Source organism: Erpetoichthys calabaricus, chromosome 6, assembly GCF_900747795.2.
Source record: "Erpetoichthys calabaricus chromosome 6, fErpCal1.3, whole genome shotgun sequence".
Taxonomy (NCBI): domain Eukaryota; kingdom Metazoa; phylum Chordata; class Cladistia; order Polypteriformes; family Polypteridae; genus Erpetoichthys; species Erpetoichthys calabaricus.
In genome coordinates this window covers 6,796,913-6,941,091 of record NC_041399.2, presented here as the reverse complement: position 1 = coordinate 6,941,091, position 144,179 = coordinate 6,796,913, and the positions used below count along the sequence as shown (strand labels likewise).

At 41.5% G+C, this 144,179-nt stretch overlaps 1 protein-coding gene across 1 annotated transcript; it reads left to right on the top strand.

Moving 5' to 3' along the window:
- The first annotated feature begins 56,905 nt into the window (after window positions 1–56,905).
- LOC114653872 (agouti-related protein-like) lies at window positions 56,906–128,865 on the top strand. The gene is made up of 4 exons (XM_028804436.2): window positions 56,906–57,144; window positions 57,287–57,442; window positions 112,813–112,889; window positions 128,698–128,865. The coding sequence occupies exons 2-4, from the start codon at window positions 57,295–57,297 to the stop codon at window positions 128,863–128,865; spliced, it is 393 nt and encodes a 130-aa protein (XP_028660269.2). The 5' UTR covers window positions 56,906–57,144; window positions 57,287–57,294.
- The last annotated feature ends 15,314 nt before the right edge of the window (window positions 128,866–144,179 follow it).

Below are 144,179 nucleotides of genomic sequence, written 5' to 3'. Positions count from 1 at the left end.
TGCTTTCTACATTGGTTCCATATTCTGAGTGAGTGAAGCACAACTGGGTTATTAGTATATTGCCGGTAACTTGCATTTAATGGGGCACAAAGCAGGGAATATAGAGAAGTACTTCAGGATTTTACTTCCATTGCGGACCAAGCCTGTGTATGTTCCTCTACTTGTGTCCAGGTCTTTATAGCTTGTATGTTTGCTGCTCAGTAATAAAACTGAAAGCTGGGTAGAGCCATGCCACCTTCTGCCTTAGGTCTTTATAGGGTCGCTCTTTGGATACGTGGATGTTTTAAGTTCCAAATGAATGAGGTTATTGTTGAATCTAATTGCTTAAAAAATGATGTATATTGGAATGTTTTGAAATATAAAAGAAGCTTAGGAAGAATATTCATCTTAACAACGTTAATTCTTCCGGCTAGAGTGAGATGAAGGGTTGACCATCTATGCAAGTCTTGCTTAATTTTTTCCATACAGACAGCGAAATTTTGTTGATAAAGAGCTTTATGTTTACTTGTGATGTTTACCCCCAGGTATTTAAACTGATCTGCTATGATAAAAGGTAGGGTGTCCAATCTAATATTGTGTACTTGAGAACTCACTAGAAAGAGTACACTTTTATTCAGGTTAATTCTGAGACCAAACATCTTTTGAAATTCTGTAAGTGCTGTTAAGACTGCAGGCACAGTGTTTTCTGGGTCTGAAATATACAGAACCATATCATCTGCATATAGAGAAATTTTCTGTTCCAGTCCTTTTCTGAAAATCCCCTTTAACTGATAAGAATTTCGACAGTAGACCGCCAGTGGTTCAATAGCGACTGCAAATAACAGTGGTGACAAGGGGCATCCTTGTCTGGTACCACGTTCTAATTTAAAGTAGTCTGAACAAATGTTGTTAATAAAAACTGAAGCTTCTGGATTGGTATACGGTGTTTTGATCCATGCACAAATGTTCAGGCCAAACCCACATTTCTCTAATGTAGTTAAAAGGTATTTCCATTCAATCATGTCAAATGCTTTTTCTGCATCCAATGATAATAATATTTCTGGGGTGTTTGACTTTGTGGGTGAGTATATTACATTAAACAGGCATCGAAGATTGGAGGATAAGTGTCGACCCTTGATCAATCCTGTTTGATCTTGTGATATTATCGAAGGCAGCACTTTCTCCATCCTTCTAGCTATGATTTTTGAGAGTATCTTAACATCATTATTCAGAAGTGAAATTGGTCTATATGATGCACATTGTAATAAGTCCTTATTTTATTTAGGGAAGACTGTGATTAATGCTTGGCGAAAAGTTTGAGGTAGAACTTGATTGTCTCTAGCTTCTGTAAATGGTGCTAATAGGAGGGGAGCTAGCTGAGCAGAGAATTTCTTATAAAATTCTGCAGGGTAGCAATTAGGGCCTGCTGCTTTCCCGCCCTGAAGTGACTTTATAGCATCTAGTAATTCTGATAGCGCCAGAGGTTTATCCAGTTCCTCCACACTAAAAGTATCTACTTGTGGTAACTGTAATGTATCTAGAAATACATTAGAGTGTGTGTTGTCTTCTTTAAACTCCGTAGAATATAAGGATTTATAGTAGTCTCTAAATGTGTGCATTATATTTTTATGGTCAATGATTTTGTCTCCGTTCGTGTTGGTGATTACTGGGATTGCATTGCGAACTTCTTGCTTGTGGATTTGTTGAGCTTAAAAGCTTATTAGCTTTCTCTCCATGTTCATAGTAATGATGTCTGTATTTATAAATTAGTTGTTCAGTTTCTTTAGTTGTCAAGAGGTTGAGTTCTGAATGCAGAGCCTGCCTTTTCCTATGAAGAGCCTCGCTTGGAAGCCTGGCATGTTCTTCATCTACTCTAGTAATTTCGATTTTTAGTTCTAATACTTTCTTGGTTTCTAATTTTTTCCTGTGGGAAAGATACAAAATAATCTGTCCTCTTAAGAAGGCCTGCAGAGTTTCCCAAAGTATTCCTGCAGAGACCTCTGAGGATGTGTTTGTCTCTAGGAAGAAACTGATTTGTTTGGATATAAATTCTGTGCAGTTCTCGTCTGCTAATAGAGCGGGTTAAGACACCATCTACAAGGTGAGTGTGTGGGGCATAATGATTTTAGCTCCAAGATCAGAAGTGCATGGTTGGAAATAACAATAGCATCATACTTGCAAGATTTAATCGTAGGCAAGAAATAATTATCTATAAAGAAATAATCTATTCTTGAGTAGCAATGATGTACTGATGAGTAGAAAGAATATGTTCTTGAGTTTTGGTTTAGAAACCTCCAGGGGTCTGATAAGTTGTGGTCAGTTACAAACTGTGTAATTGTCTTTGCAGTGTTAGATGTCACCTCCCCGTGACAGGAGTCCTATCTAAGAGTGGATTTAAAACACAATTAAAGTCCCCGGCCATTATAATTTTATGAGTGTTCACATTGGTAATGGATGCAAATATGTTTTGTATGAATTCCTTATCATCGACATTCGGTGCATAAACATTTATCAAAATCATTTTGCAGTTAAATAAGTTGCCCATGACCATCACATATCTCCCTTCAGGATCAGATACTACATGTGATGCTACAAATGAGACTGTTCTATGTATGAGGATTCCCACACCTCTAGTTTTCTTTGTAAAGCTAGAATGGAACATTTGGCCAGTCCAGTCCTTTTGTAGCCGGGACTGATCCTTGCTTAGTAAGTGGGTCTCCTGTAAAAATACTATTTTAGTGTTTAAACCTGTTAAGTGAGAGCATACTTTCTTTCTCTTAAATTCATGATTCAGGCCTTTAACATTCCAGCTCACAAAGTTAACTGTCCCATCATGGAGACATTGATTCTGAGTTATTGATGTTATTTTATAGTCTTAACTGGAAATGAGATAGCTTTAACCTTAATTTCCTATTTCCCCATGAGTTATTGCCATGTAGCCTGTTGTTATGTTGGTAGTTATAATTACAGTGCATCAAAGTGCATCCGGAAAGTATTCACAGCGCATCACTTTTTCCACATTTTGTTATGTTACAGCCTTATTCCAAAATGGATTAAATTCATTTTTTTCCTCAGAATTCTACACACAACACCCCATAATGACAATGTGAAAAAAGTTTACTTGAGGTTTTTGTAAATTTATTAAAAATAAAAAAAACTGAGAAATCCCATGTACATAAGTATTCACAGCCTTTGCTCAATACTTTGTCGATGCACCTTTGGCACCAATTACAGCCTCAAGTCTTGTTGAATATGATGCCACAAGCTTGGCACACCTATCCTTGGCCAATTTGGCCCATTCCTCTTTGCAGCACCTCTCAAGCTCCATCAGGTTGGATGGGAAGGGTCGGTGCACAGTCATTTTAAGATCTCTCGAGAGATGTTCAATCGGATTCAAGTCTGGGCTCTGCCTGGGCCACTCAAGGACATTCACAGAGTTGTCCTGAAGCCACTCCTTTGATATCTTGGCTGTGTGCTTAGGGTCGTTGTCCTGCTGATAGATGAACCGTCGCCCCAGTCTGAGGTCAAGAGCGCTCTGGAGCAGGTTTTCATCCAGGATGTCTCTGTACATTGCTGCAGTCATCTTTCCCTTTACCCTGACTAGTCTCCCAGTCCCTGCCGCTGAAAAACATCCCCACAGTATGATGCTGCCACCACCATGCTTCACTGTAGGGATGGTATTGGCCTGGTGATGAGCGGTGCCTGGTTTCCTCCAAAAGTGATGCCTGGCATTTACACCAAAGAGTTCAATCTTTGTCTCATCAGACCAGAGAATTTTCTTTCTCATGGTCTGAGAGTTCTTCAGGTGCCTTTTGGCAAACTCCAGGCGGGCTGCCATGTGCCTTTTACTAAGGAGTGGCTTCCGTCTGGCCACTCTACCATACAGGCCTGATTGGTGGATTGCTGCAGAGATCGTTGTCCTTCTAGAACGTTCTCCTCTCTCCACAGAGGACCTCTGGAGCTCTGACAGAGTGACCATCAGGTTCTTGGTCACCTCCCTGACTAAGGCCCTTCTCCCCCGATCACTCAGTTTAGATGGCCGGCCAGCTATAGGAAGAGTCCTGGTGGTTTTGAACTTCTTCCACTTACGGATGATGGAGGCCACTGTGCTCATTGGGACCTTCAAAGCAGCAGAAATTTTTCTGTAACCTTCCCCAGATTTGTGCCTCGAGACAATCCTGTCTCGGAGGTCTACAGACAATTCCTTTGACTTCATGCTTGGTTTGTGCTCTGACATGAACTGTCAACTGTGGGACCTTCTATAGACAGGTGTGTGCCTTTCCAAATCATGTCCAGTCAACTGAATTTACCACAGGTGGACTCCAATGAAGCTGCAGAAACATCTCAAGGATGATCAGGGGAAACAGGATGCACCTGAGCTCAATTTGGAGCTTCATGGCAAAGGCTGTGAATACTTATGTACATGTGCTTTATCGATTTTTTTATTTTTTAATAAATTTGCAAAAACCTCAAGTAAACTTTTTTCAGGACAACGACCCTAAGCACACAGCCAAGATATCAAAGGAGTGGCTTCAGGACAACTCTGTGAATGTCCTTGAGTGGCCCAGCCAGAGCCCAGACTTGAATCCGATTGAACATCTCTGGAGAGATCTTAAAATGGCTGTGCGCCGACGCTTCCCATCCAACCTGATGGAGCTTGAGAGGTGCTGCAAAGAGGAATGGGCGAAACTGGCCAAGGAGAGGTGTGCCAAGCTTGTGGCATCATATTCAAAAAGACTTGAGGCTGGAATTGGTGCCAAAGGTGCATTGACAAAGTATTGAGCAAAGGCTGTGAATACTTATGGACATGGGATTTGTCAGTTTTTTTTATTTTTAATAGCTAATTAAAGTTGATTGTTTATTTTAGACCAATACCTTCAAATTTTCTGTAACTTTAGAAGAAATTAATAATAAATAGATTTTTAACATCTTCTTTCGGACGAATGTTCGTAGTAGTTGTAATTCAATTCCATCAGTAAATGTGACTATGGCAAGCCAAATTAACATTTAGAGATATCTCAAAATGAATTTTATGATATCTGGAAATGCATTTTAGATATCTCAAATTGAATTATAGATATCTAAAAATACATCTATTTTAAGATATCTAAAAAGAATTGTATGATATCTCAAACAGATTTCAAGATATCTTGAAGTGATATGCTGTACATTTTCAGATATCTGAAATGCATTTCAAGATATCTTAAATGCAATTTGAGATATCTTGAAATATGTTCATGTGCATTTTGAGATATCTGAAATACATTTCAAGATATCTTAAAATACATCTGCAGGCATTTTGAGATATCTGAAATACATTTTCAGATATCTTAAAATAGTTTTGTGCACATTTCAAGATATCTCAAATACATTTTCAGATATCTTAAAGTAACTTCCTGCGTATTTCAAGATATCTCAATTACATTTTCAGATATCTTAAAATAACTTCCTGCGTATTTCAAGATATCTCAAATACATTTTCAGATATCTTAAAATCACTTGCTGTAAAATTTCTTATACTTTCAATGGAACTTCCTGCCTATTTTAAGATATCTTGAAATGCATTTAAGATATCTCGAAATGCACAGGAAGTGATTTTGAGATATCATGAAATGTATTTGAGATATCTTGAAATGTGCAGGAAGTCATTTTAAGATATCTTGAAATGTATTTGAGATATCTAGAAATGTGCAGGAAGTCATTTTAAGATATCTGAAAATGCATTTCAGATATCTCAAAATGAATTTGGGATATCTTAAAATGAGAAGGAAGTTATTTTAAGATATCTCTAAATATAATTTAGATATCTTAAAAAGCATTTAAGATATCTTGAAATTCATTGTTGTTTCAGATATCTGAAATACATTTTTAGATATCTAAAATTAATTTCATGATATCTTAAAATGGGTCTCTGCTCTATTTCAGATATCTAACAATGTATTTCAAGATATCTAAAATTGTATTTCAAGATATCTAAAATGCATTTTAAGATATCTTTAAAAGGACACTCAATTATTTCAAGATATCTCAATAGCACTTTCAGATATCTACAATACAATTTAAGATATCTCAAATACATTTCCAGATATCTCAAAACAGCTTCCTGTCCATTTTCAGATATCTCAAATACATTTTCAGATATCTCAACATCACTTCCTGCTCATTTTCAGATATCTCAAATACATTTTAAGATATCTTATAATAAACAAGAAGTCCCATTGAAATAATAGGCAGTTTTACATGAAATGATTTTGAGATATCTTGAAATGCATTTAAGATATCTTAAAATGCATGAAAGGTCAATTTAAGATATCTGAAAATTCATTTGAGATATCTTGAAATACAGACACAATTATTTTGAGATATCTGAAACTGTATTTGAGATATCTTGAAATGCATTTGAGATATCCCGAAATGTATTGCAGATATCTTAAAATGTAAAGGAAAGTATTTTAAGATATCTCAAAGCGAGTTTCAGATATCTTAAAAAGTAAATTACATTTTAAGATATCCAAAATTCATTTTGAGATATCTCTAAATGTTAATTTGGCTTGCCATATGTAACAATACCCCACGGCAAACAGTCGCGTAACGTGACATCCAATTAAGGCAAGTTATCAAGAATATATTCGGTAAACAAGGCCACCAACTAGTACACTACCTTTGCTGTGAAAAATTGTCGCCGATCAACACGGATCATAAATTATCACAATATAGTGCCGCATACCAGTAAGTCAAGTGAAAAGGTTTGGCGGTAAAATAACATAAAAAAATGAAAAACGGGCAAAAGAGGAATTATAATAGAAAAGCAAAGACTTTGTTTTTAAATTTGGTTATTTGATTGGACTTTTAATTTGGTTATTAAAAAACAATATGATAAGCAGGCCCGGTTCTATAGGCGAAATCGCCATTGTGCCATTTAATTTCAGCCGCCCCCTCACCCTATAATACCTTCACTCCTTTTCTAAACCAGTGTATTTAAGATTAAAAATTTTCGCAATTTCCTTAATGTCAAAAAAATTAAAGAAAATTTCTTCGTAGGTAGAAGAAAACTTAACTTACGCATTTAACGAATCGGCAACAAGTTTAATTAATTCATCAGTAAAATTCCGAATATAAAGCGAGTGCCGACTATAGACTTAATTTTCTTGAAAAAGACGTCGCCTCATATTCTCGCAAATACAAAATTTAGCAAAAGTCTATTTCTTCACATCACGCTAAAGTTAGGGAAAAATATTACAAGTTAATTTATATTAATACAGTCCCTTCATGCCAACCATATGTAATACTTTAATATACTTTATCTCCCAATTCACAGGTAAAACGACTTCCAAAATTATATTTAAACTTGCGCTTTTAACAATATCAAAGATCGTAGAAACAAACACTGAACACTACAAAAACTTCTGATTGATGTGCTCCGTACTTGAGCTAACACAATTCACGTGTTGTGACTTGGGCGGTTTTCTTTGAAGCAAGTTACCGACATTCAACGGGAAAAGACGAGCCCCGCGCCGAGCCTGCGTTTTGCTGAGGGCGGACGCCTTAGTGCAGGCACCCTTTGCACGACCGGCAGAACCGGGCCTGATGGTAAGAATTCATGGATTAAAATCCGGGATCAAAAAGGCGTAGTTGTGGAGGAGGCAACTCCGGGGTCTTCCGCTGTCCAGACAACAACAACATTTATTTCTATAGCACATTTTCATACAAATGATGTAGCTCAAAGTGCTTTACATGATGAAGAGAAAAAAAGACAAAGTAAGAATTAAAATAAGAGAACACTAATTACCGAATCGTACAATGCGATCTGAAAATTAAAGTGCCAGGATAAGAAGAACAGAGCAGTGACGATGTGACAGAAACAGCATGGAGACAGATGATCGAGCAAACACAATTATGTGAACAATTTGTGAAAGAAACTCTGAATTATTATTATTATTATTATTATTTATTATTATCATCATCATCATAATGATAATAATACATTTTATTTATATAGCGCCTTTACCCTGCTCAAGGCGTTCATATTGATGAAAGCGTTAGATTTAGTAATTGATAAAATGCACAGCTGGTTTATTTGAAAAGAAATGGGATGTAGTGCTGGTGTAAATAAGCACAGTAATCCTGTAGATGGCAGTAGAGCACCAAGATAGGAAAACCCCTTAAGATACAGCGGAGCAGGTGCTTTGGTAGCTGGACAGCCGCCGCCAGTGCTTCTATATGGTCATATAGATCTTATGGAGGATTATTTAATATTGCTGTGTAATTATAATAAAGTTCACTTGAAGGACCCACAGTTTGTGCTTTTTCTTAAATAAACAAGCAACACAAAATCTGTTTGAGCAGCCGGGCGTTATGGTGCGCATCAACGGATTAAGGGCGCGTCAGTGTTAATTACATGAGTAAACAGGCAGCCTTCAATTCTGAGGCGTCGTATATCTGCGTCCCTGCTGGACTGGTTGTAACTGTGTCTGCTGTGGCAGTGGAGTCCGATGGTTGAATGTCCGTTATTGCTACAACGTGTTCAGCGTAATGTTGATGGAGCTCTGACATCTTGGGCACAGGACTTGTTGTGGGTTCATTGACCTCCAGCATTCTGCGTCACGTCAGTCTTGGACTTCAAGGGACCCTTCAACAATAACTTTCAGGCACTCCTGTCTGAGTCGACTGACTGCCAAGTGCTGGCGCTGATGCTGAGAGCAGTGAGGTCACACTTGCAGACAATCCCTTTAATGCATCTGGGGTCTTCCTGTAGGCCAGATCTCCAAAGAGGAACTCTTTGGGTATCCAGCGATCAGCCATGTGTGAAAAGTGAGCCAGTTAGCGTAAACGTCTGATCTTTGTGGAAGAAAAACAAGTCACGTTATTTAATGAACAATTAAACAACAACGGGTTCAGACATTCTGAACAATCTTCCATTAATTGGTATCCAACCTCATCCATATTCACATTGTTCATCCATAGTTCCCCCTTAAAATCATCCATCCATCCAATCCCGGCCATCATAGGGCGCAAGGCAGGAACCAATCCCGGGCAGGGCGCCAACCCACCACAGGACATACATACACACATAAACACCAAGCACACACTAGGGACAATTTAGGATCGCCAATGCACCTAACCTGCATGGCTTTGGACTGTGAGAGGAAACCAGAGCACCCGGCGGAAACCCACACAGACACGGGGAGAACATGCAAACTCCATGCAGGGAGGACCCGGGAAAGCGAACCTATGTCTCCTTACTGCAAGGCAGCAGCGCTACCACTGTGCCACCGTGCCGCCCCTCAAAATCATTCAAGGCTTAATTGCTGATAAGTGAGCGCTATTGAAACAGTAAACAAAAATGGGACACGTTTTGTTCCTTTACAACTTAACTCATAATAAATGTTAATTAGAGAAATCATTAATTAGTCCTCATCTGTTATTCAGAGTTCCAAATCTAAGACTGGCTTTCTTAGGCCCCGCCCACACGACAAACTTTTCCTTTAAAAACAAATACATGTGTCTACGTTGTCGCCTTTCATCGACGCTACCCTGTCATTTTTGAAAACTGAAAATAAACAAATGTATTTTAATAGATAGATAGATAGATGTGAAAGGCACTATATAATAGATAGATAGATGTGAAAGGCACTATATAATTAATAGAAAGATAGATAGACAGATAGATGTGAAAGGCACTATATAATAGATAGATAGATAGATAGATAGATAGATAGATAGATAGATAGATAGATAGATAGATAGATAGATAGATAGATGTGAAAGGCACTATATAATAGATAGATAGATAGATAGATAGATAGATAGATAGATAGATAGATAGATAGATAGATAGATAGATAGATAGATAGATAGATAGATAGATGAAAAGCACTATATAATAGATAGATAGATAGATAGATAGATAGATAGATAGATAGATAGATAGATAGATAGATAGATAGATAGATAGATAGATAGATAGATAGATAGATAGATAGATAGATAGATAGATAGATAGATAGATAGATAGATTGACATGAACATTGTGACAGCTGCCCCATTGTGAACAGTGCTTAGGGGTTGAATGTCTTTGTTGTTCTTTTGCTTGATTGCCGTCATTTTCCCTTTATTCCACACGTCTACTTGCCCCATGGTGATCCTTCAGGCAGCCCTGATCACTTGGTTAATCATGTCATCCAGTGCCATATGCATCCATTTCGCTCTCCGTGTCACCCTAATTCACATTGTCATCACTGTCGTCTGAATGGACTAATGGCTCAGTTTCACTTTGTTCTGTAATTGACTTCTCAGCTTCTCCATTACATGCCATTGTGTGTTTTGGTTGAAGGCTCCACCCCATTCATGAATATTGATAAGTTAGCTTAGAGAGGCAAAATGCATAGAAATATTCTTGCTTCTCTGCAGTGTAATGTAATTTTATCCACTAGATGGCAGTAGAATACTCTCTTGAACGTTACTCAGACTTCTCATTATTTCACATCCCCTCGAGTCTGACTTTTGGCTTAGTTGTGAACTACACAGACCTCTGAGCCCATGTCACACTTGGAGGTTATGCCAAGGAGGTTAACAAAGGACACATGTCAGATAAATTGCAAAGTCCCAATGAACTTCATCCCAAAAAAACCACTGCATGTCAGCCCTGCCACAAAAGGACCTGCTGAAGTCACTTCAGTGATCCTCTCGTTAACTTGGGTGAAAGTGTCGACGAGGACAAGGCTGGAGGTCATGCTGTCATGGAGTTACAATGGAGAGGTGAAGAAGGCTTCAAGAAAAGTCCAGCAAGTGCCAGGAGTGTCTCCTAAAGTTGATTCAGCTGTGGGCACCACCGTGCTCAGGAATGAATGGCAGCAGGCAGGTGTGAGGGAGGTGAAGACTTTCGGTGGATGGCCTGGTGGATGTCAAGAAGGACAGCAAAGAAACCAAGAAAAACATGAAGGACAGACTGATATTCTGGGATTGGACTGCTGAGGTCAAGTCATCTTCTCTGATGAATCCCCTTTCTGATTGTTTGGGGAATATGGACAAAACAAAAGGTGAGTGACACTACCATCACTCCTGTGTCATGCCAACTGTAAAGCATCCTGAGACCATTCATGTCAGCCAAGACAGTGAGCTCACTCACAATTTGGCCTAAGAACACAGCCATGAATAAAGAATGGGACCAAAACATCCTGTGAGAGCAACTTCTCCTAAACCTCCAAGAACAGTTTGGTGACCAACAATGCATGACGGAGCACCGGGTCATAAGGCAAAAAGTGAGAACTAAGTGTCTTGGGGAACAAAACATCGAAATTTTGGGATCCATGGCCAGGAAACTCCCCATTGAGAACTTGTGGTCAATCCTCAAGAGGCGGGTGGACAAACAAAATCCCACCAATTCTGACAAACTCCAAGCATTGATTCTGTAAGAATGGGCAGATGCCATCAGTCAGGGCCCAGACGTTGATTGACAGCATGCCAGGGTGAATTGAAAAAGAAAGAAGGGACAACACTGCAAATATGGACTCTATGCATAAACTTCATGTCATTATCAATAAAAGTCTTTGAAACTTCTGAACTGCTTGTAATTCGAGTTCAGAAGACCAGAGAAACATCTGACAAAAAGTTCTAAAAACACAGAAGCGGCAAACTTTGTGAAAACCAACACTTGGGTCATTCTCAAAACTTCTGGGCACGACTGTAGCGGGCAGATGTTCTCTCTCTCACTTCTGTGCTAATGCCATCTGTTTTGTCTTGGTAGAGTAATATTTTGCTCTCCTTTCCCCTTTTGTATTATTAATATGCAGCCTTTGTCAGAATGCCTCAAATCTCACAGACTTACCAGTGTTTATAAGGTATTGTACCATATCACTTCTCCACACCTTCCCTTCTACATCTATAACCTCAGGCAATTAGGTGTAGTAAAAGACAAGCAGGAGTTAAGTTACAATTTAAACAATGTATTGTTGGTAACATCTATATATATAATCGACCAAGACGCCCAACCATGGGAAGCACGATAATGGGGTACGCATGACGGAGCCCCGTCCGTCAACTCTAACCCTCCTCCCGCGCCCACCCTCGCTCTCAAGGCCTGCGCACTGCCTGCTCATGTGCCCGCCCCGAACACCTCACCAAACACCGCCTCAGTCGCTTTCGTCTCTGCTACAGTCCACATGCACCTCTGAGCCACGTTGACTTTTCATTGTTCTTTTCGGCTCCGTCTGCTTTGCTTTGCTAACAGGTCTCTCTCGTTGCTGCCATCTTTGTTTGTCCCCGCAAGCTTCTGTTCTCCCTGTCGTTTCTGTGCCCCTTCTTTTTTTTCCTTCGTTTCCTAACATGGCCACCGCTTCACATGTATTTCATGGAAACAACACTACTTTCAATGTTATACAAATTCCTGCATCAGGTAACTGTTTGTTTCTATCAGTCGCATATTTCTGGAAAAATGGTTCAATCGTCATGGCTCTCAGAAACCTCATGCCAGCAAGAGGTCTCTGTAATGGCACTAGACTGACTGTTACCAGCATTCACCGCAATGTACTGGAGTGTAAAACTATCACAGCTGCTACCTCACAAACTGTCCTTATTCCCCGGATTTCCCTGACCCCATCAGATTCAAATTTGCCTTTTACTTTTACACGCAGACAATTTCCTGTTAGATTAGCCTTTGCAATTAAATTAATAAGGCACAGGGCCAAACTTTCAAAAAGATATGCCTGTATCTGCCAAAACCAGTTTTCAGTCACGGGCAATTGTATGTTGCTCTCTCCAGAGTTTCATCTCTTCATTCAATTACAGTCGTATCCTCAAACCCACCCCATTTGGACAACTGTGTCTTTCAGGAAGTGTTCACCCATCAATGAATAATTATGCTGCGTATGCTACGCCGCGGGTCGGCTAGTTCATAAATAATAACAATATGCAAAGTACATTTGAATATTGGCAACCATACAACCTGATAAATGTTGGTGTGTAGTTTCAGGCGGCACACAGACTTGTTAGTTACTTCAAATTGTACCTCTGCCCCGGGAGAAGAACTAACCCCCTGGGTTGTCCACACAATTAGAAAACTTCTGGAGCAAATCAGTTAAATATCGAAAATCTTATCAGGGCAACGTGACCAACGCTTGTCCTTTTATTTGACCCCTCACCACATGTCCCAGCTCAGTATCAAACTACAAGCCATATCACAAAATAAAGAAGAGGCAAAAAATAATTACATATATATATTTTACATATAGACAAAAAAAACAAACAAACAAGTACTGTACATAGCAATTGTGGTACCCGGATGGGGGTGGTACCCAGCCGGGACACCCGAGAAGATCGGAGGAGGGCTTGTGCCTCCTCCAGACCTCGAGGGGGCGACCGCCCTGGGGGCCACGGGTACAGAGCTGGGAAGCTCGACCCTGTAGGGGCCCGTGGTCACCGCCAGGGGGACCCCAATATCTGGAGGACCCTGGACCGCAGCACTTCCGCCACACCAGGAAGTGCTGGGGGGAGGAGGAACAGGGGCACCCGGAGTGCTTCCGGGGAGACAGCCGGCACTTCCGCCACACTGGGGCGTGTCGGTGGGAGATTGCCGGGAACACACCTGGAGCACATGCTTATTTAAAGGGGCTGCCTCCCTTCAGAGATGGACTTGAGTCGGGTGGAAGAAGGACAAGGTTTCTGGACGAGAGAAGGAGGCGGTCTGAAGAGACAGAGACAGACAGAGAGAGAGAGAAGGCATTGTGATAAGGCCTGGACTGTGGGGTATCAGGGCTTGTGTGAGTAACGTATTGTAATGGAGACCCTAATTAAACGTGTGTGGGGTAATTTAAACATGTCTGCCTGTCTGTGTCCGGGTCATATTCCACACAATCAAAACCACCTTCCCCGGTTTAGGAGCGAGATGTTTATGATTAGGAGAAACCAGTTTGTCCATATAGGTTAACTGTCTTTACTGTTTTATGGCAAAGAGAAAGCCTACCAGAATACGCCGGCCAAAAAGTTCAATCCTCAGTGATATAGCGATGGCTCTCATTGAGCACAGGGTCAAGTATTTTGATATCTAATCACCACTCCCAAACTGGACACGCATATTCTGCTGTGGAGTAGCAGAGTGCAAGTGCAGTGGAGCGCAGGGTTGTAGTGTTGGCACCCCATTTGGTGTTGGCTACTTTTCTGAGAATGTTGATATGAGTGCTAACTTTCCCTTTCGTCTTTTCCACATGAGCTGTATAGGTCAAGGTCTGGTCCGGTTGAGGGTGACTCCAAGAACGGCCGCCTTTGTATGGCAGGGCATCTGGAAGTGCTGAGGGTGGAGTCAATCGCCATCATGTGGTGGCTTCTCGGAGCTGAGGTGGGAGGAGACAAGACTGTAAGTGACGGCGCCCCCTCTCGTCCTGGAATGGCATCGTATACCTGATCTGAGACAATTAGATAGATAGATAGATAGATAGATAGATAGATAGATAGATAGATAGATAGATAGATAGATAGATAGATAGATAGATAGATAGATAGATAGATAGATGTGAAAGGCACTATATAATAGATAGATAGATAGATAGATAGATAGATAGATAGATAGATAGATAGATAGATAGATAGATAGATAGATAGATAGATAGATAGATGATGAAAGGCACTATATAATAGATAGATAGATAGATAGATAGATAGATAGATAGATAGATAGATAGATAGATAGATAGATAGATAGATAGATAGATAGATAGATAGATAGATAGATAGATGTGAAAGGCACTATATAATAGATAGATAGATAGATAGATAGATAGATAGATAGATAGATAGATAGATAGATAGATAGATAGATAGATAGATAGATAGATAGATGTGAAAGGCACTATATAATAGATAGATAGATAGATAGATAGATAGATAGATAGATAGATAGATAGATAGATAGATAGATAGATAGATAGATAGATAGATAGATAGATAGATGTGAAAGGCACTATATAATAGATAGATAGATAGATAGATAGATAGATAGATAGATAGATAGATAGATAGATAGATAGATAGATAGATAGATAGATAGATAGATGATGAAAGGCACTATATAATAGATAGATAGATAGATAGATAGATAGATAGATAGATAGATAGATAGATAGATAGATAGATAGATAGATAGATAGATAGATAGATAGATAGAATGTAATATTAGTATAATAGGCAGGATTAGATAGATAGATAGATAGATAGATAGATAGATAGATAGATAGATAGATAGATAGATAGATAGATAGATAGATAGATAGATGTGAAAGGCACTATATAATAGATAGATAGATAGATAGATAGATAGATAGATAGATAGATAGATAGATAGATAGATAGATAGATAGATAGATAGATAGATAGATAGATAGATAGATAGATACTTTATTAATCAAAAAGGGGAATTTCACATACTCCAGCTTTATTCTTCTGATAAAGAAACAATATTAAATGAAAGAGTGATAAAAAATGCAGATAAAACAGACAATAACTTTGTATAATGTTAACGTTTAATTAATTGATCCACTGATGCGCATGTTCTAATGTTCTCCCAGATGCTAGAAATTGGATGAACATGAGGAACGATTAAAGACAGGGGATGATTAGGGGGTCAGAGTGACTAGGCCATGGAGGGCAATTGAGCCAGGACATCATAACATCCCCTGAAGTCCTGGAATCAGGCTGGTTGTTCTTCTCTGGACTTTTTCTTGTGCTGTTATGTGTTTTTTTTTTTTTTTTTGGTCACTAACAAGATTGTGCCCCTCCAGCCCCAAAACAAACTCTTGGCCTTGAAAACGGGGCAAAAATTTTCTTGCGGAGAAATCACAGTAGGGAGAGGGGAACCATAAAACCCCTTGTCCATTATGACAAAAATAGAGCCTCTTTACATTGTAATGACCTGCAATTGGCCTCTTAATGCCAATAGCTGCTGAGTGGCCCCTAAAAAGGACCGTTGGCATCTTTAGTGCTGTCTTCAGTGGCACTATGTGCTCCCAGCTACTTGTCCCTTAATGCCCGCCACCTAGCTCCACCTCAGCAGGGGTCAGAGTATGTCACACAATGCCCCCAGCTCTCTCTGTGAGTATAGGTTCCAATCTGAGGTTGACCAGCGGTGACAACTCTGAGCCGATGGGCGTCAGCAGTTGGGAGACGTGTCCGATCAAAGTGCCGCATCTGCATCCCCCTCGCCTGCTGCTCATGGGCTCCCTTCACATATATTGGCTTGTCCAAGGTATTCCCTCCCTCTCAGACAGTCCGCCGCCACCCGAGGAGCATGTCACCCTCTGAGGTCCAGGACCCTGCGCTCGTTACAATATCTGAAAGGTTTAATGAACAGAATCCAAAAAAACAAGATCAAAAAAAGAAAGCAAAGCTGATTAAAAAGGAATGCGGCTAAAAGGCAGACCCGAGCAAGTACCATCATACCAAGTCAGTAATCCAGAGCTTTAATCGTTAAAAATGAGTCAAAGTTCATAAGCCACAAGAATCAAAAGTCACGGTACGGCAAGTCACGTTTATTGTCACATCACTTAACACGAATGTACCAGTGAGGGGAAGAATTTGTGTGCAAGGCCCACAGGGGTAGAACAATGTTAGTTAACACAAAATAAAGACATTAAAATATGAAGTCGCTGATAATACACCATGGAAAAATAAACACATTACACAAGTAAACAGTTAGACCCCTCGCTTCAAATAGCACAACTACACAGCGAGACCAGCTGCAACGGAAAGCACAAACGATGGATCAGCAGCACGGAGGTGTGTGTGTGTGTTTGATAAGGGTCAGCATCCTAACAACTCCATGGAGCCTGGTGGTCCGGGACCTGACGCTACGGCATCATCTGGCCTGAAGTTAACAGAGAGAAGAAAGTTCATGACTCGGAGGGACTGGGGTCACTGATCATTTTCCTTACACACAGTTCCCTCCATAATTAAATTATTTGGCCTTTGATCCCCTCCCCCCCGCCCCTCAGCTCCACAGTTTAAAATTACAAATCAAAACAATTCAGACATTGTGGTGAAAGTGCAGAGTGCAGATTTTCATATAAGAGGATTTACACATTTTTTTCTTCACCCCCACCCCCACCCGGAACACCCCCCCCCCCCCCCCCCCCCCCACACCCCAGGAGCAATGGCAGGTCATATTTAGGACTGTGTCACATGTCCCTCACATGCAATGACAGCTTGAAGTCAGCCATTCACAGACATCAGCAGGTGCTGCAGATCTTCTCTGGTGACGCTCTGCCAAGACTCTCATGCGGCCATCTTCAGCTCCTGTTTTTTCTTCAGCAAATGGACATTGATATGTGCAGGGAGGTCAGGACCGTCTTAACACATGGGCACACTTGGGCAGTTGCCCCCATGAGCATAGGGGGTCCCATGCTAATCTATGTATGTTGTAACTTGCTGAGTGGTTGTGTAGGTAGGGAGTCCCTCTGCACTGTTTAGCCCATTGGGGCTATAATGCTGTTAAGACAGCCCTGGTTGAAGTGGCGTGGAAATGTGAAGAGGAGAGACAAGGAATATGTGGGCAGAAGAGCAAATGGGAATGAGGAATAGAAAGTGGAGGTGGATGAAGATCTGAAGGAAAGGAGTTTGACTGGGTGGATCTGTGTGGCGAATAACCCTACATAGAAGTGGGAAGAGATGCTGTGAGAAGAAGAAGAAGAAGAAGAAGAAGAAGAAGAAGAAGAAGAAGAAGAAATGGGTGACGTCTCCAATTTCCAATCTGCATTGAGAAATGAGACCCGCTACCTTTGTTTCATCAGCAATCCTCACAATCATATTAGACCCCTACCTAGCCGTACAGTCATAGGTGTGAAGGGCTTATAGGAAGAAGGCTCAGTACACATCCCTGGGGGGCTCCCATGTTGAGAGTGAGTACAGAGGAAGTGATGCCACCCAGTCTAACCACCTGACGCTGATCCAACAGGAAGTTCAGGATCCATATGATTTGCATGTTCTTTTGGGGGTTGAAAATGGCACTGGGCTGTTTACTGCTTTGTGTCCAGAGCTTTATGGCTTCCCATTAACCTTGACTTGGATTGAAAGGATTTGTGTCATGTGTGATGGACAGCCGGGGTCTTTACTCGGCTTCAGAGTGGCATGCACAGGATGCTACACCCCTGGAGCACTAGATGGCTGCCCCAAGTTGTGGCCATGCCTCAGACTCCTACAGGGGGTCAATGGGGGTTGGAATTCAATGCAACCCTTATGGGTTCACTGGGTGCTGCCAAGGGGCACTTCAGGGACTTAGGAGCCCTTACTTGGATGGGCTTCCTCCTCACCTGAGAAATGCTCCTGGACCACGCTAACGGGCCACTGGAAGTACTCCCGGGTGCCACCGCTCTAGGAACCAGACTTGGGAAGTATAGGGGACGAAGCTTGCTGGATTGGGAGTGGAGGTGGAAGGAGACGCAGACAAAGGTAAAGAAGAAGAAAGAAGAAAAGGCATTTCTGTGTGCTGTTTTACTACTGTGCTTTGATACTGTACTGTGGGAAATGAGTGAAAAGCGTTTCCCACTGAAATAAAAGTCATGCATGTGTGAAAGCACTTGTGTCTGTGTCTGTCTGTGTCAGGTTTGAGGATCTGGTGCAACATCCTGCAGGTCACACATGCTATAAAGTGAGTGAATGAACCGATGTAATTACCAGGGACATGCGGTCAGGGGAGGCAAGTCATCATGAAGTCACCTGTCATCATGAAAAGTAAAAACAAACTGATAATGATAACATAAATGTGCCCACTGGCCTGTGCCATAAATTTGTTTTCTGTATGATTCCAATACTTTTGATCAATATTTTAACTCTTTCAGGACTGATGTCGACTTTTGTCAAAATGCAGGGGTAGAGGATGGTGATCACTGGTAAACTGCAAAAAACTCACCCTTATATTTTAGTTCGACTCTCTTTGCTAGAAGGAAAGGTACATAGCTTTGTTAATTTAACCTCGATTCCCTATGCGTACATGAGTAGCGAAGAGCAAACAACCTCTAAAATGGCACCAACATCTGGCGAGAGACCAGATGCAAATTTGTGCAAAGCAAAATACTCTATGGACGTTTTACGTAATTTCATTGAGTAGAACTCTGACTTGTTGGACTCAGAGTTTGATGCAAGTGATCTGGAGATGGATATTGAAAACAAAGTGAGGTACCAGCATCATCTGATTGATCATGGGGCTAAACACTTTCATATAGCTGATGCTCCTACAGCAACATTCACCTGGGAGGCCCACCACATACTGCGTTTCACTGCAAACACCACCACAACCCACCTGCTGTGCGAAGACAGCCATGCAGCAGGCCCACTATGCATTGAGGTGCCCCCAGCCACCAGAGATGTAACAGACTTTTTATGTTGATTTATGTGTGAAATCTGTTGCTTTGTGTGTTTTTCAGAAAACGGAGTTTTTTGGAAAAAATATTCAGCCCTCAAAGAGTTAATCCAAATTGCTGAATTGGCGCATTCCCTGTTCAAATACAGGGGAGAAACGCGAGGTACGGCAGCGACGAGCCTCACCTCACCTCAACTGCGCTCTCCTCACAGACTGATCGGCATGTGCCTGTTACTGTCTCTCTGTATGTCTCCAATGTTTGCAGACACATTTATTATACACCCTAACTTTCCGCAGCCTGGCTAATATCTTTAATGAATGTGTGTGACATATTTAGTGTTGCTGATCGGACATAAAACCGCAGTGAGAAGACACAAAGTGAGTGAGGCAAACAGTACCGGGCCGCCCTGAAGGGGGGCGCATGTGAGCCCAACAGACGCTCATTGCTGCTGACGCAGAGGCGCCGATAAGTCAGCGACATCAGAAAGTCAAGTGCACTGCAGTGGGCCGTTTAGTTTTATTTTTTTTGTTCAGACTGACTGCCAAAATGGAAGATTAAGACTTTTAAAACTAAAAAGAAAATAAGGAGGACTTTTAGAAGAAAGTGCGGAGATTTTCGTGGAGAAGGATAGGCGCATGAACTTCATTTACAAATAAAGGTATAAGACTATAAACGGTTTTCAGTTTTATAAAAAATGGGATCAGACTAAGAAAAAAAAAAAAAACAATCCAATATTTCAAAACTAAATTGTGACCCTAAATAAAATATTCTTTTGTTTTTCTGTATTATCCTTTTGTTGAACAATCTGTATTAAAATTGATTAAAGCATCAAAATTAAAAGCTTTTAAAAAGAACTAAATATTTCAATTAAGGTGAAAATTGGAATCCGTTTTTCTGTATTGCCATTTGTATTGAGTGAGTAAGAATTGTGGAATTGCAACGGCAAGTTTAGAACTCATGGAGGGTGAGGAGCAAATGCGCTCACTCCGCTCTCTTTCTCTCGCTGCTATAAATATGACCTTCTTTATTAGCCAGATATGCGCCTTACCTGTGTGTGTGTGTAAAGAATGCTGATGAGATATGAAACATAACCAGTAGTCAATGTGCAGGCTGGCTGACAACTGATTAGTGAATTAGCTACTCTTTGAGGTTCATAGATTTGTGAATCTGACACTGAAGGAGTCACCAGCCATGACCCTCACCGCTCGTCACTGCTGAAGCTCCCACTGACCGTAAAAGAAGCGCACCAACTACTTTAGTGGAGGTACAGTAAGTGTTCATTCCTCAGTGATTACACAGCTACAGCAGTGGCGTACCTCGAGTTTGTGCCGCTCGGGGCGGGCGGTGCTTCAATTTGCCGCCCTCCAACATATCTGAATATGTTAACTTATTTAAATAGAAAATTAAAATGACGTATAGAGAAACAATTAAGATTAATTCTGCGTAGATTTATTCATATATAGAGAAAACAGCAATAATTTTTATAATCATCAACTAGACAAGAATATAGTATGGACGCATTGATAAGCCGTGTTCTAATTATTAGTTTAATATAATTACGATGCGAAAACCAGAACCAGTTTAGTGTACAAGAGATAGGTGAGGATGTTCTTTGCGCAGAACAAGAACACATTCAGATTGATAACGATGGAGAAGGATAGGCGGGTGGATTTCATTTACAAATAAAGGTAAGAACAATAAACAGTTTTCAATTTTATAAAAACAATGGGATCAAAGTAAGGGAAAAAAAAAACAGTCCAATATTAAAAAACTAAATTTTGACCTTAAAAATAAATAAAATCCTTTTGTTGAACACTCTGTATTAAAATTGATTACAGCATCAGAATTAAAAGCTTTTAAAAACAACTAAATATTTCAATTAAGGTCAAAATTGAAATTCGTTTTCCTGTATTGTCATTTGTATTGAATGAGTAGGAATTGTGGAATTGCAACGGCAAGTTTAGAACACATGGAGGGTGAGGAGCAAATGCGCTCTGTCCGCTCTCTCGCCGCTATAAACGTAACGTTCTTTCTTAGCCAAATCTGCGCCTTACCTGTGTGTGTGTGTGTGTGTGTGTGTAAAGAATGTAGAACAGATATGAAACATAACCAGTAGTCAATGTACTAACTGAATAGTGAATAAGCGACTCTTTGCGGTTCATAGATTTGTAAATCTGACTCTGAAGGAGTCACCAGCCATGAACCTCACCGCACGTCACTGGTAATTATATGATTGATTAAGTGATCAATTAATCGCATTGATAATTAAGTTGCTCGTGTATTGACTGACTAATTAACACTCAGTAGAAAGTGACCCTCTGAGCACCAGCTGCCTCGTCTCACAGTACCAGTTGCAGTTCCCTTAACCGACACACTTATCCATCACGCTAAGCCGTTTCTGTGCGTCCACCATCCCATTATTGCATCTTCAACCAACGAGAAACTGGAATAGAATATAGTCTATTCCAGTAGTAATGAACTATATTAATATGTTTGTTCACCTAACGTAATTTTTTGCTTTACTTCAAATTGAAAAACCTTGCTTAATGTACCTTCTTCTATTTAGTCTAAGGCAAAAAATAGCTTTGGAGAACTTGCCGGCTCTGACCCCTGTGATGTCACGTCCGGGCTCGCACCAATGGCAGAAGACCTTCATGAGCCCGACCCCTTTGACTTCACTTCCTGTCTCCCCCTTTAAAAGCCTCCACCTTTTCCCTATTCCCTCAGTTCTGTTTGGACTTGGTTTTGTGCACATCAGTGTTGTATTATTTTGAAAAGCAACTTTGCAGCCAGGAAACCAAATTATACGGGTGGCTGCCCCAAACCTTTATATGACTCTGTCTCAACTTTGTGACTATATATATAGAATTTAAGTTGGCATTACAGTGAATACAATAATGGACAAAATTTTAATTTGAGTTTATCCATCCATTATCCAACCCGCTATATCCTAACTACAGGGTGACGGGGGTCTGCTGGAGCCAATCCCAGCCAACACGGGGCGCAAGGCAGGAAACAAACCCCGGGCAGGGCGCCAGCCCACCGCAGTTAATTTGAGTTTTTAAAGAAATTTGGTTTGAGCTAAATACATTTTTTGCTTTTATTCAAATTTTTGAAAAGGTTAAAACAAACTCAAATGAATTAAGTTTACTCTAATAATTTTTAAAATTTGAAAGAAATCAATTAAATTCCTTGTTACTTTGTGAAGTAATTTGTTTAGGTTGATCTAACAAAACATTTTTTACAGTTTTTACAGTTTTTTTTTTTTATAATTATACCCGGTGGGCTCACGATCTCAGCTGATTGTGTGAAGAGGCCCTGTAAAAATTCAATTTGGGAAGTTGGATTTTCTGTTCTCCGTCACGGGTGCGGAGTTTTGGGCCGACCCGGAGATACGGAGAGGCGGCTCTTGAACCCAGATATCCCATGATAGCGCCTCCTGATAAGCGCTCTGTTCCCAACGCTTCTTATGTAACATCTCTTTAAAATGAACCCAAACTTCTCCCATGTGTTTTTCTCAACGCGGACAAAGACTCCATTCAGACGTCCGAGAACGTGACTTGAAGCCCCCGGGCACTTGTTTTATCCAAGGCTGTTATCTGTTCGTGTAATCTGGCAATTAAAGCAGATGAAAGAAATTGGATTTGTTTAGCTTCTGCTGTCACCTTATTAAAAAATCAAAGAGCTGGGGCCCTGGGCTTCCACTTTCTCTCTTTATTTTCGGTTTATTTTCCCATCTCATTTTTTTCTATTTTTTTGTAGAAAACTACATGTGTTTCTAAGCCTCAGATGCTGCCACCAAGTGAACAGCCTGAGATACCAACGTTTAACGCATCCTCCAGCAACAGAAAACATACAAACATGAGCCCAACACGCATGAGGAGTGTTCACATATAGCGCCATCACAGCATATTCAGACCCTTCTGCTTTCTTCACATCTTTTCAGTTCATTTATTCCCTCATCAAGCAACACACTCCATAACCCAGAAAATCCCATTGGTCCACAAGTGTTCAGAGCCTTTGCTAAGACGCTTGAAATCTGGCCTGTTCTGTTGGTCATTACTGAGATGTTTAGAGTCCACCTGTGGTCCGTTCAAAGGAATGGACTGATTACTAAAATCACACACACCTGCCTATAGAAGGTCTCACAGCTGAGCAACAACCAATCCAGGAGGTCAAAGGAATTGACCATAGAGCTCAAAGAGAGGATTGTGTCAACAAAGGTCTGGGGAAGGTTACACAAGATATGTCTGTAGCTCTGAAGGTTTCCAAGTGCAGAGTAGCCTTCATAATGCTTAAATGGAAGAAGACTGGAACAATCACAACTCTTCCATGAGCTGGCTGGCTGACTGAGTAAACTGAGCAATCCTAGGTAAGGGAGCATGGAAAAAGAGGTGACCAAGAACGCAATGAGCTCCAGAGGAACTCTGAGAAACTTATGAAGGGAAAGCATCACATCGACACTCCACTAATGTGGGCTTTATGGGAGAGTGGCCAGACAACACATGAAAGCTTGATTGGAAACGACACTTAAGAGATTCTCCGTCTGCAAGAAGCAAGATTCTCTGGTCTGCTGAAACCAAGGTGGAAGCAACAGTAAATGGAAGAAGACTGGAACAACCTCAGCTCTTCCTCAAGCTAGTCATCTGATTATAGTAGTCAGTGAGTTCTTCCTGTTCATCATTCTTATGCCGTTTTCACTTTCTACTTTTGACATCTGTTCTTTATTCATTGCTTTTCATTCTTGTGTCTAATGTATAGAGTGGTCACAGAGAGACTTGAAAACTGCTGCCCACCGTTGGTCTTCATCCACCCTGACAGAGCTGGAGAGGATCTGCAGAGACGAAGCGCAGAAAATCCTCAAATCCAGGCTTGTGAAGCTTGTTGTGATAGATAGATAGATAGACAGATAGATAGATAGATAGATAGATAGATAGATAGATAGATAGATAGATAGATAGATAGATAGATAGATAGATAGATAGATAGATAGATAGATAGATAGATAGATAGATAGATAGATAGATGCCTGGCCGGGACGCCCCTTCACCACATCTGCCAGGGGGACAAGGGTGGGAACCTCAGTATCTCCTCCTGGATGCTAGATGGCAGCCTCCCTGGGTTGCAGCGGTGCCTCGGACTCCCCCAGGGCTTCATGGGGGTTGGAGTTCTGTGCAGCTCTGTGGGGTTCTGCAGGTGCCACCAGGGGGTGATGCAGCAGGAGCTGCTGGCCCCTTTCGGGCACTGGTTTTGCCTTACCTGGAAGTGCAGCCAGATGTTGCCAATCAAGCACCTGGAGCACTTCCAGATACGCAATAAAAGGGAGCCAGCGACCACCACTCAGTGGCCAGAGTCGGGTAGAGGTGGACAAAGCTTGCTGAGGAGGAGTGGTGGTGGAAGAGAGGAGAAGAAGAAGAGTGCTTGGTGTACTGTACTGTGCTTTGGGACTGTATTGTGCCTGAAGGGATTACGGGGAAGACGTTGTTTTTACACGTGCCTCCATGTCAATCTGTGTTGGGTCGGATGCAATATAGCGCCTTTCTTACAATAGATAGATAGATAGATGTGAAAGGCACTATATAATAAATATATAAATATGAAAGTCACTTTATAATAGAGAGATAGATAGATGTGAAAGGCACTACATAATAGATACGTAGATAAATAGATATTTTTCTGCTATGGCCCATCATAGGTGTTTTTCATGATTTCCTCTCCTCCATGTCAGCTGGTCAAACGATCACATTCAGGAATCAAGAAGTCCATCTACATCCTAAATCAACAGAAATTGCTATGAGCTGTTTGATTTGCTTTTGTATGTTTTCATTAACTTTAATAACAGCAGAGTGTTTCTACTCAATGGGTTGCCATGTACATTTGTCTAGATAAAATGTAAATATAGGTACCCCTCCTTTAACCGCCACCTTATCGTGGTAGAGGGGTTTGCGTGTCCCAATGATCCTAGGAGCTCTGTTGTCCGGGACTTTATGCCCCTGGTAGGGCCACCCAAGGCAAACTGGTCCTAGGTGAGGGATGAGACAAAGAGCGGTTAAACAAACCTCCTATGATGGAAAACAATTTTGGATGGCGTTTTCCCTCGCCCGGACGCGGGTCACCGGGGCCCCACTCTGGAGCCAGGCCTGGAGGTGGGGCTCGATGGCAAGCGCCTGGTGGCCGGGCCTGCACCCATGGGGCTCGGCCGGGCACAGCCCGAAGAGACAACGTGGGTCCCCCTTCCCATGGGCTCACCACCTATGGGAGGGGCCAAGGAGGTCGGGTGCAGTGTGAGTTGGGTGGTGGCCGAAGGCGGGGACCTTGGCGGTCCGATCCTCGGCTACAGAAGCTGGCTCTTGGGACGTGGAATGTCACCTCTCTGAAGGGGAAGGAGCCTGAGCTAGTGAGCGAAGTTGAGAAGTTCCGGCTAGATATAGTCGGACTCACCTCGACGCACAGCTTGGATTCTGGAACCAATCTCCTTGAGAGGGGCTGGACTCTGTGCCACTCTGGAGTTGCCTCCGGTGAGAGGCGCCGAGCGGGTGTGGGTATACTTATTGCCCCCCGACTTGGAGCCTGTACATTGGGGTTTACCCCAGTGGACGAGAGGGTAGCCTCCCTTCGCCTTCGGGTGGGGGGATGGGTCCTAACTGTTGTTTGTGCATATGCACCAAACAGCAGTTCGGAGTACCCACCCTTTTAGGAGTCCCTGGAGGGGGTGCTAGAGGGCATACCTTCTGGGGACTCCCTCGTTCTGCTGGGAGACTTCAATGCTCACGTGGGCAATGACAGTGAGACCTGGAAGGGCATGATTGGGAGGAATGGCCCCCCCTGATCTGAACCCAAGTGGTGTTTTGTTATTGGACTTCTGTGCTCGTCACAGATTGTCCATAACGAACACCATGTTCAAGCATAGGGGTGTTCATATGTGCACTTGGCACCAGGGCACCCTAGGCCTCAGTTCGATGATCGACTTTGTGGTCGTGTCGTCAGACGTGCGGCCACATGTCTTGGACACTCGGGTGAAGAGAGGGGCGGAGCTGTCAACTGATCACCACCTGGTGGTGAGTTGGCTTCGATGGTGGAGGAGGATGCCGGTCAGGCGTGGTAGGCTCAAACGTGTTTTGAGGGTCTGCTGGGAACGTCTGGCAGAGCCCCCTGTCAGAAGTAGCTTCAACTCCCACCTCCGGCAGAACTTCGACCACATCCCGAGGGAGGTGGGGGACATTGAGTCCAAATGGGCCATGTTCCGTGCCTCAATTGTTGAGGCAGCTGACCGGAGCTGTGGTCGTAAGGTGGTCGGTGCCTGTCGTGGCGGCAATCCCCGAACCCGTTGGTGGACACTGGCGGTGAAGGATGCCGTCAAGCTGAAGAAGGAGTCCTACAGGACCCTTTTGTCCTGTGGGACCCTGGAAGCAGCTGATAGGTACCGGCAGGCCAAGCGGAATGCGGCTTTGGTGGTTGCTGAGGCAATAACTCAGGCGTGGGAGGAGTTTGGGGAGGCCATGGAGAACAACTTTCGGACGGCTTCAAGGAGATTCTGGTCCACCATCCGGCGTCTCAGGAGGGGGAAGCAGTGCAGTGTCAACACTGTATATGGTGGGGATGGTGCGCTGCTGACCTCGACTCGGGACGTTGTGGGTCGGTAGGGGGAGTACTTCGAAGACCTCCTCAATCCCATTAACATGCCTTCCAATGAGGAAGCAGAGCCTGGGGACTCAGAGGTGGGCTCCCCCATCTCTGGGACTGAGGTCACCGAGGTGGTCAAAAAACTCCTTGGTGGCAGGGCCTCGGGGGTGGATGAGATACGCCTGGAGTTCCTCAAGGCTCTGGATGTTGTAGGACTGTCTTGGCTGACACGCCTCTGCAACATCGCATGGACATCAGGGACAGTGCCTCTGGATTGGCAGATCGGGGTGGTGGTCCCCCTCTTTAAGAAGGGGGATCGGAGGGTGTGTTCCAACTACAGAGGGATCACACTCCTCAGCCTCCCTGGAAAAGTCTATTCAGGGGTCCTGGAGAGAAGGGTCCGTCGGATAGTCGAGCCTCGGATTCAGGAGGAACAGTGTGGTTTTCGTCCTGGTCGCAGAACAGTGGACCAGCTCTACACCCTTAGCAGGGTCCTGGAGGGTGCATGGGAGTTTGCCCAACCAGTCTACATGTGTTTTGTGGACTTGGAAAAGGCATTCGACCGTGTCCCTCGGGGAATCCTGTGGGGGGTACTCCGGGAGTATGGTGTACCGGACCCCCTGATAAGGGCTGTTCAGTCCCTGTACGATCGTTGCCAGAGTCTGGTCCGCATTGCCGGCAGTAAGTCGAACCCGTTTCCAGTGAGAGATGGACTCCGCCAGGGCTGCCCTTTGTCACCGATTCTGTTCATAACTTTTATGGACAGAATTTCTAGGCGCAGCCAGGGCATTGAGGGGGTCCGGTTTGGTGAACTCAGGATTGGGTCACTGCTTTTTGCAGATGATGTTGTCCTGTTTGCTTCATCAGGCTGTGATCTTCAGCTCTCTCTGGATCGGTTCGCAGCCGAGTGTGAAGCGGCTGGGATGGGAATCAGCACCTCCAAATCCGAGACCATGGTCCTCAGCCGGAAAAGGGTGGAGTGCCCTCTCAGGGTTGGTAGCGAGATCCTGCTCCAAGTGGAGGAGTTCAAGTATCTTGGGGTCTTGTTCACGAGTGAGGGAAGAATGGAGCATGAGATCGACAGGCGGATCGGTGCGGCATCCGCAGTAATGCGGGCACTGCATCGGTCTGTTGTGGTGAAAAAGGAGCTGAGCCGCATGGCGAAGCTCTCAATTTACCAGTCGATTTATGTTCCTACCATCACCTATGGTCATGAGCTATGGGTAGTGACCGAAAGAACGAGATCGTGAATACAAGCAGCTGAAATGAGTTTCCTCCGCAGGGTGTCTGGGCTTTCCCTTAAAGATATGGTGAGAAGCTCAGTCATCCGGGAGGGGCTCAGAGTAGAGCCGCTGCTCCTCCGCATCGAGAGGAGTCAGATGAGGTGGCTCGGGCATCTGATTAGGATGCCTCCCTGGTGAGGTGTTCCGGGCACGTCCAACCGGGAGGAGGCCCCGGGGAAGACCCAGGACACACTGGAGAGACTATGTCTCTCGACTGGCCTGGGAACGCCTTGGGATTCTCCCGGAAGAGCTAGAAGAAGTGGCCAGGGAGAGGGAAGTCTGGGCATCTCTGCTCAAGCTGCTGCCCCCGCGACCTGACCTCGGATAAGCGGGAGACAATGGATGGATACTGTGTATATTTATTTTTATATAAACTGCTCAAAATTAAAGGAACAATTTGAAAACACATCAGATCTCAATGGGAGAAGAATCCTGCTGGCCTTCTCTACTGATGGACTGATTTGGTGATGTGTTAGGAAGAAAAGGATGGCACATCATTTGATGGAAATGAAAATGATCAACCAACAGAGGGCTGAATTAAAAGACACCCCGGAAATGAAAGGGAAAAAATGATGCGGTAGACAGGCGAATTCATGTGGCCGAAATTTTATTGCAACAACTCCAAATCATATTCAGTAGTTTGTATGGACCTCACATGCTTGTATGCATGCCTGACAACGTCCTACTGAGATGACGGATGGTGTCTTGGGGGATCTCCTCCCAGATCTGGACCAGGGCATCACTGAGTTCCTGGACAGTCTGAGGTGTTGGATAGACCCAAACATAATGTCCCACCCAGAGGTCTTCTATTGGATTGAGGTCAGGCGAGCAGAGCGTGGGGGCCAGTCAATGGGATCAATTCCTTCATCCTCCAGGAACTGCCTGCCTACTCTCGCCACATGAGGCCAGGTGGGCATTATCGTGCACCAGGAGGAATGCAGGAGCCACTGTACCAGCATATGGTCTGACAATTGCTCCAAGGATTTCATCCCGATACCTAATGGCAGTCTTGCGGTGCCATTGTCTAGCCTTTAGAGGTCTGTGCGTCCCTCCATGGATATGCCTCCCCAGATATACCATCACTGACCCACCACCAAACCAGTCATGCTGAATGATGTTACAGGCAGCATAACATTCTCCACGGCTTCTCCAGACCCTTTCACGTCTGTCACATGTGCTCAGGGTGAACCTGCTCTCATCTGTGAAAAGCACAGGGTGCCAGTGGTGGACCTGCCAATTCTGGTATTTTATGGCAAATGCTAATCACGCTCCATGGTGCCCACTAGAGGATGTCGGGCCCTCAGGCCACCCTCATGAAGTCTGTTTCTGATTGTTTGCTCATAGACATTCACACCAGTGACCTGCCTGCCTGCTGGAGGTCATTTTGTAGGCTCTGCCAATGCTCATCCTGTTCCTCCTTGTCCAAAGGAGCAGATACCTGTCAGTCCTGCTGATGGGTTAAGGACCTTCTATGAGGTGCCCCGTCCAGCCCTCCTAAAGGATTTACCTGCCTGTCTCCTGGAATCTCCTTCATGCCTTTGAGACTGTGCTGGGAGACACAGCAAACCTTCTGGCAATGATACGCATTGACGTGCCATCTTGGAGAAGTTGGACTACCTGTACCAGCTCTGTAGGGTCCAGGTATGGCCCCCTGCTACCAGTAGTGACACTGACCGTAGCCAAATGCAAAACAGATGAGGAGGGAAAAATGTCAGTGGCCTTCCTCCACCTGTTAAACCATTCATTCCTGTTTTGGGGGTCGTCTCCTTGTTGCCCCTCTAGTGCACCAAAGCAGCTGAAATGGATGGACAAGCCCCTCTGCTACTGAACTGACCAGGTCAACAGCCCAGAAGGTTCATTGGCTTGATGCTATACTCCAGCATTTCTCAACCTTTAAGTATTTGTGACCCGAGTTTTCATAACAGTTTTAATCGTGCCACTCTAGTGTTTTTTTGAAAGGAGCCCACTAATACAAATTTGTTCTTTTTTAATTAATGATATATCATAGATGCATGTTTTATTATCTGGGGACCTGGGTTCGATTCCCGGGTCCTCCCTGCGTGGAGTTTGTATGTTCTCCCCGTGTCTGCGTGGGTTTCCTCCGGGCGCTCCGGTTTCCTCCCACAGTCCAAAAGACATGCAGGTTAGGTGGATTGGCGATTTTAAAAATTGGCCCTAGTGTGTGCTTGGTGTGTGGGTGTGTTTGTGTGTGTTCTGCGGTGGGTTGGCACCCTGCCCAGGATTGTTTCCTGCCTTGTGCCCTGTGTTGGCTGGGATTGGCTCCAGCAGACCCCCGTGACCCTGTGTTCGGATTCAGCGGGTTGGAAAATGGATGGATGGATGGATGTTTTATTATACCTACTTAACTTTTATTGACATTTATCAACTGTATCTTTATTTTTCTAGTGTAGTTTAAGTTAATTTGTTTTGGTATTTTTCATATTTTCGATTCTTGTTTTCTTTTTTTCACATCTTCGTGCCCTCCTTTTTGTTACTTCGCGCCCCCCTAGGGGGGCCCACCCCACAGTTTCAGAACCACTACTATACTCGGATTAAAAAGTGTGCGTTTCATTTTTTGAGCGGTTTTTATATTAATTAGATCTGGTTGTTCTATCGACAGCATTAATGTATAAATATTTTAATTTGAAAACCTTTGTCTAATAAGAGTGAAGGTTTGTTTTACACTTTAGTGGTTACATTTTTCTTAACAATACCTGGTTGGTTTTGTATGGATTGTAAATGTTCGTACGAGTGACGCTCAAAAAGTTTCCGCACTTTTATATTTTCGTTGGAAACGGCGAAGGCGGGAGGAGCAGTGATTGGTCGTGTCTGAGAGGGTCATGTGACTAGTGCTGTCTGGCAGAGCCACCGGCTGCCCTTGCAGTTTAGTATAAGAGTTGACACTCTGTGGTGAAGATGGCAGCGAAACTTATAAATTACGCCAAAGAGGAACCGCGGTCTGTCATAAGTTTTTTGTGGGTGCGCCATGGGAGCACAAATTCATCTCCGCATGTGTACTCAGTATGGGGATAAAGTTCTCTCTCGCGGAGTCGTCAATGAGTTGATTGAAATGTTCGAAATTGGCCGTACTAGTGTGACGGATGCAGAGAGCGCTCCAGACGTCCAGCTACAGCGAAATCTGTCAAAGGGAATTGTGTTGTTGCACGACAACGCCCGCCCCCATACTGAAGCCCACATTTTGGAAACCCTCCGACAATTGAAGTGGGAGGTTAAAGAACACCCAGCTTATAGTCCTTGATTTAGCGCCATCTGATTTTTAAGTTTTTGGACGCTGACAGAAGCTTTAAGGGGAAGAAGATTTTCGTGTGATGATGATGTGAAAGCAGCGGTGGATCAGTGGTTACTCGCTCAATCAAAAACATTTTTTGCCGATGGCATTAAAAAGTTAGTATGACGCTGGGAAAATTGCATCGCGAAGGAAGAAAAATGTAGAAAAGTCATGTCATTTGTTTTTAAAACTCTTAATAAATCGAGTTAAAAAAAAACTTTTCGAACGCCCCTCGTTGTATTAATTAATGATAATAATCCAAATTAACGTGCTCAGTCTTTGGTTTTTTTTTTTATTAATCTGTGGAAAGCACCTTGAGTTACATCCATCCATCCGTCCATTATCCAACCCGCTATATTCTAACTACAGGGTCACGGGGGTCTGCTGGAGCCAATCCCAGACTACACAGGGCACAAGGCTGGAAACAAACCCCGGGCAGGGCACCAGCCCACCACACTTATAAAAGTAATGACTATAAATACATTTTAGGAGGTTTTTAGGCAATGTTTTAGGATCTTTTAAAATACTTTAAAGGCTCTCTATACCTAGGAATGAGTGTTGACGCAGGGTTAGTAAGTAGTTACTACTTCCCATGTGTGCCCGTGCAATGTCTGCCCTCTAGGGGGCAGTTATGATACTTTGGGTGAGTTAGATTTTGTAGGGACAGTGATACATCATTTTAATCTAGAGGACAAGATTCTCAAATATTAGAAATTAGACCCACAAACGGCATTTGATACTTTATTTGATTTGGGGCCACATTTTGAATCTTCTCCAGTGCTCCCTATTCTTAGAGTCATTTAGATGGTCTACCCCTCGCCCAGTCAGTAAATGGGGAATCCTGATGTTGTCAGTGATTTTTGTAAATGATAATTTGGAACAGCTTATAAGCCTACATATGCCTAATATTAAATTTTATTTTGAATCTCTAATCTTAAAATTTTATTTATTGGGCCTTGATGTTAAGCAGGTGCGGCACGGTGACGCAGTGGGTAGCACTGCTGCCTCGCAGTTGGGGGACCTGGGTTCACTTCCCAGATCCTCCCTGCGTGGAGTTTGCATGTTCTCTGCGTGGGTTTCCTCCCACAGTCCAAAGACTTGGTGGATTGGCGATTCTAAATTGGCCCTAGTGTGTGCTTGGTGTTTGTGTGTGTCCTGCAGTGGGTTGGCACCCTGCCTGGGATTGGTTCCTGCCTTGTGCCCTGTGTTGGCTGGGATTGGCTCCAGCAGACCCCTGTGTTCGGATTCAGCAGGTTGGAAAATGGATGGATGTTAAGCAGTAAAGGGCAGAAAATATTTTGAACCCTAATTTTTTTATCCATCAATCCATTATCCAAATAGCTATATCCTAACTACAGGGTCACGGGGGTCTGCTTGAGCCAATCCCAAGGTGCAAGGCAGGAAACAAACCCCGGGCAGGGCACCAGCCCACCGCAGGGCACACACACACACCAAGGACAATTTAGAATCTCCAATGCACCTAACCTGCATGTCTTTGGACTGTGGGAGGAAACCCATGCACGGGGAGAACATGCAAACTTCATGCAGTGAGGACCTGGACATGAACCCTGGTCTCCTTATTGCGAGGCAGCAGCACTACCCACTGCGCCATCATGCCGCCCTGAACCCTAATTTATGATCCCTTTTAGTTTCAAAATAAAAGTTATATTAATCACCCTAAGATATTTTATTGTTTATTTAGACCTAATTCTTAAGGGATTTATTTATGGGTCTTATACAGTCTGTTTGGATTAATGATATTTATTACATAGGGATGATTTAATTTTAATGGATGTTATAAATATTAGAGAATCTTTGTGTATTTTAGAATTGATGAAAATTAATTTTAATCCTCACATGTATGTGTACCAGTGCAATAGTTCTCCCGCAGAGAGGGGAGCATCCTCCAATAACCCTAATCCAGCGGTTCTAAAACTGTGGGAGAGGACAGGAAAAAAAAAAACAAACTCCAGTTAGGCTGAAGACAAAACTAAATCTGTAAGACCCCACAGCCCCGCTGGACATGCTACCTAACATAAATGCTCTAAATCGGTCCTCGTAGTTTTCATGCTTCACGTCGTAGGATTTAATGACGTTGGTCTTTTTGGACAGATGAGACACCCACCTTTATTCCTTCATCTCAGGGGGCTGCATGATGCCTTGATCAGGTGGTTGGGGTACAGAAGAACCGGAAAAGACAGCAGAAGATAGAGGGGAGCAGCCGTGATATTTTCATAACGAAAACGAGGACAAGAACTGAAAATATTGTTTTTTCGTTTTACAAGCACAAGAACTGAAATGAAGGCAAACAGAGAAACTAAGGCTAAATGAAAATGAAAATTGCTGATATGTCAACGAACTAAAACGAGAACGAAGAAAAAATTGATAAAAAACAGCAATCGGATTTTCATTCAATCCGGATCAGTCGTGTGGATGGATTGTTTGATCGCCCTGAGCGTTCACTCACATTGCGCTATTTACTATGCGGTGATCTTGTAAGGTGGGCTTACTAGAGTCATGTTGTAACGGCCGACCCCTTACCCAGACCGGCCACTACACTACCAAGACTATTCCTTGGATCACCTGAGGCTTCTTGCTCTAATAACAAGCCGTACTCCTTATAAGTTGTAGTTTTTTTACCACATGGCAAACAGTAGCCAGGAATGTAAAATCAAACACGGATATATTGTAAATGAAAAAGACAAACAAATATTCAATAACGTAGATATGTGTGCAGAAAACCCCACTATCCTAATGACACCAGTGACTCAGCGGTTCCAAAACTGTGGGGCGCGCCAAGTAACAAAAAAAGGGGGCGCCAATGTTGCCATAAGTGGCGTAATTTCACTATTTGTAGGGAAATTTGAAACTTGTAGCGGTGAATAATAGGAATACATTTTATTATGGTTTCAAAAAAACGTTAGGGGAGCGCAAATAAAACTGTTATGAAAACTCGGGTCGCAAATACTTAATGGTTGAGAAACGCTGCCCTTATCTAACCCTAATTTATTGGTTAGTTGTGAATTTCCCATTGGGATTAATAAAGTATCTATCTATCTATCTATCTATCTATCTATCTATCTATCTATCTATCTATCTATCTATCTATCTATCTATCTATCTATCTATCATATAGTTCCTTTCATATCTATCTATCTATCTATCTATCTATCTATCTATCTATCTATCTATCTATCTATCTATCTATCTATCTATCTATCTATCTATCTATCTATCATATAGTGCCTTTCATATGTATGTATCTATCTATCTATCTATCTATCTATCTATCTATCTATCTATCTATCTATCTATCTATCTATCTATCTATCTATTATATAGTGCCTTTCATATCTATCTATCTATCTATCTATCTATCTATCTATCTATCTATCTATCTATCTATCTATCTAGTTACCTGGCTTTCTTGCTTTTTTAATTTTTATATTACAAACTCATTAACCGCCAGAAAATCCTGCACTTATTATAGATTGTAAATTTTACTTTGATGGACTTGTAAATGAAGAAGGAAACACTTCACTTCGTGACTGGGAACTCGCTAGAATTTGAAATGCATGTCTCTCTCTATGTGGGTGGTGCTTTATAGGGACAGAGTGAAAGATTTTTCGACTGCGGTGTCAGCAGTCAGCGATGTCGCGTTTCTAATGGCAGAAGGGCCTACTGATGTGACTGTCGTTATTGTGGCCGTGACTTTAACTGAGCACGTTATTCTCTCACGGCTTCTGGGATTTCTCTGTTGAGAAGCAAAACTGAAGACTTGGATTTTTATAATCGCACTTGAGCTGAAAGTCTTGGTCTTTATTTTATTTATTTATTTATTTTGCTGTAAGACACGTTAATATCCTCTTTTGCAAGATGTGTTTGAACTTTCTTTCTTTCTTTCTTTCTTTCTTTCTTTCTTTCTTTCTTTATTTATTTATTTTTTATATTCGCACTAGAGTTCAATTATTTTTGCTTTATTGCACTTATGTTTTTAGAACGGTGGAATCTGTGGCACTTAAGACATACATTGATGTCCCATGTTTATTTATTCACGCATGTCTGAAAACTTTTATGGAAGCAATACTTTTTTTTATATATATATTTTATTAATTTTCATTGTAATCATTCCATACAAATAGATCAATTTATAACCAAACAAATTAAAGACAAATCAAACCCCACCCCTGAGAAGGAGAGCTTAGCTAAAGGAGAATTGCTTAGGGCTTTTTAATAAGACAACATTAAGCAAAGGAAAGGGAGAAATAAATATCTATGTAAATAAGAGATGGAGAAGGGAATTAAATGCGGTAATAGTTATTTCTCTTATTCTAAAATAATATTAATCAGATCCTGCCAGGTTTTGAAAAAAATTTGTACAGATCCTCTAAATGAGAATTTGATTTTTTCCAATTTCAAATAATATAAAACATCGGGGGCGGCACGGTGGCGCAGTGGGTAGCGCTGCTGCCTCGCAGTTGGGAGATCTGGGGACATGGGTTCGCTTCCCGGGTCCTCCCTGCGTGGAGTTTGCATGTTCTCCCCGTGTCTGCGTGGGTTTCCTCCGGGCGCTCCGGTTTCCTCCCACAGTCCAAAGACATGCAGGTTAGGTGGATTGGCGTTTCTAAATTGGCCCTAGTGGGTGTGTTTGTGTGTGTCCTGTGGTGGGTTGGCACCCTGCCCAGGATTGGTTCCCTGCCTTGTGCCCTGTGTTGGCTGGAATTGGCTTCAGCAGACCCCCGTGACCCTGTGTTCGGATTCAGCGGGTTGGAAGATGGATGGATGGATAAAACATCGGTTTCCCACTGACTTATAAAAGGAGAATTAGGATTCTTCCAATTTAACAGAATAAGTCTGCGTGCCAAAAGTGTAGTGAATGCAATCACCGTTTGCTTGTATTTCTCCACTTCAAGTCCGTCTGGAAGAACACCGAACACAGCTGTTAATGGGTTAGGAGGTATTGTGACCCCAAGGCTGTCTGAAAGGCACTTAAAAATTTTTGTCCATAATGATGTTAATTATGGAAGCAATACTAAAACAAAAATAAAAATAAAGGTGCCCTTGTTTAAAGTTGCTTCCTGTTGTACCTTAATTTTAACATAACGCTTCAATTAAGTGTTTTTATACTTCCGAAAGCTAATTAAGTAAAGCAGACAGAGAATTAAATAAGAATTACATCAGTAATTCGCGTGTAATGCACGCGTGAAAATTCGGTTGTTGCTTACTTTCAAGTGCGGAGTGCTGGCAATCGGAAGGTTGCCGGTTCGAATCCTGTAAATGCCAAAAGGGACTCTGCTCTGTTGGGCCCTTGAGCAAGGCCCTTAACCTGCAATTGCTGAGCGCTTTGAGTAGTGAGAAAAGCGCTATATAAATGCAAAGAATTATTATTAAGTATATTTTGCAATTCAGACTTAAGAATGAACGAGTAAAAATTAATACGGAAAACAGAAATGTGCTAGTTAAGTTTACTTAAGTCTTTTGGTGAGAATAATACTGCCATGTAAACGTTACTTTAAGTTAAATTAGCTATGAACTGTGCAGGTGGAAATTGTTACCAAGTGAACCGTCACTCCAATTGGTTTGTTTTTTTTTCAGGGTGGGCTTTATAACAGAGTGGCTAGTTGAGAATATTAACGCTTGCTTGGAGTTTGCAAAAAAAAACTTATTTGTTAGAAAAAAATGATGGCACAAAAAAAAGACGTCGCTCTTTAACATTGAAGTCAGTGAGGAAAGAAAGAAAGAAAGAAAGAAAGAAAGAAAGAAAGAAAGAAAGAAAGAAAGAAAGAAAGACTGTTCTCTTTTACCTTTGGTTTCGCAGAGCCGGGCAGATTTAACTTTGGGCGACACGGGCACGGCAAGAGACGAATAATAATAATAACAAAAAAATCGGAATGGCGATTACAGCCACAGCCGTCTAATACAGTTAGTGCTCTCCGGGCACCGAGGGGCACCCCGACCCCACCTAAAGGTCATCGAAGTCTACTCCCCGCTGTTGACAACGATAGGTCTCCAAATGGGCTTCGAGCGGTCCGCTGGTTTAACTGAAGTAACGGGTAAGTGCTGCAATCGTTCGTGAGCCGGAGGATGTAATGACAGTTGATTAGTCAGATCTATCAACGAACACTTACATTCTGACTAGTAATGTCTAGGTGTGTGGTGCGCAGACGCTGATGTAAGAGACATCAATAGTATTTGACTGAAAACAGCTTGTAATTAAAGGCACTGGCAATTAAAAAATAATAAACTATTTCAATACTGTGTAATATTTAATAATTTTTTATCACTCTTTAATTTAATATTGTTTTTTATCAGTATGCTGCTGCTGGAGTATGTGAATTTCCCCTTGGGATTAATAAAGTATCTATCTATCTATCTATCTATCTATCTATCTATCTATCTATCTATCTATCTATCTATCTATCTATCTATCTATCTAATAATTAAACTACGAACCTAATAATATCGCCACAGTGGCTAGACGTGCAGACACACAGAGGTCAAAGGCGATTCTTCACGGTTGTCTTTTTTCGATCCCCTTTTCTGTTCTGCTCTTTTCTTTCTCGCCGATTCTTCACTTTACCTCAGAAAAAGTCTCCGTAAAAGTAAAGTGAGCTGCAGCGTTCAATTATTAAATCATTTAAATGAATTCATTTATTACACTTAATCTGTATAAGTATTCTACTGTTTTTTTCTTTCTTTTCATCATGAAAATAAGATGTCACATGTAAACCTTAGTATTCCAAATGTTCAGAGTCGTGCCAGTCGAAGCTCATTTGAAGCCCTAGGCGGGGGGTGGACGGGGTCGGCGCCCTTTGCTGTCTATAGCGGGACATTATTAGACTTCGAAGACCTCTGCGGGGGGAGAGGGGTGTTGGGGTTTCCTCTTCATTAACTGCCCCCCCCCCCCCCCCCCCCCACTCGATGTCCGGTGTGCGAACTCAGAAAAGAGGCACGCGCCTGATTTCCCCCAACTGTTGACGCCCCACCAAAACACACACACACACACTTCCCCCACATCTTTTCACGCTGATTGGTCATTTTGTTTACTTTATTTTTGTCACGTTTAAAAACGGGGTCTCGCATCGAAATTCATGCGGAGCTGCGGCCAAGAGAAATAGAATACATCTGCTTTTTTTTTTCTTTTGTGACACGCGATCCATGGACATGAATTAAAATTTACTGCGCGTTTGCATTACATTTTAAACTGTCACGAAAATTGCATGCCGTAGAGAAAGCAATCGATCATTTGGCCGATGTGTTTTTAATTATGAGCCGATGAAACTGTGAAATGAACCCACATGCTGTGTATTGCATTTCAACGGAGTTGACACGTTGGATTGCATTTAAATTTGGCACAAATCGTCTGCCATACAAGACTTCAATGTTAATTGTGCCCACACTGTAAAACAATAAAAAAAAATAGCTGGGTCCAATTTTTAAGATTACACACTTCAACTGCATGATGTATTTCTATCAATCTGAATCAAGCAAAGTTTTTGTCCTCTGATTTATTGAAATAATTTACATACTAAAGATAATTTAAAAATTAATATAAACAATAATACATTAAATAGACAGGTTGTACTTAAATGTGATTTGTTCATTACATTAAAAAGGATCACGTCTATTCATCTTACTATCGTTTCTGCATCTAAAGAAATATTTGGGTTCGTTTGGTAAGATTTACGTCTTTCAACTGTATGACAAATAGCCATTAATGTCCTTCGTTTAATCTCAAAAAAGTTTTGTTTTTCCTCTGATTTATACAATTGAAATTTATAAGATAGGCAAGTCTGAGAAAAAGAATGATTTAAACCATAATAGACTCGAAAAAAAATAGTAATTTTCTTCTTCTATTTCATCTTCTTCTTCTACTTCTGTATATTAATAAAGCTACACATTTCCATTCAATTAATACTATTCAAATGATTATTTATATTTAATAAATTAGAGTGTATATGTTTAAATTGCTTATATATATTTGTAATTATCATTTATATTTATCCATCCATCCATCCATTGTCCAACCCGCTATATCCTAACACAGGATCACGGGGGTCTGCTGGAGCCGCAGCCAGCACAGGGTGCAAGGCAGGAACAGACGTGGGCAGGGCACCAGCCCACCGCAGGACACACATAATCAATAGTATTCAAATGGTTATTTACCTATAATAAGTTATAGTTTATATTTTGAAATTATTTAAATTACATTTATACTCAATTATGTCTCTAATTATAAAAATATTTAAATATTATCAATATTATTTAAATGGTTATTTATATATAATAAGTTATAGTTTACATTTTTAATTATTTAGGTTATATTTATATTTTATTATATTTTTTTATTATAATGTATATTATATATGATCGATACTATTCAAATAGTTATTTATATATGTAATAAATTATGTCATATTTTTAAATTATTTAAAATATATTTATATTCAATTTATATATTTAATTCTAATATATACTTATATATTATCAATATTATTCAAATGATTATTTATATATAATAATTATAGTTCATATTTTTTAATTTTTTAGATTATTTTATAGTTATATTGAATTATATTTTTAATTATAATTTGTATATAACCAATACTATTCAAATGATTTTATGCTTCTTCTTCTGCTATATGTCAGTTATGCCACACACTGCCATTAAATCGATACTATTCAAATGGTTATATATAATAATCTATCATTTATATTTTAAAATTATTTCAATTATATTTATATATTAAAATTCACTTTCTTATTCTTCTTTATTTATTTATCTGGTTTGTACAATGCTATATACTGCATACGCTGCCGTTCTTTATTATATTCTGTAAGTGCCTTGAGCATGGGAAAGGCGCTATATAAATAAAATGTATTATTATTATTATTTATTATTATTATATTTAATTATATTTTAATCATAATGTATATGTATATATTATCAATACTATTCTAAAGATTACAGAACTTATATCTAATAAAATAGTTTATATTTTTAAATTATGTATATTATATTATATTTATATTTAACTATATGTTTAAATATAATATATATTTATGTAATATTATTTTTATATATTCATATAATACTTTTCAAATTGTTTTCTTCTTCTTCTTCTTCTTTCTATATGTCAATTATGCCACACATTTCCATTCAATCAATACTATTCAGATAGTTATTTTTATATAATAAATTGTAGTTTATATTTTTAAATTATGTATATTATATTTATGTTTAATTATATTTTAATTATAATTTATATTTATGTAATACTGTTATATTTATATATTTATATAATACTATTCAAATGGTTTTCTTCTTCTGCCACGAATTTCCATTCAATCAGTACTATTCAGATATTTATTTATATATAGTAAATTGTAGTTTATATTTTTTAATTATTTAAATCATATTAATATTCAATTATATTTGTAATTATAAGACATGCATACACACACGCGCACACTCACGCACACACACACACACATATTATATATATATATATATATATATATATATATATATATATATATATATATATATATACAGTGGTGTGAAAAACTATTTGCCCCCTTCCTGATTTCTTATTCTTTTGCATGTTTGTCACACAAAATGTTTCTGATCATCAAACACATTTAACCATTAGTCAAATATAACACAAGTAAACACAAAATGCAGTTTGTAAATGGTGGTTTTTATTATTTAGGGAGAAAAAAAAATCCAAACCTACATGGCCCTGTGTGAAAAAGTAATTGCCCCCTGAACCTAATAACTGGTTGGGCCACCCTTAGCAGCAATAACTGCAATCAAGCGTTTGCGATAACTTGCAATGAGTCTTTTACAGCGCTCTGGAGGAATTTTGGCCCACTCATCTTTGCAAAATTGTTGTAATTCAGCTTTATTTGAGGGTTTTCTAGCATGAACCGCCTTTTTAAGGTCATGCCATAGCATCTCAATTGGATTCAGGTCAGGACTTTGACTAGGCCACTCCAAAGTCTTCATTTTGTTTTTCTTCAGCCATTCAGAGGTGGATTTGCTGGTGTGTTTTGGGTCATTGTCCTGTTGCAGCACCCAAGATCGCTTCAGCTTGAGTTGACGAACAGATGGCCGGACATTCTCCTTCAGGATTTTTTGGTAGACAGTAGAATTCATGGTTCCATCTATCACAGCAAGCCTTCCAGGTCCTGAAGCAGCAAAACAACCCCAGACCATCACACTACCACCATCATATTTTACTATTGGTATGATGTTCTTTTTCTGAAATGCTGTGTTCCTTTTACGCCAGATGTAACGGGACATTTGCCTTCCAAAAAGTTCAACTTTTGTCTCATCAGTCCACAAGGTATTTTCCCAAAAGTCTTGGCAATCATTGAGATGTTTCTTAGCAAAATTGAGACGAGCCCTAATGTTCTTTTTGCTTAACAGTGGTTTGCGTCTTGGAAATCTGCCATGCAGGCCGTTTTTGCCCAGTCTCTTTCTTATGGTGGAGTCGTGAACACTGACCTTAATTGAGGCAAGTGAGGCCTGCAGTTCTTTAGACGTTGTCCTGGGGTCTTTTGTGACATCTCGGATGAGTCGTCTCTGCGCTCTTGGGGTAATTTTGGTCGGCCGGCCACTCCTGGGAAGGTTCACCACTGTTCCATGTTTTTGCCATTTGTGGATAATGGCTCTCACTGTGGTTCGCTGGAGTCCCAAAGCTTTAGAAATGGCTTTATAACCTTTACCAGACTGATAGATCTCAATTACTTCTGTTCTCATTTGTTCCTGAATTTCTTTGGATCTTGGCATGATGTCTAGCTTTTGAGGTGCTTTTGGTCTACTTCTCTGTGTCAGGCAGCTCCTATTTAAGTGATTTCTTGATTGAAACAGGTGTGGCAGTAATCAGGCCTGAGGGTGGCTACGGAAATTGAACTCAGGTGTGATACACCACAGTTAGGTTATTTTTTAACAAGGGGGCAATTACTTTTTCACACAGGGCCATGTAGGTTTGGATTTTTTTTCTCCCTAAATAATAAAAACCATCATTTAAAAACTGCATTTTGTGTTTACTTGTGTTATATTTGACTAATGGTTAAATGTGTTTGATGATCAGAAACATTTTATGTGACAAACATGCAAAAGAATAAGAAATCAGGAAGGGGGCAAATAGTTTTTCACACCACTGTATATATATATATATATATATATATATATATATATATATATATATATATATATATATATATATATATATATATAAATAAAATCAATACTATCAAAGGATTATTTATATGTAAGTGTACTTCATCAATAGAAACAGTAATACACAGGGAAGGCCAATCCTTTCTCTATTTATTTTGGATGGCTGCATTTTCGGTGTAAAAATACTGCTAACTCTACAATATAGTTGGCAAAAAAAAGAAAACAAAAAGTATCATAAGTCAGCTTACACAACCACACAAAACTCAATTAAGAATTACGGGGGGATCGGTTTACTGAAAGTGTTAAACATTCTTTCCAAATCTATAAACGTCTGGCGATCCTGTGGACCGCAAGGCAAACCAAAAGCGCGGATTTTATGTAAATAGGGGATAGTCACGTACGTAACACGTGCCTGTTTCAAGTTAAAGCGGTGTAAATCAACTGTGTATAATGAAAAGGAGCTTGCCATGCTTCAGCTGTTGAAAATGTGTTCATTTTGAGTAAAATAAAGTCAAAACAGGTGAGTAAAGATAACAATTCCCGATGCTAATATCGCTTCTGTTAAAATAAAATAAAATAAAGATTTTGTTTTATTGTGATGTAATTGTCTAAATGTGACATCTAAGGGAATTATGTCAATAACGCTATATGCATAAAACATGATTGTTTTGAGTTGTACTAACTTAAATTAGATAAAGTGAATATCTCTGGTTAGTTTATTTTCTTTTTCTTTTCTTTTCTTTTATTTTTGAGTATTTCTTTGTCACTTTCCCACCCAAATGTATTCTTTGCCGTTAATCAGCCGTGGCTACCTTTAAAGTCGGAGGTGCCACTGCGTTTCTTCAGAACGATGCCAAAGGAGACCCATTCTTGAAGGGACCATCAGTATAGGTTCCAGAAAGAGCCGTTATTTATTTACATCAGTAAGAGACTCCATAATTAATCAACCATAGACAACAGCAGCCGCGGGTTCTTTCTTTTAAAAGGACCCTCACTGCAGACCCTAACATGCCGGGTCACGCTGAGCTTTTTTCGATCCATTAGCATCCCCCTTTATAGCTCACGTTTAAAAATGAAGGTGCCAGAGCGGTTCTTCAGAGCGATGTCATCGGGGTTCTCGAAAGACCCAACCACTGGAATGTTTCAGAAAGAATCATGTATTTATTTAAATCTGTAACAGACTCCATACATGAATAACCATGAGCAGAAGGTAACAGATTCGTGAAATACCAACGACTCCTGATTTTAAAAGCATTACGTCCAGTAACATGCAGGCGAAGCCCAGGCTTTCTTAATCTGCTAGTGCCCTGCGGCCTGACATACATTAAAGATTTTTTTTTCTACCTTTTAGGAATTTATTTTTCAAAGTACAAAGAACCAACTTCATATGCAAAGAACCCGTAACTAGAATGAAGTGATTCTTTGTCAAGAAATGGAACCACGGAGCCCAGTAAAGAACCATATAGTGCCATTAAAGAAACAGTTTTTTGGAAAACTTTATTTTTTTCACATACTCTGAACCCAAAGAGCCAACATGCACAGAAGCCTTCCAAGAATTAAACTTCTTTTGTTTTTAATCAAGCGCTTTCTCTATGAGGAACCACGCAACCCAGTAAAGTGCCATTATAGGACCTTCACTTGTAGGAGCGGCTTCTTTAATGGCATTTTACTGGGTTGTGTGGCTCCTGGTATAGAGACATTGCTTGACAAAGAATTCTGTTTCATTCTGGGAAGAGTCCTTCGAATATCAAGTCAATGGGAAAGGCGCTATATAAATGAAATGTATTAGCATTTTGAAAAGCTTTACTCAAAAACTATTTGCTAAATGAACTTGTTCCACATAATTACTTTGAGTCGTTTTAAAATGAAACATTCGTTTTGATCTTATAAAACGAAGGTGCCGCATTAGTTCTTCGTAGCGATGCCCCTAGGAGGGCCATTTTAAGTTCCCAAAAGACCCATGCATATGAAGCAGCTTTAGCTCTGTATTATTCTCCATGCAGTATGACTATTCTGGGAACAGATTTGTAAAATCTCAGTGGGTTCCTGTTTTTAAAAGGACTCTCAGTGCACACAGTCACAGAGGTAGCCTACCAGTCATTTAAATATTTATTTTCTACATTCTTGAAAGCACAAAGCACCAACTTCACGTGCAAAGAACCCGTCCCAGAATAAAATGGTGCTCGGACATGCAATGGGTCAACAACGAACCGCACAACCCAGTCAAGAACCATCAAGTGCCATTAAATAATCAGGATTTGTTAAAGAGTGTGGAGTGGGGCCACGACAAAAAAAAAATCCTGTAGAATGGTGATTACCGCCTAAACCGGCCACTTCATTTATGAAAGCTTATAGGGGCGTACGCTCCATAAAGTCTGCGTTATGTATATAGAGGGGACACCAATTGGGTAACGCTCTGGGCACCAAGTGGGAGCAAGGTCATCAAAGTCTTTCTGGAAGGTTCCAGAAAGAAACCAGATCTGTGTAAAGGCTTCATTACAGTACAGTACTGTAATTAGGTCACAGACTTGTGAAATATCAAAAGGCTCAGGATTTGAAGAGGACTCTTCCTGCATACAATAACACAAGTAGGTTCAGGCCTGTGTAGCCTACCAAATATTCAATATTTCGTTTTATTTTCTCAAGTTTTTCAAAGCAGAAACAATTAACTCCATGTGGAAAGAACCCTTCCCGGAATAAAATGGTGGTTGGTCAATCACTGGTGCGACAAGGAACCGACCACACAACCAAGAACCGTTAAGTGCCTTAAGAGTGTACAACGCATAATAAAACTCAATTAAATTTAACGAATTGAGTAGAAACAAAGTTACTAGATTCCTTTCATTAAACGTATTTTTTTAATAACGTAAAGTTTATTCAACATTCTTTTAGTTAAGGATACACATTTGTAAGTCAATTGTAGGCAGTTTGGCGATTTAATAAATGCATAAAACACTAAAGGTGGGAACAGCGCGTCAGACAGCAAAGCAGATTCCATTTCGGTTGAGTGCGTTTTTTTATTACGTAATCTTAACGTGAGGTGTCATTGGTTGCACGGCTGCACTCGGTCCCCAATCAGGGTGGTTCGTAGGGTGGTGGGTGCAGCAACTCGCTGTAATCAGCGCATGCGCTCCCAACCGCTCTTTCGCTCTTAACGTTAACTATACAGTAATCCCTCGCTATATCGCGCTTCGCCTTTCGCGGCTTCACTCCATCGCAGATTTTATATGTAAGCATATTTAAATATATATATCGCGGATTTTTCGCTGCTTCGCGGGTTTCTGCGGACAATGGGTCTTTTAATTTCTGGTACATGCTTCCTCAGTTGGTTTGCCCAGTTGATTTCATACAAGGGACGCTATTGGCAGATGGCTGAGAAGCTACCCAACTTACTTTCTCTCTCTCTCTCTCTCTCTCTCTCTCTCTCTCTCTCTCTCTCTCTCTCTCTCTTGCGCTGACGTAGGTGGGTGTGAGCAGGGGGGCTGTTCGCACACCTAGATGATAGGGACGTTTCTACCTTCTGTGTGCAGCTGCTTCCTGAAGGACATGCTGCACGGTGCTTCGCATACTTAAAAGCTCAAAGGGCACGTATTGATTTTTGACTTTGTTTTACTCTGTCTCTCTCTCTCTCTATTTCTCTGCTCCTGACGGAGGGGGTGTGAGCTGCCGCCTTCAACAGCTTTGTGCCGTGGTGCTTCGCATACTTAAAAGCAAACAGCCCTATTGATTTCTTTGCTTTCCTCTCTATCTTTCTGACAGACTCTGCTCCTGACGGGCACTCCTTTGAAGAGGAAGATATGTTTGCATTCTTTTAATTGTGAGACGGAACTGTCATCGCTGTCTTGTCATGGAGCACAGTTTAAACTTTTGAAAAAGAGACAAATGTTTGTTTGCAGTGTTTGAATAACGTTCCTGTCTCTCTACAACCTCCTGTGTTTCTGCGCAAATCTGTGACCCAAGCATGACAATATAAAAATAATCATATAAACATATGATTTCTACTTCGCGGATTTTCTTATTTCGCGGGTGGCTCTGGAACGCAACCCCCGCGATGGAGGAGGGATTACTGTATTGTTGTATTGGAAACAACATAGGGTGGGCGACGTGTATCCAATTAGAAAAAAATATGTCAAAAATCGGCTTCCACGACCTCACAAAACCCATGACATTACGGGGAAAAAAATCTATTTCCTGAAAGGCCCGGTTTTGTCGCTAACGAACGGCGACAGTCTCCTCGTGCGCTTCTCCCTCATCTCTCACTCAGCGCTGTCTTCCGTTGCTCGAAGGCTTTCACCTGTGAAAGAAAACCACGCCTCCAAAAAAAACCTCCCCTTTAAGAGGCGTGGTCCTCTAAAGCAGTAGTCCCCAACCTTTTTGACAGCAAGGACCACTTTATTAGATGCAAATTTTTCCACGGACCGGTTGGGGGGGGGAGTGGGGGGGGGGGCAGTTTTATACACAATTTACATAACATTTCTATTATTATTAAGTTATTAAGCAGTTCGCATACGTTTGCAACCTGAGATTTTTCTTCTTTTTTTGCATATAACAAAGACATATGCTTTACATTTGCCATTCCAACAGATTGCACATCACAAACATTAACACTGTTATCGTTTTTTTCGTGTCTGCCGTTTCTATAGGAGGGTGACAATGAGTTAAATTCCAATGGATGTTTTTCAAATGTTGACAAGCAATAAGCAAAAGGTATCACTGAAAACCACAGAAAACAAAAACAGAAAAAAAAAAAAAAAACAGTATGAGGAAAGTTCGAAGAAAGAATTTTTTTTTACAATGTTTCTGTTTGGGGATCGTAGTGCAAACGTGCACAACTGAGCTGCGACCACAGATCTAACTGCTCTGTGGATGATTCATTCAGGCATTTCAAGGTCACTTCGTTGTAATGAAAGCATCAGCTGAATGTACTTCGTAGTAACGCGATTTCTATAGACTCGTGTCATATGGGGAAACAGTCGGGACCATAAAAATACTTTGTTGTAATACTCTCTCACCTCGGTCTCTCTCCTCTCTCTGCGCCGCTGCAAAGCCCCGCCCGCCAAGCGTTCTGAAAAGTCTGAGTGAGTCTCCGTTGCCAGCAGTTCTCTCGCGGCCCGGCTGTCAGACGGCTGCGGACCGGTAGTGGGTCGCGGACCGGTGGTTGGGGACCCCTGCTCTAAAGAATCTGATGAGTTACCAATGAAAATTGAGGCACAAAAGAACGAGAACATTCAAAACTATGAATTTACATTTATGTAATATGAACGAATTGCTAACATGGGCAGTGCGGACTTGGGAAAACCCAATTAAATACCTCACCTGCCCGATGTGGGGGCTGCAACATGGGGTCCCTTAAAGCGAAGTTCCCCTAGTGCAGGGGTAGGCAACGTCGGTCCTGGAGTGCCACAGTATGTGCAGGTTTTTGTTCCAACCCAGTTCCTTAACGAGAACTCAATTATTGCTGATGAAGCACATATTGCTTAAGTGACATTTTAATGCTTCATTTTAGTGGTCTCGCTTGTTAAGGTTCTCCAACCTTAATTGCTTATTTCAATCTTAAACTGCTGCATTCAGTGTTTTAATTGCTCCTTATTAGCAATAAGATGTAAAAGACAAAGCAGCCAGCAGTTCTCCAGCTAGCTTTTTTCCAGTTACATCTGTGTGTGTTCATCATGCACCGTTTGATTTAATAAAACACTTAATAGAAAAATGTGACAGACTGAAAATGATCTGTTTTAGGCTTCAAATCATTTGGATGATATCCTTGGAAAGGAAAAAAATCTACGATATAAGAGCCTTACATTGCACAGACTAACAAGCCATAAAATTAAATAAGGTCTGAGATTGGCAATGATTGGTTTCTAATTAAGCAATTGGGTTGGAATGAAAACCTGTAGCCACTGCGGCTCACCAGGACCGACATTGCCTACCCCTGCCCTAGTGGCTCAAAATGGGTTAATCGCTGGCATTACAAGTTCAGTAACTATCCAGAAAGTTCAGAACCTACCCCACAGTTTCCCACCTTTTAATGTTGTCGCAGAGACGGTAAACTCGTACATTCAGTGGGTTTGGGATGTTAACTGTAAGTAAAAATAACAGCTTGAATGACTTCCGAAAAGATTTTTTTTTTTACTGGCTAAAATTGCGCAATTTTAAATATATATTTGTGGTAATGCTTTTGTGCTCAGGGCTTTACCACCGGAAAATAAAAAAAACCTGGACGGGCACCAATAAATGCAAAGGCATTTTGTGCTTTGTAAGAATAAAGACACTTTAAAATTGTGTTTTCATCGTTTTTCTTGTGAATTAATAAATTGTAATTCTTCATAATTTACACATCATTTAATAAAAAAAAAAAGAAAACGTTTCAAGGAAAGGACCAGTTAGGGGTCCATGGCGCATGCCACTGCCTCACAGAAAGGATACCACGCCGGGTTCACATGCACTTTTCAGCGGTTCTCAAACTGTGGGGCGCCCCTAACCCCCCCCCCCCCCCCCGCCATAACAAAAAGGGGGGCGCGAAGATGTGAAAAAAAGAAAACAAGAATCGAAAATTTGAAAAATACATCTATTGAAACCAAAACAAATTAACTTAATTCTGATAGTAGAAAAATAAATATAGAGTTAGATAAATGTCAATAAAAGATAAGTAGGTATAATAAAATATGCATCTATCATATATCATTAATTTAAAAAGAACAAATTGGTATTAGTGGGCTCCTTTCAAAAAAACGTTACGGGGGGGGGGGGGGCGCGATTAAAACTGTTATGAAAACTCGGGTCGCAAATGCTTACAGGTTGAGAAACGCTGGTTTAATGGCAGCTTATGTGGTTCTTCATGGAATCTTTCCTTGCCCTAACTTATTGGTTCCTTGCATTTGAAATTGATGCTTTGAGCTTAGAAAAACGTTCTTAATATGTAGAAAAAAACAGATATCTTTAATGTATAGTGGGCTGCAGGACACTAACATTAAGATTAAGGAAACCTGGATGTAGCATGTGCTATTGGACATATACAGCAGTCCTTTTAAAATCAGGAGCCATCGGCATTTCACAAATCTGTTACCAGCTAGTCATGGTTATTTACTACTGAGCCTGTTACCGATCTAAATAAATAAACAGATGTTTCTGGAAAACTTCCTGCGGCTGGGTCTTTCGGCAACCAAAAAAATGGCTCCCCTATGGAATTGCTCTGAAGAACCACCTTTATTTTTAAGAGTGCAGTTTGCATGTTTTCCCGGTATCCATGTGAATGGACTGATGATGCTGCTGCACGTCAGTGGGATCACCCCACTGCCTATTGTTTAAATGGTATAGGCTCCAGGTGCCTGACAACCCCACCTGAGATAGACGGATATGGACGCAGTAAGATATAGATCTTCTTTGGAGGTCAATGTTCAGATGTGTGCATCCACACTGGGCCAGTGTTGCCCTGATGTGCAAACCGCAATCGGGCCACTGCAATTGGCTGCCTGCATGTTGGGTCTACAGTGGGGCCCAGTGTCACTTGGTTGTCAGGGGAACATGAAGTGCACAAGAAAACATCTGCACGGGCTATAGAAGCAAATCATAATGGGAGGTTGTGAGCATGCGCCGATAGCGCGTTGCCACGCCCACCGCACCACGAACCACCTGGACTGGGACTCGAGCGCAGCCGGTGACAACTCAGCACAACGCTGGAGCAGTGTGAGGTTTTTTTTTTTTACGGTGGCTGGAGAGCCAATCCTGCAATTTTTCCCTGAAAGGTAACTCTTAATAAAAAAAATGCATGTGATTAAGCTGTTGACGACTACAGTAGGTAAAAAAAAATACAGAGTGGACATTATGGCAGACTGATTAGTTGTAGTAGGTTGGGAGTGTGCCCTGTTACAGCGCCGTGTCAAGGAAAAAAAAAAATGGAGCGTCTTCGTCACAAAGGAGAATATTGTAGGCCGCCACCGGACTAATGCAAACTTGAAGCACGTCTTGTGGAACTGCTGGCCGATAAGGGAATCCGTCCATTTTCTAAAATCGAGTATCTGGATGAGGGTCACAGGCAGGAACAATCCCTGGACTGGGAGGGCGTCACTCCGTCCCAGCGAAGGAAATCCATTTCCACAAACCCAGAACTCGAGGGATTTCATCCCAATCCGCGTGTCGTCAACCAGAGTAATCGCGTTGTAATTAGAAACGTCCCGAATTGTATGCAATAAAATCGCCAGGGTTATGAGCTTTCAAAGGGTTAAAGTAACGGTATAGGCGCTGACCCAGTATTGCACTTAAAATGTCGATTTTGCACCATTTCACTGAGCGCGAAAACCTTCTTTGACGGATGGCCATGCAATATGGTACAAAGTCGCATTTGTTTGATACCCGCGTTAGAGACCCAGAAAACAGACACGGATGGACAGATGGCTCGGGCAGCCGCGCGTTCCAGTTTTTTGTATTTCGTCTCCTCCATTCTGCCGCATTACTGACACAACTCAGCGCCACCGTTAAATGCAATCTGTAGCTGCGGCCTTAAAACACAATGAACTGTCAAATATGAAACTTGCAAATGTATAATTAATGAAATGAACGTTTATGTTAAATAGGATTCTACACTGCCATTAGGACATTGCAAGCTCTGGGAATTAAAGAATGATAATAAAATTTCTAAAAGCAATTTTTTTTTATTAATTTGAAATTATCATGAGACGCACAAGTGATCAATCAATATATTTAAATGATTACATTTTGTTAAAATTCAGTAACAAAACTGTTTTACATTCACAGTTGTCACTTTAAATAAGTCTGAGGAACTCGAATAAGTTACGCTCACCTAATTCCTTCCACTCTGGTTAGAGTAACCGGAGTTTAAAGCATTCGATACATTGGCATGGAAATTTTACACGCGTAACTGAATTAAGTTTCCCCAACGGATCTTTTTTATTTTTTTAAGTGATATTGAGCCTGTTACTGATCTCAATTAAGGGTCTTTCTGGAACTTTCATCTGGATGTTTCTTTTGGGCGACCAATGATTCTTCTCCTATGGCCGTGGTTCCCAAACTCGGTCCTGGGGACCCCCTGAGGCTGCAAGTTTCTGTTCCAATGTCTGTTTTTCATTGTATAATTAAATGAGCTGTTATTTACCATTTTCTGTGGGAAATTAAGACAATATATATAAATAAACTTTTTATTTATGTTCATCCAGATTTGCCTTTAATGAGTAATTAGTGGTTTTGACGCTGAAGCAGTTTGCAGCCTTTCTTCATTTATGCGTAAAGTGCCATTACAGGACTTTTAAGAGTGTAGAGTTGTTATTCGCCCGGGTGTCTGCTTTGCTTGTTTTGTCACTATTAGGATAAAATGAAGGGAGCAAACTACGCAAAAAAGGGGAAAACTAATAGGAAAACAATGAAAAAGGGTTAAGCATTTAAAGCTATGGCAAAAATTAGAATATTTCTAAATGTCTTATAATGTGAAAGTCATACCGCTGTGCTTTTCTGAGTGCAGAATAAGAGAAAACCGAGACCAGCTAATTAAATAAAATCAATTATTCTCAATTCATTGTAAATGTGGTTGGAACAAAAACCTGCAGCCAAAGGGGGTCTCCAGGACCCGTGTTTGGGAACCATGGGGTAACTCTGAAGTGCCGCTGAAGCGCCTTTATTTTTAAGAGTGTTGCTGTTATTTTGCATTAGTTCGGAGATTGGAGGAACTCAGTTTAAACTCACCTTAAATTACTTAGAAGAACAAGAACTTTTTGAGTTACTCAGACGTATTTAAAGTGACAACTGTGAACATAAAATACAGTTTTGTTATAGCCAAGCAGTCTACTCACTGAGCACAACCACATCATTATTAAATAACATTGCCAAGCAGCCAATCACACCAAGGTAATTAGCATATTAAATCACCTCCGGTAGCCAGCTCGCGTGATTTCGGGCGTGCGACAGACTGGCGAGAGTCTCGAAGCACATGCGATTTAAGGGACTCTGCCATGCATGCGGGCCGTCGGCCAAAAGACTCCACCATCCCCCGAGTCCCGATACGGTCACATTTATTATACTTTTCAACGTCTAAATTAATAAGATCAGCAGGCAGAATTTACAAAACACAAACCTTTTATTTTAATTTAGTAAAAAAAAAGTGTATTAAAAAAACCACAAAACAACATCTGTGTAGTAAACAGAAATACAAGAAAATACATTTAAAAGGAAAATCGAAATAAGTAAAAATTTAAATGGAATGCAAAATAAATTTAAAGTGTGCATAATAATAAAAATAAATACATATTGCACATGATATTTAAATAAACAAATAAAAGTAGTACACGTGATAGAAATAAGAAAAAAGACTTTTCCACCTGCTGTTAATTCAATCAACATTACGGATCTTTTACCACTTTCCGCCATCATTTCCTCTCTTCTTCTTCTTCTTCTTCTTCTTCTTGCCTCCAGACTTTTATATCCTCTTCTTGATTTATGAAAAGAGACTTGACTTTACAAAAAAAAAAAAAAAGAGTGACGTTCATCACAGATCGTCTTGCAATAGATTTTGGGAGCTCACTCGGAAAGGGGGGGGGGGGGGGGGGGGGGGGGGGGGGGGGGGGGGGGGTCCGAATGTGTACTTGTAGTGTGGCGTTAATAATAATAATAATACATTTTATTTGCTTTACTCTGGGAGGGTGTGGGGTCCCGCTGATATGTCGCAGAAATGTAAACGGGCGTCCTCGGGGTCCTCCTCAGAGTGTCCTGTCGAATACAAACGCGCTCCTTCATAACCGCATACATCCCTGGCACTTCAACGATTGTCATGTCCAGTCTTTTATCTTTCTCCAATGTTAGACAAATGGTCGAAAACTGCTAAAACTGCAATATCTTTAGGAAAAGGATGATCGCTTAATATAAATGATCTCCTCGCTAATAAGGCATTTGGTGTCACCAAAAATAACAAAAAACTACTCCAATATTCTTGCAAACAACCCCAAATATTTCTAAATGAAATCCTCCTCTGTAAAAAAATATAGAACAAAAACCGGCAGCGTTAAGGAAACTCTTTGCGCGTCGACGAGACCTTTTAAAAGTCTATGTATGAAAAGTGTTTCCGCATATTTACACTTAAAGTGTTAGTTTAACGCTAGCGCTCTTGCTGTTCCTGATTTGTTAACTGCGCATCCTAACGTGATAGCCAATGAATTTCTTTTGTTTTTATAAACATCAACAAACCGATCTCTTATGATAATTACTCCAAAGATGTCACGTGTACTAGAAATAGATACGTAAAGTCTACAGTCACCCTCATTTTAAGTTAAAGTAAATTAGCTGCGCCACGAGAAATTTTACTGAAATCTTTTTTTTTTTTTTTTTATTTTAAAACATTAATTCTGTGTAAAGATGTTTGAGTAACGGCAATGTACCCAATTAATTTATGTAAATGGAACTCTTAGTCAAAGCAATGAAATCCGTATTGTTTGTACACAAATTATATTTCTTAATGTGACACGTTAGAAATTTGCCAGAAATGAATACGTAAAGCTTTAAGACCACTTAATTGTGAATAAAGTCATTTTACATTATCTGAGTAAAGGCAACGGACCCCAAAAATCTTTTTTTTCTTATAAGAGGATGACGACAGGTCAAGAAAACTTCGAACTAACCTGAGTAATTTTCCTTTTAAAACCAGAAACTCGTTGGGATTTCATACATCTCTTAAAATTTATTCACAGAACCAAACTACCGAACTAAACAAACAAAAGTTAATTCTGCAATCTTCATCTGGATCGTTGGATCGTCGCTCTCAAGACTCACTTATTGCGATCCTTTTTTTTTTTTTTTTTTTTTTTTTTTTTAAGAGTGTCGATCTCCACACTCGGTGTCATCCATCTGACACGCGTGTGTTTGTGACGTGAAGGGACACCAACTCGGAATACAACTCGGAAGAAGAAACAACCGGGACACACCTGGAAGAACTTGAAGGCTCCACGCAGAAGAAGTCCGCGCTACCAGGATGACTTATAAAATGCCGAGATCTTCTTCGGTTCGACAGAAATTTATCAGGAAGCACTGCGTTGTGGCTGAAACATTCGAACATCGACAAACTATATTGTGTATTTCATAATAAATAGTAAAGTTAATTCAATATCATTTACTTTATGAACATCTGCACAGTAATACAGACAAACAAAAAAAAATAGTCAAGGGGTTTAACAAAACTCTTTAAAAATGTCTATTCCGTCGATTTATCAATCGTCAATTTTCCAGTTCATGGCTTTAATATATATTTCATACAGGTTAAATCAAAAGCGAAAAAATAATTTAAAAAACACAAATCCATAAGGTTTCATACATCCACGCATCCATTTTCTAAAACTACTTATGCGGAGCGGGGCTTCTGGGAAGCCGGAGCCAATCTGAGCAAACATCGAGCACAAGGCAGGAACAATAAATAGACAGACAACTGACCACCGCGCGGTGAGTGCGTGTGCTTTTCATATCTATCGATCATATAGTGCCTTTTCTATCTATCTATCTATCTATCTATCTATCTATCTATCTATCTATCTATCTATCTATCATCTTTTATATTGTGCCTTTCATTAGTTTATATGTATATAATCAAATCTATGTGACTCTCAATCAGTACTTTACATATCAATCTATCCTTAACTTGTATTGTGCCTTTAATATTTACCCATCAGTCTCACTTATACAGTATAGTGTTTTTCATGTCTATCTATGAATAGCTACCTATTATGTAGTGCCTTTCGCATCTGTCAGTCTATCTACTATAAATACTGTAGTGCCAGTCCCTTCTGTCTATGTACAGTATTCTATGTATATATACAAACTAGACTGACATGTGAAAGACAATGCATAATAGATATGAGGGGACGATACATAATAGATAGATAGATAGATAGATAGATAGATAGATAGATAGATAGATAGATAGATAGATAGATAGATAGATAGATAGATAGATAGATAGATAGATAGATAGGCTTTGCTATATTGACCCAATGTCACTCTGTGATGGGCTTACGCCTTGTCCATGAATTGTTGTGCTTGCTGGGATAGACTCCCGATTTCCCATAACCCGAACCTGCTCTGGATAATTTGATTTTGAAAACGGATGGATAGACATAAATAGTACAGTGGTATGAAAGGCACACAATGACAGACAGACAGACAGACAGACAGACAGACAGACAGACAGACAGACAGATAGATCCATATTTAGTGCCTTATCTGTTTAGTAAGCTATATATTATAGTATATGTGAATTTCCCCTTAGGATTAATAAAGTATCTATCTATCTATCTATCTATCTATCTATCTATCTATCTATCTATCTATCTATCTATCTATCTATCTATCTATCTATCTATCTATCTATCTATCTATAGTGCCTTTCACACGTATTGTATACTGTTATATTATGTATCTCTACGTCCATTTTCTAAAAACGTCTCTCTAGAGGAGGGTCGCGCAACATTTTAAGTCTTTTCGAGGCAGCATTGGCCTCAAGGATGGAACAATCCTGGACACACACTTACACTCACATACACGCGCGCGCGCATTAAGGGCCAAGTTATCATCGAAAGTCAACTTAACCCGCATGTCTCTGGAGTTTGGGAGAACACTGCAGCACCGGGAAGAACACGAAGAGAACATGCAGACTCCTCGAAGATAGAACCCCCGGGACATGAACCCCAGTTTACTTATAGCAAGGCAGCAGTTCCACCACTGCGCAGCCCTTAGACATGATCATTCTCAATTAAGTCAAACCCGACCTCGGCATTATTATTATTATTATTATTATTATTATTATTATTATTATTATTATTCAGATATGTAAATAACGATTCCTTCATCTCCCATAACATCATCTATCCATTGTTTGTGCTGCCGTGTATCGCAGGCTTGTCACACATAAAGGAAGAATCGATTCTGGACGGGACGCCGCTTCATTTTCGATCTCACCTATTCTCAGATCGTTAGCTAAATTGCTCACATTTTCTCTTTTTCGTTTTTTCCGTCGATTCCGCGATGACCCTCGCGTAGTTTATGTTTCGACAGTTGAAATCCGCTGACCTGGGTGAAAGTGGAAGATCCTTCTTCTTTGCGAATAGACGAGTCGTTCTTTGTTCAGTGCCTGTGAGTTTGAAAATGACGGGGAGTTTACCTCTATTGCGGCCTTTCATACCGAAGTTTGGTGAAGTCACAGAAGACAATACTTCGCGGGGTATTGTTGTAGGAGCTGATCTCGACACTAGATGGGCCGGGAAGGAGTCGAGTGCGCGACAGCCAATCAGCGCGGTGGGGGCGTGGAATCCCGTCTTATTTTAGCGATGGGATCGATCACAAGTCCACGGAACAGGAAGCGAGATCTCGAGATCGTTTTCGAGATCGTTTTCTTTTCAGTTATTTTCGCTATTTTGCCTTTTTTAGTTTCTTTGAGATATTTCACAAATTAAGGTAAGCATGATAGCTTTACCCCCGATCTTATAACGAAAAATAAAAAAAATAAAGAAAGTTCGCTAGCCCTGCCGCATGGGGGCGCTTCCACCGATCCCTGCTAACTCTGTCTTTTCATTTCTGGTTTCGGACTCTTGCGAAGTTGTCGGGATGCTGAGGAATATAGTCTTCTGTCTGGGAGTCATCCGGATGACGTCGATGGAGACGGCTTCTGAAATTGGGGAAGCTAAGCTGGCAGGAATTCAGGAGACCTCCGGCACAAACGTGGTGGCGCTCACTGCTCCGAACCCGCGCAAAGGTGAGTCAGGTTGGGCCATCTTCTCATGGAATTAATTCAGATCTGCATGTGAGTTTGGCATATGTAGAAGATGTGTAGATCATTAAAAAAATAAATCTATACATATAGTGTCTGCCGTGAGGCGATCTGTAAACTCAACTAGATTACATAACTGCTTTGAAGAGGACGGGGCATTCAGCCAAATGGAATTTAAGCGTTTCTTTTTCTCCTGTTTAGTTTCCCAGTTGAGATATGACAGTCCCGGAGTGTTGTCTCTAACCTCACCGTTTATAACTCGATCCATGTCTACCAATATGTCCAGGTAGAGATACGTTTTATAGAGATTCAGTCGGTCCCGTTTTTCTTTTTTTGCAGTTGGTGCGCCAGTAGGTCAGGTGACTTGCTCAGTGTCACACTGTGGTGTCAGTAGCGCGATCTGAAATCTAAAGTCTAAGCCACTGCGTCACATCAACTTATAGAGTTTTATCCATTCATCCATCCATTATCCAACCCGTTATATCCTAACACAGGGTCACGGGGGTTTACTGTTGGCAATCCCAGCTAGCACAGGGCACAAGGCAGGAACAAGTCCTGGGCAGGGTGCCAGCCCACCGCAGGACACACACACACCAAGCACACACCAAGGAAAATTTAGGATCGCCAATGCACCTAACCTGCATGTCTTTGGACTGTGGGAGAACATGCAAACTCCACGCAGGGAGGACCCGGGAAGCGAACCCAGGTCTCCTTACTGTGTGCCACCGTGCCGCCCTTATAGAGTTTTAGTGAAGGTCTTTTTAAATATTTGTGACTGGCTGACTATTAGGTAGTCCCACTTTCCTGGTTTACCTGGTAAGTCATTTTAGGACCAAATGAAGTCTTGGTTAAGGTCTTACTACACACAGAAGTAAGGCTAATCCTTATTATTAAGGACTTGTTTTAATCATTGGTGCTTTATAAACTCGATTATGGATTCGCTTTATAGATTTGATTCGGCTGAAGTCTTGTTCAACACAGCATTAAATGTTAAATTGAGTGTAATAATCCTTGAAAGTGCCGAGCAACCATTTAACATCAGGTCTTAACGGCAAGTTACTGAATGAAGAGACCTTCCAGCTAATGTCTTTCTGTCCATCGGATCACGCCTGGTGCCAGTGTAGATCCATGCCCATCCACTTTTCTCATTGGCCCACCCTATTTTGTAGCATATACATTTTAATTTTTTTTTAAACAAATGAAAAGTAGCCTTTACATGCATTTTAATTGACATCTCTGTGGATTACAGAATTGTAACATAGTGACGGTCAAAGCCCATATGGCGCCGTAAGTGGGGTTACGAGGATGGTGCCTCTCTGTGTCTATAGCAGGTAGTCAGTATTAGACTTTAATGACATTGTCCTCCTTGATGTGTGGAGCACATGCCCCTTTTACTTATATAATTGGTGTTGTATAAGTGGTTTTGGAGTCCAAAGCAGGTAGTCAGTATTAGTCTTTGATGGCATTGTCCCCCCTGGGTGTCCAGAGCGTGTGCCCCTTATAGTTAAACAGTTGGCAACCCTCGGTTTCCAAGGCAGGTAGTCAGTCTTAAACTTTGATGACATTGCCCCCCTTGGTGTTGGAGCGTGTGCCCATTATAGTTAAACAGTTGGCACCCCTCGATGTCCATAGCAGGTAGTCAATATTAAACTTTAGCAATCTTGATCCCCTTGGTGTCCAGAGCATGTGCCCCTTATAGTTAAACAGTTGGCACCCCTCAGTTTCCAAGGCAGGTAGTCAATATTAAATTTTGATGACATTTCCCACCTTGGTGTTGGAGCGTGTGCCCCTGTTAGTTGAACAGTTGGCACCCCTCGATGTCCATAGCAGGTAATCAATAATAAACTTTAACAACCTTGTCCCCCTTGGTGTCCAGAGCGTGTGCCCATTATAGCTAAACAGTTGGCACCCCTCGATGTCCATAGCAGGTAGTCAGCATTAAACTTTAACAATCTTGTCCACCTTGGTGTCCAGAGCGTGTACCCATTATAGTTAAACAGTTGGCACCCCTCGATGTCCATAGCAGGTAATCAATAATAAACGTTAGCAATCTTGTCCCCCTTGGTGTCCAGAGCATGTGCCCCTTATAGTTACACAGTTTGCACCCCTCGGTGTCCATAGCAGGTATTCAGCATTAAACTTTAACAACCTTGTACCCCTTGGTGTCCAGATCGCGTGCCCCTTGTAGTTAAACAGTTGGCACCCCTCGGTGTCCACAGCAGGTAGTCAGCATTAAACTTTAACAACCTTGTCCCCCTTGGTGTCCAGAGCGTGTGCCCATTATAGCTAAACAGTTGGCACCCCTCGATGTCCATAGCAGGTAGTCAGCATTAAACTTTAACAATCTTGTCCCCCTTGGTGTCCAGAGCGTGTACCCATTATAGTTAAACAGTTGGCACCCCTCGATGTCCATAGCAGGTAATCAATAATAAACGTTAGCAATCTTGTCCCCCTCGGTGTCCAGAGCGTGTGCCCCTTATAGTTAAATATTTGTCACCCCTCAGTGTCAATAGCAGGTAGTCCGCATTAAACTTTAACAACCTTGTACCCCTTGGTGTCCAGAGTGCGTGCCCATTATAGTTAAACAGTTGGCACCCCTCGATGTCCATAGCAGGTAATCAATAATAAACGTTAGCAATCTTGTCCCCCTCGGTGTCCAGAGCGTGTGCCCCTTATAGTTAAATATTTGTCACCCCTCAGTGTCAATAGCAGGTAGTCCGCATTAAACTTTAACAACCTTGTACCCCTTGGTGTCCAGAGTGCGTGCCCATTATAGTTAAACAGTTGGCACCCCTCGATGTCCATAGCAGGTAATCAATAATAAACGTTAGCAATCTTGTCCCCCTCGGTGTCCAGAGCGTGTGCCCCTTATAGTTAAATATTTGTCACCCCTCAGTGTCAATAGCAGGTAGTCCACATTAAACTTTAACAACCTTGTACCCCTTGGTGTCCAGAGTGCGTGCCCATTATAGTTAAACAGTTGGCACCTCTCGATGTCCATAGCAGGTAATCAATAATAAACTTTAGCACCCTTGTCCCCCTTGGTGTCCAGAGCGTGTGCCCCTTATAGTTAAACAGTTGGCACCCCTCAGTTTCCAAGGCAGGTAGTCAGTCTTAAACTTTGATGACATTGCCCCGCTTGGTGTTGGAGCGTGTGCCCCTAATAGTTACACAATTGAAACCCCTCGGAGTCCATAGCAGATAGTCAGCATTAGACTTCGATGACATTGTCCCCCTCAGTGTCCGGAGAGCATGTCCCTTTTAATTAAACAGTTGGCACCCCTCAATTTCCATGGTGGGTAGCCAGTATTAGAATTTGATGATGTTGATCCCCTTTATGACTGGAGTGTGTACCCCTTTTAGTTACACAATCGGTGCCCCCTCTGTATACATAATATGGACTTTATGAAGCGCATGACCCTTAGCTTAGTTAAATGGTGCACCTAATGAATTGACCAGCTCAGGCAGTAATCTCCATTTTAAAGTTCTTGTCGTGGGCTCTTCTTGCCACACCTGAAATGATGCCCACCCTCTTAACAAATCCTGGTTCTTCAATGACACTTAATGGTTCCTGACTGGGTTGTGTGGTTTCTTGTGGAGCCATTGCTTGACTGAGCACCATTTCATTCTCGTGTGGGTTCTTTGCACATGAAGTTGGTTCTTTGTGCTTTCAAGAACTTTCCAATGTGTAGGAAAAACTGAAATCTTTCATTCCTGGTAGGCTACCTAAGAAAACCTGAACTCAGCCTATGTGATTGTATGCACTGAGAGTTCTTTTTAACCCACTGAGATTTCACCAATCTGATCCCAGACAGCCATGGCTATTTACTGCATGGTGGATAATACAGAGCTAAAGGTGTTTTCTGGAACCTTCATGTGGGTGGGCCTCTCGGAAGCCATAAATGGTCCTCCTATGTCATTTTATTGAAGGACCGTGCTAACTAGGATAAGAAAATAAGAATTGTGTCAACCACCAACACCTATAATATCAGATATTAGCAGGTGGCTGTCAACTATTGGCTCATTTTCAGTGTATCTCAACCCTGGGGGGGTCACTGGGTGCCCCAAAATGGTTAGAAAATAATATTTTAGGGGTCTTCTAACTGCTGATTTCAGTTCTGCAACCAATCAAATGGGTAATACAAGTCTGTCAAGGAGGTCCCCCATCCAGGATGTTTACCAGACACTAGCAGATCATAAACTGAGAATGGATCAGCGGCGAGTGAGAGACACAAGAAGGTTCAAGATGACAGAAAGTTCAAGGTTCATATTTATTGTAACTGCAAAAGTGTCCGAGTGCGGTGTAAATGTCTTCAGGAAATAAATAGTCTTAAAATGACTTATAACATGGATTAAAACAGAGATACAGTTAGCCCGAGCAAGATGGTGCCCTGAAATGAGTTGGGGGACCATGTAGAAAACATGTTGGTGTCTCTGAAATGTCTGCAAATCCTCTTAAATGACAGTCTGCCCCGTGTACTTTTAATCACAATGTCTGAATGGTTTGATGTGACATTTTAAACTGTAGAGCAGAGGGGGATATCAGGGGAAATAAAAACGTGTCTTTGTCCCAGACCACTGTGAAAGTAAAACTGAGGGCCAACAGTAAGAGTGCCGGAGAATCGGGGCTCTCTAATGACAACGCCATGAACAGACACTTGGACTTGAACCCAGCATATGTAAATATACAAAAAGAACCTCTAAATAATAAAAAATACTTTATGGCCGACACCTTCTGTACCCCACCTTACTAATCCACCCCCTCCACCTGCTTTATATTACCTTTGATTCCTGTTTGTCTAATCATCTTCCTCTGATGATGACACCTGGCAGGTTGTTGAAAGCTCTTTTAAGATACATGACTTATTTTCTCCCTTTGTGGATCTCTAGCTAAAAATATAAACTGCTGAAAAAATGAAAGGACCCTTTTAAAACTGAGCCTAGCATCAAGTGAATGAAACTTATGGGCTATTGATCTGGTGGTCAGTTAAGTAGCAGAGGGGCTTGTACATCCGTTTCAGCTGCTTTGGTGCACTAGAGGGGGTAACAATGAGATGACCCCCAAAACAGGAATGAATGGTTTAACAGCTGGAGGGAGGCCACTGACATTTTTCCTTCCTCATTTGTTTTTCATTTGGCTATGGTCAGTGTCACTACTGGTAGCATGAGGCCATACCTGGACCCTACAGAGCTGGCACAGGTAGTCCAACTTCTCAAGGATGGCAGGCACATTAATACGTGGCATTGCCAGAAGGTTTTCTGTGTCTCCCAGCACAGGGCATGGAGGAGATTCCAGAAGATGGGCAGTTACTCCAGGAGAGCTGGACAGGGCCACTCATAGAAGGTCCTTAACCCATCAGCAGGACCCACCAGTATCTGCTCTTTAGGGCAATGAGGAGCAGGATGAGCACTGCCAGAGCCTACAAAATGACCTCCAGCAGGCAGGCAGGCCACTGGTGTGAATGTCTCTGACCAAACAATCAGAAACAGACTTCTTGAGGGTGGCCTGAGGGCCCGACGTCCTCTAGTGGGCACCGTGGAGCTCGATTGGCATTTACCATAGAATACCAGAATTGGCAGGTCCACCACTGGCGCCCTGTGCTTATCACAGATGAGAGCAGGTTCACCCTGAGCACATGTGACAGACGTGAAAGGGTCTGGAGAAACCGTGGAGAATGTTATGCTGCCTGTAACGTTGTTCAGCGTGACTGGTTTGGTGGTGGGTCAGTGATGGTATATCTGGGGAGGCATATCCATGGAGGGATGCACAGACCTCTTCAGGCTAGACAACGGCACCGCAGGACTGCCATTAGGTATCGGGATGAAACCCTTGGACCCATCGTCAGATCCTATGCTGGTACAGTGGCTCCTGGGTTCCTCCTGGTACACGATAATGCCCAGCCTCATGTGGCGAGAGATGAAGGAACAGATACCATTGACTGACACACATCTCTACAGGCTAGACAACGGCGCCACAGGACTGCCATTAGGTATTGGGATGAAACCCTTGGACCCATTGTCAGACCCTATGCTGGTTCCTCCTGGTGCACGGCCTTATGTGGCAAGAGATGAAGGAAGTGAAACTATTGACTAACCCCAACCTACCCACCCAAAATACGCTCACTCGCCAGACCTCAATCCAATAGAACGCCTCTGGGTGGGACATTATGTTTCTGTCCATCCAACACTTCAGCCTGTCCAGGAGCTCAGTGATGCCCTGGTCCAGATCTGGGAGGAGATCCCCCAGGAGACCATCCGTCATCTCATTAGGACGTTGTCAGGCTATGGGGGGTCATACAAACTACTGAGTTTGATTTGGAGTTGCTGCAATGAAATTTCATCCAGATCGACTCGCCTGCCTGCCGTGCCATTACATCATTTTGTTCCTTTTGATTTTCGGGGTGTCTTTGAATTCAGCCCTCTGTAGGTTGATCATTTTCATTTCCATCAAACGATGTGCCATCCTTTCGTTCCTCACACATCACCATATCAGTCCATATCAGTAGAGAGAGCCAGCAGAATTCTTTTTCCATTGAGCTCTGATGTGTTTTCAAAGTGCTCCTTTAATTTTTTTGAGCAGTTTACATTAATATATACATACTGTATACTGTTCAAAAAATGAAGAGAACACTTAATCATCCCAATCTAACACCAAGTCAATGGAGCCTCAGGAATATCAATCTGTCCAGTTGGGAAGCACATGCGATTGTGAATCAATGTCACTTGCAAATGAAAGTGACAACAGGTGACCTGGAGAGGCAAGAGCGAGACAACCCAAAAAGAGAATGGCGGCCACAGACAGTTGCTCCCTCCTTGTCCTTGCTGACTGATTCTTCTCTAGTTTTGCATTTTTCTGGCGTCCTTGTCACTACTGGTAGCATGAGGCGGTACCTGCAGTCCATTCAGGTTGCACAGGTAGTCCAGCTCCTCCAGGATGGCACATCTATATGGGCTGTCACAAGAAGGTCTCAAGAGCATGGAGGAGATACAAGGAGATGGGCCATTACACAAGGAGAGCTGGACAGGGCTGTAGGAGACCCAGTATCTGCTCCTTTGTGCGAGGAGGTGCACAGCCACAGCCCTAAAAATTGACATCTGGCTGGCTACTGGTGTACGTGTTTCTGAACATATACTAGCTGTCCCCCGCGGCTCTGCCCACATAGTAGTGAAACAGAACAAACTTTAAAAATCAATAAAAAAAACACACAAAATGAAATTCTGGCCAAGTGGAAGGTAGATACGCTCCAAAGTCAAACTTCGGCACTGTATCTGATCGTGTTTAGCTCTGACGGGAGAGCGTCCCCCATGTGGGGAGAAGAGCATGTGGCCGTGATATCTCTGCCAATCAGCAGCTACCCTCTAAAATACACGTTGCTCTGATCTCTCACTCAAAAAGTGGGATGATTAGGTGACAAGTATAACCAGGTTGTGGTGGGCAATTTATCCAGGACATAGAGGTACACCCTACAGTTTTTGAAAGATGCCCAGGGATCTTTTATGACCACTGGAAGTCAGGTCCTTGGTTGTCATCCAAAGGGCATTTTTGCAGCACATTATCCCCGTCACTTCGCTGAAGGCATTAGACTAGAGAACAGCATTGGACACCACAGACCACACTATTCTTATAAATCACATTAGACAATGGTGGGCCTCTCTGGCAGCATCTTAAATTGGTGACAGTCTTATTTAACAGGTAGAAAGTTCTTTGTGATTTGTGGTGATTGTATTTTGTAGACCCCTGATATTGTATATAATAATAATAATAATAATGCATTTTATTTATATAGTGCCTTTCCCATGCTCAAGGCACTTACAGAATATAAGAAAGAACGTCAGGGTATACAGTATATAGCGTTGTACAAACCAGATAAATAAATAAAGAAGATTACGACAGTGAATTCAGAGAAGAAAAAAAAGCCTAACAGACACCATAATTGATGGTCTATCACACACACACACACACACATACAGGTTACATGAGCATCTTGACATGGACGTAAACTGAGAGAACGGTAATAAAATCAAGTAGAGCTAAAAGCCAAACTGAACAGATGAGTTTTAAGTTGTTTTTGAAAAGAATTCAAGGAGTCAGCTGACCTGATTAATTTCGGTAGGTCATTCCAGAGTGTAGGCGCTATACAGCTGAAGGCCCTGCTGTCACCCATGGAGTGTAGATTAGTGTGGGGCACAACAAGATTACCAGAATCAGAGGACCTTAGTGGGCGGACAGGCACATAGTGATGGAGGAGGTCACTGATGTAGTTTGTCGTGAGGTTATTTAAGGCTTTGTAGGTTATTAGTAGGATTTTATATTCAATCCTGTAGGACACAGGGAGCCAGTGCACGCGGAGCAGGATGGGTGTGATGTGCTCGCTGTTGCTGGTCCATGTCAGGACTCTTGCAGCCGAGTTTTGAATAAGCTGGAGCTGTGATGTAAGATTAGAAGGGGCACCTGCCAGTAGGGAATTACAATAATCGATGAGGGATGTGATAAAAGCAGGGAGAAGTTTCTCAGCATTAGAGAAGGAGAGGAAGGAGCGAACACGGGATATGTTACGGAGGTGAAAGTAAGGAAGTTTCTTAATGTGGTTTATGTGGGCGGAAGAAGAGAGGGAGGAATCAAAAATGACACCAAGATTCTTTACAGTAGAGGCAGGTCTGATGAGATCACCTCCAAGATGGACTGGGAAGGAGCTCATTTTATTAAGTTGCGCTTTAGTCCCAATTTGCAGGAGTTCAGTTTTATTGCAATTTAATTTTAAAGAGTTCTGCTCCATCCAGGTTTTAATTTCACTGAGGCAGGTTGTAGGCTGAGAAAGCTCTGCTGAAGTTCCACTTTTAACATTGAAGTAGAGTTGAGTATCATCTACATAAAAATGATAACCCAGTCCAAAGTTACGAATAATATGGCCAAGGGGAAGCATATAAATACAGAAGAGAAGAGGGCTGAGGACAGAGCCCTGAGGAACTCCATGTGTGTCTGGCGCTGTGCTGGATCTGCTGTTACCAAGACTAACAAACTCTTACCTATCAGTCAGACAGGACTTGAACCACTGGAGGGCAGTGCCAGAGATACCCAGCATGTTCTCCATTCTGGACAGTCGAATGTCATGTCTGACCTGAGTGTCAAATGCTTCACTGAGGTCTAACAGAATTAATATGTTGGTTTGTCCAGAGTCTGCAGCCATAAGCAAATCACTGGTTACCCGTAGCAGAGCAGTTTCACAGCTGTGCCGCACCCTGACACCAGACTGAAAGGGTTCCATCAAGTTATTAGAGGTTAAGTAATTGGTGAGTTGGGAAGCTACAACACGCTCAAGAACTTCTGACAGGAAAGGTAAGTGGGAAATAGGCCAAACATTGTTAAGATTGTCATCATCAAGACCAGACTTTTTTTAACATTGGGGTTACAGAAGCAATTTTAAAAGTGAGCGGCACAAAGCCAGTGTCGAGGGATGAGATTATTATTGTTGTAACAGTCGGGGTTATGGCATGAAGGCAGGATTTAAGAAGTGTGGTGGGGATGGGATCCAGTACACAAGTAGTTGGCCTCATCTTACAAAGCAGGTCATTGACAAACGCAGATGTGACTGGTGAGAACTTAGAGAAGGAGCTGGATGGAGTGGGAAAACAGGGAGAGATATAAACAGATGATGTATTTATGTTAGTTGAATTATTTAGATCTTTAATTTTGTTACGGAAAAAGTGGAGGAATTCCTCACAGACTTCAGTAGAAGAGGTAGTTGGGCCAGATGCGGGTTTGAGTAGTTTATTAACTACAGAGAACAGAACCCTTGGGTTATCGTGGCCACTTTCTATTATTCTGCCATAATGGGTGTATATGACTAGTTGTCCCCTGTGTCTCTGCCCATGTGGTAGTGAAACAGGACAAACATTCAAGAATAATAATAAAAGAAAAACTATAATTTATATTGAGAAGAATTTCTATTGATAGCTTTTGTATCCGAGGGCCTCTTGATATACAATATGTTTGGTTTTGCTATCAGGGGTGAGAATGTAGTGGTGAACTCTTTATCAAAAATGTAAAATGTTGGCAAGGTATCTCTGGCCAAACGGAAGGAGGGTACACTCCGATGTCAAACGTTGGCACTGTATCTGATCCTGTTTGACGGGAGAGCATCCCCCATGTGGGGAAAAGAGCATGTGGCCGTGATATCTCTGGCAACGAGCAGCTACCCTCTAAAACACACGTAGCTCTGATCTCCCTGTCAAAAACATCAAATGTTACTCCTTAACAATCTGTAGATGATAATGTCTGCTGAACAAACAGGTATCGCTAGCTGAGCAGAGGGGAGGTGCGCTCCAACAAGTGGCACGAGGTAGAGCAACTCGAACAGAGGCTGGAGCGTGAGTGAGGAGGTCCCGCCTCCACCTCCACCTTGGCCCGCAGCCTCTACCTCGGATTCGCGTGAATAAATCGGTACTGCAAGCTAACTATGCTACATAGCGAGATGAGGGCAATCGCAAAGTCAACCGGAATGTTCAAGCAAATTGTAGAAAAACACCCGATCAAAATCTGTTAAGTAATTCTCTCGTGAAAAGCGGACAGACATACAGACAGACACGTTGCATTTTATATATAGAGATATATAGATATAATGAACATGGGGGCACAGTTGGAAACTTTCTCAAGGGAGATTTTACACAAATATTAACATTTCACCTCACACAGTGAACCACAGCCACATGGAATAAATAACTAATTAGTGTGATGGACAGTAGGACTTTAGGGACCTTCAAAACTGAACTTGAGGGTATTTTTGAAGAAATCACGTGGATTGGATTGGTGAACTTGATTAAGCTGAATGGCCTTTTGTCATCACTATTTTCTAATGTTCTAGCTCAGAATCATGGAGACCAACATCAACAGATGTAAAAAAAAAAATATTAAGGAAACAATTGAGCAACACCTGGCAAGAACAGGAGTTTTACTGAACAGTCAGCATGGGCTCAGATGAGGATGTCATGTTTTACTAACATGCTGGAATTCTATCATGAAGAAACAAAACAATATGATCAAAGTGGAGCTTATGATATTATTAATCTGGACAACAGATGGTAACATGAAGGTCAGGTCAGGTTGGGGAGCATGCACTGGTACAGTGCGTTGCCGCACCCACCACACGACGAAATAGACCAGAATCCCGGTTGGCAACCCCACAGGCAGACATGAGGTCCAGTCCCACCCTCTGGAAATGACCCTCTATCTGCTGCAGCCAGGTGTTCCATGGACGTCCCCTTGGCCTGGTCCAGCCACTCGGGTCCTCAACAATGAGCCTGATCACCCTCGGGCAATCATGCCACATAGCCATAGTGCTGTAACTGACGCTCCCTCACAAAGCAGGTAATGTGCCTCATTCAGGACCCCGTCAGCAACACAAAATCAAACCAGCAGCACCCAAGGATTCTCTGAAGAGAAACACATGAAGGAGTCCAGTCTTCATCTCAGGTCACTGGGTAGCATCCATGTCTCCCAAACAGGAAGCACCAGGACTCTAAAGACTTGGACCTTCGTCCTTTTGCATAGATATCGGGAGCGCCATACACCCCTTTAAAGTAACCTTATGACCCCCCATTCTCTCTCAATCCGTCTACTGACTTCATAGGAAGAGTCACCAGGGACATGAATGTCACCGCCGAGGTCAGTAAACCTCTCGACAAGGTAGATACTCTCTCTGCACACACACACTGCTTATGGCCGTGCCCAAGAATTCATTAAAGGCCTGGCTTTTGGTTTTAATCCAGGACCCTCGCAAGCCCAGACAATCAGACTCCTCGCTCAGTCTCTCGAGAGCCCCCATCAGAGCCTCTATTGACTCCACGAAGATCACAACATAGGGAACCACACCGACACGGGCCTTTGTTCTCAGCGCTTGAAGTTGACTACTTGAATAGATGAGCCTCGGCGTGTAAACATCCATGTCCAAGTAGTAAAAAGTAGTAAAAAGTGTCCAGGGACTGAGTCCACATAAAAGAAAGTGGTAGGAGTGATCAGAGAGATAGAGAAAAAGACAGAAATATAAAGAAGATACAGTCGTACACAGAGCTACTCGAAAGGCTGCCACTCGCGGTGGTGCCTGAGTCTCATAATATATATATATTTATATTATTTTTTTCGGTAAAATTCATGCTGCTGCATTCTGGATAAGCTGAAGCCAATTTGCGCCCCTTTTTAGGTCGTCCTGATAGGAGAGCAGTAATCCAGTTGGCTAAATACAAACACATGTATTCATTTTTCTTCTTCTTCTTCTTCTTTTGGCTGCTCCCGTTTCAGGTCTCCACAGGGGATCATCTTGTTCTATCTCTTCCTCTCCTCGTCATCTTGCTCTGTTACCCCCATCACCTGCATGTCCTATCTCACTACTTCCATAAACCTTCTCTTAGATCTTCCTCTTCTCCTCTTTCCTGGCAGCTCTATCCTTAGCACCCTTCTCCCAATATAACCAGCATCTCTCCAAACCAACACAATCTCACCTCTCTGACTTTGTCTTCCAACCGTCCAACTTAGCTGACCCTCTAATGTCCTCATTTCTAATCCTGTCCATCCTCGTCACACCCAATGCAAATCTTAGCATCTTGAACTCTGCCACCTCCAGCTCTGTCCTCTGCTTTCTGGTCAGTGCCACCGTCTCCAGCCTATATTACATAGCTGGTCTCACTACCATCCTGTAGACCTTCCCTTTCACTCTTGCTGATACCTGTCTGTCACAAATCACTCCCGACATTCTTCTCCACCCTGCCTGAACTCTCTTCTTCACTTCCCTTCTACAATCCCCGTTACTCTGTACTGTTGATCCCAAGCATTTAATCTCATCCATCTTTGCCAACTCTACTCCTTGCATCCTCACCATTCCACTGACCTCCCTCTCATTCACACACATGTATTCTGTCTTGGTGGTCCTACTGACCTTCATTCCTCTCCTCTCTAGAGCATATCTCCACCTCTGCAGGGTCTCCTTAACCTACTCCCTACAGATCACAATGTCATCAGCAAGATTTTTTCACATGCTACACTTACCAAAAATCCCACTACTGACACCACTATACTTGGCTGATAAAGGGTGGCAGCCAAGTAAGTAAACGTAAATGCGAAACTAAAGTTACAAAACGCCACCACTCTTCAATCCCAGGATAAGAGGAATTAGAAAATGGCGGAGACCAAACGGATTGGCAATGATCTCTGTTTGGAAAAAATAACAAAAAACTCTCAGAATAAGACAATTTGATAGGAGAAAGTGAAGGAAAGGTCATCAGTTATATTATCGATATTTCAGTGTCTCATAATGTGCACATCGCCTTTCAGCATTTATTTCTCAGGATTTTCATTTTCACGTTTTATAACCAAGGCCGTGCTTTGGTTGCGAATCCTTGATGTTTATTTACCTGTTGACTTCACGCTGTATTGTCTGCGGTTGGTGAATTTTTCTTTTAGTGCCTACCACCCAGGACAGTATGGAAGAATGTTTATGACATAAAGTGGTAAATAAATAGGCAAATGACTGTACCATGGAATGTGAAAATAAAGAGGACACATACAGTGCCTTTGGAAAGTATTTAGTGTAATTGATATAAACATTAACACAATAAGCCAATAAACAATTTTAAGTGGAAAAAAAAAAACGGTATGATCTTAATGCTTTGTATTGATTTAGCATGAATGGTTGTTTTGCTCAAAAGCTCTACCAATGTTAATTACCCTCAATATGTCTGGCCAGCGTTAGACGAACCCCAGTGGGTAGTGTTAAAGTTAATGGTGTTGGTTGCTTTGGAGTGAACAATCTCATCTGTGCTAAAAGTGTTGGCATAACTCAAGGAAGTCGTTTCACCATCGTGTTTATATCGAGTTCCATGTATTCTTTTTTTGGCTCTGAATTTGTCTTTAAACTCCCCGGAGGTCAGATATTGTAAAATAACCCTGCAATTTATGTAACATCATAAACTTTAAATGGGTTCCAGCCATGGCTCCAGACCAAAATATTTGGTATGATATTTGGTATATGGTATGATAAAAGTCCCAAAAATCCAACAAGTAACAATGTAACTAACGCTGCGGGGATTATGGGCTTAAAATGATACGGGGAGAGGGCCACGGGAATGAACAGAAGAACATGCGACATTTGACAGGCGAGAGGAGGCCATTCAGTCCATCAAGCCTGTTTGTTTAGCTATAAGCTAAGCTGTCCCCAAATCTCATTCAGATTCTTCATAAAGGTTCTCAAGGTTTTTGCTTCGACTCCACGTCTTGGTAGTTTATTCCAGAGTAAAGATGTGCTTCCAGGCTTCAGTTTTAAATGCACTTCCCCTTCATTTCCACTGATATCCTCGAGTATGTGATTCACCCTTAAGCTGAAAGAATGTTGCTGGATCTCCTTTATCGATGCCTTTGAGGATTTTAAATACCCGGCTTACATTCCCCATGCAGTCTGCTCTGCTAAACAGGTTTAATTCTCAGAGTCTGTCACAGTAGGACGTGTCCTCAAGTCCCATGATGCACTTGGTTGCTCTCTTTTGCATAAATTCAAGTGCTGCTATGTCTTTCTTATGCCGTGGTGACCAGAACTGCACATAATACTTCAAATTTAGCTTTGGTGATGCGATCAAAAGAGGAGACACACGAGAGAGAAGAGGTAAAGGAATATCTCCACACTTAAAAGCTTTGATTTTGCTGGGTCTGCTCTAAATTTGCCCTACCAAAGTTAACTTAACGTTTTTAGTCTTTGTATCTGCACTCCTCCAAAACACTGAGAACTGTATTATATTGTGGTCACTTGACCCTAGTGGATCAATCACTTCTATGGTCTCAATTCTGTCCTGATTATTATAAAAAATCGAAATCTAGGCGGCTTCACCCAGCATTGGTGCGTTAACATACTGTGTCAAAAAAAAAGTCACTGATTACGTTTATAAACTTCTGTTCTTGTGCTCCGTTATTTGCTAAGGTATCCCAGTTAACATTTGAGTAGTTAAAGACCCCATAACTATAATATCAACCTGTAAATGTTCCCTTTTAATATCACTAAAGAGATGTGTGTTGAAATTATTGTCTGCATTGGGTGGTATATGACACATTCCTAAATTAAGGCCTCTTTCCCTAATGTTTTCCAGACAAAGCCAGATGTCCTCACTATGATGGGGCTCATCATCCAACAGAAGAGGCCTTGCGTTTAATTTCTATTTGTCATAAAGAGCAACCCCAAACCCTTTTCTGTTCTGACTATCCTTCCTAAAAAAAATGTGTTCCCCTCTACGTTATACTCATGCCTCTCTTTGTTATTGTGATGTTTAATGGGCCCCCTTACTAGACAAAGTCACTTTTATTTTTATGGGTCGTTGACAAAAATTGACTTCTGTGTTCAATTTGTCTTTAAGAACAAGTACATGTCTCAAAAGACATTAAATGGGGGTGACACAGCAGTGCTGCTACCTCACAACAATGAGTCCAGGGTTCAGGTCGCGGTGGTGCCAATGTGGAGTTTTCATGTGCATGTGAGTTTCCTCCCACAGTACAAAGTCATGTAGCTTAAGTTGATTTGCAGTGATAAAATGGCCTCTGATAAAGGGCTGCCCTTTGTCACCGATTCTGTTCATAACTTTAATGGACAGAATTTCTAGGCGCAGCCAGGGCATTGAGGGGGTCCAGTTTGGTGGACTCAGGATTGGGTCACTGCTTTTTGCAGATGATGTTGTCCTGTTTGCTTCATCAGGCTGTGATCTTCAGCTCTCTCTGGATCGGTTTGCAGCTGAGTGTGAAGTGGCTGGGATGGGAATCAGCACCTCCAAATCCGAGACCATGGTCCTCAGCCGGAAAAGGGTGGAGTGCCCTCTCAGGGTTGGTAGCGAGATCCTGCCCCAAGTGGAGGAGTTCAAGTATCTCGGGATCTTGTTCACAAGTGAGGGAAGAATGGAGCGTGAGATTGACAGGTGGATCGGTGCGGCATCCGCAGTAATGCGGGCTCTGCATCAGTCTGTCGTGGTGAAAAAGGAGCTGAGCTGCAAGGTGAAGCTCTCAATTTACCAGTCGATCTATGTTCCTACCCTCACCTATGGTCATGAGCTATGGGTAGTGACCGAAAGAACGAGATCGTGAATACAAGCGGCTGAAATGAGTTTCCTCTGCAGGGTGTCTGGGCTTTCCCTTAAAGATAGGGTGAAAAGCTCAGTCATCCGGGAGGGGCTCAGAGTAGAGCCGCTGCTCCTCCGCATCGAGAGGAGTCAGATGAGGTGGCTCTGGCATCTGATCAGGATGCCTCCTGGACGCCTCCCTGGTGAGGTGTTCCGGGCACGTCTAACCGGGAGGAGGCCCAGGGGAAGACCCAGGACACGCTGGAGGGACTATGTCTCTCGGCTGGCCTGGGAACGCCTTGGGATTCCCCCGGAAGAGCTAGAAGAAGTGGCCGGGGAGAGGGAAGTCTGGGCATCTCTGCTCAAGCTGCTGCCCCTCGCAACCCGACCTCGGATAAGCGGAAGAGAATGAATGGATGGATGGATGGATAAAAATGGCCTCTGATGTGTGAAGTGTGTGTTTTCACCCCACAGTGGACCGGATTGTTCCTGTCTTGCGCTTGATACTTGCTGAGGTAGGCTCAAACTTCCCTGTGACGCAACTTGGGATAAGTCGGGTTTAGAAAACAGAAGGATGGATGATTGGCTCTGTGTAGTAGCAGCAGCAGTCCTATTGTCACTTACTGTATTGTTTAGAATACCACGATTTTTGCACATGCACTTCTTCTTCGTCTTTCGGCTGCTCCCATTAGGGGTTGCCACAGTGGATCATCTTCTTCCATATGTTTCTGTCCTCTGTATCTTGTTTTTTTACACCCATCACCTCCAGGTCCTCTCTCAGCACATCCATTAACCTTCTCTTAAGCCTTCCTCTTCTCCTCTTCCTTGGCAGCTCTATTCTTAACATCCTTCTCCCAATATCCCCAGCATCTCTCCTCTGTACATGTCCAAACCAATGCAATTTTGCCTCTCTGAATTTAGAGGGTCAGCTCAGGTTGAACAGTCGTCTACTCTTTTGACTTTTATTTCCGGCCTCAGGTGTGGTTAAATCTCTTGGCACAAAGTCTCATCTTGCGGGACTTGAAATGACCTCTCTGACAAAGTCTCTCATCATCCCAGGTTGAAAAGTCTCGTCCCAGGACTTTTTTATATAATATAGAGATATACTCAGTTTATTACTTTATATATTGGTTTTTTTTTTTTTTCGATCGTAGATTGGGGAAGGTATTTGGAAGATCTACAACTTGTCGGGTCTAGCATCCTCAGCTTGCCAGACCACAGGTCTTGGTGGTGTAGCTACTAATTAGGCAGACTGAGTCGGCTGTTATAATGTTACAGTCATATGATAAAGTTTGGGAACCCCTCTTAATTCTTTGGATTTTTGTTTCTTATTGGCCGAGCTTTCAAAGTCGCAACTTCCTTTTAATATATGACATGCCTTATGGAAACAGTAGTATTTCAGTAGTGACATTAAGTTTATTGGATTAACAGAAAATATGCAATATGCATCATTAAAAAATTAAACAGGTGCATAAATGTGGGCCCCCCAACAGAGATATGACATCAATACTTAGTTGAGCCTCCTTTTGCAAATCTAACAGCCTCTAGGTGCTGTCCTCCTATAGCCTTTGATGAGTGTCTGGATTCTGAATGGAGGTATTGTTGACCATTCTTCATACAAAATCTCTCCAGTTCAGTTCAATTTGATGGACAGCCTGCTTAAAATCATCCCATAGATTTTCGATGATATTCAAGTCAGGGGACTGTGATGGCCATTCTAGAACATTGTACTTCTCCCTCTGCATGAATGTCTTTGTAGATTTCCAACTGTGTTTTGGGTCATTGTCTTGTTGGAATATCCAACCTCTGCGTAACTTCAACTTTGTGACTGATGCATGAACATTATCCTGAAGAATTTGTTGATCTTCTTCTTCTTCTTTCGGCTGCTCCCGTTAGGGGTTGCCACAGCGAATCAACTTCTTCCATATCTTTCTGTCCTCTGCATCTTGTTCTGTTACACCCATCACCTGCATGTCCTCTCTCACCACATCCATAAATCTCCTCTTAGGCCTTCCTCTTCCCATCTTGTCTGTCAGCTCTATCCTTAGCATCCTTCTCCCAATATACTCAGCATTTCTCCTCTGCACATGTCCAAACCAACGCAATCTCGCCTCTCTGACTTTGTCTCTCAACCGTCCAACTTGAGCTGACCCTATAATGTCTGTCCATTATCCAACCCGCTATATCCCAACTACAGGGCCACAGGGACCCATGGAGACACGGGGAGAACATGCAAACTCCATGCAGGGAGGACCCGGGAAGCGAACCCAAGTCTCCTAACTGTGAGGCAACCATCTAATGTCCTCATTTCTAATCCTATCCATCCTCATCACACCCAGTTCAAATCTTAGCATCTTTAACTCTGCCACCTCGAGCTCTGTCTCCTGCTTTCTGGTCAGTGCCACCGTCTCCAACCCATATAACATAGCTGGTCTCACTACCGTCCTGTAGAACTTCCCTTTCACTCTTGCTGATACCCGTCTGTCACAAATCACTCCTGACACTCTTCTCCACCCACTCCACCCTGCCTGCACTCTCTTTTTCACTTCTCTTCCACAATCCCCATTACTCTGTACCGTTGATCCCAAGTATTTAAACTCATCCGCCTTCGCCAACTCTACTCCCTGCATCCTCACCATTCCATTGACCTCCCTATCATTCACACACATGTATTCTGTCTTGTTCCTACTGACCTTCATTCCTGTCCTCACTAGATTATATCTCCAACTCTTCAGGGTCTCCTCAACCTGCTCCCTATTCTCTCTACTGATCACAATGTCATCAGCAAACATCACAGTCCACAGGGACTCCTGTCTAATCTCATCTGTCAACCTGTCCATCACCATTGCCAATAAGAAAGGGCTCAGAGCCAATCCCTGATGTAATCTCACCTCCGTCACTCCTACTGCAGACCTCACCATGGTCACATTTCCCTCATACATATCCTGTACAACTTTTACGTACTTCACTGCCACTCCTGACTTCGTCATACAATACCACATCTCCTCTCTCCTCACCCTGTCATATGCGTCCTCCAGGTCCACAAAGACGCAATGCAACTCCTTCTGGCCTTCTCTAAACTTCTCCATCAACATCCTCAGAGCAAACATCGCATCTGTCGTGCTTTTTCTTGGCATGAAACCACACTGCTTCTCAATAATCATCACCTCCCTTCTTAACTGAGCTTCCACTACTCTTTCCCATAACTTCATGCTGTGGCTCATCAATTTTATCCCCCTGTAGTTACCACAGTCCTGCACATCCCCCTTATTCTTAAATATCGGCACCAGTACACTTCTTCTCCACTCCTCAGGCATCCTCTCACTTTCCAAGATTCCATTAAACAATCTGGTTAAAAACTCCACTGCCATCTCTCCTAAACCCCTCCATGCTTCCACAGGTATGTCATCTGGACCAACGGCCTTTCCATTCTTCATCCTCTTCATCGCTGTCCTTACTTCCTCCTTGCTAATCCGTTGCACTTCCTGATTCACTATCTCCACATCATCCAACCTCTTGTTTATCTTGTTCTCTTCATTCATCAGCCTCTCAAAGTACTCTTTCCATCTGCTCAACACACTCTCCTCTCTTGTGAGTATGTTTCCATCTTTATCCTTAATCACCCTAACCTGCTACATATCTTTCCCAGCTCAGCCCCTCTCAGTAGCCCACTGGTCCTTTTCTTTCTATTTAGTGTCCAACCTCTCATACAACTCATCATACACCTTTTCTTTAGCCTTCGCCATCTCTCTCTTCACCGTGCACCTTATCTCCTTGTACTCTTGTCTACTTTCTGCATCTCTCTGACTAACCTACTTCTTCTTTGCCATCCTCTTCCTCTGTATACTCTCCTGTATTCCCCCATTCCACCACAAGGTTTCCTTTTCCTCCTTCCTCTTTCCAAATGTCATGCCAAGCACCCTTCTTGCTATCACCCTTACTACATCTGCTGTAGTTTCCCAGCTGTCTGGTAATTCTTCACTACCACCCAGTGCCTGTCTCACCTTCTCCCTAAACTCAACCTTGCAGTCTTACTTTTACAACTTCCACTATTTGATCCTTGGCTCTGCCCTCACTCTCTTCCTCTTCTTAATCTCCAACGTCATCCTACAGACCACCATCCTATGCTGCTTAACTACACTGTCCCCTGCCACCACTTTGCAGTCTTCAATCTCCTTCAGATCAACTCTTCTGCATAGGATGTAATCTACCTGTGTGCATCTTCCTCCATTCTTGTACGTCACCCTATGTTCCTCCCTCTTCTTAAAATATTTATTCAGCACAGCCATGTCCATCCTTCTGGCAAAATCCACTATCCTCTGACCTTCATCATTCCTTTCCTTGACACCATACCTACCCATCACTTCCTCGTCTCCACTGTTCCCTTCACCAACATGCCCATTGAAATCCGCTCCAATCACCACTTTCTGTCCCTTGGGTACACTGTTCATCACTTCATCCAACTCACTCCAAAAATCTTCTTTCTCATCCATTGCACACCCAACTTGCGGTGCATATGCACCAACAACATTCATCATCACACCTCCAATCTCCAGCTTCATAATCATCACGCTGTCTGACACTCCTTTCACCTCCAAAACACTCGACATACTGTTCCTTCAGAATAACTCCTACCCCATTTCTCCTCCCATCCACACCATGATAGAACAATTTGAATCCACCTCTTATCCACCTGGCCTTACTCCACTTCCATTTAGTCTCTTGCACACACAATATATCAACCTTCCTTCTCTCCATCATATCTGCTAACTCTCTCCCCTTACCAGTCATACTGCCAACATTCAAAGTTCCTACCCTCAGTTCCACTCTCTTTACTTTCCTCCTCTTCTCCTGCCTCCGGACACGTCTCCCCCTCTTCTTCTCCTCCTTCTTCTTCGGCCAACAGTAACCCAATTTCCGCCAGCACCCTGTTGGCTAACAGTACAGGTGGCAGTGGTTGTTAACCTGGGCTCAACCGATCCGGTATGCAAATTTGTATTGTTGTCCGTATATTGATTTGGCAAAACTTTACACCGGATGCCCTTGCTGACGTAACCCTCCCCATTTATCCGGGCTTGGGACTGGCATTAAGAAACACACTGGTTTGTGCATCCCCTGTGGCTGGGTTGATATTGGATTGAATTCGTCTGACCCTCGACTTTAACAAGGGCCCCAGTCCCTGAACTGGCCACACAGCCCAACAGCATGATGGAACCTCCACCAAATTTGACAGTAGGTAGCAGGTGTTTTTCTTGGAATGCGGTGTTCTTCTTCTGCCATGCAAAGCGCTTTTTGTTATGACCAAATAACTCCATCTTTGTCTCATCAGTCCAAAGCACTTTGTTCCAAAATGAATCTGGCTTGTCTAAATGAGCATTGGCATACAACAAGCGACTCTGTTTGTGACGTGAGTGCAGAAAGGGCTTCTTTCTCATCACCCTGCCATACAGATGTTCTTTGTGCAAATTGCTCTGAATTGTAGAACGATGTACAGATGCACCATCTGCAGCCAGATGTTCTTGCAGGTGTTTGGAGGTGATCTGTGGGTTGTCTGTCACCATTCTCACAATCCTGCTCATATGCCGCTCCTGTATTTCTCTTGGCATGCCAGACCTGCTGGGTTTAACAGCAACTGTGCCTGTGGCCTTCCATTTCCTGATTCCATTCCTTCCAGTTGAAACTGGCAGTTTAAACCTCTGAGATGGCTTTTTGTAGCCTTCCCCTAAACCAGGAGACTCAACAATCTTTGTTTTCAGATCTTTGGAGAGTTGCTTTGAGGATCCCATGCTGTCACTCTTCAGAGGAGAGTCAAAGGGAAGGAAGCACAACTTGCAATTGACCACCTTAAATACCTTTATATCTCATGATGGGACACACCTGTCTATGAAGTTCAAGGCTTAACGAGCTCATCAACCAATCAGCATTGAGCAGTGACAGGTATTCAAATCAGCACAATGACAAGGGGACCCACATTTGTGCACAGCTAGTTTTTCACATTTGATTTAATTTCACATAACTAAATACTGCGTCACTAAAAATCTTTGTTTGGAAAACACCGCAGTACTCCTAGGAAATGAAAGACATACCACTGTTATCTTTATTGTTGAAAGGAGAGTCAATTATTATGCAGGCTGAGAGGGTGTCCCAAACTTTGTCATATCCGACTGAAAACACAAAGGAAACGTAACCAACTGTATCTCAAAGGGTTTAAGTCACCTGAGATAAATGGTGTCAGCCAAGTAAGTAAACGTAAATGCGAAACTAAAATTACAAAACGCCACCACTCTTCAGTCCCAGGATAAGAGGAATTAGAAAATGGCGGAGACCAAACGGATTGGCAGTGATCTCTGATTGGAAAAAAAAAACTCTCTAAATAAGACAATTTGATAGGAGAAAGTGAAGGAAAGGTTATCAGTTATATTATCGATATTTCAGTGTCTCATAATGTGCACATCGCCTTTCAGCGTTTATTTCTCAGGATTTTCATTTTCACGTTTTATAACCAAGGCCGTGCTTTGGTTGCGAATCCTTGATGTTTATTTACCTGTTGACTTCACGCTGTGTTGTCTGCGGTTGGTGAATTTTTCTTTTAGTGCCTACCACCCAGGACAGTATGGAAGAATGTTTATGACATAAAGTGGTAAATAAATAGGCAAATGACTGTACCATGGAATGTGACAATAAAGAGGACACATACAGTGCCTTCGGAAAGTATTTAGTGTAATTGATATAAACATTAACACAATAAGCCAATAAACAATTTTAAGTGGAAAAAAAAATCGGTATGATCTTAATGCTTTGTATTGATTTAGCATGAATGGTTGTTTTGCTCAAAAGCTCTACCAATGTTAATTACCCTCAACATGTCTGGCCAGCGTTAGACGAACCCCAGTGGGTAGTGTTAAAGTTAATGGTGTTGGTTGCTTTGGAGTGAACAATCTCATCTGTGCTAAAGGTGTTGGCATAACTCAAGGAAGTCGTTTCGCCATCGTGTTTATATCGAATTCCATGTATTCATTTTTTTGGCTTTGAACTTGTCTTTAAACTCCCCGGAGGTCAGACATTGTAAAATAACCCTGCAATTTATGTAACATCATAAACTTTAAATGGGTTCCAGCCATGGCTCCAGACCAAAATATTTGTATGATATTTGGTATATGGTATGATAAAAGTCCCAAAAATCCAACAAGTAACAATGTAACTAATGCTGCGGGGATGATGGGCTTAAAATGATACGGGGAGAGGGCCACGGGAATGAACAGAAGAACATGCGACATTTGACAGGCGAGAGGAGGCCACTCAGTCCATCAAGCCTGTTTGTTTAGCTATAAGCTAAGCTGTCCCCAAGTCTCATTCAGATTCTTCATAAAGGTTCTCAAGGTTTTTGCTTCGACTCCACGTCTTGGTAGTTTATTCCAGAGTAAAGATGTGCTTCCAGGCTTCAGTTTTAAATGCACTTCCCCTTCATTTCCACTGATATCCTCGAGCATGTGATTCACCCTTAAGCTGAAAGAATGTTGCTGGATCTCCTTTATCGATGCCTTTGAGGATTTTAAATACCCGGCTTACATTCCCCATGCAGTCTGCTCTGCTAAACAGGTTTAATTCTCCGAGTCTGTCACAGTAGGACGTGTCCTCAAGTCCCATGATGCACTTAGTTGCTTTCTTTTGCACAGCTTCAATGTGTTGCTATGTCTTTCTTATGCTGTGGTGACCAGAACTGCACATAATACTCCAAATCTGGGTTTGATGATGCGATCGAAAAAGGAGACACACGAAAGAGAAGAGGTAAAGGAATATCTTCACACTTAAAAGCTTTGATTTTGCTGGGTCTGCTCTAAATTTGCCCTACCAAAGTTAACTTAACGTTTTTAGTCTTTGTATCTGCACTCCTCCAAAACACTGAGAACTGGATTATATTGTGGTCACTTGACCCTGGTGGATCAATCACTTCTATGGCCTCAATTCTGTCCTGATTATTATAAAAAATCGAAATCTAGGCGGCTTCACCCAGCATTGGTGCGTTAACATACTGTGTCAAAAAAAAAGTCACTGATTACGTTTATAAACTTCTGTTCTTGTGCTCCGTTATTTGCTAAGGTATCCCAGTTAACATTTGGGTAGTTAAAGACCCCATAACAATAATATCAACCTGTAAATTTTCCCTTTAAATATCACTAAAGAGTTGTGTGTTGAAATTATTGTCTGCATTGGGTGGTATATGACACATTCCTAAATTAAGGCCTCTTTCCCTAATGCGTTCCAGATAAAGCCAGATGTCCTCACTAAGATGGCATTCCGTTTTAATTTCTGTTTGTTATAAAGAGCAACCCCAGACCCTTTTCTCTTCTGTTTATCCTTCCTAAAAAATGTGTTTCCCTCTATGTTATACTCATGCCCATCTTTGTTATTTAGCCAAGTTTCCGTTATTTCCTGTAATTATACCCAGCTACATACAACGCCAACTCACTTGCTTTATATATATCTGTTTATATTGTGGCAGGCGGCTGGGGATCAGACCCAGCCGGGACGCCTGGAAGGTCCGGGAGGTGGACTACGCATCCCCCCGGGCCACGAGGGGGCAACTACCCTAGTTAGTGTGGGGACCATGGGAATGGAGCATGGAGGCTCAAACCCATTGGGGCCCGTTGCCATCTCCAGGGGGCGCCCTGAGCTTCATAGAGCCCGGGATGTCTGCATTTCTGCCACACCTGGGAGTGCTGGTGGAGGACCTTTCAGGGTTGCCCGGAGTGCTTTCTGGGTGCTCATGCGGCAGGCATATCCATGGAGGGACACCCAGACCTCTACAGGCTAGACAATGGCACATCAGAATGAAATCCTTGGCCCGATTGTCAGACCCTATGCTGGTGCAGTGGCTCCTGGGTTCCTCCTGGTGCACGACAATGCCCGCTTCATGTGGCGAGAGGTTGAAGGAACTGATCCCGTTGACTGGCCCCCACGCTCACTCACCTGACCTCAACCCAACAGAACACCTCCGGGTGGGACATTATGTTTTGGTCCATCTGACACCTCGGCCTGTCCAGGAGCTCAGTGATGCCCTGGTCCAGATCTGGAAGGAGATCCCCCAGGACACCATCCATCATCTCATTAGGAGCATGCCCCCCAATGTTGTCAGTCATGCATACAAGCACATGGGGGCCATACAAACTACTGAGTACAATTTGGAGTTAACGCAATGAAATTTTGGGCAAATGGACTCGCCCGCCTTCCACTGAATCATTTTTCACTTTGTTTCCTGGGGTGTCTTTGAATTCAGCCCTCTGTAGGTTCATCATTTTCATTTCCATCCTTTCATTACTAACACATCACGATATCAGTCCATAGCAGTAGAGATAGCCAACAGGATTTTTTTCCCATTGAGATCTGATGTGTTTTCAAAGTGTTCCTTTAAATTTTTGAGCAGTTTATACTGTATATACATATATACTATGGTCTTAACATACTCCAGAATGACCAAATAGGAAGAAAATTTATAAAAAGAAATAAAAGAAAACTTCTGACTTGGCTGTCCCTGTCCCAGTGAGATGCTATACAGGAGTATTGCTTCTGCTATGAAGGACCCCAATCGTGTTTCTTGACACTCATCTGCTGAAAGATTCATAGACTGAAAGTCCTTAGTGTTGCTGTGTCATAGAGAGGATGTGCAGCATTGTTCATAATGGCACTCAGTTTTGTTTTCTTTCTCTCCTTTGCTAAGACCTCCAGGGGGTCCCGAGTGTGTCCCATAACTGACTCTGCCCTTTTAATTAGTTTGTTGATTCGGTGGGCTTCTCATGAAGTGATGTTACCAGCCCAGCACACAACCTTGGCCATCTGATAATTGTAGAAGATGAGATGGATGTCAGTAACCACATTAAAAGTATTTGTTGCCAGACCAGTGCAGCCACTCACTGATGTGGACCCCCACATACTTGTGGCAGTGCACCACCTTAACATCCACACCCTGAACAGTGACTGGACTTAGAGGCTCTTTGGTCCAAGCGAAAGTCAATGTTAAGTTGCAGACAGCTCTTGATGTTCTCTCTCTGACTCCTCTCCTGTGTCTCATCCCCCTTATCAATACCCCCCCATAAGTGCAGAATCATCAGAGGATTTCTTGAAGTGACCTGACCTGTTGTTATATTTATAGTCTGAGGTGTGCAAAGTGAAGAGTAAAGCAGACAGGCCTGTTCCTTGTGGTGCTCCAATGTTGCTCTCCCAGTCCTTGAGTCTCACAAACCATGGTCTACCTGACAGATCGTTCATCATTAGGGCCCACGATTTACCGCGGCCCGCGAAATTTAAAGCCACGCCGCGGAATTTAGGGTTTTGCAGCAGTAAGGCCACGCCGCGGAATTAACCTAACTGCCGCGGAAAATACCAAATCTGAAAGAAATCTCACCATTTGAGGCATATTGATATTAGTATGATTAGTTTTGATTACTTCTTTAAGTTGTTTCTTTAGCCTACTGCATCATCTTATTACGTCATTAGCCCTTCCGTTGGAAGAGTAAACATTCATTTTATAAGTCGATTTATAGCATTGGTGGTACTTGTAGCAATTTTTAAATCGATTTATTGGCTGTGGTAACAATTTGGCCTATCGTGTACTTTACAATCAATTAGGCTTATTTACAGTGCATCCAGAAAGTATTCACAGCGCATCACTTTTTCCACATTTTGTTATGTTACAGCCTTATTCCAAAATTTTTTTTTTACAACAACAACAACAACATTTATTTATATAGCACATTTTCATACAAAAAGTAGCTCAAAGTGCTTTACATAATGAAGAAAAGAAGAATAAAAGACAAATAAGAAATTAAAATAAGACAACCTTAGTTAACATAAAAAGGAGTAAGGTCCGATGGCCAGGGTGGACAGAAAAAACAAAAAAAAACTCCAGAAGGCTGGAGAAAAAAATAAAATCTGTAGGGGTTCCAGGCCACGAGACCGCCCAGTCCCCTTTGGGCATTCTACCTAACATAAATGAAATAGTCCTCTTTGTAGTTAGGGTTCTCACGGAGTCACTTTATGCTGATGGTTATACAGACTTCTGGCTTTTAATCCATCCATCATTGTTGGAACATCATGGTGCTTTGGGTAGATGGTGGTGGCACAAGCCACCACCAATAGGACACCGGAAAAGGAAACAGAAGAGAGAGTAGGGGTTAGTACAAATTTTGAATGAATAGTTATTATAATGAATTGGATATACAGAGTGTCAGGATTAAATTACAGTGAAGTTATGAGAAGGCCATGTTAAAGTAATGTGTTTTCAGTAGTTTTTTAAAGTGCTCCACTGTATTAGCCTGGCGAATTCCTACTGGCAGGCTATTCCAGATTTTAGGTGCATAACAGCAGAAGGCCCGCCTCACCACTTCTTTTAAGTTTTGCTCTTGCAATTCTAAGGAGACACTCAGTTGAGGATCTGAGGTTGCGATTTGGAATATAAGGTGTCAGACATTCCGATATATAAGACGGGGCGAGATTATTTAAAGCTTTATAAACCATAAGCAGAATTTTAAAGTCAATTCTGAATGACACAGGTAACCAGTGTAGTGACATCAAAACTGGAGAAATGTGTTCGGATTTTCTTTTCCTGGTAAGGATTCTAGCAGCTGCATTCTGCACTAACTGCAAAACGATTGATGTCTTTTTTTGGGTAGTCCTGAGAGGAGTGCATTACAGTAATCTAGCCGACTAAAGACAAACGCATGAACTAATTTCTCTGCATCTTTCGATGATATAAGAGGTCTAACTTTTGCTATGTTCCTTAGGTGAAAAAATGCTGTCCTAGTGATTTTATTAATATGCGATTTAAAATTCAGATTACAATCAACGGTTACCCCTAAGCTTTTTACCTCCGATTTGACTTTTAATCCTAATGCATCCAGTTTATTTCTAATAGCCTCATTGTATCCATTATTGCCAATCACTAAGATTTCGGTTTTTTTCTTTATTTAATTTGAGAAAGTTACTATTCATCCATTCTGAGATACAGGTTAGACATTGTGTTAGCGAATCAAGAGATTTGGGGTCATCAGGTGCTATTGATAAATACAGCTGTGTGTCATCAGCATAGCTGTGGTAGCTCACGTTATGTCCCGAGATAATCTGACCTAATGGAAGCATGTAGATTGAGAAGAGCAGCGGACCCAGGATAGAGCCTTGTGGAACACCATATAGAATATCATGTGTCTTTGAGTTATAATTACCACAACTAACAAAGAATTTTCTCCCTGCCAGGTAGGATTCAAACCAGTTTAAGACACTGCCAGAGAGGCCCACCCATTGACTAAGGCGATTCTTAAGAATATTATGATCAATAGTGTCAAATGCGGCACTCAAATCTAAGAGGATGAGAACAGATAAATGGCCTCTGTCTGCATTTCCCCGCAAGTCATTTACTACTTTAACGAGTGCAGTTTCTGTGCTGTGATTTGTTCTAAAACCTGACTGAAATTTATCAAGAATAGCATGTTTATTGAGGTGCTCATTTAACTGCATAATGACTGCCTTCTCTAGAATTTTACTTAAGAAAGGCAGGTTAGAGATGGGTCTATAATTTTCAAGAGCAGAGGGGTCGAGATTATTTTTCTTGAGTAGGGGTTTAATTACCGCAGTCTTAAGACAGTCTGGGAAGACCCCCGTATCTAATGACGAATTTACTATGTCAAGAACATCATCAATAAGCACACCCGATACTTCTTTGAAAAAATTTGTTGGTATTGGGTCAAGGGCACAGGTGGATGGTTTCATTTGAGAAATTATTTTATGTAAATCAGGTAAATCTATCCTAGTGAAAGACTCTAATTTGTTTATTATGGAGTACTGGGGTTTCGGGGGATCCTTAGTGTTGGGGAGATATACTATGTTATTTCTAATATCATTAATTTTTTGATTGAAAAATACAGCGATAGCCTCACAGGTTTTACTGGAAGTACTTAGGAGGCATTCCTTTGAGTTACCTGGGTTTAACAGATGATCAATTGTCGAAAATAAGACTCTGGGATTACTAGCATTGTTATTTATAATCTTAGAGAAATAGCAGCACCTCTCAAGACGGACTGTGTTATTGTATTCTGTTATTTTAACTTTTAATATCTCATAGTCAATAGTTAGTTTAGTCTTCCTCCATTTACGCTCAGCTCTACGGCATGTTCTCTTTAAATCAGACACTCTTTGGGTCTTCCAAGGTATAACAATGCTAGAAGATTTTTTAACTGTCTTTTCAGGTGCAACTATGTCAACAGCAGCCCTCACTTTAGTATTAAATCTTTCCACCTTACTATTTACATTCTCCTCGCTATTATAGTTGGCACTATAAACGGACTGATTGGTTAGAATGTTTGTAAGTTTTAAATTCATTTTTTTCCTCAGAATTCTACACACAACACCCCATAATGACAATGATGGCTGCAGCAGATGAATGGCAAGCTTATCTGGACATAGCATCTCGTGAAGTAATTCCAGCTGATATCGCTGCTTTTTGGCGTGCCTTAGAGGATAGACTGCCTCGCTTAGCAGCTCTTGCCTAAGTTTACATTGCGTTGCCGATCTCTTCTGTTGATGTGGAATGTTCGTTCTCAAAATATGGATCGGTGTTGTCACCACTGCGATATTCTCTGTCACAAGAAAACCTCCGAGCTTACAGTGCCTTTTTCTTCAACAATAAATAAACAATAACATTAGAAACATTATTCGATAGTTTGTTGAGAATAATATTATGCCTACATATGTTTTTGCCTAAAGCAAATCTGTGGATTAAAATGTGCGGATATGAATGCTTTGATATACCTATTTGATTAGTATTACGAATTATGATTGATTATTATTAAGGATTAAGAATAAGAAAAATTGCATTTATTTTGCTTGGGTTACGAATTAGTCTTATGGAGTTCTGGTACTGCATTTGCTGTGCCGCGGTGTGCTGCGGAATTTATGATTTCTTGCCGCGGTAAATCATGGGCCCTATTCATCATTCACGACACCACTGGTTCATCCACCAGCATATCTCTGAGTTTACCACTGAACAAAGTTAGCTGGATTTATTTATTTATTTATTTATTTACATGTGTGTTCATTTATTAAACTCTGTCTGATATATTCCTCCATACTGCAGTAGTGATCTTTGAACTCTACAGTGGCGTATTGTACATTGATAACAGTAAATTTCTGTCATTTTCATTTATAGTTTCTTTCTGTAATATTTGTAGCACTTGATGGAATCTTTGCTGCCTGTAATTTACGGTTTAACATATTGCAGGTTTAGCACTGTAAATTTATTTTTCACTGCATAACAAATAGAGAATATGAGAGTTAACAGCATTTTTAAGAGTTCCTTTTGCTACTTTAATGGTTCCATGAAGGTGGCATAGTGGGTAGGATTTACAGTATGTGCTGGGTGTTCCCTGCGTGGAGTTTGCATGTTATCCCCAAGTGTGTGTGTGTGTGTGTGTCCTCTCACAGTCCAAAGACCTGCTGGTCAGGTGAATTGGCAATGCTGTAACTGGTGTGTGTGTTCATCCTGTAACAATATAATACAATTTATTTTTGTAGAGCCCAAAATCATACAAGAAGTACCGCAATGGGCTTTAACAGGCCCTGACTCTTGACTGCTCCCAGCCTTGACTCTCTAAGAAGACAAAAAAAATCTTATAGGAAAAAAAATAGAAGAAACATTGGGAAAGGCAGTTCAAAGAGAGACCCCCTTCCAGGTAGGTTGGGTGTGCAGCGGGTGTCAGAAAAAAGGGGTCAGCACAATACACAGAATAGAACATAAGTCATCCTCAATACAATACAATAGTACAATAGAAATATAACAAGTACAGAGCAGATTTTAACAGTGGGTGATATCCCATAATAGGATTTGGATTTGTTTAGAGTCCTGGAGACATCGGCCATCAAGCCGCCTCCACCTATTGGCAGTTCCACAGCTGAGTTAGCGCTGGGCCAGCCAATTTGATGAAAGGACCCCTCTACCCAACTATTCCTGCGATCCTCCATCAGAGATGACTTTACCTTAGGCGGGCAGAACAACTTGCCAGGTGGGCCATAGATAGATAGATCACATTTGAGTACCGAGAACAGAAACAGAATAGGTGAGGGTTAGTAACAAATTCTAACTATCATGTTACTTATGTTTTAGTGCTAATGACTAACAACAGAGATGCAGTCTGTACAGTTAATCAGCAGCTCTAGTCAGGGTGTGCTAAACTGAAGTAGTGAGTCTTCAGCCGGGATTTAAGAGCTGAGACCAAACGGGCATCTCTTATAGTAGCAGGCAGACCACTCTACAGTTTAGGGGCCCTGTAACTAAAAGCTCGACCTCCCACTGTTATTTTATTAATCCTTGGAATCATAAGCAGACTGGCATCTTGAGATCTTAATGTGCGCTCTGGTTTGTAAGTCATGATAAGTTCAGACAAATAAGCCGGACCTCAGTCATTTAATGCTTTATATGTTAAAAGGAGGATTTTGAAATCTGCCCTAAACTTAACCGGGAGCCAGTGTAAGGATTTAAGAACTGGAGTTATGTGTTCGTATTTTCTTATTCTTGTAATAATTCTTGCAGCGGCATTTTGGTTTAACTGGAGGCTGTATAAAGAACAGTTTGAACATCCAGTGAACACCGCATTGCAGTAGTCAATCCTACTAGAAATAAATGCAGGAATTAATTTCTCAGAATCCTGTTTATTTAGAAAGCACCTTAATTTCCTAACATTTTTAAGATGGAAGAAACATGGTTTGGACAACTTTGTAATGTGTGCTTTAAATGACATGCTAGAATCAAAGATAACTCCGAGATGATTCAGTCAAATTAATGGGCATTTCAGCTGAGTTAAATGATGATAAAATATTGTTGTGATCAGCGTCATTCCCTTCAATAGTTAACATCTCTGTTAACTGTTAACTCTGTTAACTCTCTTAGTAGTTCTCATTCATCCACTCCTTTAATTCAATAACACAACTAATTAAAGACAACATCAGAGAAACTTTATTTGATCTAAATGAAAGGTATAACTGGGTGCCATCTGCATACGAGTGAAAATGAACATTATGTGTTCTAATGAGAGATCCCAGTGGAAGCATAGAAAGTGAAAACAGTAACGGTCCGAGTACTGAGCCCTGCGGGACACCATATTGAACTTCTGTGTGTAATGAAGGAGTCCTGTCAGCACATTTCTGTACATATTGGAATCGATTTGATGAATAAGAACTAAACCAAGCGAGCACGGTGCCTGTGAGCTCGACATCATTTTCTAGCCTGTGCAGTAAAACAGAATGGTCAATGGTGTTAAACGCTGCATTTAAGTCTAACAATATAATTACAGTGGAGTTTCCTTCATCAGAGGATATCAGAATGTCATTTACGTGTTAGTGCCGTTTCTGTGACCAGTGCAGAAGCCGGTCTGGAATTTCTCAAATAAATTGTAATGCGTAAGGTGTGACTGAAGCTGATTGGCGACTACTTTTTCCAGTATTTTAGAGAGAAACGGTAGATTTGATATAGGCCTACAATTATTTATTATGTGTGGGTCTAGGTCTGACTTTTTAAGTAATGGTTTAATGACTGACACTTTTAGTGCATCAGGTACTGTGCCATGCAATAATGAACTACTGATAATGTTAAGAATAGGCGATGCAAGAACATCCATTGCACTTTTTACAAGGGCGGACTGGCCATTAGAGCATTTGGGCAATGCCCGGTGGGCCTCAGACTCTGGTCTGATCATGGGCCGGCCGTTTCATGAAATAAATTTTATGTACTGGTTACTTTTTGACATTAAAATTAATTTTCTAAACTACTAAACATTATCTGCCCAGTACTGTGATTTCTATAGTCCTATATAATATACCACATTACGTCATCAAGTTGTTGTAGTTGTCAGTACACAACGTTGTAGCGAATATTTGCTCAAAACTGCATATTGTCAATTTCGGTTTCGATACTGCTACATTTCGGTTAGCATATACATTATTGCAATTTATTTTATCTCATATCTATCCATCCATTTTCCAACCCGCTGAATCCGAACACAGGGTCACGGGGGTCCGCTGGAGCCAATCCCAGCCAACACAGGGCACAAGGCAGGAACCAATCCTGGGCAGGATGCCAACCCACTGCAGGACACACACACAAACACACCCAGACACCAAGCACACACTAGGGCCAATTTAGAGTCGCCAATCCACCTAATCTGCATGTCTTTGGACTCATATCTAGTATTTTAATTCTTTGGTACTAATAATTAGTTTAGATTATGTATTATGCATTTTATTCATCTCTGGTTATCGGCGTGAGCGATAATTAGTGGTTTTCAGCTGCGATTATTAGTATGATGAAATAAAGTTATAAAGCACAGGATCGGAATTTTTCATATTAGAACGGAACATTTCTAGTTTATTGTTAAGTTAATGGAACATTTCAATCATGTGAGGTTTTCATTATAACCTCGGTTATCATTTATTCCATTGTAAATGAGCTGCTACTAGCCTACTAGGGTACTGGCACTTGGACATGACATTGACATTTGACATGTACTCTAATAGCGTGTAAGCCGTGTTAATAAATTCTTATTTTTCATTAAATTTTATTTCTAAACATGTTGTCAATTTTTAACTTGTGTCTAAACAACAGTATACAGATTAAGTTTGGCAACAGGGTTCATATCATAGACTCACAGCAAGTAGCGAGCCACGTACTCATCACAAATGTTAAGAAAATGACAATGAATAATGGGCCGAGTGGGTCGACCTCGTCACCTCACTCGTTGAAGGATGCCCGGGTCGGTTTGGACACCCCAGTCCGCTCCTGACTTTTTACTAGTTTTGTTGGCACTGGATCTGGGGAACAAGTAATAGGCTTCATTTTAGAAATTAAAGTTAAGACTTCCTGCTCAGTTATAGGATTGAAATTTCTAAAGTGTTGAATGCAAGGTGAGACGGGGTCTGCCAGGCTAGTGTGTGGTTTGCACTGTGATGCTGAGATCTGGGATCTGATATTTTTAATTTTCTCATTAACTCTTTGAGGGCTGAATATTTTTTCCAAAAAATTCAGTTTTCTGAAAAGCACACAAAGCAATGGTTTTAACATAAAACGTCAGTTGCTACGTGCTATGGCTGCTGTTGGTGCATGTTCAGCAATTCTGGCGGCAGTGGCACCCCGATGGCCTGCAGGAATACACGGTGGGCCGGCTGCCTGGCTGTCTTCACACAACCGCTGGGCAGCAGTGGCAGTAGCAGTGTGACACAATATGGGTAGTGCCTCTTGTCATCATAAGTGGTGGTTCTCCCAGGTGAACACTGCTGTAGGTATATCAGCTACACAAACGTGTTCAACACCACGATCAACTGGGGACTGATCAGGTGATGCTGGTACCTCACTTTTGTTTTTGATGTCCGTCTTTTGATCACTTGTATCAAATTCCAAGTCCGACAAGTCAGAGTCCGATTCAGTGATAATATGTAAAATGCCCATGGAGTGTCTCTCGCTAGATGTCAATGCCATTTTAGAGGATCTTTGCTCTTCGCTACTCATGCAGGGAATCGAGGTTAAATCAGCTAAGCTACTTAAATTTACTTCTAGCAAAGAGAGTCAAATATAAACGTAAGGGTGAGTTTTGTCACAGTTCAGCTGATTACCATCCTTTACCTCTGAATTTCGACAAAAGTCGACATCAGCCCTGAAAGAGTTAAAGATTATAAAGTCTGTACTGCTAATATCTGTTGGTAGTTTGCACTGTAGATCTGAAATCTAGAGATCTAACAATAGGGATTGTTTCTGCCTTTGTGCCCAATGCTTGGCTAGGATGCCCTGAGACCCTGCTATGGTTAAATGGGTTTGGAAGATGAGTGGTTAGTTCAATGAAGCTGGCGCAGTGGGTAGTGCCCACCTCTTCACAAATCCAGCACTCTTAAGTCCGTAGCCCTTGTCTGTTTTTCAAAGACGTGTTGGGGACGTTAACTGGCGATTCCAAATTGGCTTTGGTGGTCAGTACAAGTGCAACGCAAACGTGTGATTTCGGGTCTGTTTAGGCGTCATCCCTCGGCAAACCTGACTTGAATTTGAGTGACTTTGACAGTGTTGTGTCATGTTGTTCGCTGAAGAATGGTGGACTTCGAAGTTTTCGTTAAATGTTTTGACAGGGTCACGCGGCTGACATTAATTAGCAGTTCCATGTGGGGGTCGTTTCAAGTTAAGGGTTGATTTAGCAGCTGGTGTGAAATTGATCAATAAAAGCATATGCTGAATGTGCCAATTTAATGGAATGTCCTTAATGTAATCCCATATCCTTTAAATATACTGTAATGAAATCCATTATCTGGCGCTGGTTGTCAAAACTAAGCCATCTAAAGTGTGACTCTGCTATAATTCCACTGCATTTAACAAACACGTGCGATCGCTTCATCTTTCTGCTTTAGCGCCAGCCGCTAAGCCCAAGCAGGCCGGATGTTTCGTTTTAAAAGTTAGCGCACATTAATTTCTTGTACAAAACTCCCCTGAAGCTATAAATCTGGTCGCCAGAATAAGCGTCAGGTGTTGTGGAGCAGGTAACACGGTTCAGTGTGCCAGACAAGTGTCAAAGCTCTGCATATGTGCCAGGATTGACAGGATTATCCCACGTTCCAGCTTTGCCAGCCCTTGGGCTCTTGGTGCGGACTCGTAAGCAGGTGAAGGCGGAGGTGAGCGCGATGAGTGACAGCAGACCTCTGATGGATAGACACGGCAGCGTCTCTGCTCTCAGGTAACAATGGGCCAGGGCTGGCAGATGGGAGCGATCACTTTACCACTCCTTCTTGGGTTTCTGGTGTTCTGTGCAATGCTGCGGGATATGAAGGGCAATTATAACGAGGGTACTGAATATGAAGTCACGGATGTGTTTGTTTAAGGTGCAATTTACACTCTTGTACTACTTAACTGGCAATTTAAGGAATAATCTCGCTTAATACGCGTCAGTTCAGCCCTGCCGACTTTAATTACAAACTCGCGTCCTTAAGAGTAAGAAACGCTTTTGCTTTTAGGGGCCTCACAATTGTATAGTCGTGGCCAAATATTTTGAGAATGACACAAACATGAATTTTCACAAAGTTTGCTGCCTCAGTTTTTTGATGATGGCGATTTGCATCGACTCCAGAATGTTCTGACGTAGGATCAGATGAATTGCAATGAATTACATAGTTCCTCTCTGCAATGAAAATGAACTTCATCCCCAAAAAACCACTGCATGTCAGACCTGCCACAAAAGGACCTGCTGACATCACTTCAGTGATCCTCTTGCTAGCTCAGGTGAGAGTGTTGACGATGACAAGGCTGGAGGTCACTCTGTCACGCTGATTGAGTTACAATAGAGAGGTGAAGAAGGCTTCAAGAGAGTCCAGCAAGCGCCAGGATCGTCTCCTAAAGTGGACTGAGCTGCGGGCACCACCAGGGCAGAGCTTGATCAGGAATGAATGGCAGCAGGCAGGTGTGAGGGAGGTGAAGACTTTTGGAGGTCGGCCTGGTGGGTGTCAAGAAGGGCAACAAAGAAGTCATGAAAAACATCAGGGACAGACTGATATTCTGGGATTGGACTGATGAGGACTGCTGGGGTCAAGTCATCTTCTCTGATGAATCCCTTGGGGCATCCAGAGAAGAAAAGGTGAGCGGCACTCCCATTAGTCCTGTGTCATGCCAACAGTAAAGCATCCTGAGACCATTCATGTCAGCCAAGGCAGTCGGCTCACTCACAATTTGGCCTGAGAACTCGGCCATGAATAAAGAATGGGACCAAAACCTCCTGCAAGAGCAACTTCTCCCAGCCATCCAAGAACAGTTTGGTGACCAACATGATGGAGCACCAGGCCATAAGGCAAAAGTGAGAACTACAGTGGGTTGAAAAAGTATTCAACCCCCTAGACAAAGTTTTAATTTCCTGTAATACTTTTCTTTGAAAATGCATCTTTAGTTTCATACTGTTACGTATAAATGAGGGTCTCTTGGATAATACATTTTCACTAAAAATCCTGACAATCAAATGATGCTGCAACGATAAAGAACACATCAGTGAAATGTGCTGTTGACTAAGTAATCGAGCCCTAATAGCCTGGAGACTGTATTATTGTTAACAATGCAATAATGTGAATTTCCCCTTGGGATTAATAAAGTACAGGGTGACACAAAAAAATGGGAACTTTTTTACAATCCAATAAAACTAGAAGTGATAAAAGAAATAAATTTTATTCATAGTAATTGAAACCTTAAAATTTGCCATTTACGAAAAATTGATAGAATTTATCATTTTTTAAAATTACGTCTTTTAGATGGCGTCCTCCTGTACGAATACATTCTTGAAATCTGCTGTTGAGATTCTTCATTGGCCGCTGCAACATCTCAGCTGGGATACTGTGAATTTCATCCCGAATTCTCTGTTTTAACTCATCCAGGGTTCTTGGTCGAGTCGTGTACACTTTACTCTTGAGGTAGCCCCACAAGAAAAAAATCACAAACGGATAAATCTGGCGATCTAGGGGGCCAGGGAATGTTACCGAATCTTGAGATCACATGGTTACCGAACAATTCTCGCACAGCTTCCATTGATTGCCGTGCAGTGTGTGATGTCGCTCCATCCTGTTGAAACCAGGTTTCTTGAACGTGTGGAAAGTTGTTCAATTCAGGTGTAACGAAAGTTTGTAACATCTCCACGTAACGATCCGCATTGACAGTTATTGTGTTTCCCTGTTCATTTTTGAAAAAATGCGGTCCAATAATCCCATGTGATGAAACACCACACCATACGAGCACTTCTTGGTCATCCTGTTGGTTTTTTCTTTAGGGCAGATCCAGTCTCTTCAAACTTATTAATCCAACCTTTTATCGCGTGTTTTGACGGAACGACACCATGACGTCCTAAATTATAAAAACGTCGAAACTCCCTCTGCGCAGCTTCCAAACTATCATTGTTTTTATAAAACATTTTTATGGCTAACGCATGCTGTTGCCCGTTCCACTGATCCATGATTACTAAAATGGCAGAGTGTTTACTTGCTAAATGTCACTAACCCGCAGTGCTACCACCTGCTAATGGCTACCAATACGCATTTCAAAAATTCCCGTTATTCTGTGTCACCCTCTATCTATCTATCTATCTATCTATCTATGGGGAATGAAAACATGCATAAATAATCAAGCAATGAATCCTCTAGCGTGTTGATGGGCCTAGAAGTGATTATTCAGGCCAGTTCTTAGGAACGTACCACTGAGAAATCAGTACAAGCGGCTTATTTGGTGAAACCTCAAAAACGGACAAAAATGAAGACAAGGGGACTTTCTAATGACTTGAGGCGCACTGTAATTAAGAAGTTTAAAGATGGCAGTGGTGCCAAGAAGGTTGCCAAGCTCTTTAGCCTCAGTGTGTCTCCGCTGTAAAGGCCATCACAGTGAAGTGGAAGACAACTGGAAGCATAGTGAAGCAGCCTAGGCCAGGCCGACCTGTTAAAATAACAAAGAAAATGTCAAGAAAACTAATCAGAGACGTAAGAGCAAATCCTAAGGTGACTCTCAGTGACCTGCAGCTGGAGTGGATGTGCACAAGACTACAATATCAAAGGGGGGCTATATGGCAGAGTTGCCAAAAAAAAGCCACTACTAAAAGAAATATCACCTGAAAGCTCGATTGGAATTCGCTAACAGACATCTTGACAAGAGTCCTGCATTCCAGAGTCATGTACTTTGGTCTGATGAGACCACAATTGAACTTTTTGGCCTTAACACAAAGGCGTTTGTCTGTCTGGCGGATGGAAGGGACTGCCAATGATCTGGCAAACACCACACCTACCATCAAGCATGGCGGGGATAGCGTCACGCTTTGGGGCTGCTTCTTTAGGGCAGGCACTGGGTCCCTTGTCCGTATTGAAGGAAGAATGGATAGTAAGTTGTTATGCTGATGATACGCAGATGTACCTCAAAGTTAGTCCTGACATCACTTCTGTTGAGATGCTTTGAGGACATTAAATATTGGATGGCACAAAATTTCTTACAGTTAAACAAAAATAAAACAGAGGTCATTATTTTTGATCCTACCACATCTGCAGTTGAAATCGGCACTCAGTTAGGACCCTTGGCAGCAACGGTTCATAATAATGTCAGGAACCGAGGTGTCATCTTCGAGTCATTACTAAGTTTTGAAAAACAAATCTCTGCGGTAGTTAAGTCCAGTTTTTACCAACTGAGGAAAATTTCGAAACTAAAATCCTTTCTATCACAGAAGGAATTAGAAACAGCCATTCATGCCTTTATGACATCTCGCCTTGATTATTGTAATTCCTTATATGTGGGTCTGCCAATATCTGCTCTGTCGCGCCTTCAGCTGGTTCAAATCGCTGCAGCGAGATTCTTAATTGGGTCTAGAAAAAAGGGTCACATCTCCCCCATTCTAGCCACTCTCTCCACTGGGTACTGATGAGGCATCACATTGATTTTAAATTCTTGCTGTTTGTTTTTAAAGCCTTGCACAGTCTCACTCCCAAATATATCTGTGCCATCCTTCACCCCTATGTGGCACAGAGAGCATTGAGGTCATCTGGACGACTGCTCCTTGTAGTGCCAAGATCTCGGATGAAGTCGAGGGGAGACGGAGCTTTCTCAAGTGTTGCTCGTCAGCTTTGAAATGACTTGCCTTTTCACATGAGGTCTTCATCCTCTTGTCAAGGTTTTTAAAAGCCGGCTTAAGACCTCCTTGTTTTCTTCCACCTTTCACCGTGTATGATGGGATTGTGGTGCATGTTACCATTGATTGTGTTATTGATCTGCTTCTGCATGATTGTTTGCAATGTATTTACTATAATGCTTCTTTGTACAGCACTTTGGCGCAACCTCTGTTGTTTTAAATGTGCTTTTATAAATAAACTAGCCGTGTAAGCCAGTGCTGTTCAAAGCCCAGGGTCTTAGAAACTATTGAAATCGTCAGAAAAAAAATGAAATGTAGCGATGTCAGGTAATTGAAAGGAACTCCTCTGGGCATCTCCATCCTAGGAGGATTTGTTTTGCTGACGTGCTCACCTCGCTTGTGCATTAGCAGCTAAGCAACTGTCTTTCTTCAGACGTTTCGTTTTACTGAAGTGATCGCCTCGCTTGTGTATTACAATACAATTTATTTTTGTATAAGCCCAATATCACACAAGAAGTGCTGCAGTGGGCTTTAACAGGCCCTGCCTCTTGACTGCCCCCCACCCTTGACTCTCTGAGAAGACAAGGAAAAACTCCCAAAAAAACCCTGTAGGGAAAAAATGGAAGAAACCTCGGGAAAGGCAGTTCAAAAAGAGACCCCTTTCCAGGTAGGGTGGGCGTGCAGTGGGTGTCAAAAAGAAGGAGGTCAATACAATACAATACGGGAAGAAATATACAAGACAAGGGATACCGTTTTACCGATGTGCTCACTTCACTTCTCTATTAGCGGCTAAGCGATTGACTCATTTTTCAGTGGTTTTGTTTTGCCAACGTGCTGGCCTCGCTTGTGTATCCTCGGAGCTGGAGCCCTTACCCCAACTCCACCTCTCACTTCCAGGCCGGACAGACACATACACACATACTTCCTCGCGTATAGGTTTATATACAAGACTAGGGGGCTCTGCCCCCTGCTCGCTTCACTCACCAACCTCCGTCAGGGTGCTACGTGCTAAACAGATTGTTATTTTCATGGGAATTGTTACAATACAATACAATACAGTTTATTTTTGTATAGCCCAAAATCACACAGGAAATGCCACAATGGGCTTTAACAGGCCCTGCCTCTTGACAGCCCCCCAGCTTGGACTCTCTAAGAAGACAAGGAAAAACTCCCAAAAAAACCCTGTAGGGAAAAAATGGAAGAAACCTCAGGAAAGGCAGTTCAAAGAGAGACCCCTTTCCAGGTAGGTTGGGCGTGCAGTGGGTGTCAAAAGAAGGGGATCAATACAATACAATGCAGAACACAGAACAGAACAAATCCTCAATAAAAAATTAAAAATTTTTTAGAAGTACGGAGCAGAATTTAACAGTAGAAGATATCACATAATAAGATTTAGATAATTTTAGACTACTGGAGACCTCATCCATCAAGCTGACTCCCCCATTTGGCCATTGCACGGCTGAAACTGTGTTGGGCCAGCCAATCCAATGAAAAGACCCCTCTTTCTCATGATTCCTGCTATCCTCCATCAGGGATGACTTTATCTTAGGCAGGTAAAACAACTTGGCAGGTGGGCCATGGCACCAAGTGCCACATTTGAGTACCGAGAAGAAAAACAGAATAGGTGAGGGTTAGTATCCAATTCTAACTATCATGTTACTTATGTTTTAGTGCTAATGGCTAACAACAGAGATGCAGTCTGTACAGTTAATTAGCAGCTCTAGGCAGGGTGTGCTAAACTGAAGTAGTGAGTCTTCAGCCGGGATTTAAAAGCTGAGACTGAAGGGGCATCTCTTATAGTAGCAGGCAGACCATTCCACAGTTTAGGGGGCCCTGTAACTAAAAGCTCAACCTCCTACTGTTATTTTATTACATCCTTGGAACCATAAGCAGACCAGCATCTTGAGATCTTAATGTGCGCTCTGGTCATGATGAGTTAAGACAAGTAGGTTTTTTAATGCTTTATATGTTAAAAGAAGGATTTTGAAATCTGCCCTAAACTTAACTGGGAGCCAGTGTAAGGATTTAAGAACTGTAGTTATGTGTTCGTATTTTCTTGTTCTCGTAATAATTCTTGCAGCCGCATTTTGGATTAACTGGAGGCTGTATAAAGAACAGTTTGAACATCCAGTGAACACCGCATTGCAGTAGTCAATCCTACTAGAGATAAATGCATGAATTCATTTCTCAGAATCCTGTTTATTTAGAAAGCGCCTTAATTTTCTAACATTTTTAAGATGGGAGAAGCATGTTTTGGACAACTTTGTAATTTGCGCTTTAAATGACATGCTAGAGTCAAAGATAACTCCTAGATTGCGGGCTGATTCAGTAAAGTTAATTGAGTTAAATGATGACAAAATATTGTTATGATCAGCGTCATTCCCTCCAACAATTAACATCTCTCTTTTATCAGTATTTAAAGACAAGTATTTCTCATTCATCCACTCCTTTAATTCGCTAACACAACTAATTAAAGACAACATCGGAGAAACTTCATCTGATTTAAATGAAAGGTATACAGTAATCCCTCCTCCATCGTGGGGGTTGCGTTCCAGAGCCACCCGCGAAATAAGAAAATCTGCGAAGTAGAAACCATACGTTTATATGGTTATTTTTATATTGTCATGCTTGGGTCTCAGATTTGCGCAGAAACACAGGAGGTTGTAGACAGACAGGAACGTTATTCAAACACTGCAAACAAACATTTGTCTCTTTTTCAAAAGTTTAAACTGTGCTCCATCACAAGACAGAGATCACAGTTCCGTCTCACAATTAAAAGAATGCAAACATATCTTCCTCTTCAAAGGAGTGCGCATCAGGAGCAGAGAATGTCAGAGAGAGAGAGAAAAGCAAACAAATCAATAGGGCTGTTTGGCTTTTAAGTATGTGAAGCACCGCGGCACAAAGCTGTTGAAGGCGGCAGCTCACACCCCCTCCGTCAGGAGCAGACAAAAAGAGAGAGAGAGAGACAGAGTTTGTTTTTCAATCAAAAATCAATACGTGCCCTTCGAGCTTTTAAGTATGCGAAGCACCGTGCTGCATGTCGTTTCAGGAAGCAGCTGCACAAAAGATAGCAACGTGAAGATAATCTTTCAGCATTTTTAGACGAGCGTCCGTATCGTCTAGGTGTGCGAACAGCCCCCCTGCTCAATCCCCCTATGTCAGGATCAGAGAAAGTCAGCGCAAGAGAAAGAGAAAAGTAAGTTGGGTAGCTTCTCAGCCATCTGCCAATAGCGTCCCTTGTATGAAATCAACTGGGCAAACCAACTGAGGAAGCATGTACCAGAAATTAAAAGACCCATTGTCCGTAGAAACCCGCGAAGCAGCGAAAAATCCGCGATATATATTTAAATATGCTTACATATAAAATCCGCGATGGAGTGAAGCCGCGAAAGGCGAAGCGCGATATAGCGAGGGATTACTGTAACTGGGTGTCATCTGCATACGAGTGAAAATTAACATTATGTTTCCTAATGAGAGATCCCAGTGGAAGCATGTAAAGTGAAAACAGTGAAGGTCTCAGTACTGAGCCCTGCGGGACACCATATTGAACTTCTGTGTATAATGATGGAGTCCTGTCAGCACATTTCTGTACATATTGGAATCGATTTGATAAGTAAGAACTAAACCAAGCGAGAACGGTGCCTGTAAGCCCAACATCATTTTCTAGCCTGTGTAGTAAAATAGAATGGTCGATGGTGTCAAATGCTGAACTAATTTACATTACAGTGAGTAATTGACTATAGTAAAAAATATTAAAACGTAATAAATTGAAAGAAAATTATGTTTCATGTTGTGTTAGAGGTATTAGTTGCGTTATACATTTTCGTTCTGTTTGGCTTTAAAATTAACACACAAATACTTTTTAAACTTACACTTTTACTGTAAAACTTCAGTAAAAACATTTTTTTTATTTTATTACTTTTATTGTAATCATTCCATACAAACAGATTGATTTTACAAGAATAGGATTAAAAACAAATCAACTGCCACCCCTGAGAAAGAGAGCATGGGCAGCAGAATAAAACTTAAACCTAGTAAAAATAAGTAAATAGATAAATTAATAAGTGAATAAAGATAAATGGAGAAGAAAAAGAAATGGGAAGAGAATCTGCTTCCTCACTGCTTTAAAAGCTTATTCTAAAATGTTATTGATTAGATCCTGCCAGGTTTTGAAAAATTTCTGCCCAGATCCTCTAAGTGAGAATTTGATTTTTTCCCAATTTCAAATAATATATAACATCAGTTACCACACTGACTTAGAATAGGAGAGTTAGGATTCTTCCAGTTTAACAAGATAAGCCTACGTGCCAATAGTGTAGTAAAGGCCATTCCAGTTTTTTGTCCTTCTCCACGTTAAGCCCCTCTGTGAGCCCACCAAACACACCTGTTAGTGGGTTAGGAGAGATTGGGACTACAAGGCTCTCTGAAAGGCATTTAAAAAATTTGGTCCAGAATGATGTTGATTTGTGTGCATGGCACCCAAAACATGTGACCCAGTGAGGCTGGAGCTCGATTGCAGCATTCGCAGGTTGGCTTTCGCCCTGGAAACATTTTGGACAATTTTAAATGAGACAGATGTGCTCGATATATAATATTAAGTTGAATAATTGTATGCTTTGCTCATATGGAGCGCGAGTGAATTCTCTGCATTGCTACCTTCCATTCCTTTTCTGACATGATGAGTGAGAGACTGTAAAATGGTTTTATATATTGCAGAGATGCTGTCTAAGTCCTCGAGACTGAGCAATATTTTTTCCAGCATAGAGGGAGGTGGGAGGTGAGGAAAATCAGGCAGGTTCTGTTTAACAAAGTTTCTAATTTGAAGATAGTGAAAGAAATGTGTTGCTGGAAAGTTAAATTTAGAATGTAATTGTTCATAGGTTGCAAAGACATTGTCTAGGTACAGATCTCTAAGTGATTTAATCCCAAATGTTTTCCAGACATTAAAAACTGCATATGTTTGTGAGGGTTGAAAAAGGTGGTTCTCGTGCAGAGGTGCCACTGATAAAAGTTTCTCCATCTTAAAATGCTTCCTACATTGGTTCCATATTCTGAGTGAGTGAAGCACAATTGGGTTGTTATTATATTGGCAATAACTTGCATTTATTGGGGCACAAAGCAAGGAATATTGAGAGCAGGGTGGTTGAATGCACCCCTAGAAGACACGGACACTCCTAAAAGAAAACCCTCTTAAAAACGCTCATAGACTACCTTCACATTGCTCCCTTACTTGCTGGGCTTACTTGCGGCTGCTCTGTCGCGTGATATGTTTCTCACACGGCGGTACGCATACTTAAAAGCCTGAACAGCACCTGTCCTTGTTGGCTGATTGCTTTGTTTCTCTCTCCCCCAGACATCCTGTGCTCATGTTGCGGGTCCCGCTCCCATTGTGCTCCCCTATGATGTTTTCCTATTCTTTTAAACGAGAACTAACTGCATACTGAGCTTGTTTTACTTCTGAAAGAGACATGTTTGTTTAAGTGTTTGAATAAAGCTCCTGTCTCTACATTCTCCTGTGTTTCTGTGCAATTCTGTGACCCAAGCGTGACAATATAAAGAAGAACTGCAGGATTTTATTTCAATTGCAGACCAAGCCTGTATATATTCATCTATTTATGTCCATGTCCAGGTTTTTATAGTTTGTATGTTTGCTGCCCAGTAGTAAAATTGAAATTTAGGTAGAGCCATGCCACCTTCTGCCTTTGGTCTTTGTAGGGTCGCTCTTTGGATACGTGGATGTTTTGAATTCCAAATAAATGAGGTTATGGTTGAATCTAATTGCTTATGAATGATTTATTAATGTATATTGGGATGTTTTGAAATAAAAATAGAAGCTTAGAGAGAATATTCATCTTCCATCCATCCATCCATCCATTTTCCAGCCCGCTGAATCCAAACACAGGGTCACGGGGGTCTGCTGGAGCCAATCCCAGCCAACCCACTACAGGACACACACAAACACACCCACACACCAAGCATACACTAGGGCCAATTTAGAATCGCCAATCCACCTAACCTGCATGTCTTTGGACTGTGGGAGGAAACCGGAGTGCCCGGAGGAAACCCACGCAGACACGGGGAGAACATGCAAACTCCATGTAGGGAGGGCCCGGGAAGCAAACCCGGGTCCCCAGGTCTCCCAACTGCGAGGCAGCAGCGCTACCCTCTGCGCCACCGTGCCGCCCATATTCATCTTAATAATGTTCATTTTTCCAGCTAAAGTGAGATAAAGGGTTGACCATCTATGCAAGTCTTGCTTAATTTTTTCCATACAGACAATGAAATTTTGTTGATAAGGAAATTATGTTTACTTGTGATGTTTACCCCTAGATCTGATCTGCAATGATAAAAGGGAAGGTAATAATATTGTGTGCTTAAGAATTCACTGGAAAGAGTACACTTTTATTCAAATTTAATTTTGAGACCAGAGACCTTTTGAAATTCTGTAAGTACTATTAAGACTGCAGGCACAGAATTTTGTGGGTCTGATATATACAGTACCCTATCATCTGCATATAGAGAAATTTTCTGTTCCAGTCCTTCTCTGATAATCCCATTTATCTGATCAGCATTTCGACAGTGAACTGCCAGTGGTTCAATGGTGATTGCAAATAGCAGTGGTGACAAGGGGCATCCTTGTCTGGTACCACGTTCTAATTTAAAGTAGTCGGAACAAATGTTGTTAATACAAACTGAAGCTTCTGGATTGGTATACAGTAGTTTGATCCATGCACAAATGTTCTGGCCAAACCCAAATTTCTCTAATGTAGTGAAAAGGTATTTCCATTCAATCATATCAAATGCTTTTTCTGCATCCAAGGATAATAAAATCTCTAGGATGTTTGACTTAGCGGGTGAATTTATTACATTAAACAGGCGTCGAAGATTGGACGCCTTTAACAAATCCAGTTTATTGTGATATTACCGAAGGCAGCACTTTCTCCATCCTTCTAGCTAGGACTTTGGAGAGTATTTTAACATCATTATTCAAAAGTGAAATTGGTCTGTATGATGCAAATTGTAATTATTTTGTTTAGGAAAGACGGTGATTAACGCTTGGCGAAAAGTTTGAGGTAGAATTTTATTGTCTCTAGCTTCTGTGAATGTTGCTAATAGGAGGGGAGCTAGCTGAGTGGAGAACTGAAATTTGGCAGGGTAGCCATCGTGACCTGCTGCTTTCCCACTCTGAAGTGACTATATAGCATCTAATAATTCTGATAGTGCCAGCGGCTTATCCAATTCTGCACTAAGACTAGTGGTATCTCTAATGAATCCATAAATTCATTAGATTGTGTCTTGTCTTCTTTAAACTCAGTAGAATATAAGGATTTATAGTTGTCTCTAAATGTGTGCATTATATTTTTATGGTCAATGATTTTGTCTCCGTTTGTGTTGGTGATTGCTGGGATTGCATTGCAAACTTCTTGCTTGTGGATTTGTTGAGCTAAAAGCTTATTAGCTTTCTCTCCATGTTCATAGTAATGATGTCTTGATTTAAAAATGAGTTGTTCAGTATCTTTAGTTGTCATGAGGTTGAGTTCTGAATGCAGAGCCTGTCTTTTCCTATGAAGAGCCTCACTTGGACACCTGGCATGTTCTTGATCTATTCAAGTAATTTCGCTGCTAGTTTTGATACCTGCTTGGTTTCCAATTTATTTCTGTGGGAAAGATATGAGATAATCTGTCCTTTTAAGAAGGCCTTCAGGTTTTCCCAGAGTATTCCTTCAGTCTCTAGAAAGAAACTGATTGTTTTGATATAAATTCTGTGCAGTTCTCGTCTACTAATAAAAGTGGCTTAAGATGCATCTGCGAGATGAGTATGTGGGGTATAATGATTTTAGCTCCAAGATCAGAGGGGCATGGTCAGAAATAACAGTAGCGTCGTACTTGCAAGATTTAATCGTAGGCAAGAAATTATTATCTATAAAAAAAAAATCAATTCTTGAGTAGCAATGATGCACTGGTAAGTAGAAGGACTATGCACTTGAGTTTGGGCTAGAAATCTCCAGGGGTCTGATAAGTTGTGATCAGTTACAAACTGTATCATTGTCTTTGCAGTGTTAGATGTCATCGCCCCTGCAACAGGAGACCTATCTAGGTCCAGATTTAAAACACAATTAAAGTCCCCAGCCATTATAATTTTATGAGTGTTCACATTGGGAATGGAGGCAAATACATTTAAGATGAAGTCCCTATCATCCACATTGGGTGCATAAATATTTATCAAAATCACTTTACAATTAAATAAATTACCTGTGACAATCACATATCTCCCTTCAGGATCAGATACAACATCTGATACCACAAATGAGACTGTTCTATGGATAAGAATTCCCACACCTCTAGTTTTCTTTGTAAATCTGGAATGGGATATTTGGCCAGTCCAGTCTTTTTGCAGCTGGAACTAATCCTTCCTTAATAAGTGGGTCTCCTGTAAAAATACTATTTTAGCGTTTAGATTTGTTAGGTGAGAGAATACTTTCTTTCTTTTTATTTCATGATTCAGGCCTTTAACATTCCAGCTCACAAAGTTAACTGTCCCGTCTTGGAGACATTGATTCTGAATTTTTGATGTCATTTAGTAGTCTTAACTGAAAATGAGAGTTTTGACCTTAATTTCCAATTTTCCCACGAGTTATTGCCATGCAGTCTATTGTTATGTTGGTAATTATAATTATAAGTATTAAAAGGATAGATTAGAGATAGCTTGCTCTCTTTCTCTCCCCCCCCTTATGCCCCCCCCTTTTCCCTCCCCACGTGAGGCTGGACCCCATTTCACAAAGTCCCAGTCCTCTGACATACCTAGAGACAGAGCACGTCCAAAGCAGAACAAGCCCCCCAGCAGCGGTGTATGAGGATTAAAATTGAGATAACAATTGCCGATATAGTCTAAATACTATAAACATAAAAAAAAAGTCTTCAACAGTCTTGAAATGTTAAGATAGTAAACCCAGGGAATGGTGTTAAAAAGTGGCCCTGGATAAGCATAGTAAACCCTATTACAATAATAACAACAACAATAAACAAGGGTATGATGTTAAACAGTCTCCTTTAAAATAGTAAAAAGAGAAAAAAAAAAGTTACTAATTTAATTTCTTCCATACATACGTGTATAATTGTAATTAAAACATAAACAGATAGTGACCGAGAAGGGAAAAGGATGTATAATTACGGTACCAGTGTCATTGCAAGCAGATCAGACAGCCGGTGATATTTTTTTTACGACGCCATGGCAGGGTGCGACTCACAATCGTATTTGAGAAAAGTGTCGAGATCAGCTTTCTTAACTCTTTATCTGCTTCCTCCATATAGGTAAAGATGTGATGTTTGCCTTGAATATTCACTTTCAGTTTGGCAGGATATAAGAGGCTTTATCTGATATTGGCTTTTCGTAAATAATAAAAAGAGGCACGTGTAGCAGCTGTTGAGGGTGAGAAATCAGGAAAAATACGAATAAGGTTATTTTCAAATATAATCTCTTGTTTCTGTCTGAGAAGTGACATTACATTTAATTTTTTTAATTAACATTTCGTTAATAAGGCATTGAATTTTGATTCTGTGTTTGATGTTACATCATGACAACGCAATGTACAACTGCCTGTGAGTGAATTTCATTTGTTTCTCTCTAATAAATAAAATGACTTTTTCAAATGTTTGCTGCTATGATTTGTTAATTGTCATGGCAAACACTATTCTAACGGGAAACATTTTAATATGAATGGCATATCAAGATCTCCTTTGGTGTCTAATGTTTTCCCTTGAAGATGTACTACATTACCTTTCTTGTCACCTCTTAAAATTTTACATGTTTGAATTGCTCGACCAATTTTCAATACAACTAATCACGTCCTATTGCATATCCCATCACTCAGACATAAATTACGCAATAACATTACGATACATTCTTCTTTCAACAGTAATTCGGCTGGTGGAAGACCTGACAGTGTTAACAGTTGTAGATATTCTTCATGATATTGTAAGTTCATCTTTTGCACCATCACCACCAACTGTTTCAGCAGATTCTATTGATATGCATTTAACCAATTTGCTATGTAACTGATCGACAATTTTTGCGTTTCTTGGATACATCCGGCTGGCACTCTGTCCGGGTCTTTGTTTCCTGCCTTGCACCCTGTGTTGGCTGGGGTTTGTTCCAGTAGACCCCCAAGACCCTGTAATTAGGATATTGAGGGTTGGATAATGGATAGATGGATGGATGGATACATCCTTCTTTCTACAGTAATTCAGCCAGTGGAAGACCAGACAGTGTTAACAGTTGTAAATATTCTTTGTGATATTGTAATTTGATGTCTTCATCTTCCACACCATCACTACCAACTGTTTCAGCAGAGTCTATTGATACGCATTTAACTAATTTGACGTGTAACCAATCGACAATTCTGATGTTAATTCGTTTGACTTCATCATTTCTCGGTGCTAGGATTGCCCGTGTACTTGTTTCTTCTGTTGATAACCCTTCTTGATGAAATTCTTCAATAATATTTGGACGTAATAAGTCTTCTTTTATTTGGAACTTAAAGTGAGGAAAACATAAAAATTTACAAGAGCTGAGAGCGCAGGAACTGTGTCTGACAAAAGCATTCACACGAATGGAGGTGAGAGGACCGCGGGCGTGGGCCGTTAACCGTAAATGGTCGAGAGGAGGGCGGAACTTGAAAAAATCTCTTGGCAATAGTCTCACCTCGTCTCAAGATTTTCTTTTATAATAGAGAGATAATCTAATCATGTGAATTTCCCCTTGGGATTAATAAAGTATCTATCTATCTATCTATCTATCTATCTATCTATCTATCTATCTATCTATCTATCTATCTATCTATCTATCTATCTATCTATCTATCTATCTATTATATAGTGCCTTTCATATCTATCTATCTATCTATCTATCTATCTATCTATTATATAGTGCCTTTCATATCTATCTATCTATCTATCTATCTAATCCATTACTTACTCGTGCTCTGCTCATCAACTCTTTTAGGGCTAATTATTTTTCACCTTTTCTCCCAAGGCTGAATATTTTTTCAAAAAACTCTGTTTTCTAAAAAGCACACAAAGCAATGGTTTCACAACGTAAAACAACATAAAGCACTTATTTATGACAAATGTCTCTGTTTTACTTTTCATGAGCCTCTACAGTATGTAAATTCACATACTTATTACATACCTGTTTTCTCATCACTCAACAGCTGAAAAGCACTTTCTAGAAATGATAAACAAAACCAGCTACCTGTCTTTCGTTTTCAAATTCCAGATCGCTTGCATCAGAATTGAAGTTTGATAAATCAGAATCCAATTCAGCAATAATCTGCAAAAAATGAATAAATAAATACACAATGTGCGTAGAGTATTTTGCTTTGCATATTTGCTTCACTCTTTTGCCGGATGTCAATGCCATTCTAGACGCTGTTTATGCTACATTACTCACACATATACAGGTTTTCGACCTTAAGTCAACAAGTCCTCCTAGCAAAGAGTGTCTACCTGTAATGTAACAGTGAGATTTCTCAATATGTACAGCTGATTATCGCCATCCACCCCTCAACCCCTGTTTTCGAAAAGAGTTAGACCATTAGAACAATCTGGACGAGGACAGGCCATTCAGCCCAACAAAGCTCGCCAGTCCTCTCCACTTATTTCTTCCAAAAAAACATCAATTCGAGTTTTGAAAGCCCCAAAGTCCCACTGTCTACGACACTGCTTGGTCTCTTATTCCAAGTGTCTTTCGTTCTTTGTGGAAAGAAAAACTTTCTAATGTTTGCACAAAATTTCCCCTTCACAAGTTTCCAGCTGTGTCCCCATGATCTTGATGAACTCATTTTAAAGTCACCATCTCAATCTACTGGACTAATTCCCTTAATAATTTTAAACACTTCAGTCAGGTCTCCTCTTAATCTTCTTTTTATTAAACTGTAAAGGCTCAGCTATTTTAATCTTTCCTCATAACTCATCCCCTGTAGCCCCAGAATCAGCCCAGTTGCTCTTCTCTGGACCTTCTCTTGTGCCGCTGTGTCCTTTTTGTAGACCTTCTATCTATCTATCTATCTATCTATCTATCTATCTATCTATCTATCTATCTATCTATCTATCTATCTATCTATCTATCTAAACTGCACCCAGGACTCCAGATGAAGCCACACCAGTGTGTTATAAAGCTTGAGCAGAACCTCCTGTGACTTGTACTCCACACATCAGGGCGCTATATAACCCTCTAAAACCCCTAAATCCTTTTCAGAGGTTGCTCCAGTAGCTCAGTGTCACCCATCTTGTATTTATAACTGATGTTCCTTTTGGTTCCTTTTGCCCACTTGTAGCACTTTTCAGCTTTCCTCCATTAAACAGCATTTTCCAAGTCAAGTGTTTGCCCAGTTCTGAAACTTGTCCGGGTCTTTCTGAATTGTTTTTGCTACCTACTCAGTGTCAAGTGTTCCTACAACTTTTGTATCATCTGCAAATTTCACAATTTTACTAATCAATGTTATTAATTTAAATCATAAAAAGTACAGTCGTGGCCAAAAGTGTTGAGAATGACCCAAGTGTTGGTTTTCACAAAGTCTGCTGCTTCGGTGTTTTTAAATCTTTTTGTCAGATGTTTCTATGGTGTATTGAAGTAGAATTACAAGCAGTTCAGAAGTTTCAAAGGCTTTTATTGACAATGACATGAAGTTTATGCACAGAGTCCATATTTGCAGTGTTGGCCCTTCTTTCTTTTTCAAGACCTCTGCAATTTGCCCTGGCAGGCTGTCTGCCAATCAACTTCTGGGCCCAATCCTGACTGATGGCAGCTGCCCATTCTTGCAGAAACAATGCTAGGAGTTTGTCAGAATTGGTGGGTTTTTGTTTGTCCACCCGGCTCTTGAGGATTTCACCACAAGTTCTCAATGAGGAGTTTCCTGGCCATGGACCCCAAAATTTCGATGTTTTGTTCCCCGAGCCACTTAGTTCTCACTTTTGCCTTATGGCCCGGTGCTCCGTCATGTTGGTCACCAAACTGTTCTTGAATGGTTGAGAGAAGTTACTCTCGGAGAAGGTTTTGGTCCCATTCTTTATTCATGGCTATGTTCTTAGGTCAAATTGTGAGTGAGCCCACTGCCTTGTCTGACATGATTGGTCTCAGGATGCTTCACTGTTGGCATGACACAGGACTGATGGTAGTGCCGCTCACCTTTTCTTTTTTCTGGATGCCCCAAACAATCAGAAAGGGGATTCATCAGGGACAATGACTTGATCCCAGCAGTCCAATCCCAGAATATCAGTCTGTCCCTGATATTTTTCTTGGCTTGTTTGCTGCCCTTCTTGACACCCACCAGACCTTCCTCCAAAAGTCTTCACCTCACTCACACCTGCTTGCTGCCATTCCTGAGCAAGCTCTGCCCTGATGGTGCCCACAGGTGAATCACCTTTAGGTGATGGTCCTGGCACTTGCTGGACTTTCTTGGAGGCCCTGAAGCCTTCTTCATCTCGCTATTGTGACTCAATCAGCATGACAGAGTGATCTCCAGCCTTGTCCTCATTGACACTCTCACCCGTGCTAATGGGAGGATCACTGAAATGACAACAGCAGGTCCTTTTGTGGCAGGGTTGACATGCAGTGGTGTTTTTGAGATGAAGTTCATTTTCATGCCAATGAGGGACTTTGCAATTCATTGCAATTCATCTGCTCACTTGTCAGAACATTCTGGAGTTGATGCAACTTGTCATCATCAAAACTGAGTCAGCAAACTTTGTGAAAATTCATATTTGCAAAACTTTTGGCCTTGACTGTATTGGTTTCAGACCCCTGAGGAACTCCATTGATGATCGCACTTCTCCGATGACATCCCTCCATTGACCTCTTGTCTGTACTCTTTGTCTTCTGCCGGTTAACCCACTTGAGCTCCGGTTTTGTAAGTTATCTATCATGCCTACAGCTTTGAGTCAAAGGCTTTTTGAAAGTCTCCATAAATTTGGTTGCGTGCTTTGCTTTTGTTGACGACAGCGATGGGCTGTTCGTGAAAATCTAAAAGGCTGGTTTGAAAAGATCTTCCACTCGTGAATTCATGCCCGCTGTTTGTTAATAATGTTTTTTTCATATTTGAACTGAATATTGGGAAATATGTTGGGAAATTGGTAGTGAAGTTATCCCATGGGATAATTAAAGTTTATCCAATCTAATCTAACCCAATCTAATAAGAAAAACAGGAATTGCGTATTTGAGATTTCTAACAAAGATTCGTTACTTGCACTCTGTTGAAGTTCAAAAACGGTACTTTGACACACCATCTCATACACCAGTACTGCATTCTTATGAATTGCTTTGTTTTCATTTTTTCCACATTGTTCAATATTTTATTTGGGTTTTAACATGTGCAGTTATGGTTTTTTTGGGGTCGCCATTGACACACTCCAGACCCTGTGGACACAAAAATAAAGGGGGCATGCAGTCACCGATGCTTACGTCCATGCGACATGACCGCTGGTAAAATTTGTGTCACATGAACATTTTGTGGCTACACGGATGTGCAAAATATTAAGAAGCCTTGAGATGACGCAGGTTTTGTGAATGTGCAGGTAGTGGATGGGGAGGATGTGAGAGGATGTGTCTATCTAGCAGCGGGCACCCGCTCCCTGGTTGGAATAAGTTCTTTTGTAATTGCGGCGTGTTACATAACCCAAAACTATATAGATATGATATTAAAAGACGAAACCTCTACTTTAGTGATACGGCGGTAAGAAATCACGTAGGAGAAATAACTTAGCTTTCTTTAATGACGGTTTATGCGGCATAACAGACGAGGAAGACTATTATCGAAGTGGGATCTCGATGTATACAGTCTGCCATTTTTGTCGCTGCATTGGAAGGATTTTCAGGATCGGATGACGTTATCTCCCATTTGTCCGTCGGCTTCAAAGGTGTGCCGGGCAATGTGCCAAAGCTTTATACTCTTTCTCCATGTGCAGACAAAGAACAAGGCTAAGAAGATCCAATGTCATGCTGACTGTGGCACACAAAAATAGTACAATGCCCATTTCGCATTTGTCCTTAACTTGTCTTGTCTTAAAAAGCTTGCCTAGCAGTTCTAAATGATGAACCCCTATGTGCTAAATCTGGCCTTGTGTTAGCTGTGCATGTGAGTGGATTTATAAAATATTTTTTGTGCAGAGCACAGTGACATATTCACCTTATATACTTATTACAATGTGGAACCACAAAAAAGAGAAGCCTTGGAAGGTCAAAGCAGGAGCGTAAGCGCTGGACGGCAGCAGAGGAAGGAGATTGTGGCTTCAGCTGTAGGAGAACCAACAGTCATTTTAAAGGCTACTCCCTGCTGTCCCCACTCACATCCTTCCATTCCCCAACCCTAACTACTACAATCTTGTTTATTAATAAAAGGTTTTGGAAATAGCCAATATGACTTCCTTTTTCTTGGTCTTCGAGTGAGTGTATGTGAACATGCTCTCAATGGTGGACTGGAGTCACTCTGGGTATCGTTCCTGGTTGGCACTCAATCCTGCTCAAGTGTTTAGAAAATGGATGGATAGATAGATGAATGGATGGACTCCTCAGTGTTACTCAACACAATGTTAACACAATGTGTACCTTCTGTTTATTTGTAGAGATCATCAGTCCTGTAAAAACCAACGTGATTTCGGGCCGAAAGCAAATTCAGCAACAGAAACCCAACAGACTCATGGTAAGTAATAAGATGAAGGATGAATTACCTTGAAAATTTGAATAGAACAATGCTTGTTCCAAATGGTGGTGTGTAAAATAAATATTAATTTGCAAATATAATTAGATGAGCTTAAGGACAGGATGAAAAACAAAGAACAATGCACATGATCAATAAAAATAATAAATGGCACAAAAAAGAAATGAAACAGGAATTTGAACCGCAGGTAGGGGATGACGTTTGGCTGAAACATGACAGGTGTTTACTTGATTATGTTGACTTCTTTTGGATAAAAGCACCTGCTAAACAAATACAATACAATACAACACAATTTATTTTTGTATAGCCCAAAACCACACAAGAAGTGCCGCAATGGGCTTGAACAGGCCCTGCCTTTTGATATCCCCCCAGCCTTGACTCAATAAGAAGACAACAAAATCCTTGTTATGGAAGAAACCTCAAGAAAGGCAATTCAAAGAGACATCACTGGGTTGGGCGTGCAGTGAGTGTCCAAAAAAAGGGAGTCAATAAAATACAATAGACAAAACAGAACACAAGTGATACTCAATACAATATCATAGTGCAATAGAAATATTACAAGTACAAAGCAGAGTTCAGCAGTAGATGATATCCCATAATACGATTTGGATTTGTTCAGAGACCTTGGCCATCAAGCTGCCTGCCCCTATTGGCCATTCACAGCTGAGTCAGCACTGGGATAAACCAATCTGATGAAAGGACCCTTATACCCGACAATTCATGTGATCCTCCATCAGAGATGACGTTACCTTAGGTAGGCAGAAAAACTTGGCAGGTGGGCTGTGGCATCAAGTGCCACATTTGAGTACCGAGAAGAGAAACAGAATAGGTGAGAGTTAGTAAGAAATTCTAACTATCATGTGACTTATGTTTTAGTGCTAATGACTAACAGCAGAGATACAGTCTGCACAGTTAATCAGCAGCTCTAGTCAGGGTCTGCTAAACTGTATATATACTTTATATATACAAGGGACGTTCAAAAAGGTTCAGAACTTTTTTTTAACTCTATTAAGAATTTCAAAAACAAATGACATCACTTTTCTACATTGTCAACTTCCTTTGCGATGCAATTTTCTCCGTGTCATTCCAACTTTTTAATGCCCAATTATTACTCCTTCTGCCTTCGCCGTTTCCAACGAGAATATAAAAGTGCGGAAACTATTTGAACGTTCTTCATATACAGTAGAGTCTTGCTCATCCGACATAAACGGGCCGGCAGAACATCGGATAAGCGAAAATGTCGGATTAATGGGAGGTGTTAAGAAAAAGCCTATTAAACGTCAAACTATGTTATAATTTTACACATTACGAACCTAATAATCATGTTTTACAACAAAACAACAGAAAAAATTAACTGAAAAAATGAACTTACAGCTACAGAATCGTCTGAGGTTAAATACAGTATGTACTGTACTTAAAAAGTTCAGTCCTGTGATGATTTAAAGAAATTTTTGATCTGCTTTTCTGACGAGTGCCGTTTCTTCGCTGCCAAGTCTCGCCATCTTTGCAGCATCATTATGTCGATTCCTGTAGCTTCTTCTTGTTGCTCAATGTATTTAATTGCAGTTTCTAGAGCCTTAACTCTGTCACTCATATAGTCAACATTCGTACGAGCATATACTGTTTACTACAGCATTGTGACGGTGTGTGTGTGCTGTGACGTGCGAGTCCCCGTCTTGCACCCGAAAACACAAAGCTGAGTCTCAGTACTTTAGCAACACCAGCTTTATTCAGCTTGAAACAGCAACAGCGCGGTTATTTATTGTAGCGGCATCTGCCGCTCTCCTATACATAGACACAGCAATCAGGCATACTATGCCCTGCGCATTTATAATGTTCCTTGTTCCTTGTATCACCCATCGACGGCAGGCGCTTATAGCATGTCCGCGATCTTTTTGGATTCGCTTTTACTGCGAACTGCTACAGCGCTGGGAGACTGTGATTGCTTTGGGACGCTCTTTCGCGTGTCGTCCCGTTGGGTGGAAACCCACAAGAGTTTAGAAACTCACTCATACCAGCCATGATTCTTTTCAAAGGTAAAGTGCAGGTTAATTTGTTTTATGTATTTTTACTTTATATTTTGTATTAATCATTTTTATATGAATAGTTTTTGGTTGTGGAACGAATCATCTGAGTTTCCATTATTTCTTATGGGGAAATTCGCTTTGATATACCAGTGCTTTGGACTGCGAGCACATTTCCAGAACGAATTATGCTCGCATACCGAGGTTCCACTGTAATTAGCTGCGGTAGAGTCGGGATCAACAAAAAATAGACTACGCTCACACTCGCAACTTGCAGTTCTTGTTGCCGATTGATGAACAACAGGTGCACTAGAGGGACAACAATGAGACGACCCCCAAAACAGGAATGAATGGTTTAACAGGTGGAGGGAGGCCACTGACATTTTTCCCTCCTAATCTGTTTTTTCACTCGTTTTGCATTTGGCTGCTGTCAGTGTCACTACTGGTACCATGAGGCCATACCTGGACCCTACAGAGGTGGCACAGGTAGTCTAACTTCTCCAGGATGGCACATCAATACGTGCCATTGCCAGAAGGTTTGTTGTGTCTCCCAGCACAGTCTCAAAGGGCATGGAGGAGATTCCAGGAGACAGGCAGTTCCTCTAGGAGAGCTGGACAGGGCCCCTCGTGGAAGGTCCTTAACCCATCAGCAGGACCCACCACTATCTACTCCTTTGAGCAAGGAGGAACAGGATGAGCACTGCCAGAGCCTCCAGCAGGCAGGCAGGCCACTGGTGTGAATGTCTCTGACCAAACAATCAGAAACAGACTTCATGATGGTGGCCTGAGGGCCCAACGTCATCTAGTGGGCACCGTGGAGCTCGATTGGCATTTACTATAGAATACCAGAATTGGCAGGTCCACCACTGGCGTCCGGTGCTTTTCCCAGATAAGAGCAGGTTCACCCTGAGCACATGTGACAGACGTGAAAGGGTCTGGAGAAGCCATGGAGAACGTTATGCTGCCTGTAACATCGTTCAGCATGACCGGTTTGGTGGGGGGGTCAGTGATGTATGTCTGGTGAGGCATATCCATGGAGGGACATACAGACCTCTACAGGCTAGACAACGGCACCTTGACTGCCAATAGGTATCGGGATGAAATCCTCGGACCCATTGTCAGACCCTATGCTAGTTCCTTCTAGTGGACAACAATGCCCGGCCTGATGTGGCGAGAGAATGAAGGAATTGATACCATTGACTGGCCCCCATGCTCAGTCGCCTGACCTCAATCCAATAGAACACCTCTGGGTGGGACATTATGTTTCGGTCCATCCGATGCCTCAGATTGTCCAGGAGCTCAGTGATACCCTGGTCCAGATCTGGGAGGAGATCCCCAGGACACCATCCGTCATCTCATTAGGACGTTGTCAGGCATGCATACAATCACGGGGGTATGGGGGGGTGGCATACAAACTACTGAGTACGATTTGGAGTTGCTGCAATGAAATTTCGGCCAAATGGACTCGCCTGCCTTCCTGCCACATCATTTTTTCCCTTTGATTTTCTTTGAATTTAGCCCTCTGTTGATTGATCATTTTCATTTCCATAAGACGATGTGCCATCTTTTCATTCCTCACACATCACCCTATCAGTCCATAGAAGTAGAGATAGCCAGCAGGATGTTTTTCCCATTGAGATCTGATGTGTTTTCAATGTGTTCCTTTTATTTTTTGGAGCAGTTTATATATTCTATTCTATATCTTGGCACTCTTGGTTGACTTTGTGGATCAGTGCTAGCCTATGGAATCCCAGGTGCTGTTCATTTAGAACTCCCTTTAATGACCCCCAGACCCCCTAAATTACAGTGGCATGGAGGGAATCTCATATTGCATGACAGGTGTCACTGTTGCCCCCATCAGTCTAGAGGACTGATATTCCATTACTTGTAATTCCTCACTGCCACTTTAGTACACAGTTGTTTCCCGGAATGACGAATTCTGGAATTCTATTCCAATTAAGAAACCCTAGCACCCTCTACTGATGCTGACCCAGTACTGCATGCTAAACGTTCTCCATCCTGATGTCTTACAGCCCAACGCCTGCCCTGTACTGAACCTAAATTCCTGCTTGTCAGTCCAAACTGGAAAATCAAAGTTAAACAGAAAGCTGTTTACTGTTTGCTTTTAAGTGGCCTCACCACAGTCACACTTACAAATTTTTTGCCTCATCTCTAAGAATGTCACAGGCCTGGACGTTACGTTTCGATTCGAAAATGCCATTCATTTGTGACGCAGCTTTGTCAGCTCCTATTCACAAGTCTCATTTGAGATCTGAAGGTCCCTGAGTTGACACATGAGGAGGAGTTCCACGGGGCCCTCAGACACTTGTGTGACATTTACTCTCAACGGGTTTTCATCTTGGCTCCACATCCTTATTGTTAAATTAACTTCTGACGGCCGCCTTATTATTGCCCTTCATGATGTTAAACCATTCTATCCTGTCTCTTTGTAATCTTTGTTTGCTAGGCCTTGCAGATATTTTTCTCGTTTACTCCTTCTGCATTGCTCGTTCCCAGCAGTCCTGGTCTAGTAGTTCATATAACTTAAAGAGAAGAACAAGGCGCCATGGCGGCACAGAGGTTAGTGAAGAGTACTCAGTGGTTCAGATCCAGCCTGTGTGCAGTTTGTATATTTCACCTGTGCTTCCTTATGGATTTGATTAGAGTGCTAAAGTTTTCCACCCACATTTCCAAAGACATAATAATAATAATAATAACTAGGGGGCTCTGCCCCCCTGCTCGCTTCACTCGCCAACCCCCCTGCCTGCGCTACACACAAGCCTCGTTGTGGTTCTGCTGCTCGCGTATGGGGATGCAGATGTACAATTTACCAACTATTTTACATTACAGCGAGTAATTAACCATATTAAAAAATATTAACACATAATAATTTGAATGTAAATTATGTTTCACGTTGCATTAGAGGTATTCACTGCATAATACAAATTTGTTCTGTTTGGCTTTGAAATTAACCCTCAAATACTTTTTAAACTTACATTTTTACTGTAAAACTTCAGTAAAAAGTATTTTTTGAATAAAATTTTTGTCAATATCGCATTGTGTGACAACACCACGTATAAATGCCTGTGAGTGAATTTTGTTTCATTCTCTCTATTAAATATAACAACTTAATATAAGAGGCTTCATCTGATATCGGCTTTTCGTAAATAATAAAAAGAGGCACGTGTAGCAGCTGTTGAGGGTGAGAAATCAGGAAAAATACGAATGAGATTATTTTCAAATATAATCTCTTGTTTCTGTCTGAGAAGTGACATTACATTTAATTTTTTAATTAACTTTTCATCAATATCGCATTGAATTTTGATTCTGTGTTTGACGTTACAGCATGACAACGCAACGTATAACTGCCTGTGAGTGAATTTCATTTGTTTCTCTCTAATAAATAAAATGACTTTTTCAAATGTTTGGCTCTGAGATTTGTAAATTGTCTTTGCAAAAACTATTCTAACGGGAAACTGTTAATATGAATGGCATATGAAGATCTCCTTTGGTGTCTAATGTCATACCCTGAAGATGTACTACATTACCTTTCTTGGATACATCTGGCTGGCACCCTGCCCGGGCCTTGTTTCCTGCCTTGTGCCCTGTGGTGGCTGGGGTTTGCTCCAGCAGACCCCCATGACCCTGTAATTAGGATATTGCGGGTTGGATAATGGATGGATGGATACATCCTCCTTTCTACAGTATTTCAGCCGGTGGAAGACCTGACAGTGTTAACGGTTCTAGATATTCTTCGTGATATTGTAAGTTGATGTTTTCATCTTCCACACCATCACCACCAACTGTTTCAGCAGAGTCTATTGATACGCATTTAACCAATTTGACGTGTAACCAATCGACAATTCTGGCGTTATTTCATTCGACTTCATCGTTTCTCGGTGCTAGGATTGTCCGTGTACTCATTTCTTCTGTTGATAACCCTTCGGGATGAAATTATTAAATAAGGGTTGGACATAATATGTCTTCTTTAATTGGGAACTTAAAGTGAGGAAAACGTTAAAGAGCTGAGAGTGCAGGAACTGTGTCTGACAAAAGCATTCACACCAATGAGAGGTGAGAGGGCCGTGGGTGTGACTGAATAGAGCTGAGAGGTGGGCGGGACTTGAAAACATCTCATGGCCAAAGTCTCAACTCGCGGGACTTGAAAAAATCTTCCAAAAAGTCTCGTCTCGTTGCAGGATTTTTTTTATTATAATAGAGAGATATGTTTCATTTTTAGGCACCATTAGTGAGACCCAAGGGCACTGCACATACGCAAATGTGAAAAAGTAGGCCCACCCGTGAAATGCTTTTTCTTTTTTAACATACGTGGACATATTGAGATTTGTTCTTCATTTAATCAAAATCTTTAGATAAACGTGAGGCCATACTGACTTCTTGTAGTCCATTGTTTGCAGATGATACCAAGATAGGTGGATTAGCACAGCGTTTCTCAACCTTTAAGTATTTGCTACCCGAATTTTCATAACAGTTTTAATCACGCCCCCCCTAATGTTTTTTTGAAAGGAGCCCAATAATACCAATTTGTTCTTTTTTAATCAATGATATATCATAGATAAATATTTTATTATACCTACTTAACTTTAATCGACATTTAGCTAACTCTATATTTATTTTTCTATTATCAGAATGTACAAGGGCAATCCATAAAGTAAGGTCTCCTATTTTTTTAGAAATACAAACAACCGTTTATTTTCTATAATGTTTACATCATTTTAAAGGTTAAAGACTTATTTGTTTTTCTACATAATCGTCATTTCGGTCGATGCATTTTTGTAGACGCTGTGGTAGTTTTAGAATGCCCATGTCATACCAGCTCGCCGCCATGTCCTTCAGGAAGCGTTGAACCTCATCTTTCACCTCTCCGTCGGAGCAGAATCGCCTTCCGGACAGATGTTCTTTCAATTTAGGGAACAGGTGGTAGTCGCTGGGTGCCAAGTCCGGACTATAGGGTGGGTGGGTGATGAAGTTCCAACCGCCGATCTTTACGCATGTTTTCCTCAACCTTCGCGACTGTCTCGTCGGAAATTGACGAACTTCGCACTTGGAGGTAGCGTTCAACGGGAGCTCCATTTTCAAGGGCTGCCAAGCCAAGATTGAGCATCCCAGCAAAGCCGCACATGCTTGTTTGGGAGTTGAGGAAGCACCAATCACAACAGTGTGGCCAACAGCCATACGAACAGTTTCTCTACGTCCCCACCGCTTTGGAGACCTTACTTTTGGGATTGTCCTCGTAGTTTAAGTTAATTTGTTTTGGTTTCAATAGATGTATTTTTCATATTTTTGATTCTTGTTTTCTTTTTTCACATCTTCACTCCCCCCTTTTTGTTACTTTGCACCCCCCTAAGGGGGCCCGCCCCACAGTTTGAGAACCATTGGATTAGCAGATGATTTGGAATGCATTATATCATCACAGAAGGACTTGGATAGTATACGGGTTTGGGCAGATTTGTGGACGATGAAATTTAATGTCAGTAAATGTAAAGTATTCCACGTAGGAAGTATAAATGTGAGGTTTGAATTACACAATGGGAGGTCTGAAAATCGAGAGTCCACCTTATGAGGAGGATTTAGGAGTCATATTGGACTCTAAGCTATCGACTGCCAGACAGTGTTCAGAAGCCATTAAGAAGGCTAACAGAATGTCAGGTTATATAGCACCTTGATGTGTGGAGTACAAGTCACAGGAGGTTCTGCTCAAGCTTTATAACACACTGGTGAGGTTTCACCTGGAGTCCTGGGTGCAGTTTTGGTCTCCGGGCTACAAAAAGGACATAGCAGCACAAGAAAAGGTCCAGAGAAGAGCGACTAGGCTGACTTAGAGCTACAGGGGATGAGTTATGAGGAAAGATTAAAAGAGCTGAGCCTTTACAGTTTAAGCAAAAGAAGATTAAGAGGAGACCTGACTGAAGTGTTTAAAATGATGAAGGGAATTAGTCCAGTGGATCGAGACAGTGACTTTAAAATGAGTTCATCAAGAACACGGGGACATTGTTGGAAACTTGTTAAAGGTAAATTTTACACAAACATTAGGAATTTTTTCTTTACACAAAGAACGATTGACACTTGAAATAAGCGACCAAGTAGTGTGGTGGACAGTAAGACTTTAGAGACTTTCAAAACTCGACTTGATGTTTTTTTTGGAAGAAATAAGTGGAGAGGACTGGTGAGTTTTTCTGGGATAAATGGCCTGTTCTCGTCCAGATTGTTCTAATATTCTAATTACAAATTCTGCATATGGAAAAAGTAAGTGTACCCCTTCATTTCTCACTACCTCAAGGACCTCAGATTTGAATCTGGTGCAAATGATTAGAGTTTCAGTAGAGAGGATCTTGCCTGAGCCCATCCTCTTATTCGAACCTCGGACATTTAGTCTAGCGTCCCGTTTGTTGTTGATGTGTGTGTTCACACCATGCCAAGATCGTAAGAGCTCTCTGAGGCCTTAACAAAGAAAGTTTTGGCTGCTTACAAGCCTGGAAAGGGTTTTCAAAAGATCTCTAAACAACTAATCCACTGTTTAGAAGATCACCTGCAAGTGGAGAAGATCAACAACAAACAGCTACTAGTTTTTTTTTTCCAGGCCAGGCCACCCACCTAAGTTCAGGTTGAACACAAGATGCTGAACGAGGTCTCTACGAAACCCAGAGTTTCACCTTGGGACTTCCAGGTAGACCTGTTGCCACTGTTGACGTCAAAGTGCACGGGTCTACAATTAGAAAAAGGTGACAAAAAGGAGGAGTGCCAGGAGGAAACAGAAAGAACATCAAGTTTGCCCACAAACACCTAGGCAAAGGCCAGGGACAGATAGAGTTAGTTGACCACAGAACCAGAAGGACATGTTTGGTGAAAACTAAAGACAGCATTGGTGCAGAAGAACCTGATACCCCCCTTGCAAAGCTCAGTGGTGGAAATCTTCTGGTTTTGGGGCTGCTTTGCTGCATCAAGACCTGGGCAGCTCACCATCATACAATCCACTACCAGCCTGTTCTTGAGGAGTATAGAGTATAGAAGACCATCTGTCAGGAGAATAAAGTTCAACCAAAAGTTGACCTTACAACATATCCATAACCCTCAAAAGAAATAGTGAATCCACCAAGGAATGGCTGAAAAGAAAGAAATGGAGGGTTCTGGAATGGCCCAATCTGAACCCCTTCAAGATGCTCAGGAGGACTGGATTTGCAATGGGCTGTGCATGGAGGAGACCCCTCAAAACATCACAGAGCTGAAAGAATTCTGCATGGAGGAGCGGGGGAAGAACTTTGAGCCAGCTGGCATCAGAGACTGTTAGACAGTGAGATGAAATGAGGGGGCCGTACCAGCATTAAGAGCCAAAGGGTGCACTTCACTTTTTCCAGAACAAAAACAGAAACCGACAGAAATGGCATATCGGTTCATGAAATGTTGAATAAATTATGGCAAGGTCAAATATGCATCGTTGTGCTTTTCTCAGTTACGTCTCCTTTTATCTAAAGGGACTGTTTCAATGAAGATGGGATCTTGATATGTCCATATATGTTCAAAAAGTAAAAACGTCTCAAGGGGTGTATTTACCTTCCCATTTAAGTGACAAGAAGAATTAGAAAATCTTCAGATCCCCCTCCCTCTTTCTGCCCATTTTATTGGTTGCAGATTTAATTTTAAATGTATAAATTTGCCATTTTTGCCCATCAGTCTACACTCTATAACCCATAATGACAAAGTGAAAAGATATTTTCATAAAGGCTTGCCAAATGTATTACAAATCAAAACTGAAATCTCTCATTCCTAGAAATACTCAGACCATCAATTCGGTTCTTTGTAGAAGCTCTTTTGGCAGCTTTGAGTCTTTTTGTTCAAGTCTCTACAAGCTTGGCACGCCCGGATTTGGACAGTTTATCCCATTCTTCCTGGCAGATCCTCTCAAGATTTGTTAGACTGGATGGGAAGCGTTTGCCATCTTCAGGTCTCTTCACACATAATCTATGGGGTTGAAGTCAGGGCCACTCAAGGACACTCAGAGACTTGTCCTGAAGCCACTCCAGCATTCTCTTGGCTGTATGCTTGGGGTCATTGAGGTGCTGAAAGGAACACCATTACCCCAAGTTGGCATTTGGTTGTTCTGTTCAAATGCCATCTTTAATTTTTACATGTTTTTCTCGTACCGTGGTCCAATAGCTCAATCTTTGCCTTGTCTGTCCGGAGCACATTGGTCCTGGTCTTTGCCTAGGTGTTCACGGGCAAACTTTAGTCTTGCCCGGATGTTCTTTCTGTTTCCTCCTGGCACTCCTCTCATGTAGATCTAATTTTCTTCAAGGACCTCTCTGTATTTGGATGAATTCATCCTCAACTCAATTCTGACAGTCAGTAGATGAATTAAGAGAACGTGTTGTGGGGGGGGGGGGGGGTTCATGAGGTCACTGGACAGGATGGGTGTGGTGGTGCTCCCAATATCTTTGCAAAAGGACGAAGCTCCAAGTCTTTACACTCCTGGTGCTTCCTGTTTGTGAGACATGGACGCTATTCAGTGACCTGAGACAAAGACTCGACTCCTTCATGTGTGTCTCTTCAGAGGGTCCTTGGGTACCACTGGTTTGACTTTGTGTTGCTCACAGAGTCCCAAATGACGCACATGACCTGCATTGTGAGGGAGCGTCAGTTACGGCACTACAGCCATGTGGCACGATTACCCGAGGGTGATCCAGCTCATTTCTGAGGACCCGAGTGGCTGGACCAGGCCAAGGGGACACTCACGTCACACCTGGCTGTGACAGATACAGGGTCATTTGTGGAGTGTGGGACTGGACCGCATGTGTCTGTCTGGGGGGGTGCCAACCAAAATCCCGAGCTGTGTCATCATGTGGTGGGTGTGGCAATGTGCTGTACCAGTGCCTGCTCCCCAACCTGACCTCCCTGTCCCTGACACTGAGAAACTCCTTCACTGCTTCGACGAAGTGATGGTATTAAGTCGAGGAGGAGGAGCACTGCCTGCTCTTCATCAGACACAATGCATTGAGTTCCGCCCAAAGAGATCTTTTTTTGTCTCATCAGACCAGAGATTTTTTTTTCTTCTCACTCTCAGATTCGTTTAAATACCATTTGGCAAACTTCAAGCGGAGATTACCCACCCTACCATAAATGGTTGAGCGCTCCAGTCTTTCTGACAGGTTCTCCCATCTCTTTCAGACCGATCATTGGTTACTCGGTTACTTAGTCTGACCACACGGCCAACTGTAGGAAGAGTCCTGGTGGTTCTTAGCTTCTTCCATTATGAAGGCTGCTGTGTTCCGGCTTAACAATTGGTTTTATCCTCTTGCCCTGATTTATACCTCACCACAATTTGATCATGGAGGACTACACAGAGTTCCTTGGATGTCCTGGCTTATGAGACTGTGAGAATTGTGGGACCTTCTATACACAGGTGCCTTTCTAAATGACGTCCATTCAGTTCAGTTTGCTACAGGTGGACTCCTGTCTTGCAGCTCTAGACATGTCTCATGGGTAATTAAAGCAAACGGGGGCACCTGAGCACAGCAAAGGGTCTGAACATTTAGAAATGAGAGATTTCAGTTTTGGGTTTTAAAAACAAACAAACAAAATCGAAGCAGTGTTCGAATTATACTGCCATCTGTTGGTCTTTTGTGGTACTGCAGGTCAATAAATATGCTACTGATCCTTTTACTTGTCGCCATCAGTACAATACAAATGCAATACAATTTATTTTTGGATTGCTCAAAATCACACAAGAAGTGCTGCAATGGGCTTTAACAGACCCTGCCTTTTGACAGACCCCCCAGGTTTGACTTTCTAAGAAGACAAAAAAAAATAATTCTTATAAGGAAAAAAAAATGGAAGAGACCCCTTTCTAGGTATGTTGGTCGTGCATAGGGTGTCAAAAAAAAGGACGTAACTACAATACAATACACAGAACAGAACACAAGTAATCCTCAATACAATATAATAGTGCAATAGAAATATTTCAAGTACAGAGCAGAATTTAACAGGAGATGATATCAGATAATACAACAACAACATTTATTTCTATAGCACATTTTCATACAAATAATGTAGCTCAAAGTGCTTTACATGATGAAGAAAGAGAAAAAAAAAGACAAAATAAATAAGAATTAAAATAAGGGAAAACTAGTTAACTTAGAATAAAAGTAAGGTCAGATGGCCAGGGAGGACAGAAAAAAAAAAAAAACTCCAGACGGGTGGAGAAAAAATAAAATCTGCAGATGTTCCGAGGTGACGAGACCACCGAGCCCCCTCTAGGCATTCTACCTAACATCAATGACCTCAATCAATCCTCATGGTATTCAGGGTTCTCATGGAAGGACTTGATGATGACGGTCATGTGGACTTCTGGCCGTGTAATCCATCAATGGAGGGACATCACGGTGCTTTGATCAGGTGGTGGTGGCGCAGATCGCCACCACAGAAAACCGGAAAAAGAACAGAAGAGAGTGTTGGGGTTAGTATGGATTTTGGAGCCGCCATGAATGATAATGATAATTAATTGAATATCCAGACAGAGGAGCAGTTTCAGTGACAGACTGCTGTCACTGTCCTGCTCCACTGACAGACTGAGAAGATCATTCCTCCCCCAAACTATGCGACTCTTCAATTTCACCAGAGGGGGTAAACGTTGAACATTATTCAAGTTATTGTCTGTTTTTTTATCTGCATTTTTTATTACTCTTTAATTTAATATTTTTGCTGCTGGAATATGTGAATTTCCCCCTGGGATTAATAAAGTATCTATCTATCTATCTATCTATCTATCTATCTATCTATCTATCTATCTATCTATCTATCTATCTATCTATCTATCTAGGATTAAACTAAAATGAAGTTATGAGAAAGCCGTGTTAAAGTAATGTGTTTTCAGGCTATTCCAGATTTTAGGTACATAACAGAAGAAGGCCGCCTCACCACTTCTTTTAAGTTTAGCTCTTGGAATTCTAAGCAGACCCTCATTTGAAGATCTAAGGTTATGATTTGGAGTGTAAGGTGTCAGACATTCCGAAATATAAGATGGAGCAGATTATTATTGAAGGCCTTATAGACCATAAGCAGTATTTTAAAGTCAATTCTAAATGACACAGGTAACCAGTGTAGTGACATCAAAACTGGAGAGATGTGCTCAGATTTTCTTTTCCTAGTTAGAAAAGGATTCTGGCAGCTGCATTGTACACTCGTTGCAAACGATTGATGTCTTTTTTCGGTGGTCCTGAGAGGAGTGCGTTACAGCAATCTAGTCGACTGAAAACAAAAGCGTGAACTAATTTCTCAGCATCTTTCAGTGATATACAGTAAGAGGTCTAACTTTTGTTATGTTTCTTAAGTGAAAAAATTCTGTCCTAGTGATCTGATTAACCCCTTAACCGCCCTCTGCCGGATATATCCGGCATCGTAGCTTTATTGCTGACGCCTTACTGCCAGAATTATCCGGCACATTTGCCTATGGTTATGTGAATGCCTGGCGTGTACTATAACTGACAGTTTGGCGTGGGTATTATTACTACGTTGTATTTTGACAACTCTGCGGTTGTATTGGCCGCTCACGTGATGTGATTCGAAAGTGAAAGCTGTGAATATGGCGAAACGTAAACTGACTTCAAGTGAGGTTTTGCAGGCGATTTTGGACAATAATTCTGATCATGATTGTAGCAGTTCTGAAGAAGATTTTAGCGACAGTGATGATCAGCAACGTGCGCTGCATGATACTGTGAATGACGACGTATCAGATGATGGCGATGAGTGGGTGTATCCCCAGAATCTCAACTGGACTGCTGCCCGTTATCTGAGCCAGATATGAAAGATCCAAACCGTGACCGCTTGTTCAAGCTACGTCCTTTGATTGACCATTTATTTGAAACATTTCAGCAGGTATTTCAGCAGGTAAATACTGCTTGAATAAATGTAAAGTAAAAAAAACGAAAATTGTTCAGATTTCTCCTGCCATGGGGAATATTTAGGGAGTTGGCAGTTAAAGGGTTAATATGTGATTTAAAATTCAGGTTACAGTCAACAGTTACCCCTAAATTCTTTACCTCAGTCTTGACTTTTAATGCTAATACATCGAGTTTATTTCTAATAACCTCATTATATACATTATTGCCAATCACTAAAATTTCAGTTTTCTCTTTATTTAGTTTGAGAAAATTACTATTCATCCATTCAGAAACACAAGTAAGACATTGGAGTCAGTGAATCAAGAGAGTCAGGGTCATCAGGTGCTATTGATAAATACAGTTGTGTGTCGTCAGCAGAGCTGTGGTAGCTCACGTTATGCCCCGAGATAATCTGACCTAACGGAAGCATGTAAATCGAAAAGAGCAGCGGACCCAGGATAGAGCCTTGTGGACCACCATATAGAATATCACGTCTTTGAAGTATAATTACCACAGCTAGCAAAGAATATTCTCCCTGCCAGGTAGGATTCAAACCAATTTAAGACACTGCCAGAGAGGCCAACCCACTGACTAAGGTGATTTCTAAGAATATTGTGATCAATGGTGTCAAATGCAGCACTCAGATCTAAGAGGATGAGAACAGATAAATGGCCTCTGTCTGCATTTACCCGCAAGTCATTTACTACTTTAACGAGTACAGTTTTTATACTAAGATTTGTTCTGAAACCCAACTGAAAATTATCAAGAATAGCAGGGTTATCGAGGTGGTAATTAGCTGCATAATGACTGTCATCTCTAGGATTTTACTTAAGAAAGGCAAGTTAGAGATAGGTCTAAAATCTTCAAAAGCAGAGGAGTCAAGATTATTTTTCTTGAGTAGGGGTTTAACTACAGCAGTCTTAAGACAGTCTGGGAAGACCCCCGTATCTAATGACGAGTTTACTTTGTCAAGAATACTATCAACACACCGGATACTTCTTTGAAAAAACTTGTTGGTATTGGGTCAAGGACGCAGGTGGAGGGTCTCAGATGAGAAATTATTTTATATAAATCAGGTAAATCTATCCTGGTGAAAGAATTTAATTTGTTTATAATGGAGTACTGGGTCTTAAGGGCTATCAGTGTTGGGGAGATGTACTATATTATTTCTAATATCATTAATTTTTTCATTAAAAAATACAGCAATAGCCTCACAAGTTTCACTGGAAGAATCCTGGAGACCTTGGCCATCAATCTGCCTCCCCCTATTGGCCATTCCACAGCCGAGTCAGTGCTGGGCCAGCCAATCTGAAGAAAGGATGAATCCTGCTATCCTCCATCAGAGACGACTTTACCTTAGGCAGGCAAAACAACTTGTTTGTTAATCAGCAGCTCTAGTCAGGGTGTGCTAAACTGAACTCATGAGACTTCAGCCAGGATTTGAAAGCTGAGACCAAAGTAGTAACTGTACACACACACACACACACACACACACACACACACACACCATAATAGATATACACAATATGTGTGTGGCATACATGCTATGGAAAATGCCCAGACCACACAAGAAAATCATCCCTGAAGCTGAGGAGCATGTCTCTGTGTCTTTAGGGTGACATGTAGCACCAGAAGGAACCCAAACAGGAAAATGCAACAGGAGTGTCCACCGTGTGCTAAACAAGTCAGTGTCTTCTGCATGTTTTCTCAGCATGCGGGTCAATGAATGTGGTCAGATGTTGTCCAAATGTGAGTGGATCACTGAAAGTACACCTCAGTGCCAAGGGGTGCTTTTGTAGCAATAAATTAGTAGGCCAATATTAAGAGAATGGTGAACACTGACTTTTCAAATGTTATTTTCTTATTTTTCAGAAGCCACCTCGAGAGTCCCGTTGGCTCATGCCCAAGTGTTCGAAAGTCTCGGAGAGCTGCCTACCCTTCTCTTTGTGCTGTGACCCCTGTGCCACCTGCCACTGCCGCTTCTTCAATGCCATCTGCTACTGCAGAAAGCTGAACCGAAACTGCAGGAAGAAGATATAAAGGCCGACTTCTGAGGCAAATTCCTTTCCAACCTTGTGCTTTTTAAAGTTAACGTGTTACAAAAGCACTGCACCTCCTTGGAAAAGTAACCAGTATCTAAAGAAACGAGCAAGTCCCTTCCTATTTAATTATAAGTCTTTTATTTGGGTGTATGTCTGTCGTTTATGACACTTAGTGCGCATTAGGGTGCTATCACAAAAACGATGAAGTGACAGAGTAGTACCCAGCCGACACATGGAATTACAAGAGTTCATTAGTCATGTTGTTTGTTTTAGTTATTTTTAATATTCCTTATTAATATAATGGCTCCAGCAGACCCCCATGACCCTGTGTTAGGATACAGCGGGTTGGATAATGACTGACTGATTGACTTATTAATATAATGCAGGCATTGGCATAACAGAATGAAATCATTAAAAAGCAGGCAGTGGCGATGGGCTGCTTAACCAGTCTGCCTAATTGAATTTGCTCACAGATCTGGTGGTGATGACTTGTGATTTTTCAGTAGCTTTACCATTAATTTTGTTTAGAGTAATTTCCTAAAACTTAAACAATCATTAGACTTAATGAGGACTTGTACACTGATTTGCCAAATAACCTTCAAGGGCAACACCTCAGTCTGAGTGGCACAACAGCTGGAAGGAAGTCCAGGGAATGATGGTTGGCTTGATAGCAAAGGGCTTAATACTATAAACCGAAAGTTCGGATTTTCTGTCACTCTCACTATTGCATACTCGGAGCAGGCCTTGATTGTGAGGTTCATTATAATAATAATAATAATAATAATACATTTTATTTATATAGCACCTTTCCCATGCTCAATGCGCTTTTAAAGAAATACCTGGCTTATTTGAAGCTGTCCGTAACTATTCATTATTTTAATTATGGATATTATTTACACTGGAATTCTGTCCAGGGTTGGTTCTTGCTTCCACTTAAAGCTGCTGGAACAGCTTCGCCATCTTAATATGAATGACTTCAGACAACAGTTAGATAGATGTTATTCAGGCTGACATGAACTGTCGTTCTGTCTTGGCTTGCACCTCACACTCCTAGGATAGCTCCTCCATATTACCACCATATATTTGGTAAATGACTCCAGAAATTTGTTAATGTGTGATTTTAAGGCTTCCATCAGCTGTTATCATTTCCAGGATGGGTTCTACTCCTGCTGCTAGGATAGCTCCTCCATCTTACAACCCTATATTTGAGAAATTGAACCTCAGACATTTGTAGAAGAATGCGATTAAGGCTTCCATCCACTGTCATCAATTCCAGGATTAGTTTTCCTCATGCACCTAATGCTGCTGGGATAGCTCTTCCGTCTTGCAACTCTATATTTGATAAAAGACATTTGACATTTGTAGATGAATGTTTTTAAGGCTGTCATCAGTTGTTATCATATCCTGGATGGGTTCTTCCCATGATGCTAGGATAGCCCCTCCAACTTACAACCCTTTATTTGCTAAACAACTTCATACATTTGTAGATGAATGTTGTTCAGGATTCCATCAATAATAATAATAATAATAATTCATTACATTTATATAGCGCTTTTCTCAGTACTCAAAGCACTAAAAACTGTCATCATTTCTGAAATTAGTTCTACTCATGCACCTCATGCTCCAAGGATAGCACCTCCATATTACCACCCTATATTGATGGCAAATGACTCCAGAAATTTGTTAATATGTGATTTTAAGGCTTCCATCAGCTGTTATCATGTCCAGGATGGGTACTTCTCCTGTAGGTAGGATAGCTCCTACATCTTACAACTCTGTTATTTGGGAAATTGAACCTCAGACATTTGTAGAAGTATGTGATTAAGGCTTCCATCCACTGTCATCATGTCCAGGATTGGTTCTTCTCATGTACCTAATGCTGCTGGGATCGCTCTTCCATCTTACAACTCTATATTTGGTAAAAAAACCTTTGACATTTGTAGATGAATGTTATTAAGGCTGTCGTCAATTGTTATCATATCCTGGATAAGTTCTTCCCATGCTGCTAGGATAGCCATTCCAACTTACAACCCTGTATTTGCTAAACAACTTCATACATTTGTGGATGAATGTTATTCAGTATTCCATTAACTATCATCATGTCCGGACTTGGTTCTGCTTATGCACCTAATGCTCCTAAGATAGCGTCTCCATATTACAACCCTATATTTGGCAAATGACTCCAGAAATGTGTTAATGTGTGATTGTAAGGCTTCCATCAGCTGTTATCATTTCCAGGATGGGTTCTTCTCCTGCTACTAGGATAGCTCCTCCATCTTACAACCCTGTATTTGGGAAATTGACCTCAGACATTTGTAGATGGGTGTTATTCAGGCTTCTATCAACTGTCATCATGTCCAGGATTGGTTCTTCTCCTGCTACTAGGATAGCTCCTCCATCTTACAACCCTGTATTTGGGAAATTGACCTCAGACATTTGTAGACGGGTGTTATTCAGGCTTCTATCAACTGTCATCATGTCCAGGATTGGTTCTTCTCATGTACTTAATGCTCCTAGGAAAGCATGTCCATCTTACAACCCTATATTTGGGAACCTGAACCTCAGATATTTGTAGAAGTACAGAATGTGATTAAGGCTTCCATCACCCAGTGCCCACTGGGCATTATACCACATCGTAATATCCAGGATTGATTCTTCTCATGCCATGCACCTAATGTTCCTAAGATAGCTCCTCCATATTACAGCCATATATTTGATAAATTACGTCAGATGTGTGTTTTTAAGGCTTAAGGTAGCTGCTCCATCTTACAGCTCTCTGTTTCGTAAATTAGTTGAGATAATGGTCGATGTAAATGTATATTATTCTGGCTGCCATGAACTGTTGATCTGTCCAGGGTTGTTTTTTGTTTCTTGCCTGGCACCACCATGTATTTCTAAAGCATATTTTGTATGTATTTTTGTACTCAGGGTATTGCTCAAAGTGCTTTGCAAGATGACAAGAAAAGCAATTAAAATTAGGTAGCGATAATAACGAACAAATAACATAAAAAAGAAATAACCCACACTTGCTTAAGGTAGATTTATAACTGAAAGAAAAGTAGAATCTTTATATAGAGAATTGTATTTTAAATCTCTACAGATGAGTCTGATAATAAGGTGGACAGAAAATAAAAACTAAAATGCCAAAGGACCACCCAGCCCCTCCTGGACATTCTAATTCACGTAAATGTAGTTAAATCATTCGTTATTGTTGTGAAGGCTTTGTCTTAGAGAAATCGACACAATGGGTCTCGTGGGAAGTTGGGGTTTCTGCTTTTATTCACACATCATAGGCAGCTGCACACGACTTTGATTAGGAAGAAGAACCAGAATAGAAAACGGACAAAAGTAGACTTTAGTAAAGATTGCAGGCTCGTTGAGGAATACGATCATTCTGTGCACATGTCGTTTATTAGGAGACTGGTGTCATTAATTTCACTGCCTTGCATTTGCGATATACTCGTTTGTTCCCATGACTCATTATCTGATGTTCAAAACGCTTACATCTTTCCTGCATATAACACATCCAAATTTGACAGTCGAGAGGAGACCATTCAGTCCATTTGTCGCTCGTTTGTTTAGTGAATATCTATGCCTAGATTTGGCACTCCAGTCACTGTAAAAAAAAAACCTCACGCTGTTCCTTCAGTGCGGTGCTGAGGTGTCACCCATTGCACGCTGCACTTGGATCTCAATCTGTGTGGTGGGTGTGTCCAGGCGCTATAATCAGCGCATTCACCCAACCTAAGCTGTCCCCAATATCCCCTCCAGATAGATACATCTTAACGGTTGGCAGGCTTTCGGCTTCAACTTCATGTCTCGGTAGTTTGCTCCGAATTTGCATACCTCTTTGTTTAAAGAAGGGCTTCCTGGCTTCAGGCCTAAATGCACTTCCCCTTAATTTCCACTGGTATTCCTCAAGTATGTGATTCCCCATTTAGCAGGATCTACTGTGCATTATGTACTATGTGGTTAGAGTACGACATGTCATTAATATCTATCTATCTATCTATCTATCTAATTTCTGGGGTGCCCTTAGTTGCTCTGCTCTGTACATAAATAAATATGAGATGTTAAGTAAAATGAACGCCTCACTCACCTGTCCATGCCCTACGATGAATTTGTCGCCCTGTCCAGGGTTTGTCCCTGCCAGGGAATTCTTCATGCCCCATTACACTGAACCGGTTTATAGGAGTTGGATAATGGATGGAATTTCTTATCCACAGGACTTTAATTTAAGTTTTCACCCTACAGAATTTCTGTCTCATATGACTTATGCGGGTGATGTTATTTATAATTTATTTCGACACAAAATGTTTTGACATTGCCGCAGTTTGCCCCACGTGTGATACAGTGGCGGGCTGTCAGGGCCTTCAAGGCCTTCTCTGTTGGCCTAAAAAAATATCTGAATCACAAACTGATGTTAATTATATTTTGTCCATGAATACTTATTAAATAATTCCAAATAGTCTGTCCGCTTCCTTTCATAGCTTTTCCGATGGCTGTGCTGCTTACAGTCATGTATTTTCGTATTAAAGCATTTAACCAATTACATTTTATTTGTTGCCAGGCAGGGTCAAAGTCAAAGAAGACTGCCCGGAGGCCTTCACAATCCGTTCTGCAGGCCCTCTAACACAAAATAAATGTCGATTAAACTGTTGCTTCAACCAATCAGATTTTGAGTTGGTTTCACTAGGGCCCTCTAGCAGGCGTATGGCAACGTCACCGTATTCAGACCCGTTGATTGGATAGGATGGTGTAATATAAAAATCTGAATGAGCGCATCATGGGGCAGCTGTACACATTGGTATGTTTGGTGGTGAGCATTCCCGTGTCCACTGCTTCTGTCGAGCGGACATTTTCAGCCCTAAAGTGAATTAAAACTTATGCCAGAAATACGACAGGGCAGGGTCGACTTTCAGCATTAGCTTCGATGGCGATAGAAAGGGACTTCGTGACGGAACTGAAGCGCACGGATAATCTGTATGACAGAGTAATTGAACTGTTTTTGAGGAAAGAGAGGAGGATGGATTTTGTTTACAAATAATCAGAATTTTTGGTGAGTAAAATGTTGCGATTTTCCTAAATAATATTGCAAGTTTATGAGTTATTATTGATGTTTTTTATGTGTGTCACGGGCTGTAGCTGCAGTAGAAAGGAACTTTGTCACCCCTGGTTTGTCTATTCAATAAAGGCATTTATTGTGGCTATAGGAGTTATCTATCTGCGATGCAACGGCTCTTTATACTGTATTTCTGCACATTAAGATGGTTTTTATAACCATAAATTAGTTTTTGAGGGGTGGGTTGATTCAGATCGAGCACTACTGAAGGCCTAGGTGTGAAATGCACGGTCCGCCACTGGTGTGATATAATGAGATTCTCATGCCCCATTCCAGGCTCTATATGATTCCTCGAATACTTATTTCTGAAGTACAGATATAACGCATAGTTCTTCATGCCCAGTTTAATGCCTGTTTTGGCTTTTGTTCAAAAATGATTTATTAGGGTGGGCAGACTAAAAGCCAATTTCCTTCTGCGCTCCCATGACTGATGAATTATTTACAACGAAAATAAAGAAGAGGTGAAGTGATGCTAAACCATGTTCACAAGCTTCTTTTGCCTATAAAAAAATGATTTTGTATTTTGGTATTCATTTTAAATGAGTCGATAATTAAACCACAAGACGTAGCTAAGCTGATGGGTGGGAAGCTCTTGTCTAGGAATGCTTAGATATCTACAGTTTTAAATTCTGCCCAGTTTTTTTTGTTCATCTTTAAATTATTCCGTCAATCGTTGTAATACCCCATGATTGGTCACACTTGTGACTCCACCCCTCTTTGCCCTCCCATATGTACACGTTTCCCTAATTTATCTACACATCACAGCTAGCAGTTTCAACTTTGACTTTGCTCAATTTGTATGCCGATCACAGTGCGTCCGTTATTACGGCCCACTTGGTACAGTTGTTCTTTACTGGCCAACGCATCTTGATGCACTCAGCAGGACCCCTCGAAGACACATCAGCTCAGTATTATTATCAACTCAAGGAGCCATAATTAAGGAAAATTCTGTAGGTATAAACAGATTTGAATAACTTAAATCCCTAAATGGGATCACAATAGAGTTTATCAGAATAGCCACCTAAATGTAATGTTAGCCAACGTCCTGAGGCAGAACCAAATGGAAATTCTGGCAACATAAATTAATTTTGACAAGAGACAGTGAGGGTCATTACTTTATAAATGTATACGTAGGGTCTGCCTCTCGTTTATCCTGCAATTCTGCACAGATTCTGCGTTAAAGTCTGCCTTTAAAATAGTGTTATTCTGATCTCTCTGAACCAGATTCATGTAAATGAAAAATAAAAATGAAACATATGGACCTTTGCAGAAGGTGCTGCTGACTTGTTAAGCATTTTGTTAGTGACAGAGAGACAAACCACGAGGACAGTTTGTGATATGAAAATGTCCAGACAGGCCTTGTCACCTACTAAGTGTGAGCACCTGCCTGCATTAACTAGCTCTTAATGAGCATGATAATTGTTGCGATATAGTTTAAACATCGATTTCTCACAGGTTTGAAATACATTTTGTTTTCTTTGAACATGGAGATTTAGGAATACCAATTTCTAATTTTTAGAACATGTCTGTGATAAACTTAATTTCTTTTCGTTAATTGTAATATTTGCTGCAACAGCATTTTGTTTTTGTTCTGAGCACTGCCGTTCAGTGGAGCTGTCGTAAAGATGCTGTTGTTGGTAGCTGGGGACGTTTCACAATGATACATCACACATGGAAGTGTATGTAAACCAGCATGGCATACATTAAGTTATCTTGGCATTTGGAGAGGGAAAAGCCTTCTTTTGAAAGTGTGTTTTCCTAACTCTCAGTTATGGAAATCTTGGTGAGTCTTTCAACTTCCTTTTCGATAGTGATTTTCTCGTTATGCATAGTTCGGTCGTCTTCCCCAATCCGCCTTACCTCCCCATCCTTTCTCCTTTGTCATGTCTTCAGGAGTCTACCATACTTTTGTTAACCCGTGCAGTGTTTTTATAAACTCAAGACACCATAATTAAGGAAAATTCTGTAGGTATAAACAGATTTGAATAATTTAAACCCCTAAATGGGATCACAATAGGGTTCACCAGAATGGCTACCTAAATGTAATGTTAGCTAATGTCCTGAGGCAAAACAAAATAGAAATTCTGACAAGATAAATTAACTTTGACAAGAGACAATGAGGGTCATTACTTTATGAATGTATATGTGGGGTCTGCCTCTTGTTTATCCTGCAATTCTTCACAGATTCTGTGTTAAAGTCTGCCTTTAAAATAATGTTCTTCTGATCTCTCTGAACCAGATTCATGTAAATAAAAAATAAAAATAAAACATATGGACCTTTGCAGAAGGTGCTGCTGACTTGTTAAGCATTTTGTTAGTAACAGGGAGACAAACAAGGAGCACAGTTTGTGATATGAAAAGGCCCAGACAGTCCTTGTTATTTACATGAAAGAGGAGCCTCACATCATCACTTCACTGTAAGTGTGAGCACCTGCCTGCGTTAACTAACTCTTAATGAGCACATCCACAGCAGTGATCAGTGAAAGTTCATTAATACAGCATGAAGCCCAGGGTGTGTACAGGCACCCTAACCCAACACAGACATGCAGAGAGATGGGTTTTGCACACACACACAGTTTATTTACAGCTCTCAGCACAAGATAAAGCAGAGCACAGTCCCTTCCTTGCCGCCAGTTCTTCCATCTCCAGTCCTCCTCAGGCTTTGTCTTCTTCCTCACAACTCTGGCAACCGGCCCCTTTTTATAGGGCACCCTGAAGGACTCCAAGTGCCCAATGAGCTTCTTCTAAATAGGGCCCTGCAAATGTCCAGGCACCCCCAGGCAGTGGCCACAGGCCTTAACAGGGTTGAGCTTCTATGCTCATGACCCACGGCCCCACTGGAAACCAAGAGGGCTGCCCTCTGTTGGTCTGTGGGAGAAACTGTCCCGGGTATACTCTCTTCAATCTAGTCCTTGTATAATTGGGGTTTCCCGGCTGGGTAAGGGCCACAACAAATGCTAGCAGATGTTCAGTCTGCTGAATCCCATATGCCCAGTGTAGGAGAATTGGCAGGTCAAATGTGTTTTCAGTCCTTTTAGTAGTGGCAGAGATACATTTGCAGATTGAGATCGCTTTTGCTTAAAAATGCCATTTAAAGGGTACACTTAATAGTGTGGATGTGGCCTTATTTACTCACAGTGCTTTTGTCAGCAGCATTGACTCCGTCCACATTCTTTAACTACCTGTGAAGGTTTGTTAATGAGTCCTTGTCCACCACGAACAACTGAAAAAGCAGCCTGTTTAAAATGCACATCAGTCCACAACACCATTTTGAGGGTCAAATAATTGTTCTGCAGCACTGCAGTAGCAATTCAGACATTACAAAATTACCACAGAAAAAGTTTCTTTTCAGTTTTGGCTGAAGTTCATAAAGCGTAGGAAATGTTTTGGTTAGGATTCCCAGACATCCTATATTTCCTGAGGCAGACACATATTTTTCTTACCTAATTTTGGTGTCCCGATTTATTTTTTATAAATTCTTATAGTCAAACATTACTTATTTCTCAGTTCGTCAACAGAGCAGACGGATAGATAGCTCATGAAAAGTAAAACAGAGACATTTGTCATAAATAAGTGCTTTATGCTGATTTGCGTTGTGAAACCATTGCTTTGTGTGCTTTTTAGAAAACAGAGTTTTTTGAAAAAATATTCAGCCTTGGGAGAAAAGGTGAAAAATAATTAGCCCTAAAAGAGTTGATGAGCAGAGCACGAGTAAGTAATGGATTAGATAGATAGATAGAAATGAAGGGCACTATATAATAGATAGATAGATAGATAGATAGATAGATAGATAGATAGATAGATAGATAGATAGATAGATAGATAGATAGATAGATAGATAGATAGGTGAAATGCACCATATAATAGATAGATAGATAGATAGATAGATAGATAGATAGATAGATAGATAGATAGATAGATAGATAGATAGATAGATAGATAGATAGATAGATAGATAGATAGATGTGAAAGGCACTATCTATCTATCTATCTATCTATCTATCTATCTAACAGCAGCATTCCGTAACCCTAAGCCTAACCCTACAATGTAGCATTGTAACGTATCAATATGCCGGCAGCAAGTGCATAAGCTGTTGTTTAAAGTACACAGATAATAAAGCATCGTATCATATGAATGTCTTTAACGGCTCACTTTATTTGGTTGTGTTCTTTACAGTTGTCTTATGTATGAACAGTGTAAATGTGATTATATACAGCATTGTAAAACTGTGATACCCCCAGGAACCCTTTCCCAAATTATTTCTGGGACAAACTGGTTTCCCTATTTTTTGGGGCAACCATTTGTCCATCCATTATCCAACCCGCTATTTCCTAACTACAGGGTCACGGGGGTCTGCCGGAGCCAATCCCAGCCAACACAGGGCACAAGGCAGGAAACAAACCCCGGGCAGGGTGCCAGCCCACCGCAGTATGATCTTTTTATTTTTACAATATTTGTATGTTTTTATATTCAGGTTAAAAATTCCTAACCGTTAAAGGGTTTCTTTCAGCTTGCAAGAACAGTCAGACCCTTATTGTCCAATTAGCTTACCTTTGTTTGATGGGCAATGACAGAGTGGCAGATGGATATCATGGGTGAAGTCAATTTGTTGGTGGTCGTGTCTAGTGGCCCTGCCTACCCTAATGGGTGAATATTACTAAAATAAATCTCAAATAAGTGTTTTTAAGGCAACATCTTCTGCAAATTTGTTACTAGTCAAGGAATACGTTCATTAAATATGTCCTACCCTAAGCACCTCTCTTTGGCACATCACTTTGCCTTAAAACAAAACAGGAAACAATCTGTATTCCTTCAATTACAAATTAATTTACTGTTTTAATTTTAGTTTTAGAAATGTTATTGCAGCTTGTATCATACATTTTCTTTACAGTATTTTCCTCTTTTACATGTCCAGTAGCAGCTCATGTCGGCAAACAGATCCCCAGTGTCATGAACTAGTTCAAGTTCAAGTTCAAAGTTTATGTGCACAGTAAGGAAACACGTTTCCCTGTACAATGAAATTCTTTCTTTGCTGTCCACACCAAATGACAAAACCAACGTATGAAGATAAACATAAATAATAAGTAGCAGATAGATAATAAGTAACAGAGGCAGCATAAAGTATAAAAACAGAATAGAAGTATAAAGTGTAATGTGCAGGTAGGTGTGTGATGGACAAGTCCAATACAGTTGTGTGAGGTCGATAGAATGAGGTGCACCACGGTTACAAACTCCAGCCATGTTATTTAGGAGTCTAATAGCCTTGGGAAAGAAAGAGTTCTTTAGCCTGGAAGTCCTGCATTTCATACTCTGTACCTCCTGCCTGAGGGTAGAAGTGTGAACAGTTCGTGTTGGGGGGGTCCCTGAGGATCGAGGCAGTTCTCCTGCGGACTCTGCAGTTGTAGATGCTCTGCAGAGAGGGCAGTGGAGTCCTGGTGATCTTCTCTGCAGGTGTTTATGGTCCATAGCAGCAGTGTTGTTGTACCACCCGGTGATGCAGCTGGTCAAGATGCTCTCAACAATGCAGCTGTAAAAGTTATAGAGGATCTTAGTCGACATACTAAACTTCCTCAGCCTCCTTAGAAAGTACAGCCGCTGTTGAGCCCTCTTGACCAGCTGTGTGGTGTTAAGTGTCCAAGTGAGGTCCTCACTGATGTAGACTCCCAGGTATTTATTGCTGCTCACCCTCTTCACTTCAAGCCCTCGGATGAACAGTGGCTGGTGAGGTCTTCTCTCCTTCCTCATGTCCACTATCATCTCCTTCATCTTGTCTCTGTTGAGGGTGAGGTTGTTGTCCTCACACCATGAGGCCAGAATGTCCACCTCCTTCCTATAGGCCGCCTCATCCCCACCAGTGATGCATCCTATCACTGCGGTGTCGTCTGCAAACTTTAGAATGATGTTATCTTTGTGGGAGGCGACACAGTCCTGGGTGAAAAGAGTTTAGAGGACGGGGCTGAGGACACATCCCTGGGGGGCGCCTGTGTTTGTGATAATGGTGGCTGAAATCCTATTACCAATCCTGACAGACTGGGGCCTGCCAGTCAGAAAAAGCATTTAAGTCACAAGATCCCTTACCAAAAATACCAGCTGCTGGGGGATTTCCCGTCAAATCCCAACTCGATAATGTGGTGACTTCATAATCCAACAACAACAACAACGTTTATTTATATAGCACATTTTCATAGAGATGATGTAGCTCAAAGTGCTTTACAAGATGAAGAAAAAAGAAAAAAATATACAAATAAAATGAGGCAATACTAACTAACAGAGAATAACGTATGATCCATCAGTGTGTGAATTGGTACACACATATTCAGGTTAAGGTGGAAGCCCCTGTCTCTTAATAATCCACATTTACACCTACAAGTAATCTTCTAGATCTTTAAAGTAATCAAAGGTTCAGTAACATAATCAGCATGCACATTCAGGTTAAATCATTTCAGATGTAGAGAATTAGGAGCAGAAAGTGGTCAGTGATCATAAAGGGAGTAGGGTCACAGTCTTTCTTATGGTATACAGTACAGTGAAATCCTTTTTAGGTAGCTAGGACCTGGTAGAAACTGTTCAAGCCCTTGCAGTGGGGAACAACTGAGATCAGGGTTGTTGTCAGCCACTGTATCTGTGCTCGGCCCTTGAGATTTGTCTTAGCAGTGTTCAGCATGCCTTGTTAAGGATTCTGGGGTAATTTTGCAAGGTGTACATGTATAAGGTTAGTAAAGCTCAAGAACAATATTTATGCATTTGTATGATTAAGTTGTACACCAATTAAAAAAAATATATATATCCTATGACGCTAGACTACCTATTGTGGACACTTTCACGATAAAATATATATTTGTAATTACTATCTATCACATTGGGCCCTTACATAATGTGCAAAAATGTAATATGTGCAATAATAGATTATACCACTTACTTTAAAATACTTATTTTATTTATGCTGTTCTTTGCATATACAGTAACAAATTTAGTAACCATCACTTTAAAAGAAAAATTTTATTAGTTTTTTGAAGACTGACATTTGTTGTCTACATAGTTACATATTTGTACACTGAAACTGGAAGTGTGACATACAATCAAAAACAATGATAATCCATCCATCCATCCATCCATCCATCCTCTTCCGCTTATCCGAGGTCGGGTCGCGGGGGCAGCAGCTTGAGCAGAGATGCCCAGACTTCCCTCTCCCCAGCCACTTCTTCTAGCTCTTCCGGGAGAATCCCGAGGCGTTCCCAGGCCAGCCGGGAGACAAAGTCCCTCCAGCGTGTCCTGGGTCTTCCCCGGGGCCTCCTCCCGGTTAGACGTGCCCGGAACACCTCACCAGGGAGGCGTCCAGGAGGCATCCTGATCACATGCCCGAGCCACCTCATCTGACTCCTCTCGATGCGGAGGAGCAGCGGCTCTACTCTGAGCCCCTCCCGGATGACTGAGCTTCTCACCCTATCTTTAAGGGAGAGCCCAGACACCCTGCGGAGGAAAGTCATTTCAGCCGCTTATATTCGCGATCTTGTTCTTTCGGTCACTACCCATAGCTCGTGACCATAGGTGAGGGTAGGAACATAGATCGACCGGTAAATTGAGAGCTTTGCCTTATGGCTCAGCTCCTTTTTCACCACAACAGACCGATGCAGAGCCCGCATCACTGCGGATGCCGCACCGATCCGCCTGTCGATCTCACGCTCCATTCTTCACTCACTCGTGAAAAAGACCACAAGATACTTGAACTCCTCCACTTGAGGCAGGATCTCACTCCCAACCCTGAGAGGGCACTTCACCCTTTTCCGGCTGAGGACCATGGTCTCGGATTTGGAGGTGCTGATTCCCATCCCAGCCGCTTCACACTCAGCTGCGAACCGATCCAGAGAGAGCTGAAGATCACGGCCTGATGAAGCAAACAGGACAACATCATCTGCAAAAAGCAGAAAAAACAATGATAATGCATTATTAAATATCCCAAAGCACGCAAGTCCCAAAACAACTTCCATAAATGGGGGTTAGGTTTAGGGTTAGTGGTAGGGGCTTTCCCTTCAAACCCTAGGCTAGATAGAAAGGCAAATGCAGGCTCTTTCTAAAATAAAAAGGTTTATTCTGACCAAAAGCTCTGTTACACTCGAAGTGCGCTTACATCCCAGATGTCTGTGGCGCAGTGTGATTCCTGTAAACCAATAGGGCGTCATTCTCGTTACAAAATGACCACCATGACAGACTGTGAATTTAACATAACCAGTTGAAAACCGCGACTTTGTAAGATTAATTTAATGCTGAGACGCAATGAGTAAATTGTAAACTATAGACAATTATTTCAATGTTTACCACTGTAGCTAATAAAATCCAGTCAGGCCAATTTCTCATGTTACAAGTTTACTAAAGCAATGTGATTGGCAGCAGAATTAAATGGAAATGACAGCCAGAGCAGCTGTAAGTTATTTGGATGATCTATCTTCTAATCTTCAGATTAGATTGATTTTATCTTAGATGGCATTTTACTTAGATGGAAAGTTCATTTGGAAACACTTTCCGCTCTGTGTGTTCGTAAGCCGTGACACGAAACAGCTTTCTCAAACCTGCGGTTTTGTGGCAGATTTATGAAGCCCATACTGACAGCTTTGAATGCAAGGCAGTAGCCAACCCTGGATTGGGTGCTGGTCCAATAAAGGACCCTGTGGCATACACAGCCACATGGGGTCCACACACTAAACAGACGTGACCTTGGGGGATGTGGGTGGAAGCACAGCGGCCGTGGAAGGCATGGTAGTGTGCCAAGGCAGCATAAAGTCGTATTAGACGGTGGTGTCACCTCTGAGAGCTCGGCCTCTGGTGGGATTCCCAGCTGGACTTTGCTGTGACTTTTGTGGTGTTATACATTATAAGAGGGGACCCAAGAAATTCCCAGGATTGTTAAAAGTACCCCCTTATTATGAAAAGTACTGCAATATCCCTTTTTAGTCACCGCCTTGAGACGCAGTCCGTTAGTCCCAGTGCTTCTTCCAGTCCCATTCACGTTTCCTCGTCTTTTGTCACCACGTCTAGAGCCCCTTTCTTGGATTTCCTCTACCAGTGTTGTGCAAGTTCACACCTCACAAGAACTCGCTCAAAGTTCAGTTCACACAATTCAAATGAATAAATTCACATTCATAGTTCACCATTTCAATTTTGAACTAGTTCATGTTCAGTTCATTTTGTATTTTTTAAGGAGTGAGAATAAATGACCCATGAGTTTACTTTTTTCAATTTTGCATGCCTTATATTAGGCTATTACAGTGTTCTTGTATAAAATACAATAATTATGAAGACTTTTTTATTTAAATACATTTTATTGAGTTATACCCAGCAACAAACACGTACAGTACAATCCATCTTAACCAGCCATCTCGGGACTGGACGCATGGCCGGTTGCCATTTTGGCCGGTTAACCCGACGCATACCTATTTTCATGTAGAAAAATATTTCTAAGGTATGTACTGTACCTCTTCAATGGTCCTGAATAAACCATATCCACAAAGCTTCATCCACGATTTCGCACACGGGTTTTTTTCTCGTACAACGACTGGACAGTGTGGTGTAGCGGGTCCACAGCTCAAGTCAAAAAGGCCACTTTTTAAATAAATAATCGCCGCACTCGCGTCCCCGTTGTAGCGGTCAGGGGCCGCTAAGATTCACACCGTCCAGGCTGACGGTGATTTATTTATTTTAATACAAGAGATCCCAGGAACGTCCCCAGCCTTGGATCGACCCACACACACTCACGACAGAGACCAATAAAGCACACTGGGAAAGGCAAACAATTAAGAGTATAATGAAACACAATTAACTTAAATGAAAACAATAATACCACCCCTGACCCCTTCGGTGATATTACATTTAACATATATACACACAAACACCACACAGCAAAGTCCATGAAACCAAACCAGATGAAATGAGAAGTGACGAAATTAAGTCCAGCAATCTGTATGTTGTAAGGATGAAAGAAAACACAGTCCTATCGGTAGTTACTGAAAGGATGAAATTGGATGGATGATTCAGGAGCGCTCCACTCTTCCGGAAAAGCAATGAATCCAACACAGTCCTCAGTGCACAGGTAGACAGACTTTTGCCCTCTGCCCTTCTTTTAACTACCTTTGGCCACCTTTGACCCCAGCAGCCCCAGAAAGGACTGCTGGGAGATGCAGTTCTTATTTAGTAG

What these genes read in the sequence shown, in the direction of transcription:
- LOC114653872 (XM_028804436.2), top strand. Translation starts at nt 57,295, where the DNA reads ATGCTGAGGAATATAGTCTTCTGTCTGGGAGTCATCCGGATGACGTCG. An exon ending in TGCTCCGAACCCGCGCAAAG is followed by an intron (nt 57,443 to 112,812) that starts GTGAGTCAGGTT and finishes GTTTATTTGTAG; the next exon opens with AGATCATCAGTCCTGTAAAA. An exon ending in AGAAACCCAACAGACTCATG is followed by an intron (nt 112,890 to 128,697) that starts GTAAGTAATAAG and finishes CTTATTTTTCAG; the next exon opens with AAGCCACCTCGAGAGTCCCG.